Source organism: Callorhinus ursinus, unplaced genomic scaffold, assembly GCF_003265705.2.
Source record: "Callorhinus ursinus isolate GAN/ISIS: 27379988/994484 unplaced genomic scaffold, GSC_fseal_2.0 scaffold26, whole genome shotgun sequence".
Classification (NCBI taxonomy): Eukaryota; Metazoa; Chordata; class Mammalia; order Carnivora; family Otariidae; genus Callorhinus; species Callorhinus ursinus.
The window spans coordinates 19,263,817-19,407,995 of NW_027397088.1; the positions used below are offsets into that span (position 1 = coordinate 19,263,817).

The following is a 144,179-nucleotide window of genomic DNA, read 5'->3' on the forward strand; positions in this document are numbered from 1 at the left end:
AGACAGCACAATAATAAACTAGAAGCTCCTTTGTCTGTTAAACATTGTTCTTCATTACTACATGAAAAGCAAATTGTCTTTCTATAGAGGAAGAGTGGCACATACAGCCATGGGAGTGGGGGGAGGGATTGGCCTCCCCCACTGACCACCTCACAGACACAGAGGCCACTCATCTATCTTCCCCCACCGGCCCACCCAACTCTGCTTTCCAAGTCATTTCATCGACAGGCACGTTGCGGAAAGATCCCTTGTTCGGTTGAGTGAGATGCTAGATCGGAGGCTCACGGGAAGCTTTTACACTGAATATCCTAACACATCCACAGATTTCTTTTTTTAAATCACTTCAGTGTGTCCCTTTATAATGTTTGGGAGAAGTGAAGCCTATCAGAGATGCTCTTTTTTTTTTTTCCTGGGGCTAAATATACTCCACAAGTTACTGTGGGGTTTTTGAGCTCTTAAGAGCCAAATGAAAAGAAAGCAAACAAACAAAACATTTGAAGCAGCAGATTAGATATATACATAGATAGATGATATAGATAGATAGATAGATAGATAGATAGATGATAGTAAACACCAAGTACACAGTAACAATTACCATGAATGTTAAGAAAATGTATAGATTAGACCAGAACTACCCATTCAAGGACAGGGTCCTCGTAATGGAAATTTGTCACTTATAAGAAATTAATGATTTCCGAGGGCTTTTTCAATCTTTTCAATGTAATAAACTTCCAACAAATCTTACAACACAATAAGCTTGCTTGCAGAAACTTTACTAAATTAAAAAAATCATAAATCTCTCCTCATAGGGAAGGCAATGGGCAAACCTAAGTTCTCATTTTAAATGTCAAAGAAAATTACCTCTTAGTGACATCTGATATGACCCTCGGTGGATCATTTCCTCCATGTGTTGCTAGAGAGGACTTTGAGTCTCAAGAGAGGGTGAGACTGTCGAGTACTCTGCTAGACATGGCGTGAGGAGTCAAAATCACATCTGTCAACTCCACTGGACAGAGACTAGCTGGATGAAGTGAATTGCCTGCATATCAATCCAAAAGTAGTTCAATTTATCTATTTACTGTTAAAAAGAAGTTGAGATCTCATCAGAGACTGGTAATGATTACCAAGGAAAGAATGTTCAAAGATCAGCTTTGGACATAAAACAACTGTTTCCATATTGTTGGGTTTTGCAGTATAATTATGTGTGTGATTGCTAGTTTTTCTCTTTGGCATAGGAGAATAATACCAGGCTCACTGAATTGTCATGAGGCTTTGAGGAAATCACATCATAAAATAACTACATTAGTTCGCTATATAGTAGGCTTTCAATAAATGCCAGTTGTCTTTTCAGGTGTAGATTAACATTTGATTTTAATTTAGGAGGAAAAATCCATAATTGCCAAGTAGTATATTCACATTTGTTCTCTCCTTAGGAGACACACAACTTTTATTTTTAATACAAAACACCTGAAATGGCAACTTTCAAGTTGTGAAATGTAATTGTGATAGTCCTTCTCAACTCTGAAATTGTTATTCTGGAATATTCTCAAATATCTGAAGTTCATATCCTCAACCCAGAAATCAAGTCTGTTACCCTGGAGCTTGCAACCATATTCTATCTAAAAAGAAACACGCCTATGTATTTTTACCATGCATCACGTGACAGGGCTAGTTTTGACTTAGGCAGGCTCATTCTGTGTAAACAAGACACTGACATCACCAAGATACAGAGAGGAATAAACTCAGTCCATGCCCATGAGAAAGTGGTAAAAATACATGAGTCACATCAGAAACATCTGTCTTCAATCCCAAGTTAAGGACTTCCCAGGCTAAGGGGCAATTTGTGAATCATATGATCTACTCTCCAATTCAAACATTTGCATTTGTCTTAATTCTACTAAGATGTAAAAGGATAACTGATAGTTTATCTTTTTTAATAATACTGCTTTTCCTTGAAAGTTTGCGTACGGGTTTCCAAATTGTTGCAACAAATACATTTTTTTCTTTTAATTTTCAATTTGAATGCCTTCCCCTTAATTCAGAATGACAGCATTTGTTCCTAAACTCATAAAACAAAGTATTTACTAGTAGTCCCTACAGTTGTGTCTTTTTTTCACTTTCAGGGAAATCACTTTGAACTTCCCCACTGTAACTCCTCAACGTTTAGAGTTACCCTTTCCAATATCTGTTCTCTTTCCCTTCCAATGGGCTCTTTCTCTGTCATTTCAAACATACTCAGGCATCTCAGTTTGGGGCAATTGTTCTCTCTTGAGGGTGATTTTGCCTCCAGGGGACATTTAGCTATGTCTAGAGACAATTTTGGTTGTCACAACTGGGTGTGCGGATGCTATTAGCATCGAGTGGGTACAGGCCAGGGATGCTGTTGAATATCCTATGATGCATGAGGCAGTCCCCTCGCCCACCCCATACAAAGAATTATCCAGCCCCAAATGTCCATTGTATCCAGGTTGAGAAACCCTGGTCTGGAAGGGGTACAAAATCCCAAACCTAGTTTTATATCATTTTGTGCCTAGCTACTCCCCTAGCCATGCTTTTCTCTTTGCTAAACTTTTTCAAAACATCTCCCCTCTATTTCCTAGTACCCCCTTACTCCTTAATCATCTGCAATTTATTTTCCTTCTACATAAGTCTCTGCAACTGTTCTCTTCAGGGCTACTAACTTCCTTAAATACTAGGTCTCACCATCCAATGAACACTTTCCTGTCCGTTATTTTGACATCACTGTTGCATTTCAATTGCTGGACACTTTTTCCTTCTTACAATTCTCTCATCCCTTGGTATCATTCACAGCCATGGTCTACAAGTCTTCTTCCTCCTCATCTTCTTCTTCCTCTTCATCATCATCATCATCATCTCATGAATCATCTTGACAGCTAACACCTTATGTCTGACTTCATTCCATTCTCCATTTCAATATCCCAACTGGAGAAGTCTCCCTGCCTGCCCAACTCAGAGTAGCACCATGTGATCTTCCTAACCCCTTAACTTGCTTTGGTTTTTGTTACTCCCTGATATTATATTATATATATTTTGAGTTTGTGTCTTGTCTCCCCTCACCCTGCTCCCTCTTCCCCAAGAATATAAACTTGAGGATATAGGAGACACAGTGCTTGTTTTGCTCACTTCTATGTGATTAGCACCTGGCACTTAGCTATACATGTGTATTTGTATAGTGGATGGTTGAATGAAAAAATGAATGTGCTTGGGGGTAAACCCCCAAACCTTTGAAAAGCTTTCTACCTGCCAGCACTGTGCTTAGTGCAGTGTCCAAAACAAATAGTATCTGTTTGTGAAAATTTTTCCTTTTTTTTTTTTTTTTGTCTTCTAAGACACTGTCCTGGGCTGATACTCCTATCTCCAAGGTCATTTCTCTGTCTCCTATGATGCCTCCTCTCTCTGCTTGGCTATTACTAAGATTGCCTCCTCAAAGGCACACCATCCCCTTGTTCAGCTCCCTCCTTGACAGCATGTTCCAGGGTCCCATTAACTGACCCTGATGAGGTTCTGTGTGTCACACTGCACATCTGTAGAACCAGTTGCATCATGGGTCGTTCTGATGACCAAACGTGTTCTAGGTCAATGCTGCTGTTGGCAGATGCTTCCACAAGGTATGTCATTTGCAAAGATCTCGAGGGAGGAAGAAACCTTGAATATTTGGTAAAGTGAAAAAAAAAAAGACTGTGTGCTAGAATAAGAGACTAGTGGATGTAACAGTGATAAAATATGATTGTGAAGAAATTTTCATTGGAGGCCCCTTTACGCACACATACGGACATATAATTGTCCAAGACATGTGGACAAGAAATTAAAGATGAACTTAGCTTCCCTTCATGGCTGAAGTTCTGTGATGTAGTCAACACAAGCACTCTAACCAAGGCACACCTCATTGTATTGCACCTCACTTTATTGCACTTCATGGATGTGTGTTTTTTTAACAAATTGGATGTTTGTGGCCACCCTGTCTCGAGCAAGTCTACGGGCACCACTTTTCCAACAGCATTTGCTCACTTCATGTCTCTGTGTCACATTTTGGTAATTTTCGAAACATTTCACTTTGTTTCATTATTATTACATTTGTTATGGTGATCTGTGATCAGTGATCTTTGATTTTACTATTCTAATTGTTCTGGGATGTCGTGAACTGCACCCATATAAAGCAGAGAACTTAATAAATGTTCTGTGTTCCAACTGTTGCACTGACTGGCCATTCTCCCATCTCTTTCCCTCTCCTCAGGTCTCTCTATTCCCTGAGACACAACAATATAGAAATGAGGCCAGTTAATTACCCTACATTGGGCTCTGAGCGTTCAAGTGAAAGGAAGAGTCGCACGTCTCTCACTTCAAATCAAAAGCTAGAGATGGTTAAGTTCGGTGTCAGAAACTCGTGTCAAAAGCTAAGATACTCAAAAAAAAAAAAAAAAAAAAAGCTAAGCTAGGCTGAAAGCTAGGTCTCTTGTCCCAAAGAGAGAACCGGGGTATGCAAAGGAGAAGTTCTTGAAGGAAATTAAAAGTGCTACTCCAATGAATACACAAATGATAAGAAAGTGAAACAGTCTTACTGCTGAGATGGAGACAGTTTGAGTGGTCCGGATAGAAGATCAAACCAGCCACAGCATTTTCTTAGGCCAAAACCTCATCCAGAGCAAGGCTCTAACTCTCCTCAATTCTGTGAAGGCTGAGAAAGGTGAGGAGGTTGTAGAAAAAAAGTTTGAAACCAGCAGAGGTTGGTTCATGAGGTTTAAGGGAAGAAACCATCTCCGTAACACAGAAGTGCGAGGTGAAGCAGCAAGTGCTGATGGAGAAGCTGCAGCATGTTCTCCAGACGATCGAGCTGGGAGAGTTAATGAAGGTGGCTACACTAAGCAACAGATTTTCAATGTAAATTAAATAGCTTTCTACTGGAAGAAGATGCCATCCAGGACTTCCACAGCTGGAGAGGAAAAGTCAATGCCTGCCTTCCAAGGACAGGCTGACTCTCTTGTTAGCCTGTCCTTCAGCTAACTTCAGCTAACTTCAAGTTAGCAACGAAGCTGCTGACTTGAAGTTGAAGCCAATGCTCACTCACCATTCCGAAAATCCTTGGGCCCTTAAGAATGATGCTAGATCTACTCTGCCTGTGGTCTATAAATGGAACAACAAAGCCTGGATACAGCACATCTGTTTACAACATGGTTTCCTGAATATTTTAAGCCCACTGTTGATACCTATTGCTCAGGAAAAAAAAAAATCCCTTTCAAAATATTACTGCTCTTTGACAATGTACCTGGTCACTCAAGAGCTGGTGGAGATGGACAACAAGATATATGTTGTTTTCATGCCTGCTGACACAACATCCATTCTGCAGTACATGGATCAAGGAGTCTTTTTGACTTTCAAGCTTTATTTAAGAAACACATTTCATAAGGCTGTAGCTTCCATAGTGATTCCTCTGATGTATCTGGGCAAAGAAACTTGAAAACCTTAAAAGGAATCACCATTCTAGGTTCTATTAAAAACATTCATGATTCATGGGAAGAGGTCAAAATATCAACATGAACAGAAGTTTGGAAGAAGTTGACTCCAACACTCATGGATGACTTTGAGGGGTTCAAGACTTCCATAGAGGAAGCACTGCAGACGTGGTGGAAACAGCAAGAGAGCTAGAAGGGAAGACTGAAGATGGGACTGCATTGCTGCAATTTCATGATCCAGCTTGAACAGAAGAAGAGGTGCTTCTGATGGCTGAGCAAAGAAAATGGTTTCTTGAGATGGAATCTACTCCTGGTGAAGATGTTGTGAGGATTGTTGGAATGACAACAAAGGCTTTATAATACTACATAAACTTAGTTGATAAAGTGGCAGCAGGATTTACGAGGACTGACTCCAATTCCAAAAGAAGTTCTACTGTGGGTAAAATGCTATCAAACAGCATCACATGATATAGAAAAATCATTCATAAAAGGAAGAGTCAATCAATATGGCAAACTTCATTATTGTCTTGTTTTAAGAAATGGCCAGTGCCACCTGGGTGGCTCAGTCAGTTAAGTATCTGACTCTTTTTTTTTTTTTTCAGAGTTTGAGCTTGGTCTTTTTTTTTTTAATTTTTTTATTGTTATGTTAATCACCATATATTACATCATTAGTTTTTGACGTAGTGTTCCATGATTCATTGTTTGTGCATAACACCCAGTGCTCCATGCAGAACATGGCCTCTTTAATACCCATCACCAGGCTAACCCATCCCCCTACCCTCCTCCCCTCTAGAACCCTCAGTTTGTTTTTCAGAGTCCATCATCTCTCATGGTTCGTCTCCCCCTCTGACTCTTGATTTTGGTTCAGGTCACGATTTCAGGGTCGTGAGATAGAGTCCCACATCAGGCTCCACGCTCAGCATGGAGTCTGCTTGGGATTCTCTCTCCCTCTCCTTCTGCTCCTCCCCTTGCCCACGCATGTTCTCTAAAATAAATAAATAAATAAAATCTGGAAGGAAGGAAGGAAGTAGCCACAGCCACCCCAGCCTACAGCACCTACCACCCTGACCAGTCAGCAGCCTTCAACATGGAGACAAGACCCTCCACCAGTAAAAAGATTATGACCTGCTGAAAGCTCAGCATTTTTTAGCAATAAAGCCTTTTTAAACTAAGGGTGTCCATTTTTTTAGACATAATGCTATTGCACACTTAGACAGTAGAGCGTAAACGTAACTTTTATATGCACTGGGAAACCCAAAAATTCATTTGATGCATTTTATTGCAATATTCACTGTATTGTGGTGGTCTGGAACTGAACTTGCAATATCTCTGAGGTTGTCTGTGCTAAATAAATAGATGTGAATGAATGTAATAAAACATACTTTTGATGGAACAGACCCAAGAATGGAGCTGGTCACTCTCTAAATCGGTTCTGTGCCCTTTCCTGGGCTGCTCTGTGCCCTGGCCTGACTACCCAGTGCCTAGGTGGCTGTCACTTGCACCATCTGTCAATGCAAGGACAGGAGGAGGGAAGACGGAGTTGGTTTTCCTTGTTCCCTCCTGCTTTGCCTGTCATGAGGACAGCTCCTTACTGGGCCCAGATGACTCTCTCCCTCCTCCAGCCCCAGGAATGGGAAAAGGTTCTCCTATTGCTAGCTTCTGGAAGTCTCTCCATCCCTTTTCTCTCCTTATCAATGCCACAGCTGGCAAACTGAACCTTCTGGACAGTCTCTTCTTCTGCAGCATTGGGGATGAAGTGTCTCCATTTGGACTCTGGTCCCATATTCAGGCAACTCTGCTTCTGTATATGAATTAGGTATCTTTGTGTATAGGCAGATTGTGTGAACATGATTTTCCTTTCTTTTTAAATTTTTTAAAATTTGCAGCTTTCTTTATTTTTATATTATCCTCTGATACTGACATACTAAATAAAAGTGACTCATATCCGGACTGCGGGGTGTGTGTGTATGTGTGTGTGTGTGTGTGTTTGCCATCAAGCAAAAGCTTTTATTTTAGTTGTATAAAAGTGAAAAATATTTTAACAAACAATATCTTAAAACAAAAAAGTTTTACCAAATAACAAGAAAAAAATGGTTACAAAACTTAAACTCTCCTAATCTATGAATTTAGGTCTAATCTAATAGAAATATTATGAAGTTTGAATGGAATGTTGTTATTTAGGGTTTTTTTCCAATTTAAAAAAGACAATCAAAATTCATTCAGGTACATATTAAATTTCTTATACAGAGTTCTAATACATGTTCATGTGTTTAAAAATGGCATACAAAAATGCTCATGCCATACAAAAATGGTCTTTATTACTTTAAACGTCAGTATCCATGCCAAATTTTAATGATGGTTAAAGTAACAGTGGACTTTTTATTTAAATCAAAATACAATACTTACATTATCTAATTCTAGAGGGTCCAATGATGTGAAAATAATGTATTCATAAGAATTATATTAATTGAATCTTTATTTGAAAAATACTATCTTAAAATTATGCTAGATCTACTTGAATAAGAGCAATTGTAGCATCAATGAAATTACAGTAGCTAAACCAAAAAGACATCAGTGAAAATTACTGTAAAGACAGAAAACACATGCAGATGTTGTGTTGTGGCTGTGGGTGCTCAGGACCCGGCTGCTGTGAGCTGAGTCACACCTGCAGGTGACCCTGGATCCCTGCAACCTCAGCGTGGGACCTCCTCCTCCCTCCTGGGGGGCCTGATGGCCGAGGGGACCCCAGGACACTTGCAGCCTCTGTGGGCTGCAGGTGGAGGAGGGAGAGCAAAAGGGCCACTTGGGAAAGGTTGGAAGTTGGACTGGGCATTGGCCAGCATTTGTCTGCGCGATCATTTTCTTCTCTCAGCTCCTTGAGGTTTCTCTCCAGCATCAAGCTGCCGTCCAGCTCTCGTGGGCTCTTTCCTCATGGAAGAGGATCTCCTCTCGGTGGTAGAAGTCTTTCTCTCCCATTTTTTGCCTACGTCTTCAGCCATCTTCTTGTAGAGGCTGCGAATCAGATTTGTGCAGTTCATGTATCTACACACGTTGGGAAGTTTCTTCTCGATTTCCCAGCAGTGTGTTTCCTCCTCAAACAATTTTCTCTGATGTTGCATAATGTGTTCCTGATGTAATTCAGGCAGAATTTGAAGCTTCAGCTTCAGCTGCTGAATCTCACTTTCAAGCTGTGAATTTTCATGCTACAGAGATGCTTCCTCCGTTTGGAGTCTTGTTCTTTGTCCCGTAAGCTCTTCATTCAGTTGCTTTTCTTCCCACGATTGTCTGGCTGTTTCTTGACTTTTCTCTTCAGTACTTTGAAGGGACACAGTGAAGTCAGCATCATCAATGATACTCTTCAGATCAACTCCTGACTGATGGAGGAGTGATGCCCATCTTCTGCTTCCCTCTTTTGCTTGACTTCCCAGTTCACGTGATCTCTGAGGACATCAGATAAGGGGAAGGTCTTCCGCAGGTTTCAGCCATGGACATTAACTGGCTGAGGTTCTCTTTCAGGACCTGCTCCATTCCTGCGTTCAGCTCCAGCCTTTCTTTCTCTTCCTCCTTTTCCTGGACTCTCTTCTTCCATCTCGCAATTTCTTGTTCAGGTGGTTCTGGACTTTCGGGAAAATAAGTATTTTCATTCAAATCATACATTATTTCCTCTCAAAGTTGTTCCCCATCCTTCTCTGATGCTTTGAAGATGGGTTTTTCATCAGTTGCTTGGGAAAGTTTAAGAAGCTGACTTTTCTCTTCCTTTTTCAGAAAGTGGACAGTGTCTTCAAGTGGCTTCCTGCTCAGGTTTGTATTCATTGCTGACAAGCACAGGTTTGTAATGTGAAAGGACTGGCCTCCACCCCAGGTGGCCTGAGGGCCCCATTGGCCTGTGTCATTGGTCCCATATTCTCACTACATTCCCACAGACTTCATTGCAGGCAGAACACCTTTTGCCTAGTGCCCTCACACTTCTTAAAGTGCGTCATCTCTTTACTATCAAAACCAGCACTGCGGTGTGTGTGTGGTGTAGGGGAGGGTGTGTGATGTGTGTGGGGTGGGTGTGTGGTGTGGTGTGTGTGTATAGTATATGTGTGTGTGTGGTATACGTGTGGGGGTATGGGGGTGGTGTGTGTGTGGGGTGTGTGTATGTGGTGGTGTGTGTGCTGTATGTGGATGTGGGGGGATGTGGTGTGGGGGAGGGTGTGTGGGTGATTGTGGTGTGTGTGTGTGTGTGTGTGTGTGTGTGTGCATGTGCCTGCCCATGGTATTGTTATGCACCTTGGAATCTGAGCTTCAGTAGTGTCCTTAGACATCATCTGCTTCTTAAATTTTCAAACAGACATGATCCCGACAAGGACTAAATAAATGAAGATGACTGCTATTATAAAGGCAAGACAATTACACAGATTATTTTAAAAACCTTTGAGGATGGGCCACCTGAGTGACTCAGTCGGTTAAGCGTCTGCCTTCAGCTCAGGTCATGATCCCAGGGTCCTGGGATTGAGCCCCCGCATCCGGCTCCTTGCTCAGTGGGGAGCCGGCTTCTCCCTCTCCCGCTGCCTGCCACTCTGCTTACTTGTGCTTTCTCCCTCTCTGTCAAATAAACAAATAAAATCTTAAAAAAAAAAAAAACCTTTGAGGAAAAATAAGCAGCTACTGTGAAGAAGAGTGAGTTTAAGCACTTTGGAAACTGTAAAGCTTTAAACAAACATAATACATTGGTGTTATTGATAAATAATTGCTTGTATTTTTATTTGGCTTTGCATGTGCAGATACACTGTGTGATTTAAGTAGTAGTATTGGCAGCTCTTACATCTGAGTGGGAAGTCAATTCTAGAGAGAAAATAAAAGGGAAAAAAATTACTTTTCTCTTTCTGCATTTGTCCCAAGAAGTTTATATTTGGAGTTTTTATTTTAAATCACTGTTCCCTTCTAATGATCTTCTGTATTAATATATTCAGACATTGAGATATCAACTTATATTCTGCTTAGAATGATTCTTATATTTGTCATACTATACAATGAACTTAACTGATTAATGAATTAACCAGCAGGGAACCATAGGTGTTTCTATCACCTGGGTGTATTGTAGCACATTTTCAACTAAGACAGATGAAAGAGGAATTAAGAGACCACTTGGGAATCATTAATAATAGCATATATTTAGATACAGGAAATATAATGTTAATTTTCAGAGAAAAGAGTCAAAATTTTGCAATGTTTTCTGGGGGAAGGAGCAAGAGGGGGAACCCAGAACTTTGGTTATTTGATTAGCCATCCTCAATTTAAGACCAATCCTTACAGAAGTCGCTTGGTTTGCAAAACTGTCAAGGGACTACATGACTTAATCAACCTTTTTCATTTTTAGCTGCAGTCAATCTAAGCTTATTATTATCAAACCACTCAAGTGATGGTCCCTGATTGAACAGAACATTCCACTGGGAGCAACGTGAGTAGCCTTCCCCCTCCTGGGAGGTGGGTATTCACAGGCGTTGCAATATTCCTTTTCCACCTTCAACCTCTATAGGTAGAAACTTAAAAGCCATTTTGAACATTATCTCATTATCCCTTCATTCTTGAACTAGGAGTTGATTACCCTTAATTTACGAGGGGACACTATATTGAGAAGTAATCCCATTTCTCTAAGGTCACATACAAAGTACTTGGTGTGGGACTAAGAGAATTCAAACCTTCGGGTCATAGTTTAGCTTCTGCTTCGGCGTTTACGTAGAATAATATGACTAAGACTGTCCCCACGTTGGAAAAATGAGATATTACTGACAAACAAAAATCCTGTTGTGCACATTTAAAATCCTGTTTCCTAAATCAAAGGTGGCTGTTTTTGAAAGAGAAATATATTCAGACATTCAAATTTAGCAGTGGTTTTATTTTATGTGTTTATTTTTTTAGTTGGAAAGCTTCTCTGTTTAGTATAGGAGCCCAAACGAATGAGTACATTCCTCAAAGAGACAAACTAAGGTAACCCTGATTATTTTGTTGACTTTGCTAAAGGCAATGGCCCAAAGCATTAGTAATTAAAACCCATTTAAAATTAATTTAATTTCGGGAGCTCCACAAACCCATAAAGTCAGACACACGCAAAATTAACAGCAACAGATGCATTTTTGAAACCACTGGTTTTCAAAGTGAAAAGACAGACAGTAGAAGGAAGGAGAGCACAGGAGAAAGAAAGGGGGTAGGAAGAAAGCCAGAAAAGAGAAAGTGCTTGTATTAGGCAAAGTCGCTGCTTTTCCAGCCCCAACCCCCTGTTTCAAAGACAGGATTCCCTCACTTGGTAGTTCCACATCGCTGAACCATCATGCTGTTTCTCCCCAGAATGGAGCTAAACTGGACTGAGACATGTGGAAATGTTTCTCTGGGCCAATGTCGTATTTGTATACATTTCTCAAAACAAATCAGAGCTTCTGTGGACTGATCTTAACCTCACAGGAATTAAGCAACTACTTTTTGAGATGAAGTGTGAACCAAGCTTTGCGTTTGTGGAAGTGTCAACTGTTGCTAATTGAGACACAGGCTCTTAGATCATCAAATGCTGATGTTTGGGGAAGTGGTGGATAGATCTAAATACTGGTCCAGTTCTTATTTAAAAGGAAAAATGTGGAAATGGACTGGTCCAGGCGTGGATAAGAACATCACCGTCAGTAAACTGCAAGAGTAGAGCGAGAGGTAGGGGGCGAGGTTGGGGGAACAGAGAACCTAAAGACGGAAGAGTCTCTACCTGTCCCTTTCTCTTGCCAAATATACCCCTTCCAATCACTGAATGACCCAGCACTGAAAATGAAATTGCCTAAAAAGACTTAGACAACTTACGGACCCCCATTCTTGAAAAAGACTTTAGAAATGACCCAATTCTGTGTCTGATTACAGTGAGTTCAGCTACATGCCCTTGACGGTGATATTCGTTATCTCTAGCCAGCCCACTTGTAGTTGAGGCAGACAAGTTTATTGTTGGAACAGACTAATTCATAGAAAGTTCTTCTAAATCCTAATTCTGTTCTCTTGAGCAACAGAGGATACAATATTGTGCTCCACCAGCTACAAGCATTAGTGTGGCACCCAGCCCTGGAGCTCTGGGGTCAGATGGGCATAGGTTCATGCCCAGGGCTAAGGATAGGTGTATAGGTACAGGTAGGTTACACAAACACTCTAAGCTTCAATTTCCTTACCTCTGAAATGTAATAATAAATATTTCCCACTTTATAGGCTTTTCGTAAGGATTATTCCTGACATAGAATAAATATGTAGATAAATTAATGATTGTCATGGTGTGAAAGGCATAGACTTTGGAGTCAGATGGTCCTGACTTCAAACCCCAGCACCACTGTTATGTAGCTGTCCACAGGCTCATTAATTTCCCTGAGTTCCAGTTTTTCCAGTGTTAAATGTCTGCCTCAAAGGGATTTTATAATGATTTAATGAAATAAATGAAAGTGTTTGGTATAATGTCTATCCCTAATTTTTTTCATCACCATCATTGTCATCCATGTACATTTAATGTCTTCCCTAAAACAAAGTGCTAAGAACTAGTACATTCCTACCACTGTCAGAAACAGTACAAAGAATAGTGTGAAGACAGTCTCCCTTGACCTAAACATGGTACAATTATTAATGCAGTCTAATGTTGTATTTGCCTCTTTTCTTTCAGCCCCTCAGAAATGAGCATGAGAGGGGAAATATAGGCTATGGGATCCGTTGGTTCTATCCCACTCATTCAGAGTAAGTCAATAAAAACAATGTACATCAAGTAAGAACGTTACTGGTAAAGGTAGGTCAGATGATAGTTCTCTTTAGAGAAAGACATATTTACACTTAATTCATTTACCACTCCACTAACTGTTCAGCCAACAGTCATCAAGTGCCTACAGACTGTGTCAGATATAACCCCGTCCTACTGTGTCTTATGGTTTTGTGGCATCTGGCCTCCTAAGAGTTGCTCGATCAAATCCTATTTCTCATCTTAAATGGCCTCTGCGTGTTTGATTCCACATAATCATCCATTTTCCCCAGAAGGGCAAAATTATCTACTTCTTCAAAATCCAGGTGTCAGATTGAAAGGATGAACTACCTTCATCAAGATGGCGGTGCATGAAAGGGAGACAACACCCCCAGGCCCAACATAACTGACCAGCTTCCACATTGTTTGGACTTTTTGTTCATCTATAGAGTAAGGGCACTACACTAAGTAATCTAAAGAGTCCTTTCTAGCTGTCTAGTTCTAAAATTGCAAAATTGCATTATTCTATCATTAACAATTTCCTGTAAAGCAAACAAGGCTACATATGTCTCTAAGACAATATCTCTTGGGTCATAGAAGGGGCTCTCAGCATGAGTTCTTTTGTAACTCGCCAATATTCAAGGGGAAATTCCTAATGTCCCAAGAAAAATGTGTCCAACTCAAAAAAGTTCTTGCAGCACACACTGTTGCTTTTCCCCACTACCTATCTCCCCTACTCACCTTTATTTCTTCCAAGTTACAGAAGCACATTTTGTTCATATATTTAAGCCATGTGCTTCAAAGGAGGCTAGGCTCCTACCTGGTCCCAGAGGTTACATGTTCATTGGCCTTAGTCAATCATTATGATTCCAACCCCTTTGCCAGTAACCCGTTTAGGAATGGGCAAGTGGCTGCAATTCTAGACAATCAGATATGAGACATGTAACATGTGGGGAAATCTATTAAGTGGCTTCTGGAAAAGGTTTCCTTGCTGTTAAAGAGGCACATAAGGGAAGAAGCTTTCTTTTCCTACCCCCGTCCTCAGCTGTGCTAGGTAAAGTCTGGAGCTTCTACAGTCTTCTTGTGACCACAAAAGGAAAAATCTGAGTAGAAAAGTAAGCACACTCAGCATAGTAGAGCAGAAAAATGGAAAATACGCAGCCTCCTTGACATTGTTGAGTTGCTGAGTTAACCAACCCCCAAAACCCCTTACCTCTAGCCTACTTGTTATCTGAGAGTATTAAAAAAAAAAAAAGTCCTTGTTTAAAGCTGTACTTCCCAAACCATAATGCACATATGAATAACTGGTGTCTCTTGTTAAAATGCAGATTCTGATCCAGAAAGTGTGGGCAGGAGCTGTGGATTCCACAAGTCTGACAAGCTCCCAGGTGATGCTGATATTGTCGGTTCTAAGCCCAAACTTTGAGTAAGAAGGGCTTATGTCATTTTAGAAAGATTTTCTGCTATTAGTAGCTGAAATTATCCTAAATGCTACAATCCGCAATCTCGCATTCTTGCTCATCACCTCTTACCTGTGTTGATGAAATCCAATTGCGGACCTGAAAATTTTAACATTAATTTCAGTGGCTGTTAACATGCAATTCATGCTTTGACTCAGTTCCACACATTTCAATACCCCACCATCACCAGCACCTTCTCATTCTTTTCCACCTTAAATAAGGCATTCATGGCCCGGGCACCCAGGGTGTGACAAAGGCGCCTGTGAATGCTGGGTGCATTTGCCCTGCTCCACCTCGGAGAGCTTGCCAGCGCACCTGGCTCAAAGGTGAAGCAGCTGCGTGCACGTCGGTTCCTTCCTTGCCATCTCCAGCTCTAAGGAGAAATGCTTGAGCGCTTTTGCAAATCAAAACCTTTTCATCCTGAATTTGGTGATTCACCCTGAATGGCGTCTTCTTGGAAAGTCTGTAATGCACTATTGTGTAAGATGGGTAAAATTGGCCTGTCTCGTTGACAACGCTCTTCTTCTCATGGCTCAGGGCTGGGCTGGGGGAGGCGAAGGAGTTCCAATAAAAAGTATTCTTTACAAACGGCCTCCCTCCCCGGTCGGTGCAGCCGGGCCCGTGTACCTGCGTGGGCTGGGCTGTCTGCACCGCAGTTGGTATTACTGCCCCCTTTGTTCATTACAGAGCCTCTGGATGAGAATTAGGTTTCAGCAGGTATGAAGATGGCGCTTGTTTTTAACAAGGCAAATTTACAAAGCTTCCATACTAAAAAAAAAAAAAAAAAAAGTGTGGGGGAGTCAGACATTCAAAGGCCATGCCAAATTTGCTTTTCCCCAAAGCAGGGAGAGACAAAGGAAATCTCAAGCATACCTCCCAGACACAAAGAACATGTGTTTACCCTCCAAATTCAAGCTGAGTGAACTCAGCTCATTATCCCAGGAGCTGGTCACTAATTCTACCCAGGTAAAACAAAACAAACAAAACACAAAACCTATAGTCCCATTCAAATAGTGAAGTATTACCTTCGCATGTAGGGTTGACTAACATTTCTTTTAGTGCCAGACAACTCTACACTATGAACTTTCATGTATATTATCTTATTTAATCTTTTTGACAACTGTGTCAAGTAGATATTTGGATTAGTAAAAGTCCAGAATCTGAAATATGATTTATATAATGCGATTTTTATAAGAAGAAAGGTAAGATTGCTTTGGGAAACTATGTTAAATGGTGCTAGGACAATTTTAGAGCATTAATACATTTTTTCCACACACCTGAAGCAGAGTTCTCCTTGGCTTCTGCCTCGTAGTATGGTTGTGGTCTTTGGGCACAGGACTGATGGGCAGAAATGTCGAGGTCCCTTGAAACACTGGATATATAACCCACAGCTACACAATGAGGACAAAACTGTCTGGGACAGGGCTTTGTAAGTAAGCCACCGAAAGGCCAAGTCTAGTGTGGTTCTCTTAACCATTGTTCATTTGGATTAATTCCTAATCCTGTATGATTAATTTCCTACATTTTTAAATGTAGAAATTTTATGTAAAAATCTGAATTTTTTAATTCTCCAAAGAAGTCAGAAGATCTGTCTACACTGGGCCATAGGACAATAACTTGATTGCTAAGTCGTGAGAGCCCCCTTTTTGGGAAAAGTGGTCTCCAGTTGGCACACTGAGGCTCTCCCTGCTGTATCTCCAACATAGGGTCCAGTGTCACTACCAAATGCCATCACTCTACGCCTAGCTTCCTCAACCTTGGAACTATTGGCATTTTGGGGTCGGATAATTCTTGGTTATGGGGGGTACAGTCCTAAACACTGTAGGATGTTTAGCAGCATCTCTGGCCTCTACTCACTAAATGCTAGTAGCAAGTACCCTCCACACCAGTTAGGACAACCAAAAATGTCTCCAGATAACAGCCAAATGTCCCCTGGGGGGAAAACGTCCTCTGGTTGAGAACCACTGATTTATATCCACCAACCCTCTTCATTCATTTAAGATACTAGCCAAGCCCTCATCCACATCAGAGTCTGGATCTCCTGCCACCTACAAATAGTCCCCCATCCCACCAATGATGGAAGGTCTATGAATACACGTTGATTTCCTTCAAATTAAGGTTCCCTGTTCCCTTCACAATGAGCGTCAGTCTGAGTGAGATAGTACATTAAGTATCAGTCATTTACATCTTGGAGTTTTCTGATCCTTTCTTAAGGGCAAAGTTTCATAGGAAAGGGGTCAGGGGAACATGAACCCACTGTGTTCAGGTTCAGGAAGGTTGATAAGGAAAAGTGATTTTAAGGAGGGAGAGAAGAAAGTAACAAACGGGCTACATCATTTCCTTAAGCGCCAGCCCAGCACGCATCCACCTGAAACAAAGCTTTATGAGGATCACCTGTGCTCATCCTGAACTCTGCTGCTTTGAGTAGGAGAATAGATGTTCACAAGTCCAGCCCCCTCCCACCTTGCTTAATGATGCACCTCATCATATTCTGATGAAATCTGGATGCAATCACAGTCTTGTTTTAACTAGTTGTTCTGGCAAGGGGGTCTTTCTCCAAGCTCAATTTCTCATGTTGGCAACATGGCTAAGAAAAACATACCCATTTGCCAGCACCCCTCATTGTCCGCCCTAATTAGAGGGACTGTTGCTGCTCTTTTCAAAATGGCTGTGGAGGGCAAAGGGATGCTTGACGGGAGGGTGGCCCTCTGCAGAGGCAATTGCTTCAACTGTCCTCTTAGCAGGAACATCAAGATCTAACAGGGTCACTGGGAGAACTTTGGGGCAGGACAAACTCAACTTTACAAGTTGTTTATAATTGAGCGACCTCAAGAACTTCAGACACAAAAACCTTTGGAGTGTGGCTCAAGCAGTACCCAGAGGAAATTTTACAGAATTAAAAGAATATACTAGAGACCAAAAGGTTGAAAATGAATAAGCTCAGAAAGCTATACACAACATAAAAATCATTTTTTAAAGTAGAGGGAATTGATAACAATAAAAGAAGACATTAATAAAAATAAGAGTCAGTAAAATAAACCACTTTTGACAAGGATGATAAAGAAAAAGAAATCAAAGTAATAAATAAATGACATTAGGTATGAAAAGGGGCACATAAATATAGTTACGGATGAGAGATTTTAAAATCCTAAGACACGAGAGACCCTCTCTGCTCTGTATCAGTCAAACCCTACCTGGAACGTCTTGCTTATTTCTGCACAAAAAAGACAAACGATTCTCCCACAATAATCTATGCATGTCCCTATTATAGCACTTATCCTGGTATATATTTTTCATTTGTCTCACCCGCTAGCCCCAGAGCTCCTTTATGGAAGGGAATAGATCTTTATTTCAGAACACTAGCTGTGGACATGCCTGGCATACAGTTAGTGCACAATAAATGTCTGATAAATGAATGATTTTCGGAAAGAGGAACAGGCTGAGGAAAGGGCTGAAATGTCATGAGGAAGGCTTGAAGGAAACAGGGGTATCCAATCCTTAAAAAAGACAATTATGGAGCACACCATACAGGCGCTCAACAGTGTCACTTGTCATGGGGAGGAAGGATTTGATTTTTCTGTGGAGCCCCAGGGAATAGAATTTAGATCACTGGACACAATGGAGACAAATAAGATCCAAAATGGTGGAAGAGCCAATTGGACTACTTGACTTCATTAAGGTGCCTTCTTTCCCAGAAAGTTTCTATTTAAATTATTTAAAGGTAGGAAGTAGGTCTTGCTTTAAATTAATAGTAAACTTCTCTGCCTTTCTTCCCAGATAGCACCCCAACCTCACCCCAAATCACCTGTACACAGCACAGAGCTCTACACAGTGGATGGTCATGATATTCCAGGGAGCAGCTTCTTTTCGTCCAGCTTCAGGTTATAACCATGTATATACCACTTCTCATATTTCCATCAGATTTCCAGTTTCTGAAATAAACCCCGTCAGGTTGGTATGAAGCCCGATCTAGCAAGGCTAAATATTCCACTGAGCTGCCTGCCAGACGCTGCTAGTATCAACATTCTGTTCTTCATTCCGAATTGCAGTTTAAAATCAATCGGGCTTTTTCCCAAATATCATGCCACCTGTTTAAATCCTCCTTTCCTCCATGCCCAGCATGAACATATTTCACCAAAAATTTGAATTAATGACTTTTCTTCATCAACTTCATTAAATGTAGAGATCAGACTGACTTTTTAACCTGATCACAGCTCACCCGCTATCTGCAAGGATTTTGTTCTTCTGGCAAACAAACTCTTGATACACTCACCTAAAGTTATATTTCCTATGAATACCACTTTCAGACAAGAAATGCAATTACTAAAATTGCATCTGATATTTGTAATTACTTAGGTCTATACCTGTGGTGTATTGGTTCCACACTAGAGGAAATGCAAATTACTTTAAATCCAGGTGGAGGAGTATTCTCAGAGGTGTTTATTGAAAATCCTACAGCACAACAAACCTAGCAGCTTAGAGAATTAGCAAAAGGTAGGGAGCCGAAAATTTTTTACTTGCTCAAATTAAAGATATTGCTGTGTGTGTGCCTTTATACATTTATAATGTAAATATACATGAATATGTAACACAAGCTAATTATCTAGAACAGTCACGGCTAGCCCCCTGCTGCAGGGTCCTCAGACTCTTTGCCTGGAATACCAATGTTCCTGGCATATCCATCTCCGCCCTCCCCAACCTGGCTCCTCACAGTGCCAAACCTCTTGGGAGTACATGAAATATGCAACAAATGTGTCTGTCAACCCTCTTGGTTTCCTACTGAAAGCTCACAATCACTAGGATAAAAGTTAGTTAATAGGAACTTATGTTTAGTAAGCCAACTTAATGAACAGCACACCAAACTTCCAAGTGTGTATTGGCTGAAGAAATGACAAGCTTTCTGGAGTTGACTTCTCCTTAGATATGTTCCTTGATGCAGAACCCTCCTACCCACCGCAGGGTCTCACGCTGAACATCACACACACACTCTTTACAGAAATTGTAGGCAAGTCCATGGTTTGTCCCAAGCTTTGTGCTCAGTTCCTGGAATTATTTGGAAAGATGCTGCTTACTCTTCAGTTTGAATGAAGGGGAAGGTGGGAGAAGGCATTTTTCTCCTTTGGGGAATGCTGTGTTTTTCTTCTGTGGATAGAGTGACCTTCATCTCATTCTTATTTGTAAGTTTTTGATTTGTAGAGTCCTCTGGTTTCCCTTGGAATCTGTGTTTCTAATCACTCCACTGTTCACACACACACAGAGAGACACACACACACACACTTTTCCAGAGTATCTGCTGCGTTATACCATTGTTTTACTAAAGAAAATACTTGGGCATAGTGTGAGATATGTAGATTTACCAATAGGGAAATGATAAATTGATGAAGAGAAGAGAAAGATGATAGCTAGCTAGCTAGCTAGCTAGCTAGCTAGATGATAGATAGATAGATACCATGTACCCTCCCCTAGAGTTAAGCCCTCAAAAGCTTAAGATTCCTTAAAAATTTGCCTGATAGAGAGGAGAAAGACAAAATATTTAAAGTGGTCTCTACTTCCATCAGAAAGTGACCACAGTGTACATCTGATATTCTTTTCAGCTGCCTAACATCTGAACCCCCTTCCTAGAAATTAGCGTTTGCCATGTGAATCTTTACAGGAGGCAGAGCCCATCTCCTGCTCTACAGAAAGCCCACTTCTCTGTCACCTCCACCAAACTGGCCGCCGTTCATGGCATACAACCTAGTCAGCCAATCAGACACCACCACCCAAGACAATAGACCCAGTGGCCCTGATGTAAAGATGCAGGGATGGTGGAGATGTGTGCTGCCAAATGTGTCCCATGACCACCAAGGTGGCGAAGGCTGTGCCAGCTGGAGCTCGCACTGCCCCACAGAGTTAGCAGCATCATCCTCCCCAGGACTTCTCTTGTTCCTGCCCAACTAGCAAGCATCACTCTCCAGCCTTCCTGGAAATTCCATAAGACAACTAATATCCCTTTCTTTTCATTTTCTGGCATGTCTTTGCCTTTACCGAAAAGATCTATCAATGCAATGCATGTGCAGAGATTAAAAATTCAACAGAAGTAAAAGACATTTGAAGAAAACCACCATCCCCTGCTTGCTCTCTCAGCCCTTCACTGCTTAGCTATGCTCCCTGGAGGCATCTCTTTCAACCTCTTTGTGTATTTCCTCTGGAGTTTATCTCCACATTCCTCAGTAACTACCCTGTGAGTCCTGGATTTATCAGTGTTAGACACCATCTGTTGACTTCTTTTTCTGCTAGATGAGGGGTCAGTTCCTCCACTCTTCTCTACCTGTCCTCACCAAATCCTCCAAATACAGTCATAGAACAATTTTATTTAACCCAACATAGAGTGGTCATGTTATAAGGTCCCAAGAAAGGCCATGTAGTACATTCTGATGATCTTCTTTCTCCCACACCATCAATTTTGTCACACTTCTTGAGACTTGCATGGTTTTTACATACTAGTCATTGATATTATTTCAAATGCTTGATTGTACAAGAATTTCAGAAGCTTTTTTTTTTCCAGGTGCATTATCATATCAGATAACGTTCTTGTGCCCTCTTTTTTCCTGGGGATCTGATGTTTATCTGGCTGCTCTCTTTCCATTTGGAAGCTTTGCTCTGATGTTTTCAGGTTCTTGACTGTCTGTTCATAAAGTGTCGCCCTAAAACCGATGGGAAATCCAGAGTGCATGGGAAGGCCCAGACCCTTGCAGGTTTTTCTGGGGAGAAAATGGGGAGAAAGTGCACTCTTTACTGGTGAACTCCTAAGTTAATGGAAGTTTTTGTTTGTTTGTTTTTTGTTTTTTTCTGAGGCTGTCCGATGTCTCCTGAGCAGAATCCCGCCAATCTCCCTCACTGGGACATATACCTAGCTGCTGGCCTTCAGAAAAACAAGCAAGGCATCCTACCAGGGCCAGCTTCATGCATTGTGGGGCCCAGTGCAAAATGAAAATGTGAGCCCCTGGTTCCCAAAGCAGGAAAAATGCCATCAAAGTTCCTAAAATATAAAGCTTTCTTCTGTAGTCTCTCTCAGTTCGTCATGGTGGTTTTTTAGTTGCTATTTAAAGTTGTTCTAAATTTTAAAAAATTAAAATTTTAAATTATTAGCATAATTTTTACTGCTCATCTTTATATCATGCAATGCCAGTTTTAAATGCAAATATAAGAGCATTTAACTCTGAAGCAGAATCACTAAAATTACACAATTTTTATTTCCTAGGCTTGTACTTACATATATATATATATATATATATGTTTTGTTCTTAACCAAAACAATGGAAATGCTCTACAAAAAAAAATAAATAAAAATCATCTTCATGTCACCTCTTGATAAGTATATATTCTACTAAACTCTCCACTTTCATGATGAATAAGTTGGGACTGAAAAGAAAGGCACTATGGGTCGCCCTATCTGTCCTTTTGCTTCTTTGTCATTGTTTTCATTGTAGGTGGTTTGACAAATACAGAAAATGAACAGGGATAAGAGAGGACACATGATAGGGTTTCCTGGTGGTCATGTTTCTTAGAACACAACTGGCCTTTTTCTGCATTGAAAGTTCTGATTTGAGCAGGAAGTATGGTCCCTTGGGGCTGTCAGCTCACCCTGTGCTCACTTTGACTCTTGCTAAACTACCACACATCTGGGTCCACTGAACCTCTGTGCTCATGGGCATCACAAATGCTATACTTGAATGGCACAGCAAGGAACAATAGGCATGCATTTTATGGGTATCTCCTCTGCTCACATTCATGCTCCAGCATCCCTTCGAACCTCCCTTGCAAAACACAAGCTCAAAGATAAAATGATTAAGAATTTCAAAATGGCAGCAATGTTAAATCAAGCACAGGATCTTTCTGAGCACTGGGCACTGTGCTGTGAGCCCTGTGTCCCATGAGTAATTATTCAGACTTCTACTCAAAACCCTTTTTCCAACCCATAGCTTCACCCTTGCCTATGATGGTGCCTGGTTTCTCTGAGTCTGCAACCTTTCATGTTCTGTTTGTTTAGAGAAGAAATCTCTTCTATGTTTAAGAACTATACCTGGAACATAAAATAGATCCACGAGGCATGTGCAAAGCAGGTCCACAATTGATAAGGGTCTCGGTGTGACAAATAATGAATAGAAAGTTAGGTAGGTTCCTACAGCCTGAGTGGGGCAAAGTGGGGTAGGTAGGGAATTGGCCAGAAGGGGACATGAAAAACCAGACTAGTTAACATCCATCAGGGCTTAGGAAAGTAATCTGTTATTGACACATCAATTTTTTAACTGAAGACTATTGCTTCCATTAAATGGCATTTTGCACTTTAAAAATTGTCTTTGTTAAGTCTGGCACTGTGAAAACTTGCAATTTCCCCAAGTGTTTTTGTCCATGTAATGGAAAATAATGCATCCTGGAATTTTCAGAGCTGGCATTGAACCCTGGCCCTGGTGTTCCCCAAGTGTAGCTATAGATAAATTATTTAACCTCTCCGAGCTTTGCTTTTCTCTTCTGTAAATAATGGAGGTAACAATATCTGATCTCAGACCATGGTTGCAAAGATAAAATAAAGGTTGAAATTATAACATAGTGCCCAACACATTCTTGATGCACAATGAATGTTAGTTTTCCACCTTGCTTTTGAAATTATAAAAATCTCTTACAAAGCTATATAAGTGAACCAAATATTAAATTGGGAATGATAGAAGGCCAACACAGATTTCTTATCCCCCATGGACAACAGGTAATAGATGATATATAAATACACAGTTCTCCTTATTACACTAGTGACTTTGCATTTATATGTGGGGTTAAACGTAATACATAACTGGCTTTCATTTCAACACTGTACACATATAAATTTGATTGGATTTGAGCAGGCAGATGCAATGTATTTTAGAGTTTTTTTATGAACTTGTTTTTAAAGATATCTCTACTGTGTCTAATTGGATATTTCTAATTGTTTATTTCTAACAATCAACACTTACATATTTTCTTATCTTAAGGTATGCTTCAGGTAGCTCTGATGTTGCTGTTTGCAGTTATCCCATTTCAGGTCCCCAAACAATGGCCATCATGGGGCCATGCTGTGGTCCATTCATGACCCATGTCTACACTGAGTATCTCCAAGCATGTCTTCTGTGCTCGTATGCTGGATGCATTGCAGATCTTCCCTTCAGCAACTATGTTTTTGCTTTTTTCACATTAATCATCATGATTGCTGAGATGCTAAAGAAATGACTCAAGAACCTACATGTGTCTATATGATTGGTCCAAAGTTTAGAGTCAAGCAGCATTCTGAAGCCCCATACTTGTCATGCTCCCTGTTTAATCAGAATAAAGCCCTGTAGAAATGTCATGAAGGTACAATGCATATTCAACACAATGTAAAATGTTAAGGAAGGTAACAGCACAAACTTATACCAGTACGTGATTAAGTGCCAGGTATCTAACAGTAAGAGTAAGGGATGTGAGATGTGATCACTTTGGGTGGTGGAGTTTGGGGGGGAAGGCTTGGATTTGGCCAGGTAGAGAGGAAGCCATTGCATAGTTATAAGACAATCCATGATATCTCACAGGAAAAGCCTTAATGATTCTCAAAGTTAGGAGTAATCTTCTCATACATATTTCTTATGCACAATGAATTTCGGTTTTGTACCTTGCTTTTGGTATTATAGAAATCTCTTATAGAAATGATGGCTTCAAGTGCAAAGAGTAAGTAGGATGGAAACACTTGACTCTCAGTGGAAAACATGAGAAAGTTCACTCTGCTCTTGTCTTCCTCCATCTGCTCTGCAGGAAAATAAATGCCCTTGGTACTGCTACTAAGCTTCTTCAAAAGAATTTGGGAAAGGGAGAGCAAAACTTTCCAGATGTTCTAGTGCTTCTGAAGGCAGTAAGGAAATGTATATCATGCCTTGCCAGGGAAAGAGGATATAAGTAAAATCTAAAAGGATCTCCAGGAAATAGTCCAACCAAAAAGACCCAGAAAACCGTGATGCAAATTAGAATCTCTGTTTTTAACTTTTGACAACAAGGGTATTCCAGAGTTTGCCCATGATTGCCTGCAAAATCATGACCATCTTTTCCATATATTCTTGGACCAAGACTGGCCTTAATAACAGACAGAGGAAGTGACCAACTATGAGTTTGAGACCACTGGAAATGCTTCTCTTACCACTTGTAACTGTAGTTTTATCATTGGAAATTCCTATCTTTGGATTTAGATTTTTTTTTTATCTGCAAGAGCCCACAATAAAACTTTAATGCCCTTTAGAGGGCTATCTAACGTTGGTATCAGCGAACATTCAGAGAGCTTGCACTCCACTTGTTCTTTAAATGACAGCATAAATTAAAACAAGTCTCAAAGTTGACTGAGAACCAGATGAACAAAAGGCCCCAAAGGAAACAAAGGAAAATGATCAAGATAACCACGCATCTCCTTCCTCACTATGCTCCCTAGAGATGGCTGTCCATGGACCGCCTCTTAAGAAACAGAAGATAGACTTGTTTCACTTTCAATGATTAGGCTTACCTACAAGTATTTCCTAAAGATATCTTGTTCAACAATGAGCCCATTTCACTAACAAACTATCCAATAATCCTTTTGTTACCACTCACTCCACAGCTGAAGAAACTGGGCTGTGGAGAAACACCTGCCTAAAATTGCATGGATCATCAGATACAGGAACAACTGCCCAATCCCCAACCCCCTGAGCAAGAATCTCCCCAGAGTACAGAAAGAGTGTTAGGATGACTTCCCAGTTCTGTTACTAACCCTTGCTTTTAAACTTGCTTTCTCAGCACACTGGTTTACAGAGAAATATGGCTCCCATTGCGTGTAGGCATAGACTAGTACAGGAAGTAGTCTTTTTGTTTTTCTTCATGATAAACAAAAAATACCCATGCCTACATCAATGCAAAGTAACTGATCGCATTTTTTCCAGTTTTTGGATTTGCCCTTAGAAACCGTCATCTACCAACAGCAGTTGGATTTTTTTTTTTTTTTTTAATGGACTGGCACAGATGACCTTGCTTTTGACTCACTGGAACTGACAGTATTTTATTTGGTTGAGGACCAAATGGAAAACTATGCTTGCTTTCTGAGACACAGGAGCTCTATTTTGAGAAGGAATCAGACACCAAGGGACATAGCTAGTGTTCTCAGGCAAACCTGAGTCAGATAAGCCCCTTCTTAAATCCTCAATTTCAGCCAAAAATAAACTTCTCTAAGGTTTAAGTCAGCATGAAATGTGTGATGTACCTCTTTCTTCCAGCATCCCTGTACTTGATGGAGCAAAAGAAAGAAGACTAAGGGGGTAACTGCCTCTTAGAGGATATTCATGAAAATCAGGAGAAGCATGGAAGATGGGCACATAAAGAAAGTTGAGGGAGGGCGCCTTGGTGGCTCAGTCATTAAGCGTCTGCCTTCGACTCAGGTCACGATCCCAGGGTCCTGGGATGGAGCCCTGCATCGGGCTCCCTGCTCGTCGGGAAGCCTGCTTCTCCCCTCTCCCACTCCCCCTGCTTGTGTTCCCTCTCTTTCTGTGTCTCTCTCTGTCAAATAAATAAATAAAATCTTTAAAAAAAGTTGAGGGAATTAGGATTCTTACATCGGAAAAAGGTAGCCATTGGGGCGAATTAATTTTTGAGTACGTAAGGGATGAATAGCTGAAAGATGCCATCTGATTTTCTCTAAGGACAGAGCAAATTTTTACATGTGAATTGCTGTCACTATAACAAAATTATGCAGTGAGGAAAGTGTAACCGGAAGTTAAGTCAGGACTCGTCTGTTCTCTCTTTCAAATGATGTGCCAATATATTAGGAATCAGATACCCTAAAGAATATGAAACAGATCCCCACGTGCAGACTTTACAAAAGAAATTTCTGAGAACTGGTTGTGTAACTCCTGAACCCTCTTGCTTATTTTGAAAATATAAAAGGATGGACGTAGGAGAGGGGAAAACAGTGAAGAGATTGCATGGAGACAGTAGTTGAGTCTGACCACCCAGAGAGGAATGGACAGGAAGGGATAGCCTCCTCTGTCATCTCAGCCTAGACATCAGGCTTCCTTGGGACCATCTGAAGATCTGGAAATTAATCTTCCTCTGTCAGGAGACACAGAGAATTGGCTCCTGCCTCATCCCTGAAAAAGCAGAAACATTCTAAGGAGGAAGGATGGAGGAGATACTGGGACTGGTCTCCATTCTATAGTAGGCAGTATGTAAATTATCCCTGGGACCTCATGTGAGCTAAAGGAGTTTGCAGAGGGGCCCAAGGAGTGAGATGCTAGAGATTAAATCCATCAGAACTATATCCTGACTTCTATTTTGTTATAAAGATTTTTAAAAAAAGACATCTTGGCTCTATAAACTGAACAGAAATGAAAGATTTAAGTAAGACAAAAAAAGAAGTAAATAACTTGATTGTTCTTAGATTTGTTCAGAGCAAGGCAAAAGAGAAAAAAATAAGTTATAAACCTTAATGTAGGGTGCCGTACTACTGATAGAGAAATTAAGGGCTGTGATGCAAACCCAGCTGTCAGACAGGTAGAAAATATGATATAGCTCTTGAGAAAAGAGAATGCTCCTGGAACAGATGGGCGCACCTCTGAGCTTTATAAAGCATTAACTAGCTGTTTAAATAAGTCCTTAGCAGATGTTTTCAATGTAATTTTGGAGGTGAAATGGAAAAAAACAAAGTCCAAGGCACAAGGGGAATTGATATCACAAATAAGAGACATTCTTGAAATCAGAGAGCAAGTTATTGTCAAAAGTTTTCTTTCTTTTTTTTAAGACCAGCCTCAGTATTTGTAAAATCATAGCACATTGCAATTAAAATAATGTATATTATAGTATTAGCCTTTAAAAGAAGAGACATCTTTAAAGAAAAGGATGGTTTACAGGGAAGGCTACATTATATGTACAGCTACTCATCTGGGACCAAAAAGGCAAGCAAATGCCCATATCTTCACTGTGATACATAAGGGGTTTGTTTCTGTAACAGTACCCTATATATAATGTATACATTTAGTAGGGAGGAGATAAATCACAAAGAAAAGAGAAGATGCTCATAGGTCTGTGTTGACTATATTGTGTTAACGTGTCAAAAATATGTAAAAACGAAAAGAATATATTGCACAGAAAATAAAGGGAACTGTCAATTTTCTCCTAACATGGCTCACGTCCATCCAAACTTAAGCAGATCAGCAAACGTTTCTCAGATGTCTTTAGGTACCAGCCAGTGAACTAGGAGAGGCAGAGGGAGATAAATAATGCCCGGTCCCTACCCTTGAGAAGCTGGTCTTCCTTGAAGGCTGTTCTCACTACTAGGACCTTTACCTACAATTGCTACTTCACCCATACCTTTACCTACCAACTTGTTGCGATAGTAGAGGAGGGGAAAGATGGAGAACCAGAGAGAGAGGCTGGACTGGAAAATGTATAAGACCATCACTCTGCTGGGATAGAGACCCATATCTCTAACTACTCAGCACATTCACCCCAACACATGACTGCATAGCATCATTTAGGGTGGAAGGAGAGGACAAATGGAGAGAAAGGAGGAAGACAGCATCCATGCCTGTCAAATCTAGGCACGTAGCTTGAGAGGTGATGTGGAATAATCCAGGAATGAAAGACACAGAAATGTGTTGAGGAAAGAAAGGATTAACCCATTTAAATAGTCGTTTTTGACAGAATTCACATCATTCGAGGGGTCATGAAATCCAGCACAGTGGTTTAGAGCAGGTTTTTGTCCCTAAATAACCCAGGACTAAGCCAAGGCTTTGCCAGTCATGAGATGTGTAACTTCTAAGGTTTGTTTTCCTCATCTGCAAAATGGGAATGAAAACAGCACTCACAGAGCATTGCTGTAAGAATGAAATCAGATAATGCACACAAAGTGCATTTATCATGGTGCATGAGACGAACAAGAACCCAACAAATGTTGGCTATCATTACCATTACCATTACTGAGCCTGCTTACATTCATGCAAACTTTTCGCTTTATTGTGTAGCTCTATCTACCCTTCTGACCTCTCAGGGTAACTTGTTTACAAGGTTTATCACCGGTGCATTCACCAAGTCCACATTTTTAAAAAAAGATTTCATTTATTTGTCAGAGAGAGAGAGAGAGCACAAGCAGAGGAAGAAGCAGGCTCCCCACTGAGCAAGGAGTCCACTGTGGGACTCAATCCCAGGACCCTGGGATCATGACCTGAGCCAAAGGCAGGTGCTTAACCGACTGAGCCACCCAGGCATCCCATCACCAAGTCCCCATTGAGCATCTATTCTGTGACAGATACTGTGCGGGGGCGGATAGAGCAGGGGGCGAGACAGGTCTGGTTCCCGCCCTCACAGAGTTCAAAGTTTGGGAGAAGAATTACTCTAGAAACGTGATATTATTGGCAACATTCTTGGCCTCAGAAAATTTCAGAAGAATCCTTCCAAGACTCATGGCAGGCCAAATAACTCACAAAATGGAAGAGAAAATCTCCCCTACAGGAAAGCTAGAAGGGGAAAAATGAGCCTGAAAATGGTGAGCCTGAGACAGGATGAACACTGATCTGCAGCTGGGTCTTCTGGATTAAAGTAATTCTGATGACCACAGCAAGATCTGATGATCTTGCTATCCCACATTCCATTTCTCTGATGGTTCTGTTCTTTACCTTCACTGCTGCTACTCAAGCTCCTGGATCATCACCTACCAGGCACTACTGCTACAGGCTCCTTAGTGAGCTCCTAATCATTCTTCCAACTTCCCCTGATAGTCTTGCAAGACTTTCCCAATCATCTCTAACCCTACTGCAAACTCACCAACACTCTCCCATTGCCCACAGGGTAAAAGCCAATGGCTCTCTCTGGCAAACATGAACCAGACTCTTCTTATAATCGGGTCTTGCCATTTTCTCTGCCCAAAATTTTACCCTGTTTTAATTACTTAACGTTTCAAAATGACAATATTATCTCTCACCTGTTTTTCCACATGCCGGCCCCTCTGCCCAGAGTACCCTGTCCTCCTCTGTTGGGCTCCCTAGTATCATCATGGCTCCTCAGACCTTGGTTTTAGGAATCTTAATGGCTTATATTTTTTGTTTCTGTGTCTGTCTCTCCACTGGAGGGCAAGTTTAATGTCTTGTATTTTGGGATCCCTGCATCTGTGATATTGTATAACTCAAAATAGATGCTCAATGAAAAAGTATTTTTTCATGCATTATATCTTTTTTCCTTTGGTTTTGATATATTTTTTTCTTTACAAACCCCTGTGTCTAGGGCTGACTTTCAATAGATCGCAGCAAAGGAGCTGCTTCATGCATTCTGTCTTATTGGATATTCATAGCAACTGTGCCTTTTAAAAACTATGTGAGATTGACAGAGCCAGTTTGGGATTTTTGTCCTGTTGTCAAATGATAAAACCAAAATTAAGAAATATTCAGAAGTGATGTCCAGGTAAAGAGACATAATACAAGTTGTTTCTTAAAAAACCTTCCTATTCTCTCTTCTACTAGTCCACGTGACCCCTGAGTATAGGGATGTGAAGCAAGAGAAATGGACTAAATAATAAAAGTAAATAACACAGCAAGAAAGCAAAAGAAGGGATTTGTGGATGTAAACCAATAAATTAATTAGACATGCCCCTAAATTTGTTAGCCACTTTCCAAAAAACTTCCTCCTAAAGAAGAATTTTCTCCATGGTTTTCCATTCTCAAAACGAACAAAATCCTTTCATACTTTTTTGAACTACCTACCACTTAAAACTTTTGTTCTTTTGCTTGTTTGTGATCCTCAACTTTAAATTCCCAAAATGACATCAGGTATTCAATTTAATTATAAAACAAACCTACAGCCCAAGTAGGATGCTGCCTATAGGACTGATGCCTGGTGATGCCCAGAGGATCCAAACAGGGAAACAAGATTGCTTTAAGCCACATCCACTCTCCAGACAGTGTCACTGGTCACGGGTAGAGAGGCAAATTCACGAGCAGCATTGTGGGAGTTAATGAATGGCTGGCCAGATGGTTCCTGTCAGAAGGTGTTGACTCTTTAGACAACTGAGACTGTTTCCTGGGAGTAAATGAGAACTGCAGCAGAAACGGATTGCATCTCAATCACACAGAGGCAGACAGACCCACTGCTAATGAAAATAATCACATAGCCAGGCATATTTTTTTTTCCTCTTTCGAGTTTGCTTGTTTGTTTCACATGGTAGGACACGGAGGAGAGTCTCGCTAAAGATATAGGTTCCATGTTAAGTTACACTATGGAGAAAATAGGACAAGCTATGTATAAACCACATATTAGTATTCTTAATTAGGAAATATCAAAATACGACAAGGAAAAACTCTGAAATAGGGGTAAGCAACCTGGAATTAATGAGGGCATTCCCGGTATTATAGCATGAACTGCTTGGAAAGACAAGTTGAAATACAAAGATCTACAGATTTTAAAAGATGCTCAAACTGATAGAACCCCCAAAGGCGTGCTGACATCCTAAATTTCTGACATTACACACTGAAATAAACCACTTTTACCAACTTGACCGTGTTCATTTGTTGCCTTATTCAACTGGTGCTATTTTCCTATGACACGCTCGCTGACATCTTTGATGGGCAAACCCTGATACTCAGTACTAACCTTTTAGCAGATATAACCAGGAGAAAACATCATTGATGTTTGCTATTATCAGACAAAATTACCTGAACATATACATCTGCCTGCTGTGTCACTCTTAGGTATTGCATAAAATCAGCTAAATAAATGCTGTCACCGAACTCTGGGCAGGCATTTGGATCTGAGTGAAGAAGTCAGCAGACTGGAGGATCTGCTTCTTGTCAGCTCTGTGACCCTGGGCATTTGCTTAATTCCTCCATGCCTGGGTTTCCTGTTGTAGTGCTGATTATATGAAATGAATGTAGCTGTAGCTACATTCATCATACATGAATGTAGCCAACACAGTAGCTGACATGAAGTTCACTCTCATATTGATTGCTCCTCTTTCTTAACTCCAACGAGCACTCAGTTGAGTTCATTCATTCATTTAATCTTTATTTTTTCTTTCTCCTTATTGCAAACTCTGGATTTGCCTTTGACCTTGCCTCCATCCTGAACAGCCCTCTAGAGCTTTATAGATGTATCCAGAAATTTGTCTTGCTTGTTACCAAATAGGAAGCAAGGACTATATGAGTACAATGTGGATCAATATTAAATATCTTACTATCATTGTTTTGCTCCTAGAGTCACCCCCTTGGCAGAGGTCAGTGTAATGGGTTTTTCCATTTCAATTTCCTTGATGTTGGGGGATTGAGAATTTCCTGCGGGCAGACATTTCTTGCACAGAGTTTAAACAATGCAGTCAACAGAAACAGTTGAAGTTCCATATTCCAAGCCCTGACCAAAATATGTGTCATTTCTTTCTCTTTCAAACATGATTTTTAAAAATTTGTTGCTTGTGAGACACACATCAGATTATATACATATACACATTTCTCATTACATGGGGTTAGGTTTTCATTCAGCCTCCGTCTCCTCCCGCATGAGAGACTGAAGTAACTATCAAGATGTGGAACCAGGTTTTTGTGTTTTTTTTTTTTTTTTGGTCAGGATAACAATGGCATATTTTTTTTTATCTCCAATAGACTTAACAATGAAATATAATAAATGACAGAATGAGGAAGGTTTTGACAATTTATACATGTGTATTCCAAAATGAAAAGGAAGCAAAGAGAATACTGAAATCAGGAGAGAACATTAAAAATGTTCAGCACATCATGGCAGAACGTGATCAGCATGGCTTAGAACACAGAGGTGATGTTGACATTGTTCGCAAGATTTAGTTCAGCCAACCTGGAGTATGATGTGCAGTGACCGCCATTTAACCACAGACTTTAAAAATCATGATGTCTATCTCAGAAACATCTCTAGCTTTTAAAACTTATCTAAATTTCAACTCAAGACATTCAATCGTGAGGCAAATATCCCGAATGTTAATTCTGAGAAACTAGACTTCTGCATTATTTAGTTGAGTCGCATAAACACTTTGTGCAGACAATGAACTGTGAACAGTATGATTAATACCAAAAAGCAACAACATTTCTACATATATGTTTCTCGTCACTCCTATCTCAATACTAGCCTTTTATCTGTCTTATGGTATCATCCGTCATAGTCACAAATGATGTTCAGACCCAGGTATACTCAGCACTCCTCTGATTATTTTCACAGAGTAATGCATGCACACCTGCAGGTCGGTTGTCCTCTTAACTGTAACCCATTAGATTTGTCACATGTCTGTGAGTACCACTTACAGAACTAGACGTGCTCACTCACAAACATTTGCAGACCATCTCTGCTTGATTTTTTAGGAACGCTTCCTTGCACTGGCTTGTGAGATGCTCATCACAAACATACAGGGTTTTTTCCACATTGAACTGTCAGATATATATATACGTGAAATAGAAACTGAATTTGAACATGAGTTTCCTCCCTAAGGATCCATGATTTTCACATTTCAAGTTCGAAGCTAGAATTCGCTCCCTCTTGAATCCCAGTTTCTCATTAGGAAAATAGCTCTTCTCCACTGTGCTAAAAAAGACTGGGGAGAAACACAATATTGGATCATTTGGGCCAAAATCCATTTTAGCTTCATAGATTTGTGCCCAATAGCATTTTTGCCTCGGTTCTTCCTCACTTTGCATTTGCAGACCCGAGTACAGAATTGAATACTGGTAATGATGTCAGCCAGGGTATTTATTACTGGGCCAGGCTCTAAGAATACACTCAAGTTAGCTAAGTCAGAGAAATCCAGTGTACATCATTCACCATGGATCATCAAATGAGGTTCAGCAATTTAAAAACTGGAATTTCTGGGCTTCTGTCCCACTATGATAGAGCCACTTATAATTAGGTAAAGTAAACGTTTAACTTTTGAGTCCAGTGACCTAAATGTGCCTGCCACCCAGCAAGTCCTCATCTTCCCCAAAAATATCTTCCCAAATTGCTTAAGAATTCTTAAAATTCTTTTCACATGGAAGCAAAATATTTCATTTCAAAATGCCAGTAGGAGAAGCCATATGTTTACTTAATACTGCATTAAGGTGTGGATATGGGATACCTGTCCCTTAGTAAAATGCAGACACTAAAATTTAGTACTAGAAGGAAGGTTGGCTGCTCGAGTATTGATCCTCCCTCACTCCACAATTCACCAGAGCTTTACCTCTTGGGGTTCTTGCCTTTTGGTTACCATGGCCGCCCCCAGGAATGGTATGCTTCCCCTCTAATATTTGGGTCATTGACTAAAGCCTCTTTTCTTAGTGTCTATTAGCAAAGCTGATACTGACTGGAACACTCAAGTACAATGGCGGCAGGAACAGGAGATGTAGAGAGAATGGGAGAGGGAAAGAAGAATGGGAACTAGCATTCTGTGACTCTGGTCTGGGAGCTTTACGTGTCTAAGGGCTATTTCACTTAATTCTCACATCAACCATACAAGGAAGATTGTATTATTCACACTTCATAAGTGGGACAACAAAACCCAGAGAGATTTAGTAACTTGCCCAAGATCAACCATTGGTAAATGACAGAGCTGGAATCCTCACCCAGATGTGCATGGCCTTGCAGAGTGCAACTGGCTCACATCCAGGGAGGGCTTGCCTCTTCAGAGTATCAGGGGAACCCCACAACTTTTCTGTTAAGTCTCTTGGGCTTGGGCTTCCTAACTCTTCATCCCAAAACCAGCCCTAGAGAGAGAGTGCTGACACCTTCCAAAGGGAACCACATCTCTAATATATGATTAACTCCATGGGTAAGCCCAAGTGAAACATCCTGCAAGCGCACCTGGATTTGACACTCTGGTTTCAGGTGGTCTAGCCTGAGATACTCCTTTTCAGGTGACTGTTTCTCCCTCAAATTCAGTGGGTCCCTGATATTTAGAGACCACAAAACAATAGTACCTCATAACCATATAATCTTCCATGTAACTTTACACAAGAGTCACACACGAACATAGTCATAGGGAGTATTTCTCCTATAGATGATAGTAGCATATTATTTCCTGAGGGAGGCACTAAGTACAGAAAGAAGGAGGAATGAGGTAGAAGCCATTGTAAGCACAAAGATGAAAGAACAGGCTGGGCCAGTAAAAACCTTCTCTATGAAGATCCTGCTCATTTCTGAAGGCTCACCATAGAGTCTTAATCCTCATGGGGCTTGTTCTGATGTCCAAATTTACCCACTTTCTAATCTCATAATGTTTGTTTCTACCTCTATTATTGCCCTGAAATTATGCTGTCTTGTGGCATAATTAGCTGTTTACAGTCCTCCACCCCAAGTAAAGAGAGAGCTCCTTATGAGCTAGGACTATGCCTTATCTCATGCAGTTCTTGAGGCATGTGAGAACCAGTAACCAGTAAAATCATATTAACATGGAACCACCACCATTTACCAAGTTCTTACCTTTGAGCACCCCATCCATACAACCCTTGAGATAAGGAATATTAGTCTTTTATATATATATATATATATATATATATATATATTAGTGTTTTAAACAACTTCCCCAAAGTCTCACACCAATATATGGCTTCAATCCCACATCTAATTCTCAGAGGATGTGGGTTTTGTTTTTTTTTCTCCAGTGACCACTACATAAGTGTTTACTGAAAGAATAAGGATAGTAAAACTTCACCTGCTTCTCAGTTTTGGTCTGTAAATGACCCAAAGTAAATTAAACAGGTAAAGAGGTTTTTTGTTGTTGTTATTGTTTTTAAGATCCAATAAGGCCCTGCCTAAGTAGACCCAATTCAGACTTGTATTTCCAAGATGCATCAGTAGTTCAAACATAAAAATGTATGCATGTTAAGAATATAAAAATAGGGGAAGAAAAGAATATAAAAGTAGAGATAAGAATATAAGACTAGGTAGAGGTGGTCAAAAGGTACAAACTCCTAGATATATAAATAAGTCCTGGGGATGTAATGTAGAGCATGGTGACCATAATTAACAATACGGTGTTGTATATTTGAAATTTGCTAGGAGAATAGATCTTTTTTTTTTTTTAAGATTTTATTTATTTATTTAAGAGAGAGCACACACACACAAGCAGGGGAAGGGGCAGAGGGAGAGGGAGAAGCAGACTCCCCACTGAGCAGGGAGCCCGACGTGGGGCTCGACCCCAGGACCCTGGGATCATGACTTGAGCTGAAGGCAGATGCGTAACTGACTGAGCCACCCAGGCATCCTGCTGGGAGAATAGATCTTAAAAGTTCTTATCACACCACACAGAAATTGTAACTATGAGGGGTGATGCATGTTAACTAAACATATTGTGGTGATCATTTCACAATATATACATATATGAATAGATCTTAAAAGTTCTTGTCACACACACACAGAAATTGTAACTATGAGTGCTGATGCATGTTAACTAAACGTATAGTGATCCTTTCACAATATATGCATATGTCAAGTCATTATGTTGTAAAAACTAATACAATGTTATGTGTCAGTTATATCTCAGTAAAAAAGAGTAAATATGCATTTGAAGATATAACTTTTTATTTTTATCTCCGCTATGATTTAGGTGGTCCTTTTACCAAAGATATTTTATCTCTCAGCTGACTTCACTACTACTCTAAGATGGTCAGTCTCTGTTAACTTCCACAGATACTCTGTGGATACTCAGATCCTTTGCGAAGGGATAAAACAAAACAGAGATCTATATTAGTATGTATTAAGCCATGTGAATTCAATATTATCATTTTTAAATAGAATTAAAAGTCTGTAAGAGACAAAATAGTCTTCAGGTTATTTTCTGTGGGGAAGAAATAATTCTTCATTCCTCCAGGAATTAAGTTTCATGGTATTGTGCACAAAATCTGCTTGCTAGGGGTCAGTGCTGGGAACATTAAATGGTTTCTGTGCTAGAATGCTCCACTGAGGCAGAGACAAGCCATGGTGATAATGTTAATCAGACATGAACAGATGAAAAACGAGGGATATGAAGTTAGCATTATTGATGGTGATGAAATTGGAAAGAAAGAAAAATAAAGATAAGAAAGTTATACAAACACATATGGGCACACATTTAGGAGAGGAGAATGGGAAAAGAAAGAAAAAAAGATGTTCTGTTCAGTATATTGTACAGGGCAGTTGGTATTACATAGCCACTAAAATGATGGGCCAATAGTGCTATTAATCTCAATAGATGTTCTAATACTAAAAATGGGTTTTTGCTCATTTGATTAATCAGCTAATCAAATTAGTGTATTCTAATAAACTATTGTAGATTATTAGTTATTCACTGTGTTAGGCTGTTGCAGGGGAGAACCAGGAAATACTAAAAACTAGTCACTTTCCTTCAGCTTCCTACAGTGCCCTTCACTGCATACTTACTGAATGCCTACTGTGTGCTGGGCACTGTTCCCATGTCTCTCTGTCCCACTAGACCAAGAAATCTTTGAGTGTAGGAACAGACAACCATGCAAAGAAAAGCATTATGATGCCGCATCATCAGCACTAATCAGAAGGATGGCCTTTGGGAGGGCTTCCCAGAAGGGATCTTGATTGAAATGATCTTCACTACTGAGTAAAAGATACATATTTGAGGCAACATGGGCGTGAAACAGTATGCCACTTTTAGCAAACAATAAGAGAATCCACATGTTGGAAGAGCTGAGTCTTGGAGGAAATGAAAGTTGAGGCAGCTGGAAAGGAGGGCAAGGGGTGGGCATAAAGGTTTCCAGATCCTATGATCTGGAACTTGAACAAAATGCACATGCAGGAAAATATACCAAGAGCATAAAGGAGTAAACACAATTGATGATGAAGGGCTAAGACTTTAAAGGACCCATCTTGAAGGCTGAATAGCCAGAGAAATGAGAAGACCATCATGGCGGACAAAACCATTCCTAACTCTCCTTTAGCTTGCTTGCCTCCCACCACAAAGACAAAAATCAGGATACTGGCTTTCTAGCTCCCTTTAGAGCTAGGTCTGGCCGTGTGACCAGTGCCCATGGGACCCTGATCAGGCCAATGAGCTTAAGAGAATGTCTGCCGGAGCTTCTCTCTATACACAAACACAAGCAAATTGTGCTAGCTACTTAGTCAAAGATTCTTCTTTCCTAATTAAAGGAAAGACCTACCAAGCAAGCTTTCCCCCTTCATTCTCCTACCACTACCTGTTCTCTTCCTTTGAAAAGGCCTTGTAATCTTGTGACTCCTCAATAGCCAATTTAAGATCATGGCAGAAGGCTCAGGGCGCTGTTTCCTAAACTGAGATCAAGCTCATCAAATAAATCATTCCCGCTTCAAATGTCTCTTCCAGTGAAGAGACCATCACTAGCCATCCAATTACAATTTATTTCCTAAGGTAAGTAAACAAAATTTCATTTTGCTGCATCATCAGTTTCAACCGAGTAAGAAAGCACCAACAGCTAAAAGGCAGATAACATGGGGGCTAGAGTGAAGTCCTACATGGGTTTTTCTTCAGATGGCCATACAATACAATCTAATGGCATGAGAACTAGACAGAAAGACAGATTCTGGTACATGCTTTGTCTTCAACTAAGATGAGAAGTTTAGATTAACCACAAAATGAGGACACAAACTAGAAGTCATGACCTAGAACCAGAACATTCCCTGGGGTTGAAGACATGGTGGGCACAAAGATACCAATGGATAAGGGCCCAGGAGAAGTCTAGGACAACCACTGTGTTTTTCTCCTGCTATATTTTATGCCCCCCTTTCCATATGATGGTGTTCTGTTTCAGAGTCATAGAGCTACCAGACCCATCTCTTTAATAGCCAGGCATAAAAGGGATTATTAGCAAGGTAGCATTTGGGCACCAAGAGCTAACCAGAAATCTACTGCCATAATCTGGTTCTAGGCAGACTGATACTAACAGCAAGTGTAATGTCTGAGTTTGTTAAATCTAAAGTAATGGAGCCCTGCCTTTCTAAAGCTGGGATTGGTCTTAAAGACTGGGAGGCTGTTTGCCTCCTTCTAGGGGACAGGTGGTACAGCTGTGTAGAAGGATGGCTACTCACCAGGAAATAGGCAAGATTTGATAGGCCTGTTTTGATTTGGTAAAATGAAGACCTTGGATCTCTTAGCTTACTCATTCCTGAGTGTCCTTCAACTAGTCCAAGATCCGATGCAGAGATTTACCAGAAAGTAGAGCTACATAAAATAGAGATTTTTTTCTGTACTTAAATTTAATGGGGGACCCTTAGAAGTAGCCTTAACCACCCCACCACCACCAAAAAGTGGATTCCAATGTGTATCAGACCCCTGGGGAGATATTGAGTAAGACAGAGCTTAATTAAAAACAAAAACAATTACCTAATTAGCTCTAGACCAGTTCATTTTATACACTATCGAGAAAGATCCATAAGCAGTACATTAATAATCGTGAGTCACAAAGTCACACAACACTAATATCACCCCAAATTTGAAAATCCATTTTGTAATACCATCCTTGTATTGTTGCAGGCTTTATTGTTTACTTTTTGTATGATTGCTAATTGTTACATAGTTCTCTGCTGGGGTTTTGAATCCCTTAATGCATCTCTTAGAAATTCTTAGTCTCACAGCTTCTGGAATGACAACAGAGCTAAAACAGAAGGAAATACAGTATGAAAACCCCTGCTGGTGTGATTCCATATAGCTTACTCCGAATGGAAACATTGTGTTTATCCATTTGCATATCAACTCCAACCTGTGCAGGAATATCAATTGCTTATAGCTTCTTTCCTCTTTGTTTTTCTGAAAGTAAGGCATGCCAGTGGTGCATGCTGATGAGCTAGTATCCTCTCTCCCTCAACCCTTCCCCCCACCCAAACACACACAGAGGGATTGTACTAATCACTGAACTTCAATCTGTCTCGGAAACAGGTATTTTTTGATGAGAAGATTTGACAGCAGGTGTAAAGTTTTCTATTAATAAAACACATTGACAAATCAATACAAGATTTTATTTAGAACAAACGTATTTTTAATGTTTATTTTGACAAGGATACAGTATGCTATCATCACTGATTCTGATTAATACATCGGGACCAAATGAGATGCCAGAACGTGGAATGCATTAGCTCGGTTATCCTATTTCAAGGGCTTGAATTTGGTTAATCAGAATATAATAATTTAAGTGCTTTTTACATTGCCTATGTCTGATCCACAAATATGAGATATGCCAGAAAATATGCATTCTAAAGAGAGCACAGTATACAAATCTCAATAAACTGGAGAGCTTCTATCTGCTGGAAAAAAAAAATCCAACAAGAGAGAAAAACCCACCAAGGAAGATGGGTTAAAAAAAATAGATCTAAGTTCTGCCATACCATGACTGTAATGAGGAACAAAGGGGTCAGTTTAGAGAGGACAGTGCCCACAGCTACTGCCATTAAGGCCATGACAAGGTAGCACCACCCTACATACTTAAGGCTGATAATAAGTATTATTTGTATGCCAGCCCTGTGACCACAAGAACTACAGTTCTTTCTACTCATGAGCAAGAAACAAGCCTTTGACTTCTGGTGGCAGCAATGATTAGCAGAACCAGGATCCTGATTCTGTTTAAAAAGGTTCAGCCTCTTTTTAATACGATGCACCAAGATCCTGATTGCTTTCTGGCCTGGCATGCCCCTGGGGCTTTCTGGATCTAGGACGACACATCAAAAGTATGTTCACATTTCCAAATGTTTTAAGAATTGTCTGAAATATTCCAGGACAGCTGTGGGCAACTTTAATAGTACAATCGAGAGATGTGCTAAAGGAAAAGAGGGTAAGCTTGAAAGAGACAAGTCCCACCTCCATCCCACCCCCACCCTCATGCTGTAAAAATATATTACATATTGAGAGTTCCTCATACATTCTGGAAAAAAGTCCTTTGTTGATGAAATTCAAAAATTGATTCTAAAATTCATATGGAAATACAAAGAATCTAGAATAACCAAAACAACTTTGCAAAACAACAAAGTTAGAAAAATAATATGACCTGATTTCAAGACTTACTATAAAGCGATAGTAATCAAGAGTGTGCTATGGTGTCAGGTAGAAACTTAACTCAATGGATGAACTAGAGAATCCAGAAATAGAACCACGTGTATATATAGCCGATGGGCTTGGGGTTTTTTTTGTTTGTTGGTTGGCTGCTTTACAAATATCTAGGGCAATTCAGTGGAGGAAATAAAAAGGTTTAAATGATGCAAGATAAAAAGTGAAACTTGCCATTGACCCATACCACACCCAGAAAATAATTTTTTTAAAGATTTTACTTTTTTAAGTAATCTCTACACCCAATGTAGGGCTCGAACTCACAACCCCGAGATCAAGAGTCGCACACTCTTCCAACTGAACCAGCCAGGCACCCCCAGAAATTAATTTTAAAATGGATCATAAATTCAAATGTAAAGCCCCAAATTATCCAACTTCTGGAAGAAAATATAAGAGAAAATCTTACTGACTTTGGGTTAGGCAAATATTTTTTAACTAGGACCCAAGATGAAAAATATTGATTAAATGGCCTTTATAAAAAAATTTTTTTTAAATGCTACAACTTTGCTATTGAAAAGTTACTGTTAAGAAAATGAAAAGGTTGGGGGCTCCTGGGCGGGTCAGTCCATTAAACATCTCACTTGGGCTCAGGTCATGCTCTCAGGATCCTGGGATTGAGCCCAGCACAGGGCTCTACACTCAGTGAGGAGTCTGCTTGTCCTTCTGCCCCTCCCCCTGCTCATACTCTCTCTCTCTTTCCCTCTCTCAAATAAATAAATCTTTAAAAAAATATCTGAAAAAAGAAAGTGAAAAGGTGGGCTACAGATTGGGAAAAAATATATGCAAAGCAAATATCTGGTAAACATATAAATGTATGTCTGAACTCATTTGCAGACTGTTAAAAAATCTGATAACTCCCTAAGAGAAGCAAACAATCCAATAAAAAAAGGCAAAGGATTTTAAAGAAGACATAAGGATGATAAATAAGCACATGACAAATTTTTAACATTGTGAGTCATTAAAAAAAAGATCATTAAAACCACGATATCACAAAAAAATGGCTGAAATTAAAAAAAATTATAAAACCAGAAGATGCCAAGTGTTGGCACAGATGTGGAGCAACTAGCCTTTTATTCATTGCTTGTGGGAGTGCAAAATAAAACTGCCGCTTGAGAAAATAAATTGGCAGTTCTTTATCAAGTTAAATATATACATACTATATGGCCCAGCAATTCCACTTCTAAGTGCTTCTCCAAGAGAAATGAAAATATGTGTCCATACAAAGATCTGTGCTCAAGTTCAGGGCTGTTTTATTTATATTAATAATTGTCCCAAAACTGGAAAGATGTCAAATACTCAACTGTCAAAGGGAAAAACTAATGGTGTATTCATATGATGAATTATCCTTCAGCAACAACAGGAATGCATATGGATACGTCAACAGCATAGGGGTTCTCGAGAGGCTTCTGTTAAGTGCAAGAAGCCAGACACAAATGATTACATGACTCCATTTATATGAAATTCTAGAAAAGCCAGACTAAAGTGATCAGGGTTGCCAGAGGTCAAGTGACAAGAGAGAGGAGACTGACTACAAAGAGGCACAAGGAAACTTTTAGGGCTAATCACGATCCTGGTGTGGTTATAGGACTGTATACGCTTGTCAAAACTCATTGCTTTACACGCTTAAATTGAACTTTATTGTACATAAATTATACCACAATAAAGCTGACTGCTCCCCCCTCAAAAGAAAGTTGCAATCCAGTCTTTTGTGTCTCAGATTGGATAAACAGGTGCGACGTTAAGGCTAGATAACACATGTAGCTTGTGGACATGAATATGGGTTCTTCTGTAAGAGACTTTGCAGAGATACTGGTCCCAACTGATATCCAATCCTAGGAAAACTGCTTTCAATTTTGTGCCTGTGGGCCTCTTTGAAACAGTAATCAGGAATGAATTAAGAAACTGGTACTTTACTTACATTTTATTATAGCAAACAAATTGATCAATACAATTTTGTCAAAAGGTTACAGACACATCCAAACAATATGAAAGAACATCCAGCAAATGCCTGAAGCATGTAGCAAAGCAGACACATTTTCTATGCATGGATTTTTAATGTGTGATGGGCCAAATGTCTATAGATATCAGAAAATGAAATGTGAGTATAGCCTATTGGCTGTAATGTGGGACAGTCTACAATATAAAGTCCCACAAGTCTAAAATGTGGGACTTTATATTTGCAAACAGGTGCTGTAGTTAGTTCTGACTATAAATTGAATAACAGATGGAAAGTACGATAATGAAAGGTATTTTAAGAGGTGACAAAATGATATGTACATATCTCAATGATCTTTTAACATGCACAGGAAATCAAAAGACATACACCTAAAAATGTTGACAGTGATTGTCCATGAATGAGTTGTTGATGTTATCTTTAAAAATTCTATTCTATAATTTCCAATTTTTATGAGAATGTATTACTCTCATAATATTGTCTTTAGGTGTATGGAAAAGAATGAAAATGGCATATACAAATGCCTTTCTAGGGAAGAGATTGCCAGTCAATTTATCATAATAGGTAATTTGTTCTTTATTATGTATTGTGTTTACCTGTTCATGTTTTTCCTACTATTGAAGAACTTTGCAAAAATGTTTCCTCACCTTGCAAGTAACGCTGACCTCCAAATAGCTCAGCTTCCCCAAAATGCAGGTCACTGGAGCAAGACAACAATGGCTAGGAATACTACCTGGGCAGGTAATTCACAACGTAATATCAGTCGTGCTCAGGAATGGAACCTCTCTCATCACAGTTTCTTCAAATGCTATATTCAGTCCAACACAAAGATAGTTTCCTATGACAACAAGCTCATTAGTGCATTTTTAATGTGAGTTAAAGGTACAAAACCATAGAAGTCATTTTCTGGAAAGTAATTGGAGAACAAGATATTATCTGTTATCAAAGCATATGAAATGTGCTGAAAAACTTACAAAGAAAACTGTTGCTGTGGGAAATTTTAAGTATGTTTCATATTGACAACCCAAAATATGAGAAAAATGTCTGCTGCATGTTTGGGGGAATGTGCACGCAAGATAACAGACTTTGAATATAAATGAGTACCTAGAAAACATTTCTGAATGGCTTGAAAGGATATCTGTTCTTTTAAAAATGTATGGATTTATGAAGTAACTACCAGTAAATACCTGAGGGGCTAGAGTTATTGAGCAGGGCTGCAAAGCGATGCATAGCTCCAAAGACATTCTCCTTTTACTCACAAAAATACAAAAATGAAAAAGGCAAAAACTTTTTGCAATGGCAAATATATTATACTAGATCAAACTCAATCACCAAACATTATGCATTATATAGCAAATTCATCTGAACCACTATCTGAAACACAAGCAATTGCTCTATCGAAGAGATGACAATATCCAATATTTGGCAAATTCTTGGTATATGCCAATAGCTAGTCTAAGAATTACTGTTTCGTATTAGTTCATGGAATCTTACACTTAGAAATAATATTTTTTCATCTGACTTTACCTGGAAATATTAAGTTGTATGACTGGCCCTTCTTGACCACCTCTCCCTAAATCCGTATCAAAAATACTCAAATTAAATGTAGACACATTTTTTAAGTAAACACTACCCCCAACGTGGGGCTCAAACTCAGGACCCCGAGATAAAGAGTCGCATGTTCGCTCAACAGAGCCAGCCAGGAACCCCAGTGTAGATACTTTTTTAATGTGGCTCTCTCAAGGAGCAAATTAACTCAAAGTTACCCTTAATACCAGGGGAAATGTTCCTTTCACATGGTCCTCACATGGTCCTCAAATCCTACCTGACACTTTCCTGACTCATCATTGCTCTACACTGTACAGCACATTTTGTCAAATTATTTATAATTCTCTGTGATTTGCATGACTTATCCTATCTATTTACTGTCACATATTAGTGTCTGTCTAGAAAATGTCCATCGGCTTCGTTCGAATGCAGTGTTTCCTGCAAAGCTCAAAGCTCCCTGAGGAAAAGTGCCAGTTTTAATTTACCTTTATTTTCCTGGGGCCCAGAACAGTGCTAGGTACACTGTAGGTGGTTCGGTTGCTTTGAGCTGAAGTCCATTAAGCTCTAATGCTTAAAAAGAATTTTCCTCACCTCAGGACGCAGTCTAATAACCTTGGGAGAGTCTCAGGTGTGAGGTGATATTAAAGTGCAAGGCTGCCTGCACAGGTAATTAACAGAAGGCAAGCAGGACTCAGCTCGTTTGCGGACCAAGTTCAATAGAAGCATCTTTAGTAGGGCAAAACCAGTTTCTAAGCACAGTGTTCAGTGACCTTCCTTCCTGCCCTGGTGAAAAGTAAATGGAATTAAGAAGTGTCAAACATGCACACTTCTCCATGGCATGCCAAGGCCCTGCTCTGGCTCGTTACCAAGTAGATAACTTCAGGCATCTCCATCCACCTCGCCCAGCCTCATTTTCTCCTTCTGTAATTTTGAAATAACCTCAGAGGTCTTAATGAGGCAGTCTAAATAAAGCACTCTCTCCTAGTCAGCCCTCAACCAATGACAGCTGTTATTACTACCTCTTAGTAGCCCGCTGGTAGAGCAACGCAGAGTGGATGTTTCGTTGAACGGCAGACTGTTGCGCAGATGGTACCATCTGAGAAATGACTGAACCAAAGCAATGGTGGCTGGATTCCTTCCACCTGGTGAATCTGTAGGGCACGCCTACCAAAGACTTACTATTTGCAAAAACAATTTTCCCTGCCTGGCAGGAAAAGAGTCACTTTTTCCTAGCTGGTGGGCATCCTCCAGGGTCCTCTTCCAGAAGCTCCAAGTAGATGTGAGCCCTGCAGGTACCAGCCCAGGCTCAGCTCCAGCTGCAGTGACCTTGAACCTTCCCCTCCATGAGTGTAGAGTAGGGGATCCCCTCTAGGCTCCCGGTGAAGCCCTTAACGAGCTCAGGAGTTGGAGTTAGGGGTGGATATTCTAGGGAGAGGAGCTGTATAAAGGCAAGCAGGTGAAGGTCATGGCATATAAGGAATAGAATGCAGGGGACCCAGGTGTCTGGCTTCCATGGCTGATTAGTGATGTCACTCAACTCTGCGGACCTTGGTTTTCTCAGCTAGGAACATTTATCATCACAACACTCGCCTTGCCTGCCTTCCTCAGAGTATTCTTTGATAATCAGAGAAACAGGAGACTCACAAAAATATATTTTGCAAATATAAGCCCTCATTCTTTCCTCAAGACACCACTTGAGAAATATTTAAGAGATGTGTCTCTCAGCCTCCTTGGGGATCTTGGACAAGCCATCGGACTCAGCTTGTCTGGAAAATGGAATACTAACTCCATCTCCCTAGATCAGTGTGGGATATGAAAATACAAATACTGCCACAGGCTTCTGCAATTTCCAAGGCCCCGTTGAAAATGGGCATTAACTAATGAGATGTTTCTCCTAAGAAAACAACTCAAGTTTATGTCTGTGGAATACTGAAAGAGCCAGCAATCTTTCTAGTGCAATACAGAAAAAGAGAATCAGCTCTATCTCTCTCCCTCACCCTGCCTGGCTGCACCTTTGGTTCTTTCTTCCTCTACTCCCATACATTTTTCTTTTAACTTAGCTGGAGTGCTGAATCCAAACTTTTGTTGTTTCTTGCCCCCTCTTTTTTCTTTAGGCTGTTCCTTTTCTAACAGATCCTATTTACCTATTTATGCCATAATATACCTCCCTTGGAATTAGGAAGACAAAACAATCCTCCAGGGGACCGAGCTCTGTGTCCTGATGGCCTCAGCCCTACTCACTCTCCGGTCTGCCCTGGATGTGGCTGAGGCACCAAGATGTTCCTGGTCCCCTTGGAGATTAGGGTGGCAAGGTTCATAGGGGGTGCATTCAGCACACACATTCTTTCAATCTCTGTAAAAATTAAAATGCAGCAGGTATGGTGCCTGCCAATCTTTATGCAAAAACATTCTGCCCATGCTGACCAAGGAAATTAAGTCCATTAGAGCTACTGGTGCTCATCCTTCCTTCCAAGAAGAAAAGACTCATAAATGCCAGGCTGCTGTAAACAGCAAGCAAATTGTTTTTAAATGCATTCTCTTTGGCTCTTAAATCTCTTTGGCTCTTGAATGTGAGCAAATTAATATGGTCTTTGACATCAGAAGAGTGAAAACAAGCCACGAAGAAGCAGATGAAGATTCAAATAGAATCAAATATTCCATACCTTATCGGAAAATGTGGGTCCACCCTGCTCTATTTCTCCCCATGCCCGATACCCCCCAAAAGCATATATGCTTATCTACAATAACAACCCAATGAAAAAAGTAATTTGAGAGATGCTTAGACATACAGCATTATATAGAGTGTAAATAGTAAAATATTTATTTATATCTAACTAAACCCCCAGTGCCTTATGAGGAGGCAGCATAGCAGAGCTGTTAAGACCTTAGTCTGGGTTTGACTCCTTCCTGGCACTTCAGTATCTCGTGACCTTAATGAAAGTCTTTTAATATTTCTGAGGCCATGGTACTTGATTAGGGACAAGCAATTACAATAATTTGAGTAATTCTTTTGCTAGATCCTTCCATGGACTGACGAGCACCAATGTGGAACTCATCCTGAAGATTCTGTTTTTCTAGAACCACTTCTAGGACCAAAATCTGTATCAGCGTTTAACCAGAAAAGAAGAACCAGTATGAGATAGATGACAAATAGATAAGTAGGCGATAAAGATTTACTACATAAAATCGGTTTGCAATTGTGAGAGTGAAGTAAGCAAGTCAGAATTCACAGGCCAGGCAGTCAGGAAGGATCATGAGCAAAACGAAATTCCATTGGCTGGAGCTGTCACCCACAGACAGGATTTCTTCTCTCTTAAAGGGAAACCTCAGCCCTGATTTTAAGGCCTTCCAACTGATGCAGTCAGGCCCACCCACATAATCACCCTTACTTAAGGTCAAGTGATTAGAGTGACTAATTACATATGCAAAAAAGCTTCACAGAAAGACCTTGATTAGTATTGGAGTCCCTCACCTAGTGTAGGAGGGACAGTAGTCTACTCAAGTTGACACATGAAAACGTTATCACAGATACTTTAAAAAATGAATATATTTATGTTTTTAGGTATCACCTAAAAACATAAAAATAAAAAATCGCAAAGCCTCTGCATTGAAAACTCCTAGGAGAGGTATGTTAAAAGGTGTAAAGAAGGGGCGCCTAGGTGGCTCAGTTGCTTGAGCATGAAACTCTTTTTTTTTTTTTTTTATGTTTTTTTTATTGTTATGTTAATCACCATATATTACATCATTAGTTTTTGATGCAGTGTTCCATGATTCATTGTTTGTTCATAACACCCAGTGCACCATGAGCATGAAACTCTTGATCTCAGCTCAGGTCATGATCTCAGGGTCATGACTGAGCCCCCTGTGGGGGGCTCCATGCTGGGCACAGAGCCTGCTTAAGATTCCTTCTCTCCCTCTCCCTCTGCCACTCCCCTACCCTTGCTCGCATGCCTGTGCTATCTCTCTCAAAACAAAAAACAAAAAAAAAAGATGTAAAGAAATGGAAGGTTATACCATGTTCATAAATTGAAAGCCTCAATATTACAAAGCTAACAATGCTCCCCAAATTTAATGAAGATAAATATAATTGTAATTAAATCACTAGCAGAATTTTATATATATGTTGAAATTGACAAATGACTTCTAACATTTATCTGGAAATACAAAAAACCAAAAATCACCAAAACAATCTTGAACAACAACAAATGCTGGATAATTTGCACTCCTGATATCAAACCTATTGTAAAGCTATATTAATTAAGACAGTATAAATTGCCAGAAAAATAGAGTAGTAGATCAAGAGAACACTATAGAATCCAGAACCCGAAACATACATATGAGGTCATTTGATTTATGACCAAGGGGCCACTCCCTGCAACGCAGTGGGGGAAATTACAGAATTTTCTACAAATGGTTCTGGGTCAGTTGGATAACCGTGGGAGAGTAAATATTTATTCCTGCCTTATAACATACATACACAAAAATCTGTCCCAGGGGGACTGTAGATCTAAATGTGAAAGGTAAAACAATAAAGCTTTTAGGAGAAAATATATGAGAATATCTTCATGACCTCGTAGTAAGCAAAAATTTCACAAATAGCACGTAAGTACTAACGATAAAGTTTAAAATAATTTCTATTCATCAAAGGAACAGAGTACAGAAATACAGAAATAGACCCCCACAATAGGGAGTCAACGGATAGGGGGTCAACTGATAGGGGGTCAACTGATTTTTGGCAAATATGCTAAGATAACTTAATGGGGAAAGGAAAATGTTCTTAATAAATGGTACTTAAATCACTGAATCACCACATGAAGGAAAAAAATGATTTTCTACTCCTACTTCAAATTTTATTAAAACAGCAACAACAGCAACAAAACTAAAACTAAAACAAAGCTAAAACTAAGCGCGGATAATGGCCTAGTTCTTTATATGAATGCTGGTTACAGGGTTGCGTGTATGTTGTAAAAATTTTCCAAGCTGTACACTATCCTTTTCTACATGTGTCCTATGCTTCTATTTTAAAAAATAGTATATATGTGGGTATGTGGATAGATAGATGATAGATAGATAGAGAGATAGGTTGATTATTATTTTTTTTTTTTACTTCATATACCATCATTACATACTGTCTGGAATCCACACCCTAGTTCCACAAAGTTGGAAGTTATCTAGAAGTTATCCCCTCCCTTAACTTTCGTAGTATTTATTTGTGCCATAGTCTGTTTGGGCTGCTATAATAAATATACCATAGACTGAGTGGCTAATGAACAAAAATTTCTTTGTCACAGTTCTGGAAGCTGGAAGGCGCTAGCACGGTCTGGTTCTAGTTCAGGTCGTCTTCCAAGCTGCAGGCTGCTGACTTGGGGCTGTGTCCTCCTCACATGGTGGATGGGGTGAGGGAGCCCTCTGGGGCCTCTGTTATAAGGGCACAAATCCCCTTCATGAGCCCCCCACCCTCATGACTTCATCATCTCCCATTCCCTACTTCCTAATACTATCACCTTGGGCATGAGGTTTCCAACATATGTCTTTTGGGGGAAAACAAACCGTCTATAACAACTTGTAACACCTTTATGGTATATCCTACTTTTTTCCCTGTAGTAACATTATCAGGGACAGATTTTATTTCCTCTCTAGACTGTAAATGTTTCCATTAAGGAGGGAATAGTGTTTTGGCCAGAGCCACTGCTGGGTGATGTACATGTTGAAGGGATGAATGAAACTTTTATTTTTAAAGCAAGCCTGAAAACCTCAGTTGTATTTTCTTTTTAAGCAGTTGTCATGGCATTGAAACATTTATGATGAAAAGAATTGCTGACAATGCACAGTGTGAATTAATTTCAGGCATAAACTCTATTTTAAAAATTACTTATATGTAGCACATATGCATTTCAATCAAGCGACATACTGGTACAATTTTTTTAATAATTGAATACCGATATATTTTATTTTTTAATTAAAATGTGTATCTGAACCTGAAGCAGTGGTTTCTACTGGGGTGTGGAAGAGAGAGAGGCATTATGATCTAGCACTCAATACATTTACTGGATACATGGACTCCCGTTGCATGTGCACATTAAATTGTGACTATTTTTCTATCTTCCACTTCCCTCACTAGACTGGGAGCCCCCTGAGGACAGGGACCACATCTTAACCATGTCTGCATGTCCGGTATCAATTCCATATCTTTATGTGGCACATAGTACTCACAAGTTATATATAAACTCAGAGTTTTGATGGATAAATAAATAAAACTAACTGAATTACCTGAAATCTAGAGACCTTCCTTTTAAGCCCAGACCAGCCTTGAACTCTTGTACTGCCTAACAAAGTAAGAAGATATTTGTTTTCCTTCCTTCTTCATCCCCAGCCTTTCTACCCACACCAATAGCAATGATAACATTAATACTGCTATGTAAATTACAATTTCTATGTTTAATCCTCTTATCGATTATTTTCTCTTCTTAGCCACAATAGGTTACACATTGTAGTGTTACAAAACAAAAATGAGAGCTCTTTTGGGAAACCTTGCATCTTTGGTGTCCTGCACGTCCTGGTATGTTGAACATAAATATTCAAGATTCTCCAGGGTTAACAGACCCCACATCAGTGTCATGCCCATCATGAACCCTGCCCTTTAGATTGTTCATCTCTCTAAATATTTCAGGATTTACAAATACACCTTCTTTCAAGTGAACTCCAGTTGGCTGGTAGGGATATTCTGGGGTCCTGTACTGAGAAAGATATGGGGGTTACCTTCAGTCTCAGCAGAACAGAAAGCTATAATCAGGAAGGGAGGATGGACAAGGGGTATGCATGCCACATCACTTGCTATCCCTTTCCCATGTGTTTTAATTATTTAATCCCAATGTGAAAATTGAAATAGTCTTTCATTTATTCATTAGTTTTTCCACTCATTCAGAAGTATTGAGCATTGACTGCACCACACCTCTAACAGCCAAGATTAGAGAACTAGCTAAGTGCTCTAGAACATTTACTCATAGGGCCTTTTGTATCAGATACTCTTTTTGTGGTTTGTACAATCACTTTAACAGTGTTGATGAGTGATATTTCAGAGTGCATCCCTTTGCTAAAAAAACCCACTACTGTCTTTTAGACATTATGCTATTTCATTCAAAGCCGTTCTCTTTCCTTTGCAGGGCAGGGTGGCCACAGGGCACTCGGAAGAGCCAGCCCTGTTGGAAGGCATGCTGGGTAGAGTAAATGCTATGATGTGGGTAGTTTATTTTGAAAACCTGGTACACTCTACCAGCTGAGAGTTGGTTACTGCTCCCTGAAGCCAAATTTATTTTCATTTTCTTGTACTATTTCCCATGCAACTTCCCATTGGAAGAAATAACAAGAAACGGTATTTCCCGGGGGGCCAAGTCAGGCTCTCAGAAGTGAATATTTGGATAGATAAGTCTGGCCCCACACCCCTTAGATCAAATGACATCCCTGCTCTCACCTAAATTTGGCCAATTTTGACTTGTGAATGTCAGTATTTCAGAGTTTGGGAAGTTTTTCTGGGCACTGTCTTCAGATTCATTCCTCTCAAATTAAGCATCTTTTTTCTCCAAGTGGAGATGTTGAAAATATTGCCCAATTATTTCCTGGGAAGATATGATCCCCTAAGTGTTTCTTAAAGATTTGGTTAACTCTTGAAATGACTGCTCTATCAAACATTTGTCAATGTAATTAATTCATTTTCCTGATTTCATAGGTGTGATATCACACGTACAAATTATAATATACAGATCTGCTTCCTAGCAGGGAGCACCATGTGTTTAGCACAGCAATCTATTACGCCACACACACATTATTCATTAACACTAATGGACATCATGTGCATAAAGCTGCACTCATTAATTAGGAAATTAAACCCCCTCGTGTATAAATAAATCACACCCCCAGCTATAGAAAGGAAGTTATTTTTATCTTTAAATTCGTACTTTAGCGCTTGTCTAATAAATGCAATTGGATTGTTCTATATCTTTTATTGTAGCAAAGATTTAGCTATGCTGGGTACAAGTTCCATGTCCTAAACCTGTCCATTTCAAGCCCAACACAGTGTAGGCCCACATCAGAGATACTACGGGTTCAGTTCAAGACCAATGCAATAAAGCAAATACTGCAATAAAGTGAGTCAAATTGTTTTTTTTGTTTTTTTGTTTCCCAGTGAGCACAGAAGTTATGTTTACAGTATACTGTGGTCAATTAAGTTTGCAATACCATTATGTCTAAAAAAAAAGCAATGTATGTACCTTCATTAAAAAAATAATTACTAAAAAATGCTAACCATTATCTGAGTTTTTAGCAAGTCCTAATCTTTTGGCTGGGGGAGGGTCTTGTCTTGATGTTGGCGGCTGCCGAATGGTCAGGACAGTGGTTGCTGAAGGTGGGGGTGGCTGTGGCCATTTCTTAAAACAAGGTAACAATGAAGTTTGCTGCATTGGTTGATTTTTCCTTTCACGAACAATTTCTCTGCAGCATGTCATGCCATTTGATAGCTTTTTACCCACAGTAGAACTTCTTTCAGAATTGGAAGCAATTCTTTCAAACTCTGCTGCTGTGTTGTCAACTAAGTTTATGTAATATTCTAAATCCTTTGTTGTCATTTCAATAATCTTCCCAGCATCTTTACCAGGAGTAGATTCCATTTCAAGAAACTACTTTCTTGGGCGCCTGGGTGGCTCAGTTGTTAAGCGTCTGCCTTCGGCTCAGGTCATGATCCCAGGGTCCTGGGATTGAGTCCCACATCGGGCTCCCTGCTCTGCGGGAAGCCTGCTTCTCCCTCTCCCACTCCCCCTGCTTGTGTTCCTGCTCTCGCTATGTCTCTCTCTGTCAAATAAATAAATAAAATCTTTAAAAAAAAAAAAAAGAAACTACTTTCTTTGTTCACTCATCAGAAGCAGCTCCTCATCCATTCAAGTTTGACCATGAGATGGCAGCAATTCAGTCCCATCTTCAGGCTCCCCTTCTAGCTCTCTTGCTGTTTCTACCACGTCTGCAGTGACTTCCTCCTCCACTGGAGTGGTAAACCCCTCAAACTCATCCATGAGGGTTGGAGTCAACTTCTTCCAAACTTCTGTTCATGTCGATATTTTGACCTCTTCCCAGGAATCATGAATGTTCTTAATGGCATCTAGAATGGTGAATCTTTTCCAGAAGGTTTTCAGTTGACTTTGCCCAGATCCATCAGAGGAATCACTGTCTATGAAAGCTTTACCCTCACAAAATGTATCTCTTAAATCATAAGGCTTGAAAGTCAAAATTATTCCTTGATCCATGGGCTGCAGAATGGATGTTGTGTCAGCAGGCATGAAAACAACATTCATCTCGGTGTTCATCTCCATCAGAGCTCTTGGGTGACCAGGTGCGTTGTCAAAGAGCAGTAATATTTTGAAAGGGCTTTTTTTTTCCTGAGCAATAGGTATCAACAGTGGGCTTAAAATATGCAGGAAACCATGTTGTAAACAGATGTGCTGTCATCCAGGCTTTGTTGTTCCATTTATAGACCACAGGCAGAGTAGATCTAGCATCATTCTTAAAGGACCTAGGATTTTCAGAATGGTGAATGAGTGTTGGCTTCAACTTCAAGTCAGCAGCTTCATTAGCCCCTAACAAGAGAGTCAGCCTGTCCTTTGAAGGCAGGCATTGACTTCTCCTCTTTAGCTCTGAAAACCCTACATGGCATCTTCTTCCAATTGAAGGCTGTTTCATCTACATTAGAAATCTATTGTTTCATGCAGCCACCTTCATTAACTCTCTCAGCTCGATCTTCTGGATAATCTGCTGTAGCTTCTACAATAGCACTTGCTGCTTCACCTTGTATTTGGTGTTACAGAGATGGTTTCTTTCCTTAAACCTCATAAACCCACCTCTGCCGGCTTCAAACTTTCCTTCTGCAGCTTCCTCACCTCTCAGCCCTCATAGAATTGAAGAGTTAGGGCCTTGCTCTGGATGAGGCTTTGGCTTAAGGGAATATTGTGGCTGGTCTGATCTTCTGTCCAGACCGCTCAAACTATCTCCACACTCCACAATAAGGCTGTTTCACTTTCTTATCATTCATGTGTTCACTGAAGTGGCACTTTTCATTACCTTCAAAAACTTTTCTTTTGCATTCACAACTTGGCCAACTGTTCGGCATAAGAAGCCTTACTTTCAGCCTATCTTGGCTTTCGACATGCCTTCCTCACTGAGCTTAACCATTTCTGGCTTTTGATTTAAATTGAGAGATAGATGACTATTCCTTTCACTCAAACACTAGAGATCATTATAGGGTTATTAATTGGGCTAATTTCAGTATTATTGTGTCTCAGAGAAAAGGAAGGCCTGAGAAGAGGGAGAGAGGTAGAGAAACTGTCAGTTGGTATAGCAGTCAAAACACACATAACATTTATCAGTTAAGTTTGCCATCTTATACCAGCCCAGTTCATGGGTTCCCCAAAACAATTACAATAGTAAAATCAAAGCTCACTGATCACAGAGGACCCTAACACATATAATAATAACGTAAAGTCTGAAATACCATGAGAATTCCCAAAATATGACACACAGACACAAAATAAACAAATCCTGTTGGAAATATGGTGCCAAAAGACTTACCTGACACAGGATTGCCATACGCCGCATACATTAAAAAAAAAAAAAAAGAAAAGAAAAATTGCAACATCTGCAAAGCACAATACAGCAAAGGCAATCAAACAAGCTACGCCTATAGTCTTAGAACTGTTATCCAGCACTTGGTCATTAATATTTCCTGCCAAAAGACGCACGGTTAAATTGGGCAAGTGTTTTGCAGGCTGATAGTGATGCATGAAGGTCCTATTAGTAGGGAAAACTTTTGGTTGACTTTCAGGGGGGAAAACAAGAGGCTTTTGAACTCAAAATGCCACCCTTACCTTTGTGTTTCTGTCTGAAATGGTGAGTAAATTACCATCCATCTCTGTGTCCTAATATCCTCATCTGTAAATGGGACAATAACAGCACCTACCTCACCAGGCTGTTGGGAGGATAAAAGAAATAATGACACAAAGTGCCTGCCACAACCTGGCACAGCTGGGCAGCAACCAGAAAAGGAAGCCAAGATGTTCCACTAATTAACTAAAGGCACTCCAGTCATGAGAATGAGGCCCTACTATGTGTCAGCCACTCTAAGTGGTGCTTTTCTTACTGGGTCCCAAGCAATCCTCCCAATTCTGACAGACAACTATCATTCTTCCCATTGTATACATAAAACAATGTTATAGTTTATAGCCCTCCGGCCCAGAGGTTAAGCAGCTCTCTTCAGGCCACACAGATTTTTGGCCCCAGGATTCCATGATTAAGGTCTGTGCTCCTCTTCTGATCAGAAAAAGCTCAAGACCAAAAGCAAGAGAACTTTGGTTCCAGAACAACAGCCCAAACCCCATAAATCACCACGATCTCTTTTTCGTAGCATCTCAGAGAGTTTTTATAGATAATAGTTTTCTAAAACTGGATGCCATTTTTAACAATATCACCAAGTATAGATAGATTGGGGGGGTGAAACTAGAATATTAAGCATCTTGAGAATGAAATAATGAATATTCATTATCAGAGCAACTTTAGGACCGCACACACAATCTCAAATCAAACTTGCCTTGCCTCACCCATGAGGGGAAGAGATATCCGGTCAAATTCTTCTATATGTTTGTCGAAATTTCCTGGTAAAATGGCAGAATGTCTAACCTAGTTTAAAAAAAAAAGGGGGGAAAGAAAAGAGTTGGTTTGGAATACAAACTGCAGAAGAACAAGTATGCTTTTATCCGCATTTTTACAGAGATTTTTAAAATGTTTACTTGTAATATGATTAGTGTTTGAAAAGATTTATCTAGTATAAAAATAGTTTTAAAGTTGTAAAAAAATGTTTTAAATAAATAAGAGGCTCTGAGAACCATCTAGCATTTACAACATTGTTAGTACTGATTGAAGTGTCATTTTAGTAATGCTTCTAAAATTTCCTGCATAAACGAGTGCCCTTATATGTCTATACGAACAGTTTCTCCCTTGCAAACAGTCTGTATTCTTGGCTCTTAACAAAGATGAATACCTTGAACAGGGGATTAGTATTAGCATTTCTTCAGCGAATGGTAAAAATTCATTATGACCTTCTCTTTTAATCTATCCCTACATAATCTACTTTATATTTGGACCCAAGAAAATAGTGTAAGAATTTCCATGGGGAGAAAAAAAGGGCATTTTATTGTAAATCAGAGAGATTTTTTTTCCCATACAGGAATGACTACCCTTCCTGTATGCAAAAATTAATAGAAAATATATTCTTTAAAACTTTACAGTTTTAAAACACATATCATCTACATGCAAATATATAGAGGACATTAATACTTTCTATTTTTTTCTCAAATTTATTTCTCCTATTCTTTGATTTTGTATTTGTTACCACTCAGAATACCTAAGATTCTAAAATGCTGGCATTCTGAAGCAACCATTAGGAGAGTTGTTACATATTTAATTTCATGCTCCACTCAGCATAAAGCAGTTGTGGGATTACAGACCAAAGCAAATTAAGTGGCTTCTTAGATAATTTCCTGCTTAATTGAAAGCAGGTAGCTTTTTAAAAGTAATAATTGACATTTGTTTCAAATGATTGTAAGGTTATTTCTTTCTTTAATACATGGTTGTAAGATAACTTTCTACTGAGTCCAAGCACAGTGGATTGGGAGCCCTCCTTGCCCAGAGTCTAAGGGACATGAATGTGACTTGGTGCTGACAGCCAATAACTGGGAGCACTCCACGAAGGTATGTGGATGTGGGGACATGGGGGCAAGGTGAGAAAAAAAATACACACACACATACATATATGTACAGATAGATAGATAGATAGATAGATAGATAGATAGATAGAGATCATTGACATGTATAATAGATTAGATTTCCTTTCTATCATTCTGCTTAACTCTTAGCATTGGTTTAATGTTAGCAAGTGGTCTATGATGCGGTTGGTACCCCAGTTCATATCTAACAGGTCTTCCTCATTACAGTATAAAACTGGCCATCAGCTGTGATACATTCTCCCTGCTGGAGACATAGTCCTAGCAGTGAATGTGAGCACACCAATAAGGAAAGATGAAAGCAATCAGTTTGACATAAATGCCTATATAATGAGTGTAACTATGGAGTTCTGTTTTGTCAGGAGTCAATTTTCAGATGTTTTCATATATACTGAACCTGCTAAAAAGCTTTTAAATTACAGAAAAGAGAAAATGCTTTCTTATTCCCTAGATTTAACAGAAAAACAGAGACAGAGAGAGAGACAAAGACAGAATGAGACATGGAGGGGAAAAGGTATTCTTCAGAACCAAACATTTTAAAACACTCAGGGGAAAAATATACACTGAATTTTTACCTTCATCAATTGCCATGGTGATTCATGCAACTAACAACGACATCCATGCCCTAGAGCTACAGGATAAGGGCAAAGAGATGCACTTTGGGTCTTTGCTAAAACTCTAATTTGCCTGCAGTCTCTTTAGGCGCTGATTCTATTATCTGTGCTACTTTAGATCACTGTGCATAGTAAGACTGCACTTAGAACCACTAGCTAGGCAGTTAGAATGCAATGTATTATTAGCAAATCAATTTTTTTCAATACTTGTAACCATCCTGTAGTACTGAATGCTTAGCTTCCCATTTTTGCAGAATTCCCAGGAATATTTTTCTAGTCATGTGCCAAAGGTCAAAGGAAGGAAGGAAGGGAAAAAGGAAGGAAGGAAGTGGGGGAGAGAGTATGAGACCGTAGGAGGGAAGGAGGGAGAGGGGAAATGAAGGAGAAAGAAAGAGAAGAACTGCCAGCAGAAGAGCCTTGAGTGAGTCATTTGAGATGTTCACCAGCTATTCCAGTTTTCCATTTTCTTGGCATAGAGTAAAACTACACTTCCCAACCTACTTGAAGTTGGCCATGGTAACGTGACATGCTTTGGTCTTTAGAAGATGAGCTCAATAGATGCATATCACTGTCAAGCAGAAACCTTTCAGAGAGACGTAAGATATACCTGCTTCCCCACTTCTTCGTGGCACAGCAACAGACAACCCTCCAGATGGTAGAGGCTCCATCAGCCTTATTCACATTTAGAAGAAAAAGACTTGGGAAAAAAAAAAGACACACAGCAGTGTCTTTGGCCAACACATGATGGACAATTAGCAGAAGCAAGAAATAAATCTTTGTTTCTCTAAGCAACTAAGATTTTACTTTAACATAAGCTACACCCCAACTAATACAGTGAGTGATGGGAGAGAAATAAGAGCTCCACTTATCCATAACAGTGATTACCATAAAGTTGAAAGGAGAAACAAAAAACCAAAGATGGTATATGAGGATATGGAGTTCTACAAAGAATACGAAACTAAAAATTCAAATACTAGCAGTAACTTACTGGTCTAGATGCTAAGAACATACTAACAATTCTATCAGGTACCCCATAATGTAGACAGATGGTAAGGGGATATGAGTTTTGAAACTGGGGAGGTTATTTTACCTCCTCGCTGCCATATTTTGGCATCCTTCCAACATTCCTTCCCTTAGTGCTCTATAAGTTTTGAGGAATTCCCGAAGGAAAAATCAATAGGAGTTGCTTGTCGCCTAAAAAGATGATACCTCAGTTTCTGGCCTGGGTATCTGAATTAATGGAGGTGCTGTTTAATGAGACAGAGAACACAGATGAGTGGGGGGATCTGGACATGTTGAGACTGAAAAGCCAGTGACACATCCAAAGAGAGACATCCCAGGATAATCAGAGACCCACTACATGAGTCTAGAGCTTAAGGGAGAGATTTAAACTGAAGACATAAATTGGGATATTCTAGCTTTTTCAGACTACTTTGAATTGGACAAGATTATCCAGGGTCAGTACACAAAGGAAGAGGAGGGCAAAACCTCAAATTACACCAACATTTAAGGAACAGGTAAAGAAAAGGAAATCTCCAAAGAGAATGGGAAAGTAAAGTGAAATAGGAAGAATTTTACTTAATTAAACTTCTGCCCTTCACCTATAACTGTTCTCCCAGTTCTTTAATTACCTTCTGCCTTGGACCAATAAAAAATAAAAAACATTTTAAAAATCCACATTTCTATTTTTACAATGGTATCTTCCCCAGAAATATTTTTCTGGCTATTACTGAGTCTGAGGTTAAAAGGCTTCCAGGGTAAGTCCTCTGATTCAAGAACCCAGCCCCAAGTATTTAGCTTCTATAATCACTATATAGAAGTACTATATTGAGCATGACCAAGGGAAGAACGACCTAATATTTAAACATATATGTTGGTCTTGCTCTGTGATATATCGTTCACATATAGCATATTTAATCTCAAAAATATGGTGAATTAATTTTTACCACCTTTTTTTTTAAAGATTTTATTTTATTATTTATTTGAGAGAGAGAGAATGAGAGATAGAGAGCACGAGAGGGAAGAGGGTCAGAGGTAGAAGCAGACTCCCTGCTGAGCAGGGAGCCCGATGCGGGACTCGATCCCGGCACTCCAGGATCATGACCTGAGCTGAGGGCAGTCGCTTAACCAACTGAGCCACCCAGGCGCCCTTTACCGCCTTTTAAAAAGCTAAAAAGCTTGCTAAAAATCTCATTATAATATAGCTACTCTGCTTCCAAAAGTCTTACCCATGCCACTAGGCTCGGCTGCCTTCCAAAGAATAAGGTGTTGTTCCCTCCTTGAAAGTATTTTCAATGCTGGCCAAGAGAAAAATCCACTTATGTTAGAATTATTTGAAAATAGTCCCAAACCTAACAGAAATAGAAACTGAGGCCCCTTCATAATCTACAATGTTAAACAGATAAGCATAGCTCAGTGGTTCTCAACTCTGACTATACTTTTTTAGAATCACCTATGCTGCTTTTAGAAAACACTGGGTCTTCTGTTTCCAGAAAGATGGACTAGAAGCACTTCTCTGTATTACTCCCACCAAGTACAACTAAAATCTCTAGGCATTACATTAAAAAAATAAATAAATAAACACAAAAAGACTTAAGGCAAAGAAAAGTAGGCAAACGAGCTAGGGAAGTTGGCACCTAAGGAACAATATGCAGTACATTCCCTGAGCTTTCTTTTTGCCTCAAATATCCCAGATGAGGTGCTAGAAAGCTGGCAATCCAGAAATGTCAGAAAGCATAGACCAAAAAAAGCCTCAACAAAAGCCTGCTCTCTCTAGGCAGAGGACAAGGGGGCATTGCAGCCAGACAGCATCTTTCTCCCTCTCCCTCAACCCTACATCCTCTGCCAGATCTGTGTTAGAGTCCTTCAAACACAGAAGTTCTAAGTAAGATCCCGAGTCTCAACATAATACCCCAAACATCTAAGTTTCAATAGAAAATCACTCTTCATAACAAGAATCAGAAAAATCAGGTGCCTGGGTGGCTCAGTCATTAAGCGTCTGCCTTCGGCTCAGGTCATGGTCCCAGGGTCCTGGGATCGAGCCCCACATCGGGCTCCCTGCTTCACGGGGAGCCTGCTTCTCCCTCTCCCACTCCCCCTGCTTGTGTTCCCTCTCCCGCTGTGTCTCTCTCTGTCAAATAAATAAATAAAATCTTTAAAAAAAAAAAAAGAATCAGGAAAATCTCAGCTTGAATGAGAAAAGAAAATTGATGGATACCAACGCTGTGATGACAAAGCTGTTGAAGTTATTGACAACAGATTTTGAAGCAGCCATCAAAAAATGTTTTAGTGAGCAATTATGAACATGCTTGAAACAAATAAAATAGGAAGTCTCAGCAAAGAAAACAAAGATATAAAAAAGGACCAAAAGAATATTGTAGAAATGGAAAATACAGTAACAAAGAGCTAAACAAAACAAAACAAAAAACCCAACGGATGACTTCAACAGCAGAATGAAGGGACAAAAGAATCAATGGTTTTGAACATAATAACACAAATTACCCAATCTGGAAGACAGAGAGAAAACAGACTTTTTAAGAATGAGTTGAGCCTCAGAGACTGGTAGTACAGTAACAAGACATCTAACATTCACACCCTTGGATACCAGAAAGGAGAATAGAAACAGGATGTAGCTGAAAATGTATTTAAAAAAAATAATGGCTGAAAAATCCCCCAATTTGGCAAAAGGCAATAACTAACAGATTCATAAAGGTAAGTGGACGACAAGAGGGAAGAAATCCAGACCAAGGCCCATTATGGACAAACTCCTGAAAACTAAGAAAAAATAAATAAATCTTTAAAATGTTAAGGAAAAAAACATCTTATTTACAGAGGAAAAATAACCAAAATGACAGCAGATTTCTAATGCAGAACCATGGAGGCCAGAAGGAAGTGGTACAATATTTTTCAAGTCTTGAAAGAAAAGAACTGTCAAGCCCAGAATTTTATATTCACCAAAAATACCTTTCAGGAATGAAGGGTAAATCCGGGCATTCTCCGATGAAGGTAAACTAAGATCATTTGTCACAGCAGACCTGCCCTAAAATAATGGCTAAAGAATTTTCTAAACAGAAAGGAAATGATAAAAGAAGGAATCTTGGAATGTCAGGAAGGAAGAAAAAAACAACAGAAATAATAAAAATATGGATAAATGCATAAAAATATGGATAAATGCACTTGAGTTTTATAAATAATATTTGACTGTTGAGGCAAAAATTATAACACTATCTTATGCGGTTCTAAATGTATACAGGAAATACTTAAGAAATTATATTGCAAGTGGAGGAAGGTAAAAAGATAGAAAAGAAAAGAAATTTCAGCATATCACTTGCATTGGTTAACTGTTAATACCAGTAGACTGTCTTATATATATATAATGCAATTCTAGAGCAACCACTAAAAGTGCTGTTCGAAGAAATAAACTCAAAAACACTATAGATAAATCAAATTGGCATTTTTTAAAGCTCAAGTATCCTGCAGGAAAGCAAAAAAAAAGAAAGCAGATAAATGAGAGAACAAACGTAAAATAAAAATAAGATTGCAGACTTGTTATAATATGTCAATAATTACATTTAATGTAAATGGTCTAAATACACCAAGTAAGGAAACAAGATCAACAGAAAAGATAAAAAATAAAAGAGATGACCCAATAATATGCTGTTTACAAGAAGCTCACTTCAAATATACTGATACAGGTAGGATGAAAGTAAGGATGGAACAAGATATACCATGCAAGCATTAATAAAAAATGAGTAAAAAACTAGCTATATTAACATTAGAAAAAATAGAATTCAAAGCAAGAAAAATTGTAAGGGACAGAGAAGGATAGGACATCACATAATAAAAAAAGGGTTGATTTATCAAGAAGACACGGTGATTCTAAATGGCATGCGCCAAATAACAGAGTTGCAAAATATGCCAACAAAAATTGATATAGGCAAATTCACAATTATATTTGGGACTTCAACACTCCTCTCTCAACCACTGATTGAACAATTAGACGGAAGATCAGCAAAGGTATAAACGAACTCAACAACACCATCTTCCAACAGAAGCTAATTGACACTCTGCCCAAGAAGAGCAACATTCTTTCAAGTAACCACAGAACATACAAGAGGCTAAATCAGACTCTGGGCTGTGAAACAAACCTCAAGGAATTTAAAAGAATTAAATCATACAGAGTGTATTCTTTGATAAGAATGAAGTCAAACTAGACATCATTAGCAGAAAGATAACAGGAAAATAAACCAACACTTGGAAACTAAACAACAGCCTTCTAAATAACCCAAGGGTCAAAGAGGAAGTCTCAATGAAAATTGAAAAACACACTGAACTGAGTGAAAGTGAAAACATAACATACTAAAAATTTATGGGAAGCAGCAAAAACAGTGCTGAGAGGAAAACTTTTAGTACTGAAAACATATTAGAAGGCAGGAAAATTCTCAAAAATCCAAGATCATATCTCAAGAACCTAGAAAAGAAAAGAGTAAAATAAGCCCAAAGCAAGGAGAGGGAAGAAATAATAATGATTAGAGTAGAAATCCATGAAACTGAAAACAGAAAAATAGAGAAAATTAGTGAAACAAAAAGATAGTTCTTTGAAAAAAATAAAAAATAAAATTGACAAATCTCTGGCAAGACTAACAAAGATAAAAGAGACCGGACACAAATTAATAATATTAGGAATGAAACAGTAATATCACTGATATCACTACAGATCCTGTAGACATCAAAAGAATAATAAAAGAATACTACACACATAAATGTGACAACTCAGGTAAAATGAACCATTTCCTCAAAAAGCACCACTAATCCCAACTCCCACAATATAACATAGATATTATGAATAGCCCTATACCTATTAAGGAAATTGGATGTGTAATTTTCAAGTTCTAGGAGAAAAAAAAAATCTCCAGGCCAAGATGGTTTCATAACAAAATTCTACCAAACATTTAAAAAAAAAGAATTAACACCAATTACTATGCACTTTCTTCCCTACAGTAGAAAAGGCAGAACACTTCCCAGTTAATTTTAGGAAGCCAATATTATCCTGATACCCAAACCAGACAAATACAATCCCCCCAAAAAAGAAAAAGAAAAAAAGAAAACTACAGTCTAATATCGCTTATGAATATAAATGCAGCAATCCTTGACAAAATATTAGCAAATGGATTTTAGCACTATGTCAGCTCAGAATTATATACCGTGACCTAGTGGTATTTATTCCTGGGATACAAGGATGGTTCAAGATTTGCAAATCAATCAGTATAATCTACCAGGTTTACAGGCTAAAGAAGAAAAGTCACATAATCCTACCAACTGATGCAGAAAAAGTTCTTGACAAAATTCAATATCAATTCAGGATAAAAACTCTCAGAAAACTAGGAATAAGGGGAACTTCCTCAAATTGATTTTAAAAAATTAAAAAATAAACCTATAACTAACACTGTACTTAATGATGAACAACTGAATGCCTTCCAGCTAACATCATTTCACCATCGCTACTCAACATAGTACTGGAAGTTCTAGCAAGCACAATGAAGCAAGAAAAGGAAATAAAACAAAGAACAAAAACCCCCTATTTGCAGATGACATGATCCTCTATGTAAAAAAATCCCAAAGAATCCAAAACAAACCACCAAACCAACAAAAAACCTCCCAGAACAAATAAGTAAGTACAGCACGGTCACAGAATACAAGATCAAACATACAAAAATCAAGTAAATCTCTACATACCAGCAGCGAGCACATGTTCAGAAATTAAAAATACAATTAAAATACAGAAATTAAAAAATACAATTAAAATTCAGAAATTAAAAATACAATAATGTTTGCAATTGCCCAACAAGGTGAAACACTTCTGTATAAATCTAATAAACATGTTCAGAATTTGTATGCTGAAAACTACAAAATGCTAATGAAAGAAATCAAACAGATCTAAATAAGTGGTGACACATACTGCATTCTTAAGCCAGGAGACCTCACATAGTAAAGATATCAATTCTTTTCAAATTGATATATAGTTTAAACACGATACCTGTCAAAATCCAGGCAAGGTTTATTGCAGATATACATAAGATTATTCCAAAATTTGTATAGAAAGGGAATGGAACTAGAATATATAGATATATACACACACACACACACACACACAGACACAAAGGAATCTCAGAGGAATCAGTCTACCCAATTTTAAGGCTTATTACACAGCCACAGTTGTCAGTATAGTGTGGTATCAACAGAGAGATGGATATACTGATCTATAGAACAAAACAGAGAAACCAGAAATAGACTACCTATAAATACTACCAACTGATTTTTGCAAAGGTGCAAAAGCAGTTCAGTGGGGAAAGGACAGTCTCTTTCAACAAACTGGATATTCATAAGCAAAAAATGAACCTTAATCTAAACTTCACACTTTATATGAAAATTAAAATGGATCATGGACTCACAGGTAAAATGTAAAACCATAAAACTTTTAGAAGAAAACGTAGGAGAAAATCTTCAGGACCTAGGACTTGGTGAAAAATTCTTAGGCTGGACACCAAAAGCATGATCTAGAAAAGGAAAAATCCAAAGATCAGATCTCATCAAAATTAAAAACTTTGCTCTCCAAAAGAACTTTTTAAAAGGATGAAAAGACTAAGACAACTACTTGTAAACCAAACTTCTGATAAAGGACTCACATCTAGAATTTCTGAACTCTCAAAACAACAGTAACAAAACAATCTAATAAGAACATGGGCAAAAGACATGAGGAGACATTTCATTGAGGAGGATATGTGAACAGCAAATAAGGACATGGAAAGGTGTTCAACATCACTAATAACTGGAGAAATGCAAATTAATAATACCACAGTGAGACATCACTACACACCTATCAGAATACTCTAAAAAGTACTGACAAGGATGGGAGAAACTGGCTTTCTCGCGCATTGCTGTTGGGAAAGTAAAATAGTACAGCATTCCTGGAAAATAGTTTGGCAGTTACTTAAAAAATTAAACATATACTTACCATATGAGCCAGCAATCCCACTCTTGGGCATTTATCCCAGAGAAATGAAAACTTATGTCCACATAAAACCTTTACATACATGAATGTTCATAGCAGCTTTATTTGTAATAGTCCCCAAAAAGGAAATAACCACAGTGTCCTACAATAGGCAGATAATTAAACAAACTGTGGTACATCCATACAATGGAAGACATCTCAGGAATAAAAAGGAATAAACTGTTAATACATGCAGCAACTTGTCTGGATTTCAAGGGCATTGAGTAGGAAAAAAAAACTCAGGTCATAAGCTTGTAAGAATGAATTTATATAACATTCTCAAAAATGACAAAATAATAGAGATGGAGAATAGATTAGTGGTTGCCAGGGGTTAGGGATGGTGTGGGGAGGGAGGTGACTATAAAGGGATGACATGAGGAAGCACCTTGTGGTGTTGGAATAGTTCTGTCTTGATTGTCATAGCAGTTACAGAAATCTACAGGTGATGAGCTGACACAGAATTGCAGGAACACTTTATAACAGAGTCAATTTCCTGATTTTTATTATTGTACTATAGATAGATAAAATGTAACTGACGGTGGAAAAAAGGGAAGTGTAAATAGGACCTCTCTGCACTATCCTGCCAACTTCCTGTGAATCTACAATTCAAAACTTAAAAAAAAAAAAAAAAAAAGCAGATGCTGGGGCACCTTCGTGGCTCAGTCAGTTAAGCATCTGCCTTCAGGTCTCTGGGTCCTAGGATCAAGCCCTGCATCGGGCTCCCTGCTCAGCGGGGAGTCTGCTTCTCCCTCTCCCTCTGCAGCTCCCTCTGCTTGTGCTTGCTCTCTCTGTCAAATAAATAAATAAAATCTTAAAAAAAAAAAAAGGTAGATGCTGAGGCCACACCCCAGATCAAGTAAATAAGAATTTCTAGGGAAGGAACCTAGCCAACAGTATTTTTTCAAAGTTCATGGGTTAATTTTAAAGTGTAGCTAGGATTAGGAACCACTGGCAGCTAGTGCCATTACTGAAACTACAGGTGAGCGGCATACCTGTAAGTCTAGTGGGGGAAATGAAGGGGACAACTAAATATGCGATCTATTTTAAGTCTCTTGAGGGTTTTTTTCCCCCCCTAATGATGAAACCTGGCATTTAAGTTGAATCCAAATAATGTGGATGGGATAATCAGTTATCCATTATGTTATAGACCATTTTATACAAAATGCCAAACCTGATAACTGTTCTTTGGATTCTAAAGCATTTGGTATCAATGTTACAATTTTAAAATGCTAAGGAGCAATTACAATCACATTTAAATATGCAGCAATTTTAGAAAATTAATGTTTCACAGAGTCCTCAGTTTTGATGGGTAACAAAATGAGTTCGAGGGTTTTTTAAAAAAAAATTTTTAACAAACTGCTGAGACCACCAACTGTAACCCTGGGGAACATATGACAAGTTAACTATTTCCTATCTTGACCATGAATTCTAATATATTAATTTTTTTTATTAATGATCGTCAACCAGTGCCTGGTGGCTCTTTGTAATAAACTATTTGGGAAGTGTGTTGAAGACCTAGAATCCAAGGGTTATTATGAGCCAATAAATGACAACCTGACCAACTAAATGCCTTGTGCCCTTACACCATAATCAAAAGATACTTACTGTGCATCTATTCAGCCAGGCCAGATTTAAAGTTTTTAGGAAAGAGTCCTCTGCCTTCAAAGAGTTTAAAATCTGTTTGAGGACTAGACAAAATATATAAACTTAAATAACAAAGCAAAGAAGGATATGCTGAAATCTGGGGCCAAAGTGCTTGTTTTCACTGGAGGTATTTTTAGAAGAGGTGGGAAGGGAGTTTGCATCTTCTGGGCTCAATCATCCTGCAAGCAGCTTCAACAATGCAGATTTATCCTATCTATGGGAGGCTTGCCCTTAGTTCCAAAAATGCAGCTGTTTTGAAGCAAGAGGTTTGGCCAAAAAAGTGAAATGAGGCATAAAGAATCGCCTCCCACCCAACTCTGGTCAAGTTATGTCTTCTTTCCCCCTTACCTTCAGGGTTTAAAGATTTTTGGATGGGGAAAGGGAGTGACTGTGGGAGTGGGTTGCCTGCGGAACTCTTTGCCTTACTCCCAAACCACCAGTCTCTTCCATCTCTTCTTTTTCCTCCCCCTCCTTGTTCTTTCTCCCTCGCTCCCTCTAAATAGGGTCCTCACATACTCTCCATTCTAATTTACAGCACTACAGTTTTCCAGATTTTGGAAAGATTTATCCATTTGGAAGAGTTCATTCCCAACTTTAAGTTTCTAACTATCGTGAAGTCCGATTTAAAAGCATAAGAAGAACCACCGCGTTTTAATAGAGGATAGTGTGAATTCTTTTAAAGAAAATTGTTTTGTGATTGTGGGAGGTAATCAACACCTACTCAGACATTCTTCTCTAAGACAGCTGAGGTTTATCATTTTCGTTATTATGGCAATGAATTTTTCCTCCTTTGCTTTATGCCTTTTGGCATGAGCCTCGACTCTGCAGGTGTTAGCGCTGCAAGGGCTGAACCCAACCGCCAGTAGTCTGCCGAGCCTAGCATGGGATGCTGCCCAGCAAAACACAGAGCCCAGGGAGACCGCGACAGAGAAAGGGCGCCTGCAAGCGCGCTTCAGGGGAGGCTGGGACCAGAGCTCTAGAAAACTACAGCGAGTGCATTTCCCGGCAGGGGGAACCCGCAAGAGTCTGAAAAGAGAGCGAGAGACAGAGAGAGAAGGAAAGAAAGAAAGAAACCCACCCCCGCGCTCTTAAGCCCAGCGCGAGCAGCAAGCGCTCGGGCTGGCTGAGCCGCTCCAGCTGGAAGTCATTGTGCCGGCTGGCGTCTGCGTTGTCAGGACGACCGCCCGGCCGGCGCCAGCGGAGGGGGGAGGCGGGCTCGGTGAATGGGTGACGTCACGCGGCCGGCGCCAGGCAGTCTGGGCCGCCGAGCCAATGAATCAGCTGTCGGGGGGAGGCGGCGAGGCGCGCGGGAGGAGGTGCAGGAATGAGCCGCGAGTCGCGCGGCCTGGGCGGGCGGGAGGCGCCTGCGCCTGCGCCTCGCCCCGCCCCTCCCTGGGCGGCCCGAGCAGCCCGGGCTCGCCTTCCCCGCGCTCCCTGTCCCTCGCGCCGGGGTTTTGGCTCGGCGGCTCGGGCCTTGCTCTCCGCCCACGGGCGCGCGCCCTGCCGGGACGCCCGCGAGCTGGGCCTGGCTGGGTTAGGGAGCGTCGGCTTTCCACTCGTTGCGACTGTGCCACTCACTCCAGGAAAGGGAAAACCAAATAAAACTTGCCCTGGTCGATAAAGTGAGCTTTGAAAGTGTTGATGAGTTAATTCACTGTAGCCTTAAGTCTGTGCTCTGCCTAGTGCTGGTATCACTAGAAACGAATCAGAGGTTTGGAAAAGCCCAAAATTGCACGGGGAAGAAATAAATGTAACGACTTCACGATTCAGGCTTGCAGCCGATTGCCTTTACTTCCATTATTCCGTGCTGTACTCTACAGTGCTTTTGAGGGTCTAGAAGACATGTGCCTGCCTCCAAAGGGTCCCAGTATTTCAGTGCTTCTTCGTTTTGTTTTCCCTCTGTCTTAATGTCTGTTAGACAGTGACCTCCAGAAGGCCAAGTACTGCGTCATGGTCATTTATGTATCTCCAATATTTAGCGCTCTCAGATGCAGGACTCTAAATGTGATGGATCTACCATGCGAGAGCAAATGATCTCTGAGTAAAGGCTCGGGGAAAATGAATACCCTTGAATTCCTAACCATCTATTTGAGGTGTTTACTTACTGGTTTTTGGCGGTGTCCAACATTGATGATGAGTTGTTACTGAAACTGGTAAACTGGAGAGTGTGCCTGAGTATTATAGATGTTACCTCTGCCCACCCTGCTGTAGTCATTTCTCTTTCTGGGTCTCCCGTTTCTTCGTCTGTAAAAGAAGGTGACCCTGTGAAATGTTCTCTTAAGACCTCTAAAGTTCCATAAGCCCATCATTGTATTTATCAACCTTTAAAACTAAATTTTGAGTTCACTGTTCCTCTAATTGCATTTGGTAAACACGATGATTACTCTTTCATTCAACAGAACAGTTCAGGGTGAACTGCTATGTGAATAGAAAATATTAGAATTTTTAGTTAAATATTTTTAAAGTTGGAGGATAGGATCCCAGAACTGAAAACATTTCTTATGCAAGGAAGAAATAAACTTGAAAACAAAAGGGGGGGCGCCTGGGTGGCTCAGTCAGTTAGGGTTCCAACTCTTGGCTTCAGCTCAGGTCATGACCTCAGAGTCCTGAGATCACTCTCTGAACTCAGAGGGAAATCTGCTTGTATTTTTCTCTTCCTCTCTCTCTCTCTGCCCCTCCCCACTGCACTCTCTCTCTCTCTCAAATAAATAAATCTTAAAGAAGGTAGAAAGAAAGAAAGAAAAGAAAGAAAAAGAAAGAAGAAAGAAAGAAAGAAAGAAAGAAAGAAAGAAAGAAAAAAGAAAAAAAGAAAGAAAGAAAAAGAAAAAGAAAGAAAAGGAAGAAAAAGAGAAAGAGAAAGAAAGAAGCTAATAAACTGTTATAACAGTTTAGGCCAGTGCATCTCAAAGTTAGATGTGCATTGAATCACCTAGCATCTGGTTGAAATGCAGACTCTGGTGAGGCCTGGGATTCTGGATGTATGTAGCAAGCATCCAAGTGATGCTGGCCCATGGGCCATACTTTGAGTAAAGAGGGCCTATACCACGAATTACTAAGGAAATCCTAAAGTAAGAATATGATGGAGATAAAATGCTAACATTTCCCAATGGTGAACTTGAGCCAGGTGACTGAGGATGTGGTAGGGTGAGGGGAATGAAAACACTTCCAGAGAGCAAACAACATTTAAAAAAAAAAAAAAATCATTGGAAGGAAAAGAGCATGAATTAAGTAAGGCAGTGGGGAGGATTTTGTTTGACTTCCGTTAGGAAATACTTTAGGGAACTACAAAAGATGAGATTGGTTATTTACTGGTGGGGTGGGTAGTACAACAATGAACTAGGGAACTTAGAGTTTCAGAGCTGAAAAGAACCTCAGACATCATCAGTCCCAACAATTTGGCGTAGATGAAGAAACTGAGCAACAAAATGATTTCATTAGGTGATGGTACAGTTTAGGGTGGAAACTAAGTTGAGGAATTTAGATTGCATACATTCTGTAGACAGCCAAGTCCTTGATAGAAGGAAAACCATTTGTGTTGTGGTGCAAGGTGGAAACAATGAAGGAAAAATGAAACCAAGAGAGACAGACCAATAGGAAATAATTTAATAATCCAAGCGTGGGTTTTGGGGTAAGGTCTGGTCTAGGGAGATTAGGAAATAAAGGGAAAGGTTTAATCTGAAAAATTTTGTTTGTGCATAAATTAAATGGCTGGAAGCAGCTGATTAAGTCATCTTGTCCTATAAGAGAATTCCCTCCATCCCTCTCCATTCTAACACAATGATTTTCAACCCTGACTCCACATCAGCATCACCCGTAGGAGCTTTAAAAAAAAAATAGGAATGCCTGGGCTCCACCCCACGTGAATTTAATCAGAATCTCTGGGAGCGGAGCCCTGGCATCAGTATTTTTAAAAGCTCCCCAGATGATTATAATGTGCAGCCAATGTTGAGAATCACTAATCAGATATATAGTCACCAGCTCATTTCATAGACTTTATTTCTGTCCCTGAATATTTCCCAAGTGTTAACTATTACACTGGCACTTGATCATTTTTAATACTTGGTGTGTTTTGTGGTGGGTTTTGATGTTTTATAGCACATTCTCTAAGCTCAATGTCTTCTACCCCTCATTAACTGTCATGACTTAGTTGTGAGCATATCCTGATAACCTCTCATTGGCAAGAAAAGGAAAAGTGATTTGGCATATTATTGGATGGACATGATAGACCTGGTTTATGAACCTAGATGGTACCATAGTGTGGCAGTGCATTGCCCTGTAGCCATTTTATTTGATTTTACCGTTGCTTTAATAATCTACATTAACAGGCTCTTTAGGATTAGAGCTGATGAAAGAGGTAAGTACTTAAAATCGCTACTTGGACTCTTGGAACTTTTAAGTCTTCTCTCAAAAATGATTTTAGTTTTTGCCGAAAAAAAAAACATTGTGAAAGTGAGACGTTCTTGTGGCTTTTTCCTTGATGACTAACTTAACTTTTAAAGCATCAGTGATTCATTTAGTCTTCTAAAATTAATTGAGTACCTACTATGCGTCAGGTACCTTTTCAGGCCTGAGGATGCCAAGAAGGAAAAGCATTTTCCACGCTCTCAAAAAGGAACAGATAAGCACAGTTAATTTCAGATATTCTCTTTATTCAGTTTGGACACTTAACAGGTCCTTGGCTTTTACACAGGATCTTATAGTTCCATTTTATGAGTACTTTACAAAACTTTTTCAAAAACCAAATTATAGAGAATATTCTCTCTCATTCTTTTCCTACGTTTGCCTAATTTCCTAATTATACCCCACAAAAGTCACTATTATTAATTTTTGAGATATCCTTCCAGAGTATTTTTATGGGAATATAAGCAGATGCAAATATATTCATATTTTCTTTTTCACACTTCTATATCTTTTTAAATTTTTTTTAAAAGATTTTATTTATTTATTTGACAGAGAGAGACACAGCGAGAGAGGGAACACAAGCAGGGGGAGTGGGAGAGGGAGAAGCAGGCTTCCCGCCGAGCAGGGAGCCCGATGTGGGGCTCGATCCCAGGACCCTGGGATCATGACCTGAGCCGAAGGCTGACGCTTAACGACTGAACCACCCAGGCGCCCCTGTATCTTTTTAAATTTAAAAGTACTGGTGGGGGAGTTCTTTTTATATCAACCATATTCGTTTTCATTTTGTTCTTCCTCCATAATATTCTGTTGTCTGGAAGTACCATAATTTATCCTACTGCTATTGACAGTGACCTAGGTTATTCTTTTATTACAAAGCTACATAAATAACCCTGTGTCTGTGTCATTTTACACGTGTGAGTTTGTTTTTGTTTTGTTTTGTTTTTTTAGCGAGAGAGAGCAAGTGGGAGGGGCAGAGGGAGAGGAAGAGAGAATCCCAAGGAGGTTCCAGGACCAGCGTAGAGCCCAAATTGGAGCTCGATTTCATGACCTGGAACCGTGACCCGAACTGCCATCAAGAGTCAAATGTTAAACTGACTGAGCCACCCAGGCGCCCCTGTGCGAGTTTATTTGTAGGGTAAATTCCTAACAAGTGAAATCACTAGGTCTTTAAAGAGTACATGTTAACATTCCCAAATGTTTCCTTAAGATAAATGCATAGGCATGAGATTGCTAGGTTGAAAGGTATAAATATATTTAAGGTTTTTGATACTTACTGACAAATCATCTTGTACCACTTTATTTTCTCACTCTGAAACCTTGTCTGCACTAGAAACTATTTTTCATCTTTTTTTAAAATAAATCTTTGTTCACTTGATAGGTAAAGAATGGTGTGCATTTGTATAAAAAAATATATATAAATAATATGATATACCATTTAACTATATATATACATTAATATGCATTTCTATAGCTATTAGTTTGACCTTGGTTTCATAAGTTTATTAGCCATTGCATGATCAGGGACTTGTTCATTTTGTTTGTCCAATTTTGAAGAATTTTTATTTTTCTTGTTGATTTGCAATAAATAGCTTATATTTCTTAATATAAATAATAGCTTATATTTATTACCCCCTTACCTTGTTTAGGTGCTGTGCTAAGCATTTTTAATTGCTTTTGTATATTGTAAATATTTTATCTGAGTTTGAGATGTGTCTTTAATCCTTATTTAAACAGCATTTCCACTTAAAAACCTATAGAGGCTTTAAAAATTATGTGATAAAATCAATCGATCTTTTATGGTTTTTGTTTGTTTGCTTTAACACATAAAAAAGCCTATGCCACTCTAAAATCAGAATAGTATTCACCTTTATCTTTTTCTAGTTCCTAAGGATTTTAAGTAATGTTTAAAACCCAAATCAACCATAAATATGAGTACATAACTATGAGTACTCAACAAATGTTTTATGCCTACAATGTAACTATCTTTTCTGTTTTAAGAAAATTTTTGTATCCTTCTTTAAAAAAATTTTTTTTAAAGTACAGATAACTAGAAAAGGAAGCAAAGGGGGACTAAGATTATCCACTGTCCCATAAACCTGAGACAATCCTTACTAACATTTAAAGCAAATCCAGTTGGTTTTCTATACATAAATATATACACGCATACACATATATTAGTTTTCTTTTTTTTTTTACAAAAAAATGGCATTATACCATGCATATACTTTGTGCCTGCTTCCCCCACCCCACCCCAACCCCGTTAGCCACACAAGTGAATATCTTTCTATGTCAGTGACTCTACCTTCTCATTATTAGTAATTCACTGTATGGTGGAGAACTCCCTAATGAGATAATTTCAGCTCCAAGAGAAGGGAGCCTGGGCAGAAGCATTCCAGGGAAAACCTCACCTGTCTATTGGATGTTCACCTAGCCAGAATTTCCCACAGCTGTTTCAACCTACTATTTCTCAAAGACTTTCAGTTTCTTTGAGAAACTAACTGCCAGCAAAACAGAAAAAAGAAAAGGAAAGAAAAAAGAAAAGGCTAACATAGTGGTCAATCATTAACCCGCCCCCACAAGAGAGACAACTGAGAAAGAAAACACAAATCACTTCCTTTGCAAGGCATGGTTCAAAATATTCTTCTAGACTTGTGTGCCTCCTTTTGCTTTCCGACACCAGTTCTCTTCCCCCTACCAGTCAACACACACATCTCCTTTCAGATAATTTTAAACGTATGCCCCTTATGTATTCCTTAACAAAAATAATGACATGAGTTGCTCTCCCAGAGATCTGACCTGAGGTTTGTTCTAGCTGCAATACTAGTATAGACCATCCCATCAATTATGAATGTATTCATGTGTGTGGAGTCAATAGTAGGCCAGTGATAATGTTACCTTATTCTGGAGACTTACCCTTATAAATAAATAATGAGATGTTTCTGCAAAGTGCCTTTAGCAAAGGCAGAGGAAAACATTACTTCTCAGTCTGAACATTTTAAAGATTAGAAACTGATATTAAAAAAACGGATACCAAAGTTTTCTCAATTAGATATAAACAATTTATGTGGAAAAAAAAGGAAACAAAATGAACTGGAAATTCTATAAGGCTAAATTGGGTGGCCAAAGTTCTCTAGCTGCAAGAATAAAATCAAAGTGAACAGATAAGTCTAAAATAGATTCTTGGATATGCAGGGAAATTTATCTCTCTACCTCCAAGTATCTTATGCTGTACATTAAAAATAAATAAATTACACTTAAAAATTTGAGGTAAAGATTTAATTTGTGATACTATGCTACATTCTTACCTATTAAATATAATATTGAAAATTACTTTCAATGAGAATGATATAACCCAGCAACATATATGATAGATTTTTATTACTAAACCATCATCTTTTTTTTCTTTCAACTAACTCCTATTAAGTTTATGTATTAAGCTAGATATTCAAGTCTAGGAACTAATTCAAATAGCTTCATGAAGTAGAACGAGTGCTAGCTTCCCAAGTGCATCTGTTCTCTACTGTATATTCTAGTCCAACTGCTAGCAACGTAGAAAATGCTTTGTGGTTGCCACTAGAGGGCAAATAGCCTCCTGGACTTCTCTTTGACCAAGAAGCATCTCTGCAGGCAGCCAAAGTTTCAATGTCTCATAAACCTAGTTTTAAATCTGGCATTGCCAACTTCTAGTCAACCCACAGTCTCCGCAAGTGAAGAACTTTTTAAGTCAAGACTTTAAAATGGGCTCTTTTACCATTTTACCAAATGGACAGATCTCTCGCCTGAGTGCACTAACTGCTGACCTTCCTATCCTAACCCTTTCCAACCAGGTCTTAAACCCTCGCTGCTCTGCCACCGAGGTGAGCTAATGTCACAGCAGTCAACAGCATTCCTGGACCTTAGAGGGGCATAAGACACCCTTTCCAATCTGTCTGATTTCTGCTTACCTTTCCAATCTCATCTCCTACTGCTCCCTGACATTCCCTCTACTACACTGCACCGCTTTATAATTATTGGCAGTTCCTTAAATGTACCACGTTATTCCATGCCCCCACGTCTTTGTTCAGGCTATTCTATCTGGGATGCTGGCACTGCCCACCACATGTTTTCGAAGACTTGGTTCAGCTATCACCTGTGAGAAGCCTTATAGTCTCTGCTGATCCCTTTCTTCCCCCCTTCTTCTTCCTCGTAAGCAATAGATTTAGTGTCTCCCTCCCCCAGCATCTTGCACACACTCTATGTTAACATTGCTAACGCTACTATTGGGATTATGTCTGGCAGAGTAGGAACATTCATTCAACTGTTTTGTCTTTTCTTTGCTGCATTAGAAATTGTTAGGAGTTCTGGAAGGATGAAATACGAACACCCCCTCTCCTGCCCAGGAGGCAGATTCCAGCAACTGTGGTTTTTGAATACCCTGCTCTTTCTGCCCTTCAATAAGGAGGGACAAGATTTCCGCTGATAAAAATCTGGACGTCATTGCTACTTAAAAGAAATGACTAGGATTTTGGTCAGAAGGAAATATTTGGAATCTGGAGAGACTGAGGTAGATTGGAAAAGGTTTTGAGAGGACAAACATTACTGCCGAGAGTCAGGAAAGTGGTCTGAAAGCACAGCCGCCGCAGGGAGGTGCCCAGTGAGTTGGCTGGGGGAAGAGCCCCAGAAGGGGCCCGGTGCACATGTGCAGGAGCCGTAATGAACTAACTCTGCGCAGCCCCCACCAGGGAACCATGTAGTTGAATGAGAGTCTTGCCTCTACTCGACAAATAATCAGGGGGTGTGATCCTCAGTCTAGGATTAAGTCTTTTTTCCCCCCCACGCATAAACAAACTACTCCTCAAAACTATCGAAGATCATTGAACACAAGAAGTGTCCTAGAACCTGTCACCTGACATGGCCACTAAAGGTAATGTGGTAATCTGGGTGGGGTCCTGGGACAGCAACGGTATTAGATGAAAACTAAGTAAGTGTGAATAAAGTGTAGACTTTTGTTAAGAATAATGATCAGGATTGGTTCCTTAATTACAATTCTCTATATATCTTACTAAAGTAAGATGTTAACAACAGGGGAAACAGTGTGTGGGGTGTATGGAATCTCTGTATCGTATTATCCAATGTCTCTGTAAATCTAAAAGTGTTCTAAAAACGGAAGTTTATGAAGAGGAAACAAGGAGGAGAAAGAGGAGGAAAAAGAGAAGGGGGAGGAGAAGAAGAAAATGGAAAAACAGAAAAAACAAAAAACCCTAAACTGTCCCAGGACACTGGAAGAACCCAAAATACCTGCAGCCATGAATTCCATACGTGCAGGACCAATTCATGCTGATATCCCCAGTGCCTGGTTTTATTTATTTATTTATTTATTTATTTATTTATTTATTTATTTTGAAAGATTTGTATTTATTTGAGAGAGAGAGAACACGAGCAAGCGGAGGGGCAGAGGGACAAGCAGACTCCCCGCTCAGCGGGGAGCCACACGTGGGCTCCGTCCCAGGACCCTAGGATCATGACCTGAGCTGAGATCAAGAGTCAGATGCTTAACCAACTAAGCTACCCAGGCACCCCCCCCACCCCCACCCCAGTGCCTGGTTTTAATATTTAGTCAATGCACAGTTGTCAAGTTAAAATTTCTTTCCAATAAGGAAGTAGCAAAGGGTAGTAAAGAGAATGTTTTTCCTCTGCTGATACATAAAACTATAAAATATATTTTGTTTGCTTAAGTTGATAAAAAAATTTTGTAGGGCTACCCAGTTCAACAGAGTTTGCCCTGACGTTTAGAAAGAATGTTATAAGACAAACTATTATCTTAGTGCAGAAAAAAAAAATCAAACTCCATTCTTTAAGAATGTTACCATTTTTCTGACGTTCACCTGGAGGAAAACCATCCTTATAATAATGAGATGTTAAAATTGAGGCAGAACCTACACAGAGATCAGGTATAAAATATCTAAATAGTTTTAAGTAAAGAATGAAGGTTCAATTTCTTTTTCATATAAAAGGAAGCAAACATATTAAAATTCTCCTAAGTACTAATATTTGAAGTACATAGAGTGAAAATAGAAAGTGCTCATATAATATATTTTTGATATAGAAATTGTTCTCTTGTATGTTTTTTTTAGTTTAGTGAAAATCTCTTGGCAAATGATACTTATCACAAATAGCATTTCTTCTATGAGGGATATTTCAAAATAATTTGGAATATAGACATTGTATTTTTTAAATTTTGCATATCTCATGATATTTGTCTTTCAATATCATCTACCATATTGCAATATGGTAGACATTTACACTTAAAAGAAGGTGTGGAAGAAAGGAAAGATGGCCAAAAAATAAAGGTTTCAGATAACGAATTCAAAAGCGTTTCTTCTGCCAGAGTTCTGTGCATTGACTGAAACAGTTGGGGTCTTGCTGATGACTCAGGACTCAGCTAAGCTGTCTTGCTTATCATAATGGAGGCTATCAACCACACAAATATAAAGCTGTAACCCTCTCTCCTTGGCAAGGAAGTGTAAAAAAAAAACAAAACAAAACTTAATAATAGATTTTTAGTTTGAACAGACAACCCATACTGATATTTTTGCTATTCTGTGAGAAAAGCAAAAAGGTCATTTTTTGGTACTCTCAGAATAACTGTAAATCAATGATGTTTCAAAATATACTTGCTTCCAGGTATAGATTAAAATATATTCCAGGTAATATATTAAACTATATTAATCCCAGAAGATGCTAAGTCATTACCTGAGATAGATGTGCTAATTAATCACATGAGATGAATTCTCCATTTCTCTCTTAAAATCACTAAGAGGAATGAGTAAAAGGAGGGAGTGAAGAAATGCATGTGATTAGAGGCAACCGAATGGAAAGAGCTCTAGGTCGTATAGAGACAAAAAAGGATGGAGAGGAAAGAAGAGTGGGTGGAGTCCTCACCTGTACCAACAACTCTATGAGTGAAATATCATGCCTACTCTATGGGCCTACTGTGCTTGGGAATTTTTTTTATGCATTTTCTAATGTTCTTACCAACTTCAACAAATTAATGATTACTCATATTTTAGAAATGAGGACTGTGACATTCAGAGAGTTTAGGAACTGGTCCAAGGTCACCCCTCCCCAATCTGGTAAGAAGTAGACCCCAGCGTCAAACCTAGACCTATTTGATCCCATAGATTATGGAACCTACTATACCATCCCTCTGCATTTCCCTGTCAAAATATTTCAGGTATGATTTTAGATTGGAGATTTTGGTAAAATTCATTCATATTTGTTAGGACTATTGAGAGTCTAAACTCATTATTGAAGCTAATTGAACTGTATCAATTCCCTCATCTTTTTTTATCTAAAATCTTTGCTATCCTTTCTGGTCCATAAAGAAAGATTTCATTACTTTTGCCAAATGCTTCCTGCTATATACCATAAGCCAGGGCAATCTGGTACCATTCTGGGTGTAGTGACTACACCCAGAATGTTCAGAGCATTACTCAAAATCTGATTTCCTGTATATATTTTTATGGCTCAGATAGTTTTAATTCTGTAAATTTCTTGTGGTTCATTATTATTGTTTCCAGTCTTCCGTAGATATTTTTCATCTTGTCTTTTAACTTCTTAAAATATGAGTGGTTGGGGGCGCCTGGGCGGCTCAGTCATTAAGCATGTGCCTTCAGCTCAGGTCATGATCCCAGGGTCCTGGGATCGAGCCCCGCATCGGGCTCCCTGCTCAGCGGGAAGCCTGCTTCTCCCTCTCCCACTCCCCCTGCTTCTGTTCCCTCTCTTGCTGTGTCTCTCACTGTCAAATAAATAAATAAAATTTATTTATTTATTTATTTTAAAGATTTTATTTATTTATTTGAGGGAGAGAATGAGAGAGAGAGAGAGAGAGAGCATGAGAGGGGGAGGGTCAGAGGGAGAAGCAGACTCCCTGCCGAGCTGGAAGCCCGATGCGGGACTCGATCCCAGGACTCCAGGATCATGACCTGAGCCAAAGGCAGTCGCTTAACCAACTGAGCCACCCGGGCGCCCAAATAAATAAAATTAAAAAAAAATATGAGTGGTGGTTGTTTTAATGTCTGTGTATGAAAACCCCATTATGTGGATAACCTGTGGGTCTGTTTCTCTAGTCTATTTTTCTTCTGAATTTTGGTGACATCTTGTTTCCTTGTTTGCCTGGTTACAAGGCACTATATGTGTAATTTGTAGAGAGACTCTTAATACTGCTATATTCCTCCAGAGAGAATGTGCATATGCTTTTACCAGGCAGCTAGGTTAGGGGCACTAGGAAAGCCTACACACCTTAGTCCAGATGGCAAATGGAGGTCATCTGATGTTGGGCTTCAGTTCCTCTGAGAATTGATCTATTTCCAGCTCACTGTTGTTTATAGGGATAGCCTTTCCGGGTCCAAATTGACCTCCTGAGGTATTTACCAAGATCCCTCCTTCTTGGCAAACAATGACCTCCAATTTTTGGTCTCCCACTTCCATGAATCTGTCTAAACCTTTCTCAGATTGCATCCTCTCAGCCACAGATTTCAAAATCACCTTTAGGGAAAAGTAGACCCAAATATCAGGTTCACCTCTATGGACTTTCATCCTCTGTCAGATCTCGACCTTACAATTCTTCATGCCTTGCTGGTTCTGCAATGATTTTAGATTTTTTATTTTTGAATTACTTAGTCCAGCTTTTCTAGCTGCTCTTGTGGGAAAGTAGGTCCAAAACAACCTGGTCTGTCATTCCTGGAAGTGGTTTTAAATACAGTATTGATTGTGGGTATTTTTATTATTATTATTATTTATCGTCAATATAAAAATACAGTTTCCATTAAAAATTGAGATATTTGACTTCTCATAAAAACAAAGTTATAGCAAACTGACCCCAATTTCCTGCATGTTAGCAATCTGTTGTTTGGGGTAAGGGCTGTCACCTTGAGATGGATCAGGCATGATTCTATTTCACAAGGCTTTCCAATATCCTAGTTTATCACACCAGTCACCTTTGTTCATTTCTGCTACTCGCCTGTCCCCTAATGACACTTGCTTTTGTGACCCCTGGTTCCAGCGACTATTTATAAATTCGCAACAGGGATCCAAAAAGGCTAAATCAAGTTCTTTTCCCAGAAAATTAGCACCCAGTAGCAACAGATTTGCTTACCCCCATTGATAACCCTCAGAATTAAGGAAATTTCTGTCCACACACTATGGTTGAGGTAAATCACACAACATCATTTTTATAATGTATTCTGCAACAAGTTTGCATCCATAAACATCTCTCTTACTTGCTAACTTACAAATTTTGATTATCTCAGTCATCACCGAGCAATTCTAATCCATATCAATTGCTTAAAGACTTACAATTTCTTCTTTAATTGAGTCTCATTTCCTTGTTCCCTCAGTTGAACTAATTAAGTGTTTGTGCATTGAATTTTGCAAATATTAATTTGGGTGATGTGAATGTTCGGTTTTGGGGGAAAGGTCAACTTTCTCATGCATTCTATCCATGGCTAGCAAATATTCATTCTGTCTCATATCCATCAAATATATTTGAGCAGACACCCTGTGCCAGACACCGTGCTAAATGCTGAAGGTGCCAAGATGAATATGACACAGGCCCTGAACCAGAGAAGCTCACTGTAATGGGAAGAAAGACACAGAAAACAATTTTTGCAACACTCCTGAGTGACTGTGATAATGGAGTTATAAACAAATAGCTATGGGAGTGATTAGGTATGTCTGAAGAGTAGGAAAGAGCAAAACAAAACAAACAAACAAACAAAAAAACAAGGCTTTTCAGAAGAAGTAGCTTTTCAACCTGCCATTAAAATGATGATTTAGGTGTTAGTCAGGTAGAGAAGAGGAAGGAGGTCTTTACAGATTCTTTTGTAAACCATCCTCCCCCAAAGCTCCCTCTGGTTTCCCTGCTTCAAATTCTTTCCTCTAACACTCTGTTCTCTAGACCTACCTTTCCAAAGCAAAATCAGAGCATTAGTTTCCCATCCTCTTCATGATTAATTCAGACCCCTCAGCTGACAACCAAGGCCTTTGTCATTTTGAGCCCTCTCCCATACATCCAGTCCCAGATCCCACCATGTCTTCCAGGCAGGCCATGAACACTCAAAAGACCATGCTACCTCATGCTTGCATGTCATCTGCGTGAGTTTCCTTTGTCTCATCATGGCTTCCATGCTTCCTTGCACAGTATTCTAGGAATACCTCTATTAGCACCTGCCCACTGTGCTGTGAAGCCTGATTATCTTACCTGGGTTCATTTAAAAGACTCAGAGGTCTATATAGCTCAGCCCAGGGCTTAGCACAGAGAGGTTCCCAGTATCTTTTGGGGTGAATGAATGAATCAAAGCAACATTGTGATGTTTCCTGTAGCTACAGGTCAAGGGAGAATGGATAAATTGGAAGGAGATGAAATACACCAGGTACTATTTATGTATGAGGTAAATATATCCCAGAATATTATATACCACATTTTCCTTTAGATGATACTACTACATCTCTGAAATACTGTCCTTCACTTAAATCCATAGTGTTTCATGGTAAACAGATTTTTCAATATTTTGACTTAAAAGAACCCTTGTTATATTCTGATAATAAAGGAAAATACGAGATGACTGACAGCAACATCACAAACATAAATGGCTCGAAAGAAAACATAATGATGGTTATACATCCTTAAAGTCAAGGTTTCTCCAAGGCTTACATCTGTGCTATTTCTATTTATTCTTCCTCATTCCAAATCTCAGTTACTATCCCTTAGGTCTAAGGTCTTAATAGCTCTAACTCTGGTCCTAATTTTCCTCAACAGTTGGGAGTTTTAGACACAGTTTAGTATCTTGGATTGGATCCTGGAAAAGGAAAAGAACATTACTGAAAAACCTAGTGGACTCCAAATGAAGTCTGTAGTTAATAGTAAAACAACAAGGTTAAGTTCTTATTCACCACAAATGTACCATAGTTTTGTAAGATGTTATCCCCTGGGGAAACAGTAAAGGGTGTACAGGGACCCTCTGTTCTATCTCTGGAACTTTTCTGTACACCTAAAACTATTCCAAGTAAAAAGTTCATTTTTTAAAAAAAAAAGTTGGTGTGAGAAGAATTACGTTCAGAGCACATAGAGAAATCAAATTCAGTGGAAGATTGACCCATGGTGTAATCCTACAGCCTGATCAGTCTTAGGCACCTGAAAAATGCAGGGTATTGATGGCTTCCTTTATAAACATCCTTCTGTGCCTCTCTTTGCCTTCCAGACTGACTGGCTTTTAGATTTGTATTTGTTTTTTTGTTTGTTTGTTTGGTTGGTTTTATTGTTTTGGTTTTGCTGGTTTGGTTGTATTTTTTATTTAAATTTCAGTTAGTTGATATATAGTGTGATATTAGTTTCAGGTGTACAATTTAGTGATTCAACACTCCATACAACACCGGTACTCATCGCAGCAAGTGCATTCCTTAATTCACAAATACACTGTATTTGTATTTCAGGGAAAATTCACATGTATCTTATTTTTTATGCTTATTGTCTTCATCTAGAACTGATACTCCAAGGATCTCTTATTAAGCTAGAAATGTCACTGCGAAGTAATCCATGCTTTTTTAATAATAACACTAAATAAAGAATAGCAAAAAATAAAAACATTTACAGTAGAAATTCTTTGGTAGTATATTTCTTTCTCTTTCTTCCTTTTTTTCTTTTTTGGTAACAGTAATTCATGTTTCATGTTGTGGAATTCATGTTGTGAAAAATTCAGGAAGTAAAGACAAAAAGTTATTTTGTTTTTATTGTTATAAATGAGTACTTAATTTGATAAATAAGAGGAGAAGGAAACATTCGGTGCATTGTCATTATATGGCATTCAAGGTGACTGTGGAAACAGAACGAAATGCTAAATTATGTTATGATAAGCAGATGTTTCTAGGTAATGTCAGGTAAACAGTACACAACTTAATATAGCAGGAAGCATGTTTTAACCAGGTTACTCCCATGGTTTGCACCTATACAAATACGATCTGCATAACTGAGGACCAAAAATTTTAAGCATCCAGTAACTTGACAACTCAGATAATTAGCAAAAGTAGCTGCATAATCTGCATTGTAGAAAATCTAAGTCTAATGATAAAGTTAGTAAATGATTCATTCTTCCAAAGATCACAGGCCAGTAAAGGGCCCTCTTCTCCCCAAAGCCACCAAGAAGCAGCCTTCTCTCCAAGAATATGAGAAAATACCATGTTCATAAATGTGATTCTGAAATCCACAGGCAAAAAGGAGGGACAAGAGGGAATGATTTAAATGGGAAGAATTTCGTTTGACCCCTACAAAGCAGATGGGCAAGTGAGGAGACCAGACCCATAACCCAGAGCTTCCGGGTGGTGGTCAGAGCTGTTTCCTGCTGGTAGTTGGGGAACTGTAAAAATACAAGTGACCTCACGGAACACCTGGCAAGACACCTGACGGGGCGAGTCAGAGCTGAAAGGGGAGTGACAGATAAAACGTGTTCTAAACGACAGATCTTAGTGTCAACGTGGGCTGGCCGCAGATAGTGCTCGGAGATCTGTGGGCATGCCTAGCATGTATCCTTTAATCGACAGTCACTCTCTTAGAGCTCATACACTCATTTCATGTATCCTATTTACAAGGAAATCCTTGTAATGATGAATAAGAACAAGAGGGAATTCTTTTTCTTAGAGATTAAAAAAAAAATCCTTCTACAATGCCTTCTTCCAGTTGGAAAGTAGGCTCTTTGGATAGTTGCATCAACTCCATCAAAACACTGAAAACACAGAAAAACAAAACTTCTCCTTGGAAGAAGTTAGTGCAAGGTCGGTCCCCTTGCATACTACATTTAGAAGCAGGAGATTTTTTTTTTTAATGCAAACAGATATGTTTCTGTCTGAATACATCAAATTAAAAAGTGTTCCTTTTTTTCCTATGCTTGCTGTCCCAGGTACAAAGGATAAACTGGAAGATGAGGTAGATAAAGCAGCTCCCATTCCTAATGGGTTTTTTCCCTGGTGAGGTTTCTTCCAGCTTGTATCGTATTAACCTGCCTAAGGCGCTCCCTGCCCTTTGAAGCTATTTCTTCCCTTGGCTTCCATATTTTCACTGGTCATTCTTCTCACACTATTTTCTGCTTCTTCCTCATCTCCGCAACCTTTGAGCACTGAAGTGATACAAAAACGTGACCCGGGCCCCCCCCCCCCCCGCCAGTGACACTCTCTCCCTAGAAGATGGTATCCAGTCTCGTGGTTTACACACCCTTCCTGTGGAGATGATCACTCCCAAATGTATATCACCAGCATGAACATCTCCCTTGAACTCCAGATTGAGATATTCATTTACCTACTCAGAATCGCAATTTGGATGTTTAGCAGGCATTTCAATTTCATCTGGGTGGAACTAAACTGTTCTTGCCCCAACCCAGCTCCACACGCAGTTCTCCACCAATAAATGTCAACTCTGTCCTTCCGCTTGTTAAGATCAAAAATTACAGAAGTCTTTCACTTCTCTTTCTTCTGACAACCTCTACATTTATTCCATAGGCCATAGTTTCAAAATATATCTAATTACTTCTCAGCACTTCTGCTGAATCAGCCGAGTCGAGGCCTGGATTATTAAAGTAGCCTCCTGCCTACCTCTGTCCTTTTGTTCTAGAGAATGGTGTCAACACGGCAGCCATAGGCTCTCCACTGACCATTGCTTAAAAACCAGCTTGAAGGGGCGCCTGGGTGGCTCAGATGGTTAAGCATCTGCCTTCAGCTCAGGTCATGATCCCAGGGTCCTGAGTCCCGCATCGGGCTCCCTGCTCAGCGGGAGCCTGCTTCTCCCTCTGCTTCTCTCTCTCTCTCCCCCTCTGTCTCTCATTAATAAATAAAAAAAATCATAAAAAAAAAAAAAACCAGCTTGAAGGCTTTGCTATTATTCTTCAGGAAGGTAAATCATGATGGCTCACAGCCTAACTCTTTTTGAAAACAACACCCCAAACGAACAGATTAATGAATTAATCCCAAGCATAGAGTACGGAAGTTGCACAGAACCTTACGGATCCAGCAGTTCTAGCCTCTCATTGCACTGACAGACAGGGAAACTGTAGGATGAGAGAAGCCTGACCCAGTCAGTGGTACAGCCAGGACGGAGGGTTAGGGTGTACGTCTTATCATGTCTCCAGAGCTGGGAAGCAAAGGCATGGGTTTTTCAGAATATCTTGCAGATTGTAAATCACACATCCCCCTATTAGCTGATGTTTTTCTTTTTTGCTGTACATGTTTAATGTATAACAACTTGATGAGTTTGGTGATAACTATACATCCACGCAACCATCATCACTATCTATGCCATAAATATATGTATCACTCCCAAGTTTCCTCCTGTCCTCTTGATTATTTTATTATTATTATGTGTGTGTGATAAGAACACTTAATGTAACATTTACTCTCTAAGTAAATTTTTAATTATACAGTACAGTGTTAACTATAGGCACTATGCTTTACTACTGTCTGTAAATCTCTAGAATTTATTCATCTTGCATAACTGAAACTTTGTGCCCTTTGAGTCTACCTTCAGTTAACTTAAATTATATAAGTCACATGGTTCTGCTTTATAAAAGGATGTTGTTATAGGTAACTTCTGTTTTAAAATAAATACTAGAGTTAGTAATATGTTTTTCATGACTTCTAATTCTGTTGAATTTTGAGATATTTTAGGGAGTGAGCTCATGTTGTTCTCACCAAACTCTGTGAAGCGTTTTCATTGTCAGAAAAGGGCTCCACCCTCCCTTTTGCTGGCTACAAAGGACAGTAATACCAAAGCTGCGATGGTGGTTACTCTGGACTGGGAGTTCTCCTCCAAAGTGAAACTTGGCTGGGGAAATGCTACTCCTCCTTTTCATTCCTAAGAGTCTATATTTGGAGAACCAGTTTACCCTGCTCATCTTGGTTTTTTTGTATTTATTTTTTGACAATTTCTCCCCCACGGTTAATGCCTGGCTTAGTTCTAAATTTGAAAATGCAGCATGCACATGAATACTAGTATTGACATGATTCGTGTTCAGACTTCTGAAAATGAGTAGATAGGATATTGACATAGCTATAGACACAGAGTATTAATCTTTTTGCCCCTGATTCACCTTTTTTTCTTTTGCTCTTTTAAAGTTGTTAATCTACATTTACTCTGTTGATTGCGACTGCTACTAATTTCACTCCGTCCTTCATTTTGGGATACCTCTGAGGATGGTGAGAATTATATATCTATACGTGAAGGCATCTCAGAGTGCCTAGTGTGTAGTCACAGTTCAATAGATGGTAGCTACTATATGCTGTCACGTCATTATTGACCTCTGTCCCAACTTTGTTCCCTCCCCAATTCATTTCCATTCATTTCTGCACATCTAACTCTCGAAAAATTCTGCCTTGAATTATCTACATTTACCCTACAGGCTTGAGGATATCTCATATGTACAGTGTTTGTTTTGTTTTTGTTTTTGTTTTAAAGATTTTATTTATTTATTTGACACAGAGAGACACAGCAAGAGAGGGAACACAAGCAGGGGGAGTGGGAGAGGGAAAAGCAGGCTTCCCGCCGAGCAGGGAGCCCGATGCGGGGCTCGATCCCAGGACCCTGGGATCATGACCTGAGCCAAGGTCAGAGGTTTAAACGACTTAGCCACCCAGGCACCCCTACAGTGTTTGTTTTTTTTTTTAAATTTCTCATTCTACTCACTGTTGACTAGACCAGTTATTTTTCGAAATGTGGTCCTTGAATCACCACATTTGAATCACCCGAAGCAGAGCGAGGTAGGGAGTGGTTCTCGGATATCCGTATTTAAAGCAAGGATGCAGGAGATCATTATGTGCACCATTTGGGAACAAGCATTTATCTTTCAACCCTACTGTTTCATCGAGGCCATCACTTTTGCCAGTGATTTTTAAGATAGTGAAAGAGAGATTGATCTTACCACATCCTTAAAGTAACCCATATTTGTAGAGTATAATTCTCTAAAACTTACTGATCAGAATAAAATACATATTATTATTATAACGATTTAAATCTCCAGAAGAAATAGAAGGACCTAATACAAATTGGTAGATACTGAATGAATGATAATACAATGGATTCAAGCCTCCTCAGGTTTAAGTACCTTTGGTATTTGAAGAGATGAAAGAGTGAATGCATGCACTGCCCTAAATTGTGAACTCCAGGTGACATCGTTTATAGGGAAACTGGCTATTTACTTCCCTACTTTAATTAGAAGATGAGTCCAATGATGTGTTGTTGTATATGAGGTGAGTTGTTGCAAATCCTTTCCAACTATATAGACACTCTACTTCCTGAAAAAAAGTCAATAAAAATGTGGACGATAACCAGGATTTATCTGTGCAATAGGACTATGGAGTAATGAGACTAGTTTTCTTGGATGACTTATGGAAATCAGAACTGATAATAAAGATTCATACTTTGTATTTCAAAAATGCAGCCACTACATGAATATAAATGTCTTCCACGTTATACATAAGACTCTTGTGCTAGATGGTAATGTACAAGGCATGCACAAAGCAAACAGGATGCTTTAAAATAAGTGCTGAATCTCTTGCAAGATGAAATATTTCTATTATTGACATAGATCAAGTACCTTCATCACCAAGGTACCTGTTTAGCTCTCTGCTGCCTGTACTGAAGTGGTGTTAGGTATTAGAAAGTGAAGACCAGTGAAGCATTTTACTAAAACTATAATTGCAAAGCTAAATGGAGATTGCAAATTAAGAAGGAATAGCATGCACAGTGATAGAAGAATGTCATGAAATCACAGAAATTTACATTTGGAAGGGACCTAGATAATTTCCACTCCGACCTTCCACCCATATCATTATATTCTGCTTTAAATATGTGAATACAGGGAAAATTCTACGGGTTTACCTAGTAAATATTTGTATCACATTCTAGCGACTCTCATTAAATCACTCATTAAAATAGCTCATTCATTCAAAATACCATCTCTAATGTTTTTTGCCTTTTTGTATTTATTTTCCTAAATGTCAGACCTGGATTCTTGTCCCACCCCTCATATTTTCTTTTCTATGTGATCTCTGAAAAGTTTGATCTGAGATATTATTTGCTCTGTTAGCAACCAGATACTTATCAATCACTAATCCAAATTCTTCTGCTGACTATAAGTAGCCCTTAGTCAGCATGTTACAATCATTGGTAGAAATATGAAAATTAAATGTCCAAGCGGAAAAGCTGTATTGATTTAGATGTGTGATTTTTATTCATGACAAGGGAATGAGAACTAACAGGGAGACCTTCAGACAGTTTCCCTCCTCTGCCACATACGATCCCATGAGCAAGTTGATGGTCTATTTAGGAATGGTCTTTGGAGCTGGCTCTCATACCTGCTCCACCTGCCTACTCACCTCTAAAATCTGGAATTGTCTGAAAATTCAGTGACAAGAACTGAAGAGATAGAGCTGTGGCCAACACTTCTTCACATTTTTTGAAACAAGTCTAACTTTGATCAAGCAAGACCTAGAACAGATAACACTCTATTTTTTTAGGTTACCCAAGGCAGAAGGAAGGAAGAGATCCCTTGTTACGCCTGCAGTAAAGACCTTAGCACCACCATTTTAGTAAAATGATAACCACACTTCCTCAGTTCAGCAGGACAGATATAAAGATGCATCGGGAACCTGGTGGCTCAGCAAATATACTACGACAGGATGAAAAAGAGTGCTTTGCTTTTGTGATTTCATGTCCTTTCAGAAATTAAATAATGGATTTCTGACCACCTGGATTATAAAACTGCTGTCTCATCAACACGTTAAACATTAATCTTATTACAATCGAGACAATAAAGAATCATCCTTATACTAAAGACATTTGTATCCCAAGACAAATTTTGCCCAAATAAATGATTATATTAGTGACATTGTTATAATAGGCATTTCTAAACTTATATCGTTGAAGGGGACCTTTATACCTACTTGACTTACATAGTTCTGTGCTTGGTTGTTCAATAAAATGAATGAATACCTGAATCTCCAAAAAGAAACTTGATAAAAATTGTCTTCCCTACTTACTTATTCCTCATTTACATTTTAACCAATAGGACAGGCAGTTTATCATTTGCTCTTGGATTACAGTAAGGTGCTGACTATGGACTTCAAAAGAAAACTGGTTTGGCCTCTAGGAATAAAAGGGTTTGGGTCAATGTGCGTGAATATAATGATTAGTTGGTGTGCAGAGAGGACATAAACTTCATTGTCAAAATTGTTTGCAACTGCATTTAAATTCGGGTTGTAGGAGATGATTGAGCAAGAAAATAAAGAATTGAAAGAAAGGAGTGAGAGGCTCAGCCTAGAAATGAATCCTGAGTAGAGAGAGAACCAACAGTAGCAGAAGTACTGACATGATCCTACTCATGGTACCCATAACAGTTCCAGAGCTCACTCATGCAGCCCACATACTCTGCTTTCTATCCCATGATGTCTCCTTTCCACTGTTTCCCTACCTTGAGAAATCTCCAGCAAATTCATAATTTAAAGTCTTAACAACTTTTTTTAGAGTTCTTTTTAAGTAGACCAGAACCTTCCTGGGATGTCAGCTGATCCAGTGGATTCACCATTACTCGGCTCTAACACTTCCTCTTCTCATTTCAACAAGCCAACCACTCTCTGAATACATGGGAAATCTGCAGGTCACCTCTGAACAGCTCTTCATTAGGATGTCATCCTGAGAGATGGTGCCGAGCCACCTGAGTAGCCACTTGAGCACTTCCCATAGGAATAAATCTCCTTATTCAGCCATAAAAAGTAGCAAAAAGAACTGGCCTTGCCTTAAGATGTTTTGGTAGTTGAAGATCCATACCGACACAGCTTGAAGAGAACTGCGCAGTAGCATGCCAACAAATGCAAACCACCATGTAATACTGAGTTAAAAGAGGGACAGAAGGTATATTGGAGCAAATTATAGCAGAGAACTTCCCTAATTTCGGAAAGGAAACAGGCATAAAAATCCAGGAGGCACAGAGAACCCCTCTCAAAATCAATAAAAATAGGTCAACACCCCGACATCTAAAAGTAAAACTTACGAGTCTCAGAGACAAAGAGAAAATCCTGAAAGCAGCTCGGGAGAAGAGATATGTAACCTACAATGATAGAAACATTAGATTGGCAACAGACCTATCCACAGAGACCTGGCAGGCCAGAAAGGACTGGCATAATATCTTCAGAGCACTAAACGAGAAAAATATGCAGCCAAGAATACTATATCCAGCTAGGCTGTCATTGAAAATAGAAGGAGAGATAAAAAGCTTCCAGGACAAACAAACACTAAAGGAATTTGCAAACACGAAACCAGCCCTACAAGAAATATTGAAAGGGGTCCTCTAAGCAAAGAGAGAGCCTAAAAGCAACACAGACCAGAAAGGAACACAGACAATATACAGTAATAGTCACCTTACAGGCAATACAATGGCACTAAATTCATATCTTTCAATAGTTACCCTGAATGTAAATGGGCTAAATGCCCCAATCAAAACACATAGGCTATCAGATTGGATTAAAAAGCAAGATTCATCAATATGCTGTCTGCAAGAGACACATTTTAAACCCAAAGACACCCCCAGATTGAAAGTGAGGGGGTGGAAAACCATTTCCCATGCTAATGGACACCAAAAGAAAGCTGGGGTGGCAATCTTTATATCAGACAAATTAGATTTTAAACCAAAGACTGTAATAAGAGATGAGGAAGGACACTATATCCTACTGAAAGGGTCTATCCAACAAGAAGATCTAACAATTGTAAATATCTATGCCCCGAACATGGGAGCAGCCAATTATATAAGGCAATTAATAACAAAAGCAAAGAAACACATTGACAACAATACAGTAATAGTGGGGGCCTTTAACACCCCTCTCACTGAAATGGACAGATCATCTAAGCAAAAGATCAACAAGGAAATAAAGACGTAAAATGACACACTGGACCAAATGGACTTCCCAGACATATTCAGAACATTCCATCCCAAAGCAACGGAATACACATTCTTCTCTAGTGCCCATGGAACATTCTCCAGAATAGATCACATCCTAGGTCACAAATCAGGTCTCAACCAGTGCCAAAAGATTGGGATTATTCCCTGCACATTTTCAGACCACAATGCTTTGAAACTAGAACTCAATCACAAGAGGAAATTCGGAAAGAACTCAGATACATGGAGGCTAAAAAGCATCCTACTAAAGAATGAATGGGTCAACCAGGACATTAAAGAAGAATTAAAAAAATTCATGGAAACCAATGAAAATGAAAACACAAATGTTCCAAATCTTTGGGATGCAGCAAAGGCAGTCCTAAGAGGAAAGTATATAGCAATACAAGCCTTTCTCAAGAAACAAGAAAGGTCTCAAATACACAACCTAACCCTACACCTAAAAGAGCTAGAGAAAAAAACAGCAAATAAAGTCTAAACCCAGCAGGAGAAGAGAAATAATAAAGATCGGAGCAGAAATCAATGAAATAGAAACCAAAAGAACAGTAGAACAGATCAACGAAACTAGGAGCTGGTTCTTTGAAAGAATTAACAAGATTGATAAACCCCTGGCCAGACTTACCAAAAAGAAAAGAGAAATGACCCAAATCAACAAAATCATGAATGAAAGAGGAGAGATCACAACCAACACCAAGGAAATACAAACAATTATAAGATTATGAGCAATTATACGCCAGCAAATTAGATAACCTGGAAGAAATGGATGCATTCCTAGAGATGTATCAACTACCAAAATTGAACCAGGAAGAAACAGAAAACCTGAACAGACCTATAACCACTAAGGAAATTGAAGCAGTCATCAAAAATCTCCCAACAAACAAAAGTCCAGGGCCAGATGGCTTCCCAGGGGAATTCTACCAAACATTTCAAGAAGAATTAATACCTATTCTTCTGAAACTGTTCCAAAAAAAATAGAAATGGAAGGAAAACTTCCAAACTCGTTTTATGAGGCCACCATTACCTTGATCCCCAAACCAGACAAAGACCCCATCAAAAAGGAGAATTACAGACCAATATCCTTGATGAACATGGATGCAAAAATTCTCACCAAAATACTAGCCAGTTGGATCCAACAGTACATTAAAAGGATTATTCACCACGACCAAGTGGGATTTATCCCTGGGCTGCAAGGCTGTTTCAACATCTGCAAATCAATCAACGTGATACAATACATTAACAAAAGAAAGAACAAGAATCATATGATCCTCTCAGTAGATGCAGAGAAAGCATTTGACAAAGTACAGCATCCTTTCTTGATCAAAACTCTTCAGAGTATAGGGATAGAGGGTACATACTTCAATATCATAAAAGCCATCTATGAAAACCCTACAGCGAATATCATTCTCAATGGGGAAAATCTGAGAGCTTTCCCCCTGAGGTCAGGAACGCGGCAGGGATGTCCACTATCACCACTGCTATTCAACATAGTACTAGAAGTCCTAGCCTCAGCAATCAGACAACAAAAAGAAATCAAAGGCATCCAAATCGACAAAGAAGAAGTCAAACTCTCACTGTTTGCAGATGATATGATACTTTATGTGGAAAACCCAAAAGACTCCATCCCAAAACTGCTAGAACTCATACAGGAATTCAGTAAAGTGGCAGGATATAAAATCAGTGCACAGAAATCAGTGGCATTCCAATACACCAACAACAAGACAGAAGAGAGAGAAATTAAGGAATCGATCCCATTTATAATTGCACCCAAAACCATAAGATACCTAGGAATAAATCTAACCAAAGAGGCAAAGGATCTGTACTCAGAAAACTATAAAATACTCAGGAAAGAAACTGAAGAAGACACAAAGAAATGGAAAAACGTTCCATGCTTATGGATTGGAAGAACAAATATTGTGAAGATGTCAATGCTACCTAGAGCAATCTACACATTCAATGCAATCCCCATCAAAATATCATCCACTTTTTTCAAAGAAATGGAACAAATAATCCCAAAGTTTGTATGGTACCAGAAAAGACCCCGAGTAGCCAGAGGAATGTTGAAAAAGAAAAGCAAAGCTGGTGGCATCACAATTCTGGACTTCCAGCTCTATTACAAAGCTGTCATCATTAAGACAGTATGGTACTGGCACAAAAACAGACACATCGATCAATGGAACAGAATAGAGAGCCCAGAAATGGACCCTCAACTCTATGGTCAACTCATTTTTGACAAAGCAGGAAAGAATGTCCAATGGAAAAAAGACAGTCTCTTCAACAAATGGTGTTGGGAAAACTGGACAGCCACATGCAGAAGAATGAAACTGGACCACTTCCTTACACCACACACAAAAATAGACTCCAAATGGTTGAAAGACCTAAATGTGAGACAGGAGTCCATCAAAATCCTAAGAGAGAACACAGGCAGCAACCTCTTCGACCTCAGCCGCAGCAACTTCTTCCTAGAAACATCGCCAAAAGGCAAGGGAAGCAAGGGCAAAAAGGAACTATTGGGACTTCATCAAGATAAAAAGCTTTTGCACAGCAAAAGAAACAGTCCACAAAACCAAAAGACAACCGACAGATGGGAGAAGATATTTGCAAATGACATATCAGATAAAGGGCTAATATCCAAAATCTATAAAGAACTTATCAAACTCAACACCCAAAGAACAAATAATCCAATCAAGAAATGGGCAGAAGACATGAACAGACATTTTTCCAAAGAAGACATCCAAATGGCCAACAGGCACATGAAAAAGTGCTCAACATCGCTCGGCATCAGGGAAATCCAAATCAAATCCACAATGAGATACCAACTCACACCAGTCAGAATGGCTAAAATTAACAAGTCAGGAAATGACAGATGTTGGCAGGGATGTGGAGAAAGGGGAACCCTCCTACACTGTTGGTGGGAATGCAAGCTGGTGCAACCACTCTGGAAAACAGTATGGAGGTTCCTCAAACAGTTGAAATTAGAGCTACCATTTGATCCAGCAACTGCACTACTGAGTATTTACCCCAAAGATACAAATGTAGGGACCCGAAGGGGTACGTGCACCCCAATGTTTATAGCAGCAATGTCCACAATAGCCAAACTGTGGAAAGAGCCAAGATGTCCATCGACAGATGAATGGATAAAGAAGTGGTATATATACACAATGGAATATTATGCAGCCATCAAAAGGAATGAGATCTTGCCATTTGCAATGACGTGGATGGAACTGGAGGGTGTTATGCTTAGTGAAATAAGTCAATCAGAGAAAGACATGTATCATATTACCTCACTGATATGAGGAATTCTTAATCTCAGGAACAAACTGAGTGTTACTGGAGTGGTTGGGGGTGGGAGAGATGGGGTGGCTGGGTGATAGACATTGGGGAGGGTATGTGCTACGGTGAGCGCTGTGAATTGTGCAAGACTGTTGAATCACAGATCTGTACCTCTGAAACAAATAATGCAATATATGTTAAGAAAAAAAAAAGAAGATAGCAGGAGGGGAAGAATGAAGGGGGGGAAACTGGAGGGGGAGTCAAACCATGAGAGATAATGGACTCTGAAAAACAAACTGAGGGTTCTAGAGGGGAGTGGGGTGGGGTTATGGGTTAGCCTGGTGATGGGTATTAAAGAGGGCATGTTCTGCATGGAGCACTGGCTGTTATGCACAAACAATGACTCATGGAACACTACATCAAAAACTAATGATGTAATGTATGGTGATTAACATAACAATAAAAAATTTAAAGAGAAAAAAAATACTGAGTTAAAAGAAGTGCATCAGATGTGATGAGAATACACAGCCAAAAGTTGGAAACAATACAAATATTTATAATAGTTTGTTAAATGAGTTATGGCATGTCCCCATAATAGACTACCATGCAACCATAAAAATGATGACAAAGACAAGTAACTATTGATAGGAAAATGTATCCATTCCATATAAAGTGAAAATTAGGTTTCCAAGAAGTATGCATTGCATGTCAAAAATCTTTGCTCGAGAAATAATATCTATATTCATGGGGAAATATGTACAACAAAATATTAATAGTGGTTATTTCTAGGTGTGGGTTATCTTCATCTTTATGTTTTTCTGTAGTTTCTCAATTACCTTGCAATTTTTGTAGCCTTCATTATAAAATGGAAAGTCAATAAAGTGACTTGTAAATAATTATAGCAAGGGAATTTATGATCAATAGCTTCATAGATGCAGAAGCCATGGTTTTTGAAGGAGCTGGTGGTCGCAGATTGGGAGAAAAGAAAGTGAAAAATGGTTTTGAAGGGAAGAGTATGATGAGATGAGGAAGAAAAGTACTAGTCGAATGTAAAGCAATGGATGTTGAGTGTTTGGACTGAGGCAGGAAGAATGACAAGGGAGACCCTTGCTTTTCACTCCTCTGAGCTTCTGCTCCTGCCATTGCCACTACCTGGAAAGCCTTCACCACTAAAGAAGTCATCTTTCAGGATTGAGCTTGAGTCACTCTTCCTCTTTCAAGCTTCCTTTGACCCAGGCTTTGGTTTTTGCCTCCACAGTGGCCCATACATGCCTGTACTATGGTACAGAATGCGTTGTATTTCATTAATGAATTTTTAATTTGTGTAAGCCATCATCTCAACAGGAAACTCCATGGGGGCAAGAGACTTAACCTTTCTTGAATGCAGTCTTGTCATATAACAAATGTACAATACATATGTTGTAGGCTTGACTTGAGTTGACTTGAATCGAAAGTGTTTTGGAGAAGGATCAGTTGACAGAGAGCCTTAAAAGTAAGACTGAAAAGATTGGTTTTTATAATTCATAATGTAGAAATTTTAAGCATATATCTCTTTGGGATATTAGGATGCTTCTCCTAGAAGTTGGATAAAAAGAAAGCTTTATGAGTCTTCCAACTGTGTTCACCAGAGATCAAGAGTCGGCGGCTCTGGGAAGACTGTTGATGGACAATGTGGGAAGGTGCCAGACTTGCCCACTTAATAATCTGCTAAAGGGCAAACTCATTTTATGTAGTACAAGTTGTAGATGCCTGATAAAGACAGCACAGTGGGTTGATGACCGATGTTAAAGCATTTTTAACAAATTACTTGGATATCCTAAAATTCCAACCTAATTATTCCCCAAAACCTCAAAGACGATATATGTAGCATGTTTACAGTGTCACAGGAATTGTTTTATTTTTCCTTATAATATGTGTCTTGCCCATTTTTACAACATAATGCAAACAAAGAGAATCATACACTGATGTTGACCCAATGAACAAGTCATTTTGAACATGGTAAATAGGGTTCCCTTTAGACCAAGTAGTATTATCTAATGTTTTATCAAATTTTTAGATTATTCTGTCAAATAGACTTTTAAGAAAATATATTCCATCCAAGATTTTAGTCTTTAAAGATTATAAATATCATTTAATTCTATTCAAGGGAAAGTAGTAACTATAATCCCTCCCAAAGGGATGGTTTTATTTAAACTGGACAATTTTCACATACAATTACCAATGTTGATAAAGCTCAGAGTTAACTCAGTGCCTTTTTCCTTTAATCCTGAATCTTGAATTCCTTTAGTGTTTTGTTGCACGTGTTTTGCTAGTAGAAAAATGTAGGAGTTTAATTATTTCACATACAAGTGGGTTTTCATGCTGTTCATCTACTTTCCAGAGCCATCATGCACTGGAAAGCCATCCAACGACAATGACAACTGTGTGAGATCTGCAAAAAAGGTCTCAAAAATTCCTCTTCAGGGAAAAAATTGCAACCATTTCTTGAACATTGTATCCATTCTTAGGAACCATGACCTAGATATCAACAAAAGGGGAAAGTTCTCCTCAGCAAAGGCAGATTTACTGTGTGACCAGCTCACGTCCAGCATTCAGATCCAAGATATGAAGCAAATTACTGTTTAGTTAGCATCTTTCCTTTAAGTAGTTAAAATACATCTCATTGTGCTTTTTCTAGACTGGGGGCTTATTTTGCATTCACCGTACAAGAAAGGGAAATGTAGCTGAAATCTTTCATCAGTGGAAGGCTAGCACCAGTTTGTGCTGTGACTAGAAGAGATCATAGCAGTGACTTCACTTGTGGTATTGCCTGCTCAAAGAAAGGGTGCAGCAGACAGATATAAATCAGTAATTATTAGGACGAAAGTTTTTGTAGATTTTATCTATTTTAGAGAGAGGGAGAGAGAGCATGAGCAGGGAAAGGGGCAAAGGAAGAGGGAGAGGGAGAATCTCAAGTAGACTCCCCACTGAGCATGGAGTTGAAGGCAGGGCTAGATCTCCTGACCCTGGAGATCATGACCTGAGTCGAAATCAAGAGTCGGATGTTTAACTGACTAAGCCACCCAGGCACCCCTATTAGGATGAATTTTAAATAATACACATATACATGCATACATTCTTGTCTTGAATTTCTCCTCTAATGGATAATGATGAGCTAACACAATAATTTGTTTTCTTTGGCATCTTTATAACCATTTACCTATTACAAGCCCCTTTCAATAATGGTGCAGACTTCAGGGGACATTGAGTATCTTTTATACACAAGTCTACTGCCTCCTATTGTTTACTTACTGCCCTTCTCCTAGGGTGTTCAATGCAGCTACTCCTCACTCCATCCTTATAAATCCCTCCTCTTGCCAGATGAAGAAGTTGAGGCTACAGACTGAGCCATAGGATTTGAGAGGCAAAACTAGGATACCAGCTGGGATTTTTTACTCCCTGTTCTGGAAGTGAATGCATTTAATCCTGTTAGATTGTTTATTTTCTTGAGACAGAGTAAAGAGGAGAAATGGTGAGCCATCCTGAATATAGAATGATGGAGCTTCTCATCGTCCCCATCCAGTGTGTGTGTGCCCCCAGGCAGCTGTTAATGTGGGGCAGCTGAGGCAGCAGATGCTGCAGCTGGGGTGAAGCACTGAGATGAGAGTCCAGAGCACAGCTTTCATTCTGCACAAGGGAAGAGTATTTCCAATAATCAGGTTGAGTCCTCCTCAGAGCCTCAAATCCATGTCACATTAGAACAACACGAAACAGGGAGGAGTGGATGTGGTTTTAGCAAAGCCCATTTCTAGCAGGTGATTCACTATGTTAATGGATCCCCACGACAGCTGACATATTCAAGCATACATGTCTCATGTCTGCTTTGGAGGGCATCTCACCAGCATTCAGCTAATGCTATAATCCCTGACGGATAGCACTATGATACAGAGTTTAAGAGAGAGAGAGAGAGAGAGAGAGAGAGAGAGACGATAAAATACCCATCTACAGAAGTTAAAGGACAAACTGACGGATTCATGGAAGAAGCTCTTCTGAGATCGAAATATTAATTTTAAAAATTAATACTTTTTAAAAGCTTTATGGAGATATAATTGCCATACCATATAAAATTATATACTATATATATACCTATATATAGATATATATATTGCACAACTTGATACATTTTGACATTACCATTACCACAATCCAGATAGTAAATGTACCTATTATTCTTGTGTCACCTCATGGCCCTTGGATATATTATTTTACTCCTCTTGGATAGATGCCTAGCAGTAGAATTATAGTATGCTATGTGGTGTGTGTATGTTTAACATTTTAAGAAACTGCCAAACTGTTTTCCAAAGTGGTTTTTCTCAGTTTACATTCCCACCAGCAGTGTGGAGAGCTCTAGGTATTGGGCATCCTCACCAATATTTAGTGTGGTTAGTCTTCTTAACTTTAGCTGTTCCGACAGGTGTGTAGTGATATCTCCTAGTACCTTTGAAGTGTCCTTGTACCCCAAATGATGAGTGATATTGAGCATCTTTTCCTGTGCGTGTCACTTGTATATTTTATTTAGTGGACTATCTGGTCAGGTCTTTTGTCCACATTTTAATTGGGTTTTTGTTCCTTTATTATTGAGTTTGAGAGATCTTTATATGTTCTTGGTAGATGCTCTTGATATATTTTGGATACGGGCCCTTTTTTGAAATCATTCACAAACTGCTTTTAATATCCATATGGAAATGCAACATATATCCAGAATAGCCAAGCACCTTTGCAATGAAGAACAACAAAGCTGGAGGATCAGTCAGTCAACACTACCTGATTTCAAGACTTACTATAAAGCTATAGTAATCAAGACAGTATGGTGTAAAAACAGACAAATAGACCCATGAAACAAAATTCAGAGGCCAGAAATAGAACCATACATATACACACAACCAATTTTTGACAAAGGTGCAAAGCCAGTCCAATGGAAAAAGGAGTCTTTTCAACAGAGGGTGATGGAACTATCAGAGATGCATATGCAAAAATAGAAACTTCAATTCATATCTTGACCCACATACAAAATAACCACAAAACGGATCACAGACCTAAACCTAAAACCTAAAGCCAGCACTGGCTACATAATTTGTGGGCCCAGTGCAAAATGAAAACATGGGCCCCCTTGTCAAAAATTACTGAGAATTTCAAGATAGTAACATCGGAGCATTAAACCAACGAGACCCTTCTAAGCCTGGGACCCTGCTTGGCTGCATAAGTTGTGTGCCAATAAAACCAACCCAGCCTAAAAATTATAAAACGTCTAGAAGAAAACACAGGAGAAAACCTTCATTACCTTGGGTTATGCAAAGATTTCTTAGATATACCAAAAGCATGCTCCATTAAAGAACAAATTGATAAAATGAACATCATCAAAATTAAAAACTTGTGCTCTCCTAGATTGGTAAGTGAATGAGAAGACAAGCCACAGACTGAGAAATAATATGTGCCAAAAATAACAATAAAGTCTAACACTCATTAAGTGCCAGATACTGTTCTAAGAATTTTATATAAGTTTAAATATATATATGAATACATTATAAAGCAGATACAATTTCTATCCTCATTTCATATAAGAAAAGCACAGGAATTTAAAAATGCAGCTTACAGATATAAAATTACTAAACCAAGGAGCCAAAATTGGAGCCCAGGCATTCTGACTTTAAAAAAAAAAAAAAAAGATTTTATTTATTTATTAGAGTGAGTGAGAGAGAGAGAGAGAGAAAGAGAAAGTATGAGCAGGGGGAGGGGCAGCGGGAGAAGGAGAAGCAGACTCCCCACTGAGCAGGGAGCCCAACGTGGGGCTTGATCCCAGGACCCTGGGTTCATGACCTGAGCCGAAGGCAGAAGCCTAACCGACTGAGCCACCCAGAGGCGTTCTGACTTTTAAGCCCACATTCTTGGGGTGCCTGGGTGGCTCAGTCAGTTAAGCATCTGCCTTCGGCTTGGTCATGATCCCAGCGTCCTGGGATCGAGCCCCATGTTGGCGGGGGGAGGGGGGGCCTGCTCAATGGGGAGGCTGCTTCTCCTTCTCCCGCTGCCCCTCACCCTGCTCATGTGCTCTCTCTCTCTGTCTCTCCCATTCTCTCTCTCTCAAATAAACAAACAGAATCGGGAAAAAAAAAAAAAGTCTTACACTCTTACTCTCCTAAGGTAAAAACAAAGGACACCTCTTTCTTCTTCACATCAGCTCCTTCTTATTTCAACAGACTACCTTTCAAAACTCCTGAAGTAGGCATTTTTGCTGGCCACGTCTGCTTGGCTATGTTCAATATATAACGTCCCCTTCTTATAAGGCTTTCCCAAGACTGGGCAAATCAAAAAGGTTATCAGTGCTTCCGGGACTGGTATCAGCAATCCAAGGGTAGCACAAGTAAGTCTGTAACATTCAGTGCCAGATAAAGCAGCCTTGAGCATTAACTGCCACATTGCCCAATGTACTCTTTTGGAGCAAGGGACGCTCCTGCAGCAGAGTACATACTGGTTCCTTGTGCCTGGAAAGAATGCATGTGCCTCCTTCCAGTGACCATTTACATCTAGAGAGGCACCAAGGCATGGGAATGCTCCTGTTTATCTGTCTGAGCCCACCCACTGCTTCCCTGCAAGCCATGGGGAAAGAAGTATCAAGTCCTAAAAAGGCATTTGGACTGAATAGCACAATATGCTTGGATACCCTTGCTTCATGTAAACACAGGGTGATTGTGAATTCTAAGAGCCTGGATGTTGCAGTTCAGCAAGGCTCTGATTAGCGTCTAGAAAGCATCCCAAGAAAGGGCTGCAGAACTCTTTGTCTGGAGGAAGGGTGTACACATGACTCGGGGCACCAGGGCTCCCTGGCAATTTTCCCAAGACTACTTCATCCCAGGGTCCCTCTAAGGAACATTTTGGGAGCCTCTAGCACTTTCATGGCAAAGGGCTTTTGGCTAGCTAGCCCATCTTACTTTTACAAGTGCCGGTGAAGCATTTTGATGTAAAAGGAAGAGTCGTGGGAAACTAAGTTTCCCTCTCCTTTGCATTACAAATCGTGTGGCTTGCAAGGTTTTCCCAAAATCTAGTCATTGCTGAGTAAACTCCGGTTTGAACGATCAGTGCTGGGAGTCTTTTATGACTTCAGCTTTGACGTCATGCAAGTGACTATGTCAAAAACATACATTGGTTAGCCCCTACCTAGCGCTCTCAGGTTTCAGAGGCCAAAAAGCACAGGAGTTGATACTTTATTTCCATCGTATAATGTTTTCTTAGCTTTTAATTGATTAATGTCTTCCAAACTGGCAGGATTTGGGGGATCACATTTTTCCTGGGTGTTCTTGATCTTGTGGCCAGGGTACATTCCTTTGAACTTAGGCTCCACACTAACCCAGCTATTCTGACTTTGAGCCAGTCACACAGAGCAACTCCAACAAAACCTGAAACTCTGGCATTTGGCACTAGTCACACCCAGGGTACGGCTCTCTGAGATTTAGCAAAGTCCAACAAGATGGATAGGTTTGTTCCTTTGTGTCACGTATTTAAAACTTACATTTTAAATTGAATCAACTCAGGATCTGTAAAGTTTTGAAATGAGTGTGCCCCGGGTGTATTAGCATAGTTCAATTTTGCCAGAGAAAAATCTTAGGTTTTAAATGTTGGAGCAGCTTTTAAACTCTAACAAAGAAAAAAAATCAATGGAACAGAAACATCTGTACATAGCTCCACTTATTATCATCTGTGATGATATGACAAGCTCCACAGTAGTAGCTTAATGTCCTCGAGTGCTCCTTGGCCCACCTTTGTCTCTAGAACGAAAATATTCTCTGTGTTTATTCATTCTAACTTAAGAATATATAAAACTACGCCTGTAGTTAGAAGAAAGTCTTCTTGGAGGTTTTACAATTCTCCTTTTCTTGATAAGTGTGTATGTAGACCACCTAAGTATGCATGTAAGTAAGCGAGAATGTCCGTTTCCAAACAATTAGTAGAGATAGTAATGTGTAAGTATTAGGGGAGAGGAGGGATGTTGCATCTTCCTGTGAAACGAGCATTAAATCGTTACCCCTCATTTCACCAGGAAAAAGGAATGTGCTCTGGGGAGCTAGTAGTTTAATAGTTATATAATACCCACGTGGCTAAACAAAGTACCTACCTGCCTGATGCAGGTATTTCAGTTCTGGGCAGGGAGGGAGAGCTTCCTTGATGAGGGTAGACAGGAAGAGTTGAGGTCCACACATCTCTTTCTCTTAATCTATAAAAATGAAGGCACCAATCTATATCACATACACAAAGGAAAATTCCTGAGTTAACTCCTCTCTTATCTTGTCTAAAGGTGGGAGGTCTGCAGGGTGAAGGCACTCAAAATTTTTATCCTCAATGACCAGAGTCTTAATGCTCATTTCTCAACTAAAGGGCTCAATTTTTCCTTGAGGAGTACACACAGGGTCCTATCAAAGTTCATTGTGCGATTTTTTTGAACCCTTCTAGGACAGCTTTTCTATTAGTAACCTCAGAAATGTCCTTAATGAACAGACTTTTCTGCAGGGTGTGGCCCAAGCAGGACTCCAGGAACTGGAAGTGTGAATTTTAATGCTTTGCTGCAAAAGGAGACTGGACATTCTTAGCATCTTATTTAAAGCGGGATACGCTAACACGTGAGGCGGTGCGTTAATGGCCTACATCAAGTTACAGGTATGAATTTTACATAAAACGGATTAATATTATATGTCATGGTGGAATTTTAAATACTCCGTGCCCATGCATTTTTAATATTTACGTGCCTTCATTTAATGCTTTAAGGAAATTGCATATCTTGAGCCCACTTGTGCATCTAGATGGGTGAAAGAAAAACCCTACAACGTTTTGATTTCTACGTCCCTTCACCAAATATCTGCGTTCGGCACTCTTAGCCTTTTTTTTTTTTTTTTTTTTTTTTTTGCTAAGCTTTAACCTTTTTTAAAGAAAGAAAACGGAACGGCTGCACATTCCATTCCATTCCATCATTATGGTTTCGGCGATTGTGAAAAGGCGAATAATGAAACGGAGAGGGAAAATACAGAAGGGAACGAACGTGCCTTCTTGAACAGCGTCCTTCTTAAGGCACTGGAATCCCAAGGCTGGAGTGACGAGTGCCGGAGGGTCCCTGGTCGCCGCGCTAGGATCCTCGAGCAGGGCCCAGCGCTCCCTCAGCAGCCTAAGCCGGGGGAGAGTGAATTCCAGCCGCACATTCCCGCAGTTCTTCACAGGAACTTCTCCCTCTCTTTTCCCCTCCCTAGGGCACACACCAGCCTGGCCCGACTCCCACTCAGCTCTCTCTTCTCAGAGCCCCGACCCACAGCGTTGACGGAATGGAGTGTCCTTCCCATTGGCCCGAGCGTCATTCCCTGAGGTGGCTCCGTCCACCCGATTGGCTGGCCACTCCCGACCCCCCGCCCACCCGGCCGCTCGGGTTGCCCGGCTCCCCGCCCCCCAGCGCCGCCTGGAGCCTCCGCCCTCGCCGCCTCCCTCCGCGCACCCGCCCGCGCGCCCAGCCCCGCTCCGCTCGGCTCGCGCGGCGACCCCGCCAGCGTGCTGGTCCCGCCCCCGGGGCGCGCGGCTCTATAAATACAGCTGCGCGGCTGGCGGGGCGAGAGCGTAGAGGAGGTGCGCTTGCGAGTGTGTGTGGCGGTGGGGAAGCCTCCGGGTAGGGGAGCGCGGCGGCGGCGGTAGCGGCGATAGCAGCAGCGGCCGGGCTGTAGTCAGAGCTCCGAAGGGAGTGACGAGGGAACTCGGTGGGCTGCTTTCCTCCGCTGCTCTTGATTTTTCTTGCCTTTTGGTCCCGGCCGAGTGTCGCCCACTGAGCAGAGATCCCCTCGCAAAACCCGGAGCGACCCTGCCGTCAATTCTTGGGCGCGGGATCGCCGGGAGCTTCGCGGTGCCCCGAGCGCGGACCGAGCGCGCCGGGCGCGAAGGCAAGGGGAGCGGAGCCGGCCGCGGGCGGGGGCCCGGAGCTTGCCTGCCTCCCTCGCTCGCCCCAGCGGGTCCGCTCGCGCAGGGCGCAGGGCGCGCGCGATGAAGGCGGTGAGCCCGGTGCGCCCCTCCGGCCGCAAGGCGCCGTCGGGCTGCGGCGGTGGGGAGCTGGCTCTGCGCTGCCTGGCCGAGCACGGCCACAGCCTGGGTGGCTCGGCGGCCGCGGCGGCCGCGGCGGCGGCAGCGCGCTGCAAGGCGGCGGAGGCGGCGGCCGACGAGCCGGCGCTGTGCCTGCAGTGCGATATGAACGACTGCTACAGCCGCCTGCGGAGGCTGGTGCCCACCATCCCGCCCAACAAGAAAGTCAGCAAAGTGGAGATCCTGCAGCACGTTATCGACTACATCCTGGACCTGCAGCTGGCGCTGGAGACGCACCCGGCTCTGCTGAGGCAGCCGCCACCGCCGGCGCCACCGCACCACCCAGCCGGGACCTGTCCGGCAGCGCCGCCGCGGACCCCGCTCACGGCGCTCAACACCGACCCGGTGAGAGAGGCCAGACGCCGGCCCGGGGCGGGCGCGGCGGGGGGCCGGGAGGGCGGTGGCGGGGGGAGCCGGACGCGGGCGCTCTCCTTCCAGCGGGCAGGGGCGGCGGGGAAATGACAGCACCCCTCCCCTCCTCCTCCCGGCGCCCGGGGCCACCAGCGGCGGGCTCCGCGCGGCGAGCGCAGGTCCGGGTGAACGCGCCGGGCGGGACTGGGGATCTGCGCATCCTGGGCTGTCAAGTCCAGCCTGCGCCTGGGGTGGGGTTGGGGGAGTCCCCCCAGGGCTGCAGGCGGGGGTGGGGGTGCCGGCGCGCCTGCCTGGTTTCCGAGAACGAATCCAGGGCCGTGCCGAGTGCGACGTTTGTGCCTGCTAACCTTTGCCTTGGTGTTCCGTTGCTGTTCCAGGCCGGCGCGGTGAACAAGCAGGGCGACAGCATTCTGTGCCGCTGAGCCGCGCTGTCCAGGTGAGCGCGCGTTTCCCTCCTCCAGTGACGCCTGTCCGCAGGGGCTTCCGGTGCCAGGCACCGCAGCGTTCTGTGCCCCTAAGCATTTCTGAGGGCAAATCCCAATGAGGGGGACAACCCCCGTCCGTGCCACCGTACTGCGCTTTGGTAATGGGGGGTTCACTCTAAATGGAGACGGGTCAGCAGCTCCTGTGCCCGTCGTCTCCGCCACGCCACCCCCGTGCCTCTCCCACGACCAGCGGGCTCTAACTGCCTTCCTCCCCGCAGAGGGAGGGCAACCTCGCGGGCGTGGAAACTGCCCGATGCGCACCCCCACCCCCACGCCGTCTGACGCCCACAAAGTGGGATGCGGGCAGGGCCTGGGAGTGGATCCCCAATCTGGGCTTCCCGGGGGCCAGCAGCTGCCTGCCGGTCTCCTGGCCGGCCGCGGGCTGCGGGTGTTGTCTGACCTGGTGGTTTGTTTTGGGTTGTTGATCAAGCATGTCTTGAGTTTGGTCGGTGGCGCCAGTTAGTCTGCAGCGGGAAGGTTCACACACCCCCTCTATTCATTCCTCTTCCACAGGTGTGCGGCCGCCTGAGCCGGAGCCAGGAGCACTAGAAAGGGAGGGGGAAAGAGCAGAAGTTAGAGAAAAAGCCACCCGAGGAAAGGAGGGGAAAAAAAAAAATCAGCAAATTCTAGAAACGATTCATTCGTCATTCCGAGAGAGAGAGAGAGAGAGAGAGAGAGAGAGAGGGAAAAGAAAAATACAACTTTCATCCTTTTTTTTTTGCACGTTCATAAACATTCTGCATATGTATTCTCTTTTGTCTCTTCATTTATAACCGCTGTGAAATGTACATTTCTGTGTTTTTGGAGGTGCAGTTAAACTTTTAAGCTTAAGTGTGACAGGACTGATAAATAGAAGATCAAGAGTAAATCAACTTTAGAAGCCTACTTTGTGACCAAGGAGCTCAATTTTCGTTTTGAAGCTTTACTAATATAAAAGAGCATTGTAGATATTTTTTTTGACATCTATTGTTTAAAATAGATGATTATAACGGGGCAGGGAACTTTCTTTTCCCTGCAAGAATGTTACATATTGTATAGATAACTGAGTGACATTTCATACCATGTACATATAGAGATGTTCTATAAGTGTGAGAAAGTATATGCTTTAATAGACTACTGTAATTATAAGATATTTTTAATTAAATATTTTTTTGTAAATATTATGTGTGTGTTTTTTTAATCTATGGGAATATTTCTTTTGGAAAATTATTTTTCAGCTCCATTGCAGAGCTCTTGATATCTTGAATGTCTTTTCTGTTAGGCCTAGCTTTTAATTTGTTTTTGTTTTATCCAGTGTCGTGTAGACTCGGAAGTAATAGTTGTAGCTAGTAGTCCTGCATGACTGCATGAGATGTTTAATCACAAAATAAACTTGTTCTGAGTCCATTCAAATGTGTTTTCTTTAACCTAGATTGAAATCTTTGTATTTGAAGCATACATGTTAGAAATATACTTTATCAGTTTTTAAGTACAGAGTTTGATAGTGTAATATATAAAGAGTAAGTGTTTGCTTTTTTGTTTTTTAACTGAGGTCAAAATGGATTCTGAATGGTTTTGCATATGGGATGGGGAAATGCTTGGATCCTTAAGGAGTTTATGAAATCTGCTGTTTTATGAAAGTTAAAAATAATGCTTATCATTCTTCATTTTACACTAAAGCTTAATGTCGCTACGTTTCATGTCTGTACAGATTATTTAAATCATAGAAATGAAAAATGTTCTCTGCTTGCTACCAAAGGACAAACTCTTGGAAATGAACACTTTCTGCTTTCTTTCCTCCAAAGAATATTAATAGGCAACAGTGGGAGAAAAAAACAAGGCATAATGGCAAATCCTTCAAGCAGGGATAAAAGTCGATCTTCAAACATTAACTTAAGTAGACCAAAAATTCTGATGACCGCATCTAGATTATTTTTTTATAAAAATGATTTTCACTATAGCTATGTTAGTTACTGCTAAACTACTGTCCAATCTCTTGTGATGTGTAACTTTTACATGTGAATATTAAAGTAGATTTATCTGTCTTGTACTGTGATTTCTGGTCTCGTTTCTTCAAAACCCTTTACTTATTTTTTAAGATTTTCTTTTCTCTTTAACGAAGTAAATATTTTCTAGGTTGGATAGGACCATCAGGGCCTTGAACATTATGCACTTAATGTGATCAGTACTTTGCACACCAGTTAGATGGAATTTTTAGAGTGAGAGAGAATTAAGTAGGATTTAATTGGGTGCTTTGTAAATAGTTAGTCAACTGTGTGTGTAACGTGGTCTGTTTGATTTTTAAAAGGAAAGGATTTGTTTCCGATTATACAAGAATAAAAGTATTATAGACCCAAGGGACTTTTTATGAGGTCAGAGTCAAATATTTATATGAATATGAAATCTCGTGGTCCCTAGTAAGTCCACTTAAGTGGCAACTATGAACATAATAAAGTTAATACTAGTAGGTTCCAGTAAATCAAAAGGCTTAAGAATCTGTCCTATCCCCAGCATGCTATCCTCCCAGCTTTGACATTTCACTGGTCTTTGGTATTTTTAGAATTTGATATATTTGGTGTTGAGCCTTATAAAGTCAAAGGACTGCTTGTTTAGATGAGGCTTATTTTTATTTTTGATATTATTCATTCTCATCATACATCAAGAGGAAAACAGAAAAACACTGCCGGAATTCCAAATCTGAAGATTTCGAACGATAGCGTTCTTTATTATTAAATAAAGGGGACAATTCCTTCTTTTTCCTTGCTAGTTTAATTTCAGTAGGAAGCAAGTCACATATGTACTGTTGGTTGGACTTAGGCATCCACCAGGCCTGACTGTCAAATCCTACCTAAGCTGTTAGGTACAGTTTAAATATATAGTGGGAGGTGACGGACCTTAAAACAAATGGTTAAATATTTTTGTTTCTGCAGATTGATGTTGCTCCTTAGTTAATTTTAGATTTGGGGCATGAAAAAACACTGAAAGGAAAGAAAAGTGTTAAGGATATTGCCTTTCAGAGACTTGGCATTTTCCCCTTGGACACTTGCATAGTTTGGGTATCTCTAAAGACACTGCCATTTTTTTTTAATTATATAAAGTTGTATAAGATACTACATTCTATTGTATTGTCTGTGACCTAACCAAGCAACCAGACAACAAAAAACATTTCGAGTCATTTATTATGTCCTAATTATTCAGACCTTTGGTTTAACAGATGAGATGTCCTGCCTTCTCTCTTAGTTTACCTACTTTTCATTGTATAGGGACAAGCAGAGAGTATGAAGCATTTAAAAACTTCAAAGGAAAAAAATAAAGGTATCCCACAGTGGGATGTCATTTCTAATTCGGTTATAAAATCCTGTACATCTCAGACGTTTCATGTTAAAGGAGTGAAAAAAAAACCTTTTAGTTTCAAAGAACTATTATACTATGATACTGTATAAATCTTATGTTGATTGTCAAGTTCTAACTGAAGTTTTAGAACTTTAAAAAATTTTGACCCCCATAATCTATCGTATTAAATGCCTCCTTTAAAAATAAATCTTCACTGAGCAAAGAGGTCTGAAGTTTGTGGTTTTTAATTGACTTCTACTGAGTTATGCAATTTTTCATTATCAAGAATGGGTCTCTTGATGGATCACCTCAATTATTTACAGTGTTTCTTACCCTGTGATGAAAAATGTGGCTTAAAAATGGTGATATGAATGGAAAGAAAAATCTAGTTTGAATGCCAGGCAAAGCTTGTCTACTCTTTGCCGTCTGCCAGGATAGGAAGCAATAATCCTAAACAAGGTAGCAGGAGGATGTCCAGGGAAACTAGACCCCCTCCCACAAGCACACGTACACAGAAGGTAAATAACATAGAGAGAAAGAAATTCATAGTAGTACAGAGCCAAATAAAACTGATTCTGCCTTTCTAGCTGGTGCACTTTAATTACATATATGTTAATCAGCCCAGATAGCCCTTGGGTCTCAACAGGGCCAAACACCAAACCCTCCAGGCTTATAAGGAAGGAAAACCTTCCCTTTCCTGCTTTGCAAGTCCAGGAAATTAATCTACACACCTCTGAGTTCATCTTAACAGGGCTGCCCTCAGTAGGCATTCACCAGACCCAGATGATTTCTTTCAATTATGACCCATGATGTTTTGATAAAATATTAATTATATTAATTAGAAGAACCATTGCCCAAAATGTGTTAGGATTGTAATGTTACCTAGTTCTACCTTGAGCATTGACCCAGTCGATACTTCAAAAGAGAACTAATTTGTTCAAGGGAGACAAACTGCAGTCATACCTACTTCATTGATAATGCTCTCAAATTTTCAATGAATTTTTAAAAGTGTGTGTCGTGTTTAAGTGCCTTCGTATCCTGGCTTGCTCTAGGTGCTAAAACTCAGGCCTGAGCCACACTGCAAAAGGTTTTCTACATTCACCTAAGCAAAGCAATTCTCTAGTAGGCTACTGAAGGCAGTTCCATCATTCATAAGTCTCCACAGTACATTCACACACAGGATATGAAAAAAAGGGCTGTAAAAATTTGAAGTTAATTTGAAAAGCCCCTCTGAGTCCATAAAAGTAAACACACCAGTTTCTGTGGAAAGAAGAACAAAACGTGTTACCCGTATTTGAGTAGCTAAAATGTAACTAAAGAAAAATTGAGCTTAAAATGTTAAAGAGATGTAAGACCAATTTTCTATGCCAATCCACTTGATTCTGAATTTTTTTCCTAATAAGAAATCTCATACTTTAGAAAGGAATTTTCTAAGAGATTAATTCCATAAGCAATGGCAAAATAGATAAATTCCTGGTGAAACTAAACACCTTTATTTGCTTTAAATTAAGGTTTCTCAATTTTTTATGATATAAAGTGTATATTAGCACTTTAAGTATGTGTATTAAGTTCACATTGTGAAACTTTCCCTTATTGCAAAGTTTAATTTCCAATGGAAATATTGGAGCCCACATACAGTTCTCCTGAAAATTCATATTTTAGAACGTTTCTTAAATTTTATTTAAATATTTGCTTAAATTTTTACAATATTTTCTTAAATATTTTAAGCATTTTCTTAAATATTTACTATTTCTTCCATAAACTGTGGCAGTCAATTGAGAGACTGTAGTTGGGTTTATATCTGTGTGTGTGTTTACCTAAAAATAGTTAATGAACATACAGAAAAATGTATTTCAAAAAGGAGTTGCACTTTAAAAAAATAAGTAAACCTTGTTAACTTTCATCCATTTTCTCTCCACTTTAATTCCTAAGATTGAAGAGTTCCATAAAAATACACTCCCCATTTTTTTGGACAGCTATAAGTCAATCCTATTATGTTTAAGCATAAAGCAGGACAGTAAATAACAAGTAAATCAAATGTCATGTTTATAATATCCTAGAATTTGGTTGAAATTCATAAGTAATCTGAAGAAAAAAAGAAGACAAAAAAAGAGGGACGTACCTCTATGTCCAAATCACAGAAAGCCCAGGAAACAGACCTAAAGTTGTAGACATGAATTTGACACCTTATTTCAGCAAGAATTCTTAGAAACACTTTTCATAGATGTCGAACCTGAGTTAAAACTAGGTAGACTCCTTGAAGTAGAAGGCTCTGTGGAATTCTTATTTGCCTGTCTTTCAGGGCCTAACCGGGGCCTGGCAAAGTATTTGTAGACCTGAATAAAGATTGTCCCCCAAAGGGAGTCTCTTGGGAGTGCCCTCGGTTATTCCTTCTTGGCCTTTTATCTACACCGAGTCTCAGCTGAGCTTCCGACCATTACATCTAACTCCCTTCTGGTCCTCTCTACATCTGAAGCACAGTAGACTTGAAACAAGCTTTTATGGTGTCCCCCCAAAACCTGCCACTCTTTCCACATTCCTTATTGTCTCAGTCAGCCATAAACCTAGTGGCTTAAACAACAAATATTTATTTCTCACCGTTCTGGAGGCTATGAAGTTCAAGACCAAAGTGCCAGCCTATTAAGTTCCCAGAAGTCACTGCCAATGCTGGATGAGCAACAGCAAGCCCCATGCTTCCTTCAGATCCCTGCAGTCACACCTGGCACGTGGCCTCCTCCTTGGAGCTGCACCATAAGATGCAAAAAGAACCTGGGGCTAAGCAAGGTCCTCTTTCTGCCCCAGGCTCTGGGTGTAAGGATCTTCCAATGTCATGCCCAGCTGTCCTTTCTCTCCTCCACTTCTGGCTGTCCTCAAGCACACCTTCTATGCCTCCGCCATAACTAAGATTTTCTCCTGTACGTGCTACACAGCAAAGCATGCTTATCTCCCTAGTCTTGACAGTGTAAGATTGATTTCCTGAGAGTTAAGAAGAGAGCAGACTTAGGAAGGATATACATGGAACATGGAATGGGGGCTTGGGGAAGGGGTACCTGCCCAGCCAGCCAAACCAGCTAACTTGACCATCTGGATAAGGGTTAATCTGTCCACTTCCAAAATGATGTGCTCTTTCATGCTTCCCTTCCTTTGCAAATGGTGTTACCCCTGCCTGGATCCCTTGAGCCCCCATTCTCAGTCTGGGTTGCTGTTAAACTCCTCACCATCCTTCGACTGTCACCATTTCTGCAAAAATTATATGATGCTTCTCTTCCTCACCCCAAAACAGCCACCCCCCCACACACACACTATAGTGTAATTATTTTCACATGTCTGTGTTCCCTGTAGATCCCTGACCCTCCAGGAATTCCAGACCACAAAGTACCAGAAGAACATTCCTGTAATTCTCTGCGCCAGCAAATCTAGCAAATTCTTTGCAACTCAAAATTGCGGTTGAGGGGTTTTCATTATCTTTTAAAAGGCTTTGGCTGCCTTAAACATGAAAAATAGATAAGCTGTGTGTTCTTGAGCATGAGGGAGTGTGGTCAGCCTCGGGCCAAGAGAGTTGGAAGGAGAGACTGAGAAGGAGAGGAGAGAGGCAGAGCGATCCTGTATCCTGAAGAAAGAAATATGACTGACCCACGTTGGGGTGAGTCAACAAAGACCCCTCAGCGCCAGAGATGAAAACACAGGGCAAGGAGGGATGACTGCATGGGTATAGGCTGGGATGGGTCTGCAGTGGAAGCAGCGGGCAGGGGGCAGTCAGGAAGATTGTATGATCAGGTCTCTGCAGATGTGCCTTAGGTCTCTGTTCTCTTAGCCCAGGGAAGAGGCATGGGATAGATCAGCCACAGTAAATGCAATGAATCCTCATGAGTCCGTTCTGAAAGGGCGGAGGCTTGCCGCACGAATGGGAAAATCTTCTAGGGATGAAAGTTTCATTTCCACTCCCATGTTCTGGGGCCCTGGAAGTAGAATCGGATGATTAGTCACCTGGAATACATCTGGTTAACATGTATCTCATTTTCCAGGGAAGAAGACAGAAGCCTGAAAGGTGGAGTGGTGGAGTCAGACCTAGAACCCGATTTCTCTCTCTCTAATCCACAGCCACAAACTCAGTATGGATGGATTCTATTCCAGTTTTCTCTTACTTAGGTGGTTCATCTTAGTCTATATTCTAATCTACAACTTGCCTCATGTTCTGTCCTAAGAAGCTGGGGTTCAAATCTTAAGCAAGTAACCATTAAATATAGCACCAATCTGGCTGCCTTTTAAAATAAAATAAAAAAAAAAAACCAGAGGTAATGTACTTTTTATTTTTTTAGACTTTATTTATTTACTTGAGAGAGAGAGAGTGCGCGCACGTGCACACGGGCATGGGGGGGAGGGCAAAGGGAGAAGCAGATTCCCTGCTAAGCTGGGAGCCCGACGCAGCACTCCATCCCAGGACCTAGAGATCCTGACCTGAGCCGAAGGCAGACTCTTCACTGATTGCGCCCCCCAGGAGCCCTGGTAATGTACTTTTATAACAAGTATCAAGTATTTCAAAGCGTGTTGACAAAGGAGGTCAGGCCATTCCATGGAGAAGGGATCGTCTTTTCTACAGAAGATGCTGGAATGATTAGACGTCCACATGCAAAATCTGAACTTTGACCAAGACCTTGAACCTTTCAAAAAGATTGACTCAGAATGGATCTTAGACCCAAATGTAAATTCCTAAAGTGTAAAACTTCTAAAGGAAAACATAGGAGAAAATCTATGTGACTTTGACTTTGGGTCTGGTGATGAATGTTTAGATCCGGCACCAAAAGCATGAAAGAATTTCAACCCTGTGTTATTCTCCTGCATCTGTGTGAGCAGAGCCCCCCGCGGTCTAAGGAGGCAGTGCCAAGTGGGGACGGGCTCCGAGCTCCACAGTCTGCTGTCTCCACCCAGGCAAGTCACTTCTCCAAGTTCCCATGGCCTCATCCCTAAAATGGCTGTGTATTAATAATTACCGAACACACAGAGGGCTCCTGAAAGACAATGAAAGTAACATAGATGAAAATATTTTATGTAACACTGATTATAATTTAGAGATATATAACCATTATCTCAAGAGATTTTTTTTAAATTTTCTATTCCTGACTTCCACCCATCCCTCTCCTCTTACCACTGAGATTCTGATTGATCAGGTGGAGGGTAGGATGCAAGCATCTGCATTTTAGCTTTTTCCTGGCAAATCTGAGGCGAGTCTCCCAGGAACCGCACTTTGAGAAACAGTGTTGTAAGATAATCCGATGTTACAGAGGCTTGGACTGCTGTTGTTAGGCCACACGTGGTGTATTTCTCCTGCTTTTTGACATCGCTTTCCAATGTTGCAGGAGCTCTGATCAAGTGAAGAGGAGAGGTCAATATAATATCAACAGAAGGTTATGGCAAAAATATCCAGTGGGAGAAAGGAAGTTGGTACTGGTAGGGGATGCCTAGGAGGGAGCTGCTTGAAACACGAGACAGTGGCGTGGTCCCTGAGACTTGTCTGCCATCAAGATGCTGAGTCCTCCATCCTCTCAGTCCAGTCTTTCTTTGAGTCAAAATATTCATCATAACCTTGGCTGTACCTATCATGCGAAACCTTAAATTTTCTAAAGAAAGGCGTAAAAGAAGGGGGATGTTTTCTACCCTCTTTTATGTCCTTCTAAATCATTACGTCCTCTCATTACATCTATGTGATGGCCTCGAAAATGTCTGGAGAAGGTCTGCCTGCGCAGGCAGCCATGAGCAATATTGTTTTATTTTATTTTACTTATTTTTTAAAGATTTTATTTATTTATTTGATAGAGAGCACAAGCAGGGGGAGTGGCGGGCAGATGAGAGGGAGAAGCAGACTCCCCGCTGAGCAGGGAGCCCGATGTGGGACTCGATCCCAGGACCCTGGGTTCATGACCTGAGCCGAAGGCAGATGCTTAACCGACTAAGCCACCCTGAGCAATATTATTTTAATGGTTGTTTTAATGGAGGGGCGCCTGGGTGGCTTAGTTGTTAAGGGTCTGCCTTCGGCTCAGGTCATGGTCCCAGGGTCCTGGGATCGAGCCCCACATCGGGCTCCCTGCTCAGCGGGAAGCCTGCTTCTCCCTCTCCCACTCCCCCTGCTTATGTTCCCTCTCTCACTGTGTCTCTCTCTGTCAAATAAATAAATAAAATCTTAAAAAGAGAGAGAGAGAGAGAGAGAGAGAGAGAGAGAGAGAGAGAGAGAGTCTTCCGGATAAACAAATTCAGAAAAAAATAATTCATTTCCCCCAGTGTATCATATGATCCTAAAGGATGACCTATAACATTGTGTAGAAAAATAGTCTGGTCTTGCACCAACTATTGTGCCTGCTTTTGAACTGTCCTCCTTAGTGCTTATCAAATGTTAAAATACCATGAGTGTGTAAAATTGGGATAGAGTACAACTGTGCCTTAATTTCATATAATAGTTTTCTCCTTGGTAAAACTGGATATGGTTTTTGTGAATTTAAAAGGAGTGGAAAGAATAGCTTCAGTTCTTCAGAAACTGAATAAGAACTCTGGAAAAGGAAACATCAGTAAATCTGTGGAATTCGATTCTGAGCTCTGCCTCTTACTGTGTGCCCTTGGGGAAGGTACTTTGCCTCTCTGAGCCTTATTTAAACTTTCTTTTGTAACAGGTCACAATACTTAGCAATAGGAGTCTTTATGCGAATCATGCATGCAAAGCTCTTAATGCAGTGGGAGGTCTGGGAGCCATTCATTCTTATTTAGTTCCTTTACTCATTCCTGCCCCTACTCATCTTGTAAGACCTAAATATATGGGTTCCCTCTAAGGGTATGAGAATGGGGTCCACAAGGATGGAGGAGCAGGGGGTGTACGTGCACCTGGGTCCTCAGTGTGGAGGACAAAGAATTCCATAAATGCACCATGTCTGGGAGACCCCGATTTTCAACGCTCTGTGTCATTTGTTTCTCTCTAGAATAAACCAGAGGTACTCTGCCTGCAGAAGACATAAATGACATAAATGTTAATAGAAGTAGAAGGGTTTGAGGGAAGATGGGAGTCTGAGGAGCAAGAAGGAACTGCAGGGGCCAGAAGGCAGAAGAAAATAGATGATTATGGGAAATTAAAACAGGGGGCCTTGATAGCTGTTGATTTTGCTGTTAACATGGTCAGGTGCAATGCTTGTTTGCTTTTTGGTCTGTGTTCTGATGCATAGCTAAGTGCTGCAGGATGGAGACAGATGCTGAGGATGGGGTTAGGGGAGGAACCCTACCTACTCCCATACTCAGGGCTAAGTAATCCGGGATCCTCATAATACTCTCCCAGGAGAGAAACAATTTTGAACCAAAGACATCACACACGGCACAGTACACAGCATACCAAGTTGTATGTGCAAGACAGACTAAGGTTGAAAAGAGCATAAAATCTGTGCATTTCTGCATGGGTTAGCAAAGTATGCCCTTTATAATGTATGTTTAACATAATTTCTGGTAGCTATGCTCCGCCGCCAATAAAGCCAAGATGAATTCTACCAGGTAGAGAGACCAATGTTTGGGAGTTTGTTGTTGTCAACTGCAACACTTCAGTGAATCATAAAATAAGAATTTTGAAGTGAAATCAAATACCCTCATTTTACTGCTAAGGAAACCGAGGCTCAGAAATGTAAAAATGTGCCTTTTGTAAGAAGACCTGAGGTGGGGACAGAGCTGCCAGCAAAACTCAGGTCTTCCAAATTGTCTCCCTAACTTTATTAAGTTCAATTGAGAATACAGTTATTTATATTATCAGGCTCCCATTTATCCTGACGCATGTATTTTGTGTTTTTTTTCTTTCTTGCAGATCAGTTTCCTCTTTTAAAAATCTGTAAACACAGCCTTTTGTTTTTTTGCATTTGTAATTTGAGGACTGAGGTCATTCCCAAGAGGGCTATATTCCTAAGAGAACAAAACTTTTTTTTTTTTTTAAGCTCTAGAGATGACGCTCTAGAAAAGAGAAATGCATCTTTTCATCTAGAGTTATTTTCAGGTGAAGGGTCTCATGATCATTCTAGACTATTCTACAAGCAGGCTCCAAGGATACCTACAAAAGCCCCATAAGTCCTTAGTGCTCCTGCAGGACACTGGGGACCTTCTCAATTTGTTCGTCGATTTGCAGTATTTCTAAATTCATGACATGGGAAACACCAGTAAAAAATCACCTCCTGCCTCATTTATTTTAGGGAATACAAAGAAATACACAATCACTGCAGACCTGTGCATCTTGCCACGTCTGGTTTTTATTATTATACATATAAAGAGAATCCTCTGTTCACCAGCATCTATAAAGGGGCTGATTTTCTCAGCTCCGTAGTAATTGTTTAATATTAAATCAGCCCAAAGTTTTAGGGCATGTTTCTCAGAAACCCTTTGTTTGGCATCAGATGTGCATCCAGCTGTTAATTTTTAGGTGAAAAAAAAGATAATGTGCATTTTCTCAAGTCTTAATGGAAACTCTTCACAGTTTGAGCAGTCTAACTTGTTGATGGAGTAAAAAAAAAAAATCTTCAATTCTTTCTAGAAATCACAAACATGCTAAAAATAAACAGAGTTCAACTTTTCAGAGGCAACATCTTCCAGATTCCTGATACAGCTTGGTACCCTCTTGGTAGATTGAAATGGTTTTTAAACGCTTTAAAAAAAAAAAAAAACAAGGGTGGAAATAATTACTTAAAACCAGGTCAAATAAAAGAAGACTCTCGTAGATCTCAGAAGCCTTGCAATCTCATTTCAGGGTTTATTTTAAAAATAAGATTTCCTTTTTGTTCACTGTTACTCCCTGCCAAAAGACACAGGAGAACTTCTCTGTGAAGCTGTGTTTGGGGTCGACACCGGATCACCCCTCTTTTTTTAGGAAATAGGATCATAAAGCAGTCCACTGCGTGATCCCAGGGACGAAATCCTACTACTTTCATTCTGCAGGATTGGGTTGAAGACTATGATTTCAACTGAGAACTTCAGCCCTCTTCCCCTTCAGCAATTTTCTCCTCTTTTCCATTCCATGTGCCCCAAGCCTCTCCGAAATCCCGATCTCCAGACTGGGGTCCAGAGTGGGCCTGTCCTCCCTATGACAAACTTTCTGTCTTCCGGAAGCCCTAGCAATGTCAAAGAAAATCGCCTTCTCCCACCTCCTGCAAGTCTCACACTCTGCGGAATTTACCAGGTCGGAAGTGACTGCACATACTTGTGTGGGGAGGGTCCTGCTCATTTCAGAGAATCAGGAAAAGCACTGACAGCAAAGCACCAAGCACACAGGTGGTCTCTCCACCTCACAGGGCGTGGCCATTTCTCTCTTGCTGGGGCCCTGACCTCCGGACATTGCCATTACAGATTTTTACAGCCCTAAATCCGTGACAGAGGCTGCTGAGGTGGGCACTAGGCCTACGCTTGCCCTCACCAGCACCAAAGCTCATCAGATTCCATTAATCAAATATCTGCTTTTACATTAAGCACACGGTGCTGGAAACATTTCTGGCATGGCTAACCCTTGCATGACACGAATTTTGATAGAGCAGCAAATTTTCCTGCTGACGTTCCTCAGGTTGCACGCCTTCCTGGTGCGACAAGCTGTTTCAGTTATCTGCTGCCCTCTTTTGAATTTTAGGGCACACTGCACTTGTAAACAGGGTCCGCTGCCTGAAGGAGCCTCTTCTCCCTGCCCTGGGGCAGGTGGAATCTTCTGGCCCAGTGTTCTGATGTCCAGCAAAGGCTAGTCTGGAGCTGTTAGAATAGTACTTCAACCTCCCCACCCCTAATGAATACAGTCTCTCTGCTGGTGTTCTTCTAGGGGCCAAAGCAAAACCCATTTCCCACAACAACAAAGCCGAATGTGAGTTACAAGACAGGCTGTTGTGTTTTGGGTTTTTTCATTTTCCTGTCTTAACCAAATTTATCACCCAGACCAGTGCCCCCTCCGGGCTGGTCTTTTCAGTCCCTGAAATGGCATGCGTACAGTTCTGGTGATCAAGAATCTGGAAGACGACTTATTCCGTGGGCCTGCCCAGCTACACGCATCTGTCCTTTGATGATGACAGTGAGTGCTGGAGGTCCTCCCAGGGTGGCAGGGTCACAGAGAAATCCAAAGGCTTTGCAGGAAGTTGAGACGCAGAGATGTCATCCCTCTGCAGCTCCTCGTGGGGAAAAGAATGGGTAGGACTCACTGTCTTTTTCCGGGCAGAAGAAATTCTGTAAGTATCTGATGGCCCAGTCTGGCCACTCGAAGATGAAAATGCACCAAAACTACAGAAGCCTCCCCCCCGACCCCCAACCATTGGGCAAATGTCCCCCTGGTGGAGGGCCGGCTTCCTGGGTGTGCAACCTGCGCAGTTGTACTCAGGAAAATGCTCTGCTATCACAGTCTTGAAATTCTTCACAGTTGTTGAATCAAGGGGACCACGTTGTGTTTTTGCACTGTGCCCCACAAATTACCTGAATGCTGGTCCTGCACAGCATTCAGGGGCAGCCCAGTTTGGAGGCATCCTATTGCCTCCCGAGATGGTGGGTTTATAAATGTTTATGTTTGGAGGGGGGCAGAGGGGTGTGTGTGTGTGTGTGTGTGTGTGTGTGTGTGTGTGTGTGTGTAATGACGTGTGGTTTGCCTTATACCTGTTCCTAATTCTCTTAGCTAGAATGGCTGCTTGTAAGGATAGTGCTGCATGGCTGACAGGCACTTACATTCCCAGGGACGGCAGGCTTGGTCAATTATGGAAAGAGAAAGTTTCCATGGAGAACTGTGCAGAGTGCCTGGAAGAAATCATCGTGGCAGGTAGGAAGCTACGGAGAAATTCTGCACGGGGGAGATAGTTCGGTAAAAAGAGAGGCTCACAAGCAAATCCCAAGGGTGATCCTGTTGTGTCTAGAAGGAAGAGACAAGAAAAACCGTTTCTTCCAGATTTCTTTTTGTCCAGCTGAAGCCACGAGACCCCTGGCACATCCTCAGCCGACATGTTGTACGTGTCCTCCTGTTTACTCTGAATTCTTCCTGAGCCGCTGTAGAGAAGCACTACATCAACACAAGTTATTTGATTACGGTGGACATCTATCTCCTGTTCACATTAGGTTGACATGGCCCCGTGTTTGTGTAGGAGCGTATATGGATACACATTATCCCCATCACTGCAGAAGAGCATTTACCCAGTGACCACTACCATATTAGATGCTACACACAGAACTGGGAGGGCACACGTAACAATTTAATAAGAGAAGGGGGAAAAGAGAGATACTCTTTCTATTTAATTCAACTTGCAGAAAAACAAAACAAAACGCAAAACTACTTGATATTTCCTCTCCATGCCTGCTGCATGGTGGCAAGAAAGACCTCTAAAGCACATAAAGCTCTTATCTTTGTTCATTCCCCGAAGAATAATAGATCACTCAGAGCTCTGATGCTGTTTTAATAATGCACAATTTACAATTCATTGGTTACCAAGCACTCACAGTATAATTAATTTTACAGACCTGTTCAGCAAATCCGCATGGTTTTGTACAATATGGGGAGAAGGGGGAGGGAGGGGAGGGCAAAGGGAGAAAGGCATCTTCTCTGCTTTTTTATATTAAAATAGCCAAGCCCTGCACCAGCTGGACAGATTGGCAGGCAATGGTTATGACTGTAGGAGGGACAGAGTTTGACATATAGTCTCCCCACCAAAAAGTTTTGGACCAGTGAAAACTACGATCCTTATGGGTACCCTGTTCAGTCCCCTGGGAACATCTCACTAAGCATGGTGACTAAGCCACAGAGCTCTGTCAAGAATCACTCTTTTAGAAAAAAAAAAAAAAAGCTCTCTCCCTCCCTTCTGTACTCTTGCAAACAAAATTTAAGCTGCATGTGATCACTCCCTCCCTCTCGAAAGCATGTAGCAAGAGCAGGGGTACCAACTCGGGCAGGGGTGGGGGGAGCAGAGACAGAGATTCCCTGCCTGCTTTCACGACCCTCCAGAGGACCATCATTGACTTAAAGGGGTCTCTGGAAATTCACAGAGAATTCTCAAAACCAAATAAAATTCATTTGCAATGTGTCTAAGTATATATATATATATTTTTTTATCAATGCCTGCTTTGTTTTTTAAATCTCTGTTCTAACCTTTCAGATTTCCCAAATATATACATAATGCCTTAGCTTAGAATCAGATTGTCCAAAAAAGGAGACTGCCTGATGGTTTATTGCCATCCTTAAAAACGGAACATAAAAAAGAAGGTGCAAATGAGCTCCGCATACCTCCATTTATTCCTAAAGTCTGTTTTTCTCTTTGTGGTGGTTTCTAAGATCCTCAGAATGGGGCTCACACACATGTAAGCTGGAGATTCTACACAGCCACCAAGTAAGTGCCGTTTGGGTTCTCCTGTCCCATGCAGTGCAGAAGTCAAGAGCTTGGGCTTCCCAGGCACACAGACCTGGGTTCCGATCCTGGCTTTGTCACTTGTTCACTGTTCAGTTTGGAAATGTCGGTGAACCTCTTGAGGCCTTAGTTTCCCCATCAATAAAAATAAAATTGAAAATATTTACCTCAAAGGCTTGTGGAAGGACTAAAGGAAATAATTTGTATAAAGCAGTCAGCAGGATGCCTTGTTTTGGGGGTTATATATAGTAAATGGTCATTATTATTTCGTTGATATTAATCAGTCATGGTTAGTCATTTTATGTTTAGCTTTTTGCTCTTTTTAGCAGCCCAGATAGTAACCAGAGGATACACGGATCAGCATCACTTCATTCTGAGCTACGATGTTGACACAATGGCCATGCTTTATGGTCTACCATTAGGTGAAACGGGGGAAGGGAGGGTCTATGATCATTTCAAGGGTAGAATTGCCTAAAATAATCCCACTTTGAGTAGCCTGAACTCCCTCTCATGGGAATTCCAAATGGGTTGGTCAACAAATGTGGGAGATTGTTTCCAGAAAATCAAAGATAAAATGGACTCCTCTGCAAAAGCACATTAAGTGCCTTCCAGACATACACAGAGTAAGTTTGGCAATGGAAGAAGGCACTCAGCATAATGAGGGTGTCAGGTCAAGAACACCAGGCATACCATAAAGGGACACCTTCGCCTCTAATAGGCATCCAAGTTAGGGGGGTGGGTGGGTGCCTTTATGAAAAGAACGGTGAGAGTAGAGGGGGGCATGCAACACAATCGCTCCTGTGTGTTAAGGGTTTAATATTCACTGGATACTCTTCTAAATGCTTCACATGCGTGAATTCATTTAATTCTTCATAGTTATGGTTATGATCACCATTTTACAGATAAGGAATTTGAGGCACAGAAAGGGTAAGCCCAAGGTGACATGAACTTCTTTTCTCCTGGAAAGCCAAGCGTTAGCTCTACAACGACTTGAGTTACTGCTCAAGAGCGTCTGGATAGGTGTTCTACTTGGGACTGGGGCTGAAATTAACAATGGCTTAAAATATTATTGCGAGATTATAAATTATAGCAACCAAGCCTGGGACAGCTGGTAGAATATTCACAAGCCAGCAGGCTGGTGTGGGGCTGGGGGGAGACTCCAAAGAACCAGAGAACAAACAGCACCAAGAAGATGCCCAGAGCACTGCTATGGCACTCCAGACCTGTCACTATGGCGACCCACTAAGGGTGTTGAGAAGAGGGGGGATTTTTCTCAAGTGTCCATTTACTAGGAGCCTGTCCCACTGGGAACCACAGACCGCTTTGTGCCCTTCTGTTTTCGTTGGATGCTTGTGGTTAGGGCAACAGAGATCCATTCAGAGTACAAGAAAAGGGGACAGAGTGTTGTTGTAAGGATCCTCACAGGCTGGAACTGGACCACAAACTGCAAAACTCTAGAAATTAGAGCTCCAGGGATCAGCTATGCTCCCTCTCAAAGTCAGCATTATCTCTTTTCTTTCCATGTCTCCTCGTTTCTTGGCACATCTCTGTGATTTTATTTTCGATCATCAGCTGCCTTTGTGTCATCAAGGTTTCCAACCCCCCCTAAACACAACCCACCAAGGCCTCTCTTGCCCCTGCTTTACCTTGAGCACCCCCTTCCCACCATCTGAATATATTTGTTATAAGAGAGAAATCTGATGGACTCTGTTTCTCTTTTTCTGAACAGTTATAGGTAGGGGCCAGCCCAAGGGCTTTCTGTCTTATAGTAGGATACCCACTCCTGTCCCAATCAGCCTGTGAGATGGGCAGTGGGGGGGTCACCTGGCACAAAACATGGGCGTGGGGGCTGCTCCTTCTGCAGTGGTCCTGGGCAAGGCGGCCTCAGTCCCAAGAGACTCTGCCCGAGGCTGGTGCATCACACCAGCCTGGTGCACCTGCAGATCCAAGTCTGGATCAGGCCACAGTACAACGCTCTCAGACGAGGGTCACAGGGTCCTGGAAGGAGGCTCTGACTCAGCAGAAAGCTGTCCAGCCACTTCCTCTGTAATTTTAGCGTGTGTTTCCAAGTTTTTCTTGTTTTACCTACTCCTCAACTCCTGCTGCCCCTCACCTGGGATCATCCTCAACACATATACACACGCATGCACACAGCGGGGCTCAGCATCTCCTATTTTCTATCAGACCCTGACTCTAGCCCAGCTGCGAATCTGCTCCTACTCTTCTTCCTACGGAGCTTTGGCTCCTGCTCTATGTCCTCCCCAGCGTCTGACCTCTGCCAAAAGTGTTCTTAGCTTAGTTACTCTCTCCTCGGGGCTAGTATTTTAAGGGGTTCCCATTTTCTGCACCACACAATCTATGACAAATAAACAAATAGGTCTTGCTGTAAGGCCACATTGGGTAACAATGTGGGTCACGAATGAGACGGAGCTGATGTCTATCAACTGTCCATTGTCGGTTTACTCAACAGCATTTGTCAGTTTGATTTCAGCCAACTTTGCTCAGAGGTGCTAGTCCCTCCCAGTTACTGCTTGTCACTCAGACATCTCAAATTCTTAAGTTTTGTTTAGGTTTGTGGCCAAAAAAAAGAAAAATCTCATCTCCCAAGCTAAGCTTAATTTGGTTCATCGGTTGCTTCTTAATAGTTTCATTCCTGTCCCACTCAATTTTTTGTGGAATTTTTCTCTCTCTGACCAATTTTTTTAGCCTCTTTCTCCCCTTGGTTTTCCAGATCTCCTGATAATCATTTCTTTCACGGCAACCCCCTGATCTACCATTCTGGTTCAGCAGGATATAGTTTAATTTATTCCTTTAAAAAAATGCTTTCGGGGGGCCTGGGTGGCTCAGTCGTTAAAGCGTCTGCCTTCAGCTCAGGTCATGATCCCGGGGTCCTGGGATCGAGCCTCGCATCCGGCTCCCTGCTCAGCAGGAAGCCTGCTTCTCCCTCTCCCGCTCCCCCTGCTTGTGTTCCCTCTCGTTATGTCTCCCTCTGTCAAATAAATAAAATCTTAAAAAAATAAAAATAAATAAAAATTAAAAAATGCTTTCAATACTGCACAGTCATATCTGATTTCTTCCCCCCAAGGCAACTGTCAGGGGCATCCTAAGTGTCGCTGAAATATAAAATCCTGATTTATATCGAGCAATAGACAAATTCAATGCCACAGGGTGGGGGGGGAGGGGAAGATGGACTCTTTTTTCATAGAAACCAAGCATCGCGGATAGCTTTCGATGTGGGCACAGTAACACCCCTGTGTGATTTACAGAGTATTGGGATGACCCGTTGCTCCTCAAGACACACTTTTGCACATCTTCTAACTCAGTGGTTCTCTATCACCCAGGGAGGTTTAAAAATTATGGATGCCAGACTCCCACCCAGGCCAATTAAGTCAGAGCCTCTGGGGTTGGGGTCCAGACATGAGTACATTTTTTTTAAGTTCTCTAGGTGATTCTAATGTGCAGCCATGGTTGAGAACCCTTCCTTAGCTCAGTGGTTTATAAACTTGGCTGTACTTTGGAATCACTAGGGAGCTTTAAACAATACTCATGCCTGGGTCCCACCCTCAGAGATTTTGATTTAATTAGTCTGGGTTTTGGCCTGGCCATTGTGATTTTAAAAGCTCCCCAGGTGATTATAATATGCAGCCAGGATCAAGAACCAGTACCTTAATGGATGCCTGAAATTTCAACATTAGGCTCCCTGCTTCTCACCTAAATTCCTGATAACAAAAATACACATGCCCTTGCATGAAAGATGAGGCTTTTCTCAATTATGTATACCTAAGTGAAACTGTGCTCCAGAAGGAGGGTGCCAGATTGAATACAGGACACCAGTTAAATCTGAATTTCCAATAAACACCAAATAATTTTTGGTGTAAGTATATTCATGTAATAGTCGGACATGCTTGTTATACTAAAACGTTATTCACTGCTTAAGCAAAATTCAAAATTAACTGGGCAACCTATATTTTTATTTGCTAAGTTTGGTTAAGCCTATCCTGAAGGCTTTCTGAGAGCAGGCTGGGGTGGGGGGAGGGGTTGCGCAGAGAAGGCAGAAAAAGCACAGAGACATAGGGACCCTGAGGGGAGTCAGAGGAATACTGTAGAAAGACCATGAAACAAAGAAGGGCTGTGCCAAACAGGAAATTATTTGACTTCTCAAACCCATTCACGTACCATACTGCCACATCCTTGTAAAAAAAAAAAAAAATCAAGAGAACCTCCCCTCCCTTAGCAGCTTGGATGGCAGGCACGCCGTAGGTCCAGACACACCAGCAACGACCCACCAGCAGCGCCCCACAGGAGCTAACAGCTTCACTCTAGAATTCCGTTCCTGCCAGGGCAAGTGCAAGTACTGCTGTAATCCACGACGAATTTAGTCACTAATGTTCTGAGTTTTTTTTTTTATTTAAAATTCACTACATTTAGAATTACAAATTTATGAAAATTCTAAATATAGAATTTAATTAAGAATTTAATTAAATCTCAATATAAAATTTAATTATACTCAAAGGTTTCAAAATAGCTGGCTTTGACTTAGGATAATTGTAACGTGCTTCCAGAAAGTTAGGCAGACAAAGAAGCCTTCAAAATTAGGGAAAGAGGGGAGATATGTAAATAAATATGATAAAGGCCTCCCTAAACTAAATTCCCAATAAGCCTATTACGAGGTCTGGTATTCCTGTGTGCGCTAATCCCATCCTCCACATGAATTCACCTGTCATTTTCTCAAGGACATTTTTTTATTCCACTTTTCTTTTGAACCCTTCTTTTCACATCTGTGGATACCCAGGGGATTGTCTTCTCACTGGTTTCCAAGTTATCCAAACAGAACGTACTTACATCTGGTAACGTGAAATGTCGGTGCACCTAGGGGAAATGGATCTACATCCCCAAACCCCTCCTTAGATTCCTGAATTCAACATATTTCAGTGTATTGGGTTGCCAGGGTCTAGAAAAACAAGTTTATTTATTTACGAGAATATTTTCCTTTCCCAGTTAAGACGATATTTGGATTGTTAAATCTGAGCATGACGTCAATACCTCAGAAGAAAATGGGAGACATTCCTCTGACCCAAACAAGTTCCACAGAATACCAGGGTACGTAGGAAGTTCTTCCTAGTCCATCTCTGACTCCCCCAAGCCCCTTCCTCTCCATCCCCACCAATGTTTATGTACCTCAGTACATAAAAAATCTCTTACCATTACTTCATTGTCCCATCTGATAACTCCGACGAATGACACTTCCCAGGTATCTTTGGGGTCATTCAACCCTGGGTCTGACTGCTGCCTGAGACACACAGGGCCCCGCGGCCCCTCCACAGCCCTTCTCTTAAAATAGAAGTATTGTTTTCCAAAGATGATCCAGGAAAAATAGTCAGGAACATAGCCTTTGCTTTCCGGCAAAGCTAAAGAGAGGGGTTCTCTATTCTGTGGCAGGGCGATGCAAATTAAGTGCTTAAAATATGAGACGTGCCTCCTTCCTTTTGCACCGGACACACCAAACCTCCCATTGACCTTGTCCCATCCCCAGGATATAGCTACATAGACAGGAGCAGTTGGTTTGCAATGAGAATACCAGGTAACGTTGCTGTTCAGCTTATCAATACTTACCAAATCAGTTTCTTGCAGGGTCTCTTTCCGTCTCGCCTTCTGCATAAAATTTAAACCACTGGAACTCAGAGGAACTGAGTGAACCACCAGGGAGGGCACATTTGGTCAAGTAAGGAGCTGCCAATCATTTTAAGACCTGTTGGATGAGCTTATCAGGTTCCCGATTTCTCCAGCATAAAATGCCTGGCAGTTTCAATGATCAAGATAAGCACAGCTGTAATCTACCATGATCCAGAGCTTATTCACAGATCACAGCTGTGTAATTTCAGGTAACATGCTTCCCTTGTTTGGATTTGTTTAACATTGTTAAATATATAGTCAGACCATCTGCACAGTATTTTTTTTAAATTGGAAATTACAACCATAACTTCCTTTTTATATATCAATAAACTAAACAGCAAAATTTCAAAGGGATCCTTCTGCACCAAGCAGTGAAGCAGAATGCCTGTCCCACGCCACACCACTGCCTAATTGCACACTAATTGGACAAACGTGATTAAATATTTCAAGATCTTTACTAATTGCCTCTATTTTAGCTTTAAAATTTGCTTGCCACCAACAAATTTAATGACACTGGTGTCTAGTCATCAGCAAAAAGCCCAAGAGTTGCTCTTTAAAATGTACCTAGTCAGAGTATTTACTGATTGTGCATTGTTTCCAATGTAGCTTAATTAGAAATCCAATCAGTTCGCTAAGTCTAATTATACTTGATTTGTAGATTCAGACTATGATACATAATGAAGCCAAGCAGCTAACAGTAAACGTGCCTGAAATGTAACAATAAGAGAAATATTTTTTAATGTACGTCTTGTCACTTTAGAAAATCAAGTAATACACATGATCTTTCATGATGGGGATTTTGGAGGTTTGAGCTTTTCAAAGTTTCCACAAGCTGGGTTCCAATTCTACCGGTAAAACCTGCTCTGAAAGATGATGGTCAGAAAATATTTGTGTCTCCGTATTAAAGAGTAGAAAGAAAAGAGACACAATTGCTTCCTTCACGTAGACTCTGTGAGAAACTTTGTGGCATTATTTCACAGAAGTTGCCTTGATGAAGCTGATAGAGTTAGAATGGACACATTCATGTAATTCTTATTAAAAAAAAGTCATCTTCCCAGAAGTTTGATTTTACTATTTCAGAAAATTCTTATCCAGTGCCTAAAAACCAGTGTTTATAGAAGCTTGTAGTCAAATATGTGAAGTTATAATTTTGTATATGCACAGAATTTTATTAAAGGGAAATATTTCTAAACATATGGCAGATACATCATAATTTGCAGTCGATTCTTGGTCTATGAAAATAGGCTAGGTGAAGTAGAGAAGAGAAGCTTTAAAAAAAATAAGGCAGACCACGATGACAATGACTACGGCTTCAAGCATCCGAACAATTTCACACGGTGGAATTTAGAGGGTCCTGAATACCCACCACGCTACACCCCAGAATCCCAGCATTTCCGTATCATTGTGCATGATGCATATACACCACATTCACAGAATAGGCCTGTGTTGAGAAGGGTCCCTCTCGCTCCGCAATTGTAATCCACTGAAAACTGCAGTGTTCTGGAACTGTAAACCTGCTAGTGGTAATGTTGGTTCAAAACTAACCTCAAGAGTTAGGATCATTTCACTTCCATTTTGAATACAGTGGGGGAAAAAATCAATACATGAATCAGAGTGGAGAGGAATGGTTAGAAAAGAAATGTGATTTTGAAGCATAAACATAATGCAGGGTGACTCAAAACATCCGGAAAATCGAGATTAATTACTGTTGACTGTGTAACAATGGACTATTACTTCAGCACAGTTATCTTCCCTTGAACGCAAAACTTATCTTTTTTTATAACAACTTAGCCTAAAAGGAGCATTGCAATATTCGAGGCTGAAAGACTCTGCAGGAGTGCAAAGTGTGAGCAGTTTTCATTTTTGCATTAAAAACCCATTATTTACATTTATTCTGGTGTTGCTTTTAAAAAGCTTTGCAATAAAATTCCTCCATTGTGAGGGTGTGTATGTGTGTATATGTGTATGTGTGTATAAAATATACACACATTTTAAAAACCCTGTAACAAATATCTTATTTTTTTCTCTCTCTCCTTTTCTCAAAAGCATCTCATCGTGTGTAGTGAGCCTCAAGGGTTTTCCTTTGCTTTCCGTTCTTTGCCTTTTGACACAGTTCTGAATCAACACAGCCTCTAGCCAAGACCCTCATTTCTACTCTTCTGCGTGTTGTCTTATTTCGCCTGTTCTCTGGAGTCAGCCTTCATTGACGAATTTCTCAACATTGAAGGAAAATGCTACTCATAGAGCTGGTTTTCCCCAAGCAGAATTCATCACAATGACCTTGGGGTTAACAGAAAGTCCTTATCACCCTCGTTTGGATGGCAACACCATGGAAAGGCTCTTTTTTCCTTTCCAAGGAAGGATTGCTTTTCGAATATTGCCGCTCAGATTTTGTAATGCAAGGTGGGGAAGCTGGGAGGAGACACAAATCCTTTTATTTCTGTAGTTTGCGGGCAGGTTATTTCCCACCTTCATTAACTGACAGAGTGGAAGAAGGAAGACACAATTGAAATGGGAAACGTGAGCTCGACTCCAGAACAGCTATCCAAAAGCAAAAGTGGACAACTGTATGCCATTTAAAATAACATCGTTTCTAAAAAATATAAAATAAAATACATAAAATAACATAGTTTCTGTACGTATTTGACATTCACTGCAACAATATATATATATATTTTTTACCTATTGCAAAAAAAAATAGTAACTTAATAAGGGAAAATACCCATCTTTACAAATATCTAGGAAATCAGGAAGGAAAAGAATCACCCCACTGCAGCCTTTCCCTTTTAAATGCTGGAGAATTTTTAAAGGCATGTTCTGCTCCTTTATTTTCCTCGAAGCTGAGTTTTTATCTTTTGCTCTTCTTATTAATAAGGCCTGGCCTCTCGTTAACATGCAGCCAGAGCCTAATGAGCCTTGCAGACTCCTGTAATTTCTTCACTGTTGAAAATGCCTGACACTAATCTATGCCATTTATACTAATAAGAGGTGGATCAGCTGATATTTGGTGCAATGAAAATATGCTAAATATACTTTATTGAATTGCATGTAGTTAGTTCTTCCCAGTTCACTGTATTATGGCAACAGATGCACAATCATTACCTCTGTGCTCTATGTGAAGCAAAACCTTTGGTTTGAATAAATGAGGGAAGAAGGAGTCAGACATTTCATATGTTAGCTTCCCTCCGTTTTTTGTTTGTTTGTTTTTAATGCTGACAATATTGACTTTCAAACTTCCACCTCAGAAAAACCATTTCCCCCATGATTTTCAAAACACAAATGCAGGGCTTCCCACGGAAATGGCAATGAACTGACGATCTGACCTAAATGATGACGTTCGATATTAAGTGGACTTTAATGAATGTGAAATTTGGCTGGATTTTGCGTAGAGCTTATTAATTATACCCATAAGGATTCCCAAAGAGCTCTTGGTGAATAGTCATCTTCTATGACTACCAAAGAAATTTTTACCTATCTGAATATATGTTGACCGTCGCATTATTATATTAGGCAAAAGCAACTGTTTTCATTTTTGCATTGCCAGTCTAATTTTTTGATGACTCTGTTGTGCTTGCCTTTCTCCTCTTACTTGCAGAGAGACACATGACTGAGGAGCCTGACTGCAGGTGTTAGCAAATGTTTCCAAAACTTGTGTCAATACCTGTTTTTGGCTCAGGCATCACAAGCCAGAGGGTGCTTTTAAAAACCTTATTTAAAATCTACATATTTATTCAAAACAGCCAGCTCTCACTGCATCCTTGGAGATGCACTGCGGATTGTGGTGAAAACTTAAACAAACATTTATACCTGGGGACCCCAATGCCCGATGCCCGGGAGGCGAAGGGCAGCCAGGAAGTGAGTTCAGCAGGGGAAGATCAACCCTTGGAGGTAAGTGGATTACAGCACTGAAATTCCCCATTAGCATTGCTCGTATTTGACCAAAGATTTAGGAGGAGGAGAGCATAGCGACTTGGAAGACAGAGGTGAGGGGGGAAGTGTCAACTATCATTCAGAACCTCAGCTCCCCATCCCACCTAGTTATTTTTCTCCCAGCGAGACTCACAGTTGACAGTATGCCCAAGCTGTTCAGTGATGAAGAGAGAAGACTAATAATATGTAGGGTTGCTTAAACATATTTCATGTGCATTTGACTATCGTTCATTGGTTAGCGAGCACTCGTGACTGCCTCCTGACCAATATTTTCTTGGAACGAGTTTTGTGTTTGTTTGGGTGGTATATTTAGCACTTATCTATGAGCATATTTTTCAGATTTTGAAATGTCCTTTGATTTATCCCCTAAGAGAGTTATGGGTCCCTTCTATCTCTACTCCTTCCCCTGGACAATTTGCTCTATCCGTGCCTTCTAGAATCTCTCGCCTCTTAACCTTTGCCAGCACAGGTGCAGTAACTCCCCAAAGATTAACAGTCTGGTTGTAGGTGTGATTGAAATTGGTTTGGCTTGCCTTCAGAATCCAGCGCCCTGGCCTACTAAATCACCTCCTATAATCTTGTGCACTTAGGCAAAGCAAACAAAGTAATCTGCCAGGAAATACTAATGGGGCAGTGTCAACACAGACACTGTTTGTATTAACTGTCCCATTATTATTACCTTGCTCCTTAAATCCAATCAAACTTCAGTTCCCACTCTGCAGGGGTTGGATGTTAATTAGAAAGGATGTGTGTTTGTATGTACCTATGAGTACACACACATGCCCCTTCACACACCCACATACCCCTCGTGCATGCTTGCCCGTGCCCGTGCAGACACGGGTCCCATTGCTAATTAATTTAACTTGCAAGTGCTGCCGCACATTTCCGGTGGGTCGTTCCAACTCGTGAAAGCATACATTCTGTGTGCAAGTCTTCAGCCCTGCATCTCGACATTTTCCAACAGATGTTAGCTAATGTGGTTGTGGAAGGTTCACAGTGGATGCTGCGAATCCAATAAATCTTCCTCTTAAATGCAGGCACTCCACCATCCCAGCATCTTCTACCTATAATACATTTTAATTACTTGGCTATTCAAATTATACTAAATTAGATTTGCGCAGAGCAGCACCACGGATCCCTCCATTTACATTTAATCCGCCGCGAACCACATAAAATCGGCAAGTGCACTTTTATTAGAACTTGCAGGAGACACGGAAGTCGGATACCCTTAAAATTATTAAGTGACAAAGATTACTGGCACGAAGGTTCTCCTTTGCTTCGCCATTAGCCATTTAGGAGACAGCTGCTGTATTACACATAAAGATGAACCGTTCCTTGAGGGATGATAGTAGCTCCACGGTGACACCACTGGCATAAAGCGTTATCAGACCATGGCTGCTCTTGGAGCCATCACAGCCTCCTAGGTCCCTATCAGTACCCTCATTATCTGCATCACAGAGTGCCGGGAACGAACACTGCCAGGCCTCCCGGCTTCGCAGCTCATTTGAAAAGCGGAAATTAAATGTCCCAGGAGAGAAAACAAGCACACTGTAACAGCACTGGTGCGGTACACCAATAACGAGCCGACTGCGGGAGCACGGACTTCTATCTCATTAATTTAATAGGCTCCTGGAATGAGGATGGGAAGGCGGAGAGGCAGGCTTGACAAGTAGATCACTGAGCCGCCCGGGCATTGTGCGTCTTGCGAGCTCCTAGCAGAATGTGGACTTACTGTACTGTACGTAGCGCCGCTCTTCAGATGTTTGTTGGGGGCTTTTGCGAAGCCCTGAGCAGCAGAAAGAGATGAGACGTGGGAGGGAGAAAAAGAGAGAGAGAGAGAAGGGGGGAGAGAGAGAGAGAGAGAGAGAGAGAGAGAGAGAGAGAGAGAGAGAGCTCGCCGAACAGGGGCAATCCCTAATTGTGCATGTGAAGGCTATTCCACAGAAGTCCTTGCCCGTCTGAAGATTGCTTTTTTTTTATAGCGCTGTTGTCCCCCTTCCCCCCCCCACAAGATTTGTACATGGTTTTGCTGCAAAAATATCAGCTCCTCTATGATCAGAGTGACACCAAGCAAAACCAAGCTGAGAAAGAGGATTAGCCAGATAAGCCAGACCAAAGAAATCTTAAGAAAAACAAAATGTCTGGAGTCTTCAGGTAATAGAAGCAATAGGGTTTTTTCACCTTGAATAATCTGATTAATGGCTTCAATTCCCAGCAGGGTAGGCTGCCCGTTTGGATCTCTGCAAAGCCCAAAGAGATGCAAGGCAGTCAACTCTGAGATTATCAAGACAGATTTTTGTACACTGGATTTTTACTTTTAATAACTGTTCTCCATCATTGTCATTTGTTTAAAGGCCTCGGGAGAAAGAAACAAAGATGGAGAAATCCAGTCTGCTGCACTTTTTGACATTGCTGACGATGGCTCTTCTTGGCCCCAGTTTCTGTCCAGATTAAAGGCAACTATAGTAAGATGCAGGGTCTTTGGTGATTATGAGACGTTACCTATCGGGTATAAAAGACCTGGTAAGCCTCTGGGCACTGTGACCTTGGTCTTCTTGCTCCAGCCTGGCAGGATTACAGGGGCAGTGGAAAGACAACCTGCTCTTCCCAGCATCAGAGGGAAGCGTGTGCATCTCGGCACAATGTTGACTTGCTGTGTGTCTTTGGGCAAGCTGCTTGACCTCCCTGAGTCTCAGTTTCTTTGTCAGAATAACCATCAGCTCCTAGGAGAGTTGTGAGAATGAAGATAAGGTAAATGAACATCCCTGGTATGGTGTGCCGGTGTCCCATGTTGTCGGAATCGAATCAGACTCTCTATTACTGATTTATACTCCCCTGCGTTCTAAAATGGATTTGTGGGAGAATCCCCACACGCAGGAGCACGTGGGGGGAGCGGAGCTTTTAAAAAGGAGGAATGTGAAGAAGAGAGCAACATGAATAGAGAGGCCTCTCCTTGTCACACATCAGCTTCCCAGACTAGTCTCAGCATGGCTGTTCTCTAGCCGCATAGGTCACAGACTACACTGGGGATCTGAAGAAAGCTGAGGGCCTCCTTGCTAAGAAAAAAAAAAAAAAATTCACTAGTGCTTATCGTTTTAGAGAGTCACAGACTTCCTGAAGCCCACACGCACCCCAAGTCAAGGACACCTGCTCCAGAGAATGGAAAACAAATCACTCTACCCCTTCCTTCTCACACTCATGCACGCATGCACACGCACACAGCATAATCCAGTAATCATATGTAAGGGCACAGGTGAGCTAGAAAGCAGAGTTTTGAGAGTCACAAGCCACCAGTTTTCTTTCTCTTTACCATTTTGTTCAACACTGTTTTCCTCGTCTACTAAAATGCTTCGTTTCTGAAGGCCCGAGGCCAGTCCCGCTCCTGAACCATAAGAAGAGGAGCATAGGTCAGGAGCCGACGTAGCTCAGTATGAATCAGCCTTAACGGTGGCTAATGAGCAGTAGCAGAAACGGCAGAGATGTTTATTTCTGGTCAGGGTGCTCCCACCCTGGGCGAGGAGCTGGGCACTGGTCCCATCCAGTCCTGGTCCCTGGGTTCTGGTTTGTTTTTCTCAGTCTTTTTATGGCTAGGTTGCCTAGGGCCCCAGTTATTTTAGGAGGGGTCCCTGTTAGGTCCTTTTCCCAAGAGGGGGCGGGATTCTTGACCCCAATTCAGACTGAAGAACTGAGGTTGGGGTTTCTGCCCATGTCCAGGTACCAACCTCCTCTGCACATCTCAACTCCCTCTCCTGCTGTTACCACCTGCCCAGGTGGCTTGGGGGAAGCACAGAATCTTTAGGTACTGTCCCTTCTTGGTCTGACAGGTTCTGCATGTAATAGACAATCATTATCTCTTGAATAAAAAATATGGCAATAATAAAGGAGATAGGGAACAGGAAGAAGAAAGGAATAAAAGGTGGACAGAGGTCAGTGGGAGTTGGGGGGGGGGAAGCGATACCATAGTTATTACCTGCTAAGAATTAGAATAAATTGAAAATTCTTCCCCACATCTCCAAATGTCGCTACATTTTCATACTCCACTGCCAAAGCAGGTGTTCTGGATATTGATGGGGGTAAAGGAAGACAAGATGATAACTCGCAAGAGAAAGCCCACGGAGGGATCCTGTGGCCACGGCTCCATTTAAATGTCCCATCCTGACCTCCATGCAGGAGACTTCCTCATTTATGAGAGCATGATGATCACAGTGTCAAAGGATAAGCGTTTCCCTAAAATGTGTCCGTCACCCAATCCAAATCTGCTTGTTAGATGCAAATATGAGCATTTTCCTCCTGGATCTAATGGGTTACAGTTTGTCCTCCTTGAAGACATGGAGAATGCTTTTCAGGAAGCTCCTCACCCCCAAGTAAAGACCTGCTTTGCCAGGACTTGTCTCCAATCCTCCACCACGCCCACAACGCAGCCAGGAGCTATCCCTTCGAAGGAGAAAAATAATGAGAGGCGCTGTGACTGACTACTTGGCATTAGCATGGGGCAGCTGCAAGCTCGAGGGGGAAGACCTCACTGCTCTTTATACTGGTCCTACTTAGAAAAACAAGAATGCAAGCAATCAACTAAGAGGATAGGATTAAAACTACTGAGGCAAGACACACCTGCCTGAGCAGGGTATTTTGTCAGGATATTACCTCCACGTTATCCACAGAACAAATAGACAAACACCCACGGTGACAACAGCCTGATCCTCTAACCCAGTGCTCCTCATGGGGACGTTTGGCAATATCTGGAGACATTTCCGGCTGTCACAAGTTGGAGGGTGAGTGGGCAGAGGCTAGGGATGCCGCTACAAGGCACAAGACAGTCCCCGCCACAAAGAATTATCCAGCCGGAAACATCAGTAGTGCTGAGGTTGAGAAAGCCTCCTCTGGATGAGTCCCGTTCACTAATTGTTCATGTTTCCAGTCACTTCCTCCCCCTGTTCTCTTCCTCACTCCCTGGCTTCCGGCTGTCATTAACCATTCTGCTTCTCCATTCTCCGATCCAGGCTTCAGCCAAGCCACATACACATACATTTGGTCCCTGCACCAAATCTTTTTCCTTTGGCTATACCACAGTGACTGAAATTTCTGCTTCAATCACTCTTTGAGGTAAAGACAAAACAAAACAAAACAAAAACCACTTAAATAATGTGCTCTCTGTGAAGGAAAGCATAGTAACCCACTCTCACGCATTTACAATGAAGGTTAGATTGTATAAGATCATATGTTAGTAAGTGATAGACTGGGCTGATTTCAATCCTTGGAAAATACCCCAAAGATAAAAGATTTGCATCAAATACTTCTGGCTTCCTGTGATGTTACATTGTGGATCTATCACTTAGTAACCTAACTAAATACTTCTAGAGTCTATTTATATATTTTAAATATCCTTTTAATTTTGGAATAATTTTAGATTTATGGAATAGTTGTAAAGATAGTATAGTACAGCCTATATGACCATCACTCAGCCTCCTTTAATTTTAACATCTTATATAACCAAAGTACATTTGTCTAGACTAAGAAATTAACATTGCTACAGAACAGGTATCTGAACTCCAGACTTACTTGTATTACACTGGTTTTCCTACCAATGCCCTTCTTCTGTTCCAGGATGCCATTTGAGATACATATTGCATTTAGTTGTCATATACTCCTTTTTTTAAAACATTTTACTTATTTATTTGTCAGAGAGAGAGAGCACAAGCTGGGGGAGTGGCAGGCAGAGGGAGAAGCAGGCTTCCCTGAGCAAGGAGCCTGACATGGGACTCGATCCCAGGACCCTGGGATCATGACCTGATCTGAAGGCAAACACTCAGTCAAATGAGCGTCCCAAGTTGTCATACACTCGTCTCCTCTGAGCTGTGAGTCTCTCGGATTTGCCTGTTTTCCATGACTTTGACAGTTTTGAAGAATATGGGTCAGGTACTTTGTAGAATGACCCCCAGTTTGGGTTTCTCTGATGTTTTTCTCATGTTTAGACTAGAGTTATGAGTTTCGGGAAAGAATACCAAAGGGTAAGGTGCCCATCTCATCACATCATATTAGAGGTGCTTGATGTGGACATGGCTTATCACTGGTGCTGTTGACCTTGATCACTTAGTTAAGGTTGTGTCTGCCAACTTTCTCCACTGTAGAGTTTTTCTTTTTCATCCCTCATGTTTTATTCTTTAGAAGTAAATCACTAAGTCCATGCCACAGTTCCGAGGAGAATTAATAAGCCCCCCTTTCTGGAGGGGGAAAGTATCAACATATAGTACTTGGAATTCCTCTGTAAGGAAGATTTGTCTCTTCTTTCCCGTTTATTTATCTAGACCATCATTTATTATTATCATTGTAGACTCATGGGTGTTTATTTTATTCTTCGGGCTATCCTCCAAGGCAATCATTATTTATTTTGTGCTATTTATATTTTCAGTCTGCGCAGTTTTTCAGAAATGGGAGATCTAGGATTTTCTTATCAGCTCTGTTAGAAATTATTTCATTTATCTTAAATTTATATTTTCTCAGCTTCAACGGTTGCCTCACAGTTCCCGGATTCTGAGATTAGTGACACAAATGTCCACCATCTCCACGGCTACCACACTGCAGAGCCCACGAAGTACTGATCACAATGTAAATGATGCTCAGCACCCCTGGAGTCATGCAACACGGAAACACAGGCTAACTTGGTTTTCCGTGATTTTTATAAAATTTAACCAAAATCACCCCTTTAAATCTTTCTTTTAAAAACTCCAGATTAAGAACAGTCTGAATTTCTTTTTATTCTATCATGACATCATAAGATGTAAGGTATATTTAGACGTAAACATACGTTCTCCAACCTGAAAATTCAGATTTTAGCCTCTATTCACCATGCAGATCGACATCTGTCTTGCCACTAAGACCTGACCCATGAATGATTCTTCCAGAACATTGTTTAAACGAAGTTGCCGCTAGCCTGATGTTTACCCATCAGTAACTGAAGCAGCAACAGTTGGTGATTGGGGTGGGGGTTGGGAGGAAGTGATGAGGAGGGGTCAAATATCAACAGATGGAGTCCATGAGATTGACTCATACATTAAAATATGCAGTGTCCCCAAAAGGGAGTTAATCTTTTTATTTTTTGAATTCCTCTTCTCTGAAATGTCTCCAACTTTTCTATATCTTTCTTGAACAGACTGGAATGGCACACAGGGGACCCTGCTGGTTTTGAGGGCTTGCTGCTTTCTGATAGACTGTGTGCCCACAGAGTCACTTGGCCTCTGCTCTGGTATTTTGAGGGAACAGTCTGCAATTACCCTCAGATCTCTGGGCCAAGGCTCATGTCAGGTGCCATCACCCCCAACAGGCTTCTCAAGACCTCTCTTCCAGCTTAGTTCCGAAGCCCAGGGAGCTCTCAGGACACCCTGCCCTGTCATAGCACATATTATAACCCACTGCTATTATTGGTCTGGTGACTCACCTTCCCCAAAGACTATGAGTCCATGGAACAGGAATCCCAGTACTTTCTATAACAATTGACACATACTATGTATTTTTATATATTAAATGAATGAATAAAGAGTTAATGGCTCCATCATGGCTCATCCTCCATCAAAATTCACCCACAGTAAAATATCCTTCATTTTCCCCACCAGCTTTTACAAACAGATCTGAAAATTTCCTGACATTTCACTATTCATAAGAGCTCAGGATCATGTACATAACTGGTGATTTCCCTGTCTACCTTCTCTTCCAGGTAATTTAAAATGATGTTAAATAGTTACAAAACAGACAAAAATATGGGGATTCTGTCACCAAGAATCCATACAGAGATGTGTCAAGTTGACCCAACCTTTTGCTTGCTGCTCTGAACAATAAATATTCATAAGTAATTCAATAGTAAAATCATGCTTATTTTAAAAGATGTCTGTTCACTTTTAACAGGTCAGCCCTTCAAAAAGAGGAAAGGATTGGGTTTAAGAGCCCCTTCTTTTCTCCCGCTCCCCATTGCCCTACCAACACTTGTACAACATGGCTTAGGTGTCTGGGAGATGGGGAGCAGGCAATTCTATTTAAGATAAATAAGAAAGCCTCTCTTTTAAAAGTAAAATGTGTGTGTGTGTGTGTGTGCGCGCGCGCACACACACACGATTAAAAAAAATATTGTATTTGGAGCAGCTTTAGGTTTACAGCAAACTTGAGTAGAAAGTACAGAGATTTCCCACATATGCTCTGCCCCCCTCTAAATCTTCCCCATTATCAACATCCCGCACTGGAGCGATACTTCTTTTATGATAGATGACCCTACATTGACACATCATTATCACCCAAAGTCCACAGCTTGCATTAGGGTTCACTCTTGAGGAGGTGCATCCTATGGTTCTGGACAAATGTACAATGACATGGATCCACCCTTGCGGTATCTGTGAAACAGGATAGTTTCACTGCCTTAAAAATCCTCTGTGCTCTACCTGTTCATCCCTCCCTGCCCCCTCACTCCTGGCAACAACTGATCTTTTTATGACTTCCAGGGCTTTATTGGCCCTTCCCAGAATGTCATATAGCTAGAGTCATACAGCACGTAGCCTTTTCAGGTTGGCTTCTTTCCCTTAATAACACGCATTTAAGTTTCTGCCATGGCTTTTCATGGCTTGAAAGGTCATTTCTTTTTAGTGCTGAATAATATTCCATTGGCTGGATGTGCCACAAGAGTAAATTCTTTCATCAAGTGTAACGTACCTACAGTAGAGCACACTAATAATTAGCCCACAGCTTGATGAATTTTCACATGAACACTTACACCCAATGAACACACACGTCCAGAAACAAACCGTGTCAGCACAGAAGGCCCCTGCAGTCCTACTCCAGTCTGTGCTCCCCAAAGGCTCACCACTCTCCTGACCTCTAATACCATATATTAGTTTGGGCTATTTAAGCCAGTTTGGTGTAGACTTTGGAAATGTTTCTTTCAATCAGTAACCTAGAAGGCAACTAGCCATTTTCCTCCTAGAATCTGGCATCCTACATCTAGATTAAAGAGAAAATCTGAAAGATAATGAATGGAACAGTGTTTCTTTGTTTTCTCAAAGGACACCCATAGTGACCTCCTAGAAGTGAAGAATGGATTCGAAGTGCTTGTTTCCTCTCGAGACTACATAGCTCAGCTTGTACAACACCAAAATGAGCTGTTGACAAGCGGCAAGTTCAAGCATATAATTTATTTGACATTGTCTAGGCCAGAGTGCAGTTGTCTCTTTGAACCTAACATTTTAAAGTAAAACACTTTTAGATGGAATGTGGACTGGATAGCTACTCAATGAATTAATTTGCTTTCAAGATTTAAAGCATATTTAGTGTGGATAAGAGCCGGCCTGAGCAGACCTACCTGAGGATATTGCATATCTCTCAGACCTGTCACCCCTACCATATCAGCCAATCTTCCTAAGGCAAAAAAAAAAAAAGTGGAAAGCTTTTAAGAGTGGACTATAAAATGTTGAAACACAAAAACACACACACCCATGCTTACACTTGTATACACACACAGCATATAAAGAGACAAAAATAACTTACAAACATTCTAGATGCAATGGGAAGAAAATAGATAGATAGAAATATCTATCTATGGGAAGAATAGATGGGAAGAATGGGAATGGGAAGAAATGGGAAGAAAATAAATAGATACTTCTTTTTGTTTATTACCATAGTGAGTTACAATCCTATAACAGAGGAAAACCCTTAGAGCCTTGCCTATCATAAACATTAGAACTGTAGCAGCTCAAAATAATCATCCAGAAAACTCCCACCCATCTCCATCTTTGGACATTATTGCTGTGGAAAAATGGACTGAATTTTTAAGCATAGTCACGTGATATTTTGAAGGATATAAAGTTAACTCATCATGAAGGGTCAGTAGACATTTTCTGCCTAAAATTCAGGTTTGGCATTTGACTTATTGGAGGACTCGTGGCTCCTCTCAACAGAAAGGGGCGGAGGACATCAGAAAATCCACCCAAAGGTCCAGAGTCTCCACTTCATCTGCCCATGAGGGAGAGAGCACTACCCTCTAACATCTGCTTAGGAAACACAAAGGGCAGGAACCCAGGAGACCAAACTGACACACCTTATAATATTATGCAGACCCCTAAAATAGAAAGAAGAATAAATTTAACCTTAATAATTACAGCTATAAAAGTTGGTTTTATTGAGTATTTACTACGTGCCTGATATTTTACTAAGCACTTATAAACATTCTCTAATTTAAGCCCCAAAACAATTCTATAAGTTAAATATCTCATGATCTTTTTTTACAGGTAGGGAATCTGGGGATTTAAGGGAAGTAATTTGCCCAAGTTCACACGCCTAGCAAGTTGCAGAGCCTGCTTCGTCCCCTTAGACACTAAGCAATGTGGTCTCCCAAGTCATAGACCAACAGATACATTATGCTACTGTGACACCAGGAATGCTGGATGATTCAGAGACTTGCTCAAGACAAAGAACACACCCACAATAGAGCTAAAATGAGGATAACTTGCTCTTTACTGTTAAACTGATTCTTTGTCTTAACCACCTGATCCTAATGAAAAATAACTGATAATTTAATATAGACTAAAAACTAAAACCTCAATTGATTCGTTTCCCTGCACAAGGCTAGAATTGCCTGTAAATATCCCCACAGCAGTGATGAAGGCCAGCCCTATCTAAAAAAGGAAATATGCATGAAGGCTATAAGTGTCAACCCTGCTGTCCCCATGGAAAATACCTTTTCTCCACGGGCCTTGGTTACTCCACTTCCTCTCCCACTGAGGCCCAGGGTTCTCATACTCTTCCCCTTCTGTTCTATTAACCTATGCTCTCTAGGTAATAAAACAATTCATCACAGAAAACATAAGTAATGATTATTATCCCAAGTACAACCAAGAAGATGTTCGTCAATGCAAACTGATGAAATCAAAATTACTTTGAACTTGGCTATCTTGATGTTTGTGTAATTTAAAAAAATCTAGGAAAACATTTTGTTTTGTGTAACTAGCTTTGTCCTGTGTGTTTTAAAAATGTATTGATTGATATACCCAACACCCATATCTTAGTTTCTAAATACCAGTCTCCAATGAAAGGAAGCAGGTCTCCTTAGTGAAATGGCTGATTCTAGGACTGGGTCAAGGAAAAAGCAAGGTGGGCTTGGAGCAGGGTCTAGTGCCAAAAAATGAGAAAGTGCCCCAAAAAACAAATCAGAACAAAACAAAATGGTGGAACCATGTCAAAGGAAGATAGGAGCCAACCTGAAAAAGCTCCCAAGGCCAAAGCAGGAATAATGTGAGCAACAACATATTGATACAAATGGATAACCTAATAAATAGAGAAATAAATGGGGGAGAGGTGATAAATCTTCCCTAGAGAAATTTCCAAATGATGATTAACAAATAGCATATATACATACATCCTCTCTAGGTGGCAGTAGGCTGGACTTAGTACTTACTTTCAAAGGGTAGAATTTGGAAAGGAGAAAATAGTAACTTTACAATGGGGAAAACTGACAAACACTATCTTAAATAATTAACCAATTTTAACCTCACCACTGATGAGTCATGTTGATATCATATACTTCCTGATATAATGTGATGACAAGGGCATCTCACCCTGTGGCATTCTTTCTAAAACTCACAACTCTGGTCTAATCATGAGGAAAATATCAAACAAACCCAAAATGATGTACATTCTACAACATGTGACCAGGCGAGATCATGAAAATAAGGACAGACTAAAGACTGTCACAGATCAGAGGAAACATGATGTATAAATATGATGTGACATCCCACATGGGATCCTGAAACAGAAAAAGGGTGTTAGTGGGAAAACTCATGAAATCCAAATAAAGCTGGGAAATTAGTTAATAGAAATATAACAACTTTGTTTTGATTATATGATTATATGATTATATAAAATGATAACAGGAGAAGTTGAAAATAGATGATATTGATAACTTAATGAAAAATCATATGGACAATATAATAACATAGATAAGGAAAATAATATAGATGAGAAATAACTTGTTCCAGGTATTAAAAAATGTGTCCCAGAAGCAAAATCTGTTCTTTTTTGAATGTACAAGGAAGTCCTTTGTCACCCAAGACATGAATGAAGATTTAAAAAGAACACTTAACAAAGCTGTTACAATCGTTAATCAATTAAGGGCAACTTACTGGTCTCTTGAATTTTTTCCTTGGCTAGGTGAAGAGATGAGCAGCGTCTGTAAAAACATTGTCTCATATTGATGCTCATTGGCAAAGAAAATTTATCATTCACCTTACTGAGTTACGTGAAAACTTCGTGTTTCTGAATAAAACCTTCAATCTGGGGATTGTATGCCTGACTGAAAATGGCTTTGCAAATTAGCATCTTTTTCCTATCTTTACATTGTCAGCTCACTTTAGTATTCCAGGTGTAAGTCAAAGTAAACACAGTAATTCTAACCTGGAGCTGTAGAGTATATACCCTAGGGAGCTGAGTTGGATTCTCTCCATGGCCTGAACCACCTGGTTATGTACTCATCTGTCATATTTGCTGAAAATGTGTTCAACCTTGTTTAGAAACCCTTGAGAGATCTGATGAAGATCTGCATATGTATTTTCCCAATCCAACGGCAGAGTAGATGAGATAAGCAACACTTTCCCACCACTTCATAGACGTTACCAAATAATTTGATATCTTCCATAGAAGAATAGATGACTGGAGATGACTTTGAATAGCTTCTTGAAACAGAAGTCAGCTGGAAAAATGTGATTAGTCCTGAAAACATTTGTCATTTTTGGCTACCAACATTTTTGAGCACCCTTCTCATATTTTGTTAATTTTCTACATAGGTGGAAGCTATGTAGAATTCACATTCTCAGAATGCCTTGTAGTTAGTATATAAATGATTACCCTGTCTTTCAGCCAATTAGAACAGCCATGACAGACTTGGGTTCAGA

The 144,179-nt window shown here is 40.4% G+C and overlaps 1 protein-coding gene and 1 long non-coding RNA gene across 3 annotated transcripts; one reads left to right on the top strand and one right to left on the bottom strand.

The window, feature by feature from the left end:
• Positions 1-55,843: 55,843 nt before the first annotated feature.
• LOC141370103 (uncharacterized) lies at positions 55,844-104,272 on the bottom strand. The gene is made up of 3 exons (XR_012373845.1): positions 104,051-104,272; positions 103,129-103,227; positions 55,844-55,933 (listed from the first exon to the last, which is right to left on the bottom strand). It is a non-coding gene; the product is annotated as an uncharacterized lncRNA (long non-coding RNA).
• Positions 104,273-104,579: 307 nt separating this feature from the next.
• ID4 (inhibitor of DNA binding 4) lies at positions 104,580-113,575 on the top strand. 2 transcript variants are annotated; one of them, XM_073877626.1, is made up of 3 exons: positions 104,580-105,467; positions 105,872-105,930; positions 113,317-113,575. In XM_073877626.1, exons 1-2 carry the CDS (start codon positions 105,027-105,029, stop codon positions 105,914-105,916), a joined length of 486 nt encoding a protein of 161 aa, XP_073733727.1. In that variant the 5' UTR covers positions 104,580-105,026; the 3' UTR covers positions 105,917-105,930; positions 113,317-113,575. The 2 variants fall into 2 exon arrangements, with proteins under 2 accessions (XP_073733727.1, XP_025746868.1); XM_025891083.2 differs by lacking the exon at positions 113,317-113,575 and adding an exon at positions 106,493-107,758.
• The last annotated feature ends 30,604 nt before the right edge of the window (positions 113,576-144,179 follow it).

What these genes read in the sequence shown, in the direction of transcription:
- ID4 (XM_073877626.1), top strand. Translation starts at nt 105,027, where the DNA reads ATGAAGGCGGTGAGCCCGGTGCGCCCCTCCGGCCGCAAGGCGCCGTCG. An exon ending in CGGCGCTCAACACCGACCCG is followed by an intron (nt 105,468 to 105,871) that starts GTGAGAGAGGCC and finishes TTGCTGTTCCAG; the next exon opens with GCCGGCGCGGTGAACAAGCA.